The sequence below is a fragment of the Ixodes scapularis genome, unplaced genomic scaffold, assembly GCF_016920785.2.
Source record: "Ixodes scapularis isolate PalLabHiFi unplaced genomic scaffold, ASM1692078v2 PGA_scaffold12__126_contigs__length_90152505, whole genome shotgun sequence".
In the NCBI taxonomy this organism is placed as follows: Eukaryota; Metazoa; Arthropoda; class Arachnida; order Ixodida; family Ixodidae; genus Ixodes; species Ixodes scapularis.
The window spans coordinates 34912690-35035189 of NW_024609838.1; the positions used below are offsets into that span (position 1 = coordinate 34912690).

Here is a 122500-nt window from a genome sequence, read left to right on the forward strand (position 1 = left end):
ATGTTGTGGAAGCCAGAGCCGCCGCGAGCGCAGCCATCGTTGATGGAAAGGCCATGCAGACTTGTGGCGGGTTCTGAAGAGCGCCTTAAGGACTTTAGATCTTTTTTGAAATTTTTCGGTTTGTTACCGGTTTAGGCATTTTAATTTAATTATGCGTGCTCTTTTGCGGTCGAGAGACGACACGTGTAGGTTTTATAGTCATTTTTTTAAATTTCTTTCTGCGCTCAGTGGTGTAGCGCAACGAGGTTGGGTGTGTACGCTTCGGCGAGAGACGCTTGGCAACATTGTACGACAACCAGCAAACGTCCTGGCTGGAGAGTAGGTCCGCCTCACCTTGGCGCGCGGTTCGAGGTTATCCCATTTGCAAAGGTGTATACCTACGCTGTAAAATGTACCCCCTTAATAATAAACTACTGATAATTGCCGGTGTAAACAAAATTGCGCGGAACCCCCCCCCCCCCCCCCACCCCCCCCCCCCCCCCTTTAAAGAACTTCTCAGCCTGCCCTCCCCTCCGCCCCCCCCCCCCCCCCTTCCCCCCGGGGAGGTGAAAAGTCTACGCCGCTGCAGTGAGGGATTAGAAAATTAAGTTACCGGATCTCGTGCTGTCCATCGGTAGGACTAAAGGGGAAGTGTGGCGGGCGCAGCATGCGCGTAATGATAGGGAGGGGCACGAGGCGCGATGAAAATTTTGGGGAGACTGACTCGCCTGCTGGCTACAGTGCCCCTAGCTGGCCCCAAATATTTTCGTCGCGGAATTCAGGCGCACGACTCATTTAACAGGTGAAAACTATTTTGCAAATTTGCTCCAAACGCAAGAGTGCCGAATAGACTTTTTCCAAAACTCGAAGCGCCCCATCGCGGCGAAATGCCACACAGTGCACACTGGAAACTAGTTGGCCACTCAGTTGCGGTTTCGATTGAGAAGCTTTGTAGTAAATCTCGTCGCAAAAATGTTGTGAATAAAAGAAAATGCGGTCACCCGAGAAAATGAAGAGCAGTGCCCACGCGGGCCTGCGGAATAGGCGATGGGTCTTACATGACGAAGGTGGTGACCGGCGAGGCCGGGGGCGCGGGAGCCCCGGAAGGAAAGAGGCGTCTGTCACGGTAGGTGGCTGGTGGCCGTATTCGTTTATATAACGGTAAACAGACATGGGGGTCAAGTGCCACGGGGACGCAACCCTGACAACACGGGCGCAATGGTGGACAGTGGCGCCATCTAGGTAGTGTGTATAGAAACTGTGAAAAAATTTAAATACAACAAGCTTCACTTCATGCTATCACACCCGTGACCAAATACGCTGCTTGCATTTTCGATTGTCCGACTTCCCACGGATGTACAATGCTCTACAGCATTCTCGAGCAACATAGAAGGAAGACCGGGGCACTTTTCTTGGTTCCTGACGCGCCGGATAGTGTGCCTGTTATAAGACGTGACTTAGACACCTCACCCCACGATTGTATCTTTGAGCTTTCCCTGCCTAGTACCAGTGAACCACAATTGAAATTTGGTCACTTTGAGCCCTTCACGTATTTTTCTTGCCAAACATACAAGCCGTATCCTCACAGGATACTCACAGTGAGCCCACTGTTGGCACCGTGAACGTTTAAAGAAACGCAATAAATTTGCACTCACGACTGCACAAACGTTACTATGAAGTCCTCCTCCTGTCATCATATCTCCCACCATAGGCGTAGACTTTTGGGGGGCATCGGGGCTCGTGCCCCTCCTGGCAAGATCTGAAGGAAGGAAGAGGGACAGAGCCCCCCCCCCCCCCCCCCCCCCCCCCTCCCGGGCCCGGGCTATGATCGCTGTTTACGTGCCATGTAACGAGCTTCTAGTAGTGGCACATAAACAAAATAACGCCCACGTTGCCTTTATTGACAAAATATATGGGAAATGGAATCCCAGCGTGCTTTCGTCAGCTTTAATCTCCAGTTCTGACGAAAAGGTAACGCACGGCAACACCTCCTTCCTCCCTCCCCCTCCCCTCCCCTCCCCCCCCCCCTCCTCCCCCCCCCCCCCCCCCGGGAGAACTTTTTCGGGAAAATGGAAAGTCTACGCCGCTGTCTCCCACTAAAATGTTATGCCGATTGGGGATCCAGTTTTCGCAAACGCCGAGATTGGCTTGCTACGACGAAGTTTCAACAAGCGTCCCCCACCGCTCGCGAAGCCTTTACCGATGCCTAAGATCTGTGTTTCTGAACGGTGGTTCTGAAATTATCTCGGCATACTGAGTCAGGAAGAAAGCAAACACATAAAAATCGTATGGCCATTAGCAACCGCCAAATGCGCTTGGAATTCTTTAGTTCATTTGGCGCAGCACATAGGGGTTCAAGGCGTATACGTGCTGTCCGCCGAACTGCGCGACATTCTTCACGACTGTTGCTCTCTTCCAAACGGTTTGTATGTGTGAATGCGCCTATATGGTTGGTAGGATAACTTCATGCGATATTAAATTCGCCAAATCCAACCGTATAGGAAATTCACTTCCTGCAGTGCGGCGGGTCAGTACAGCTATAAAGGGATAAAAAGTGATCGATTTTAGCTTTTCATAGGCATCTCCGTTTTACCTCGCGTACTCAAGCACATTTAAAAAAAAATATTAATTAAAAAAAAAAGGTAATTTCGTCAACGGACGCATAAACAAGTAACAAACTTGCTGACCAGCAACAATGTAAAGTTGCGTGCTCGGTGTACGCGAACTTATTGGTTGTTACAGCGTGTTGACTCGTACACAAGCAAGATCCCCGAGCTTAATTTGCAGCGTCGAGATTCCCAGCACTGGCTCGTCCAACGACCTCGAAACGCTAACAGGAATGATCGACAGGAAAGACAAGCTTTACGTATGGTTCGGGCTTCTGCTGACGATTCGAGGTCTAGCCATTTAGGCTAGTTTAGAGACCTGAGACGATCGCTCGGGACCAGAAAACATGAGATAACGGTTGGTTATAATCCACGCACTGTGTACGATCTCTTGTCGACGTGTCGATCGAAACCGAAACCATGCCGCTCTCCTCCCCGGCCAACTAGTTCCCAGAGTGCAACGCGCGCAGTGTTGCATGCAGGGGTTTATGGAAGTAGTTATGATTTTTTTTAAGAATATAATTAAATTCATAATAAAAAATTTCTTAGGTTTAATGTCTCAAATAATGCCCCAATGTCTTTAACGCCAGAATTCGCAAGAAGATCCGCGCAGCTGTTATTATGTGACAATTTTTCGAAGATTGCGAAAAACCTCATGTATTCTCTATGGGACTCTGAGGTGCGCCCCCTCTTAAAGGGGCACGGAAACAAAAATTGAAATATTCAAATTTCGTTCGGAAATGAGTCAAGCATGACGGATAATAACCATAAATAATAATCGCACGTTTGTATTTTGAACGACGGGCTATATTTTTCATACGGTGCACTCGAGCAAGCGCTCGAAGAGAAGCGAACGGAAAGCGCAATGCGCCATGGGATATCCAACGCAAACAAAAACAGAAAAAAAAAAAAAAAAAGATTCCCCTCATTTGTGACGTAGCAAGGCTGGCGTAGTTGTGAGCTTTGCCGTTGGCGGCGTTGGCGTTGTGGTGGTACCGCGCAAGGAGGTTAGAAGTACTAGGAGGGGGCACGTTGCAATATTGGTGAAGCCTAGTCATAAAAAGTTTAAACGATTTTGTGCCCAGCGTGACCGCAGATCTCTCTGGCGATTGGTGCGCGTGACATGTCACGTGTGAGATGGATGGTTGATTGTAGAGGGACTCCTTGCAGGCTTGCACGCGCTCCGTCCAGTAGGTTTTATCGGATCGAAGTCTAGACTGTGGTGTATTCTAGTACCCCATAGCAAGACGAAAGCTAGCTACGGTCACGTGATGTGGTCACGTTGACATGGTAAGTGAGGAGAGTAAGGAGGAAAATCAGAAAGAGGCGAGGCGTCAAGGGAGCATGGCTTGTGGAGGCTACGCGGCCGACGTCATGCCCTCTCCTACCCTTCTATTCTCCATGTTACCGCGTTACAACCGAGCCGTTCGAAGTACCCGTGGGGTGACGAGCGTGTGGCTGGCTAGCTTCCACAGCACTGTCAGCTCAGGGGTGAACAGGGTGGAGAAAGCAACTTTTGTCCGGTTTTCAGCTACGGACCAATCTTCTAGGGGGAGAATGGCTGTGTCCGGGTACACAAACGAGGGTCCATTTAGTACGATGCGCGATTTGTGAGTTGAGGAGGAAAGCTAAGAAGGAAAATGTTGAAATTCCAAGGAACGGCCCTGCTCCGATGGAACTTTCTACGTCATGGCTACGTAGCAAGTTCTCCAACGTTGCTAGATTACCTCCCAAATAGGCTCCACAGGCCTCCACCAGGTACACATTGAAATATCGTTGAATTTGCTTTAAAATTTGTTTTCTGTGCCTTTCAACAAAAGACTGGTATTTTTGAGGTTATGCTGCAACAAGCAACACATTAAAGCTAAAAACTGGCAGCAGCGCAAAATATTTTTGCGCACTGCTACCAGTTGTATTTTTGATCAATGACGTTGAAAAGTATGAACCCATGACATATGTTTCTAGCCGGCGAACAGATAGTTAGGAACATAGGCGCCGACTACAAGGGGGGGGGGGCTTAGGGGGAAGAGCCTGGGCTCCCCCCCTTTCGCCTCCCCGAGCTCTTCGGAACAGTAAGTACCATCGCGTCCGCGGGAGGCGATGGTACTTGCTCTAACATTTAAAAAAAAACTCAATTCCAGGCGAAAAAGAAAATAGCAATAAAAAAAGGAAACAAGCCTCCAGACGGCAGAAAATAAATACTAAAAGACTCCATGCAGGTTTTGGCGACATAGGCTGAGGCGAGCCCAACAGCAAGCCAGGCCTGCACAGGAGGCCACGCGCCAGCCCAAAAAGGCATCAGAGGAGGAAATAAACACTAGACCAAAGAGGTGCTTTAAAGGCAGCCGCCCTTTGAATTCGTCCTGTTGAACATTTCAACTCCGACAAGGTCATAACAATTGCGACGGCAATCGGTAAGGCGCTTAATTCGCTCTTGCCCTACAAAATGAACAGAAAGACAAAAAAGGAGCTCGGCCACCTTACAATTGAGACGCCGGGAGCAAAAAGAAAGCATGCAGAAGCAAGACGAAGGGACTGATAAAAAAAGAAAAGTTGTCCGCTCACTGGCACAATTGACAGCAGCGAAATGCCTTTTTTGACGCTCAAAGGCGTTCTAAAAAGTGCACACAACAGACTGTAAAAAAAAAAACAAAAAAACGATTGTAAAACAAAGAAAGGCTAAACATAAAAGACAAAACAACATCCACGTGTTGTCGGCGATGTGTTGTTTTATGGTGGTAACAGGCGGCGAAATTCGAAGGTGCCACCAGACGCAACCAACAAAGCGAAGCTTCAGTGACCGACGGCAGCGGACTGGAGAGTCGCCTGGCTGCCGAATGACCTACCGAGAGCCAGCCTGGCTAGACAGTAGCTCTCTACTTGGGTGTTGCCTCAACATTACGAGGAGGTGATGAGGAGGGCAAGCAGGGATGTCTTTTCGTTTTCTGTTAGGGGAAAGCCAAACTAGCATTAAACAAGCCTCGCATACTTTTTGCTTTGTTTAAACAATCCTTCTTTTTGTCTTTTTCTGTCATCGTTCCCATCAACTTCGACATTCGAGACATGAAGAACTAAGGTGGGAGCTTGGATGTTAATACTGTTCCAGCAATATCACAAACAAACCAATAGTAACTGCTACTTTTGTACTAGGAGTAATGTTTGCGATCAAAACTAACAAGATGACAAAGCTAAATTTAAGCATACTCGTATATTTATTGGGCTGCTCCTGTACCTAGAGCTTGATTCTCATTACCATGTTGCACTGCAAAATGACTTATTTCGAATAATTATTCGCTAGACGAAATCGCATTTGTAACCTGGTAAGGCGACTTTCCGTGGAGGGGGGGGCGGTGCTTCGTCAACCCCTTCTCCCCCCATAGGCGTAAAGTTTTCATTTTGTTTTTCTCTCCGAATCCGAAAGCGTGCTGATGTCGAGGCCATGTTTGGTTTCGTAGTGGCGTTGAACTTTGTATTCTTTAGGAGCCGCGAGAGACTCTCGACACACCAGACATAAGCAGCATTCTCAATGAAAAAGAACCTCCATGATCACCCTTGGTCGAATCTCTGGCCCTCCTGGTCGATTTTTCTCTTCTTTGGAAGTGCACTCGTATTTCAAGCGTATCACGGCTAGCTTTTCTCTACGCAAAAATAATATGGTATATTTTTCTTCTGCAACAAGCCGTAACTGATCATGCCCTAACAGGAGGGTCGAGAGATATAGCTTCCATGGCGAGAGGGAGCATGAAACGGGATAAAGAACAAGGAAATACAATATAGTCATGCCCCAATATTGGAAACTCCCGCGGCGCGCAGGCAAGAAGTGATAGCAGGTTTTTGTATTGTTGTCATCTGTGGGTCTAGTGGAGAGGAAATATTTGAACTGAGGATACGCAGTTTCCCCGCGGAAAAAGAAAACTCTGAGAAAAGTAGGCCAACGGGTTCGAATGCTTCCTGCCAAGTAAACAGCCGCAGTGCACTGAATGACACGGCGAGCGGTTTCTGAGCTCAGCTGGGCTGTGGGCCGCATGTTGTGCACCCCTGCTTTAGACGTTTTTGAGCGAGAAGAACAGATACCTTTTTATTAATTACCCCACTAAATTTAGAGGAAATCCTGATTTGGTGCATGGGTCCTATAATGTCAATTTTCTCGCTAAATTTGGCGGTGACCAAAGTGGTTCAGAAGTCAAGCGATGTCATGTCAGTGGCACCAATTTTTCCACTAAATTTAGCGGGGAAACTAAGTTGGCGTTTAGGCCGCGCAATGTCGATTTCTCCGCTAAATTAAGCGGGAAATGCACGGATGGACGGGCAAAGTTTAGAATCGAGGAATTCCGTTAAAAAGCATTTTGTGTTTTAAAAAGTGACGTAGGCGATAGCCACCAACATCACGGAATTGAAGCATTCACAAAGCAAAAATGTGATCATAGGAAATTCTCATCACTTAGGCATGATTTCATGCAGAATCTTTTTCTGGCTCTGTGTGATTGACTTTTTTTTATAAATTTAATTAAACCAACTTTAACATTTGAGGCAAAGTATTGCTAATATGTTTTGTCAAGGAAGGAACTAAACTTCGCTCATTTTACAGTGGCTTGGATATTAGCAATTTAAGGACATTTACCAATGTTTCACATACTCAAGTCGACACAAACCCCGCCCCCCTCCGCCAAGTGACCAAATCGACTCAAGTCTTGCATTCTTTTGCAGAAGCATGAATGTGAACTCTGAATCTGTGCAGAGACTCCTGTAGAATGGGGTCTACCGAATTCACACCTGAAATAAAACACAAATTTCAGCAGATTTATTTACAGTATTTCAGTACAGGCATCGGATCTGCAACGTGAATAAAACAACAAAATGACATGGGAGCTGTCTTTTTTTTTTTTTAAATTTAGCTGATAGTAATAAGTTTAGTTAATGACTAGAAGCCATAACAACAAAAAAATATCACATGAAACAAATCCTGCCATTAAAAAGAAAGAAAAAAAAATCACATGGTGCAAGGCCCCTTTTGCCCAACTTAAAATCGCCACAATATTGAAAAAAACCTAATAAAGTAATAACCCTAAAAAAATAAAACCCAACTTTTTATATACTTTATTGTTGTCAGGTACAAACTATGCTACACCTTCACATGAATCCTAAAACAACTGGAATTACACTAGATAATATACTAAAAATAGACGCCCTCTAACTCGGGCTACGGAAACATTCTATAGGAACATCACGTTTCCTGCACTCGGTAGAAATAAATAAGGTCCTGAATAGTATAGAGTAAAACTCAATCGGTGCCCTTGCGTGTAAAAGTCTACAAAAATAGGTGTTAAATTAATTCATCCAGAACCACGCTATTCCACCGATAAAAACTATGCATCATTAACACCACCTTTCTTGGTTATAACAAAACCACCCCTGAAGTAACAGCATTGTGGGAAAGTACTGTTCAGCGCTCCAACACCTTGAAACAAATAAATCAGGTAAATTGTTTTTCCCATCTTCAAGGTAACATACAACCTCGCAGTGTAACGGCGGCCCATGGTACACATATATATCCGAGAAACGCCAACAATAACTTCAAATTGCACAACCAGTAGAAATTGCTCCTGCATTATTGAGAGAAGAAATTGAAAAAGAAATGTACAGCACTGGAGCACGGATGCTGCTTGGCCTGTTCGTATTCCAAAAGAAGGCTCACGCTCCGTACTCGCGGTTAGCTCTCCATGGCTACGCGGTCGAAGCTATGGGCGTGCGTGCGATTGCGCATCTGTAGTGCCCATCAAAGCCGCGCACTTGCGTGCACTCTCCCTTCTGAAGTGCCACGGAAGGTTGCCCGCGAGCACAGATCTGCCGGTGCAAAAAAGGGCGACGGAAAGCGTAACGTAACCTTCCATCGCATCACACTCGGCCTCTGGTCGCCGCGGGCAACCTGGCGGTGCGCACGTGCAGCGCAGATGCACCCCAGACGATTTCTCTTCCCCTCGTTGCGTCGCCGCAGACAAACACGTTCAGATAAATTAAACCGAGGACGAAGTGGGTGCATGTGTCGCTAAACGAACAACAAACACAAAGGAAGCGCACCGCTCAGAGCACGACATACTCTTCGGAGTTTCGGTGTACGGAGCCGTCGCGCGAGTACACGTCTTGAAGGACATGGACGATCTCTTCAGGCCTCTTCTCGGTGTCGGTGTGGTCGCTGCAGCTTCCCTCCGATATCAGGAAGACCGGGTACTCGTGCCGCATCTGCTTGGGCACCGTCAGCTGAACAGAAAAAGGTGTAAAGAAGAAAGTAATCTCCTTCGTTGATTTATTCATTTAAAATACGCCGCGAGCCTTTTTGAATGGGCCCCTACAGGTGCGATATACAAAACGAAGCCAAGGCAGCTGACGGGAACACGTAAAACAGGAATGCAATTCATGCACGGCCTCACAATTAGGTATACAGGCACATTGAAAGAAACACAAACAAAAGCACAATGCAATCACACTGTCACCCTAAGCCAACAAAAAAAAAAAGCAGAGTGCAGGCGAGCAGGCGCAAGCTGAACACTGTGGTAAACCTGAGACTGGAGCAGGAAAACAGAAAATGCGAAGGAAGACGAAAAGAGAACAGGCAATGTTTCAAACTGAGCTACAAAGTGTTTTCTGTACACGCCTTAAGGCCCGTTCACACTCTTGCGACCGAGTACGACTGAGAGAGACGAGATCTCTTAAAACTTCTTAAATGTTTTTAGAATGAGGGAACACACTGGGCATTGTGGTGCCATCTATGCGGTGACCCTGGAACTGCATTTCACAACAGCGAAGGTTCTGCGAGATTTCCGAGGTCAAATGTGCGTAATACCCATAGAAAGGCTCGTTTATAACATTGACAAAAGTTTTTCGAGCCAAAAAAGAAAGGATAATGCGCGAGAAATAAAAAAAAATATGCCGGACCGCCGAGTTTACACTGCTTCCCAGTAGATGACACCAGTGTGTTCTCTGGTTTAATAAGTTTTAAGGAACCCAGGTTTAAGAGGTCGCAAGAGTGTGAACGGGCCCTTATATACCACGTCTTAGGTTTACCAGGCAATGGTCAAGACATTGCCTGTTCTTTTTTTGTCTTCCTTTGCATTTTACGTTTTCCTACGCCAGTATCAAGTTTACCATCGTGTTCAATAAACCAACAGCTGATCAATTATATAGCACTGTCTCAATCAGAAAAGGGATACACAAACCCAAACATCGGCAATAAAATGGCATCTGGAAAGTGCCAAATCTCCTGTACCACGTGTTGTACCATTTCGCTGCTACATGCCAAAGATTTGAGGAAAGGTAGGTGCAGTATATTGGCACGTACAGGCCAGCACTGTTCACAAACAAGCCCACACCAGGTGTGGGTAAGTGCGCAGTTCCCACATGAAGTGCAAGCACCGCGTGTGCACAGGAACCAGATTCGCGTGAAGAGGGGCGTCTGCGCACGCGCCCTGCCAATAGCGGCGTGACGTCAAGGTCACGAGTTGGTGTATACGTCAACCTTTTCAGAAATGGGTGTCTCAAATTAGGGTATGTATCTTAGAAATGAATATCTAAAAAAATCTTTAGCAACGAAACAAAAATTTTTTTTTTTTGTTACCGTATTTACTTGAAAATAGGTGACCACGAAAATAGGTTGACCCCATTATTAAACCCACCGAGAATAAAAGGAAAAAAATTGAATATAGGTCGACTTTTTTTTTTTTTTTTTTAAGAACAGGGGAAAGTTTGAGCAAAAGAAACAAACAAACCTTTAATTACAGCTCTCAGCTAAATCACAGGGTGATGCCAAAACTTAATCATCGTCAGAACTTCTGGACATGTCATTGTCGTCCAAAGCTTCGTCAGCTTGGCAGACATCCTTGCAAATTCGCAACAATACCTCACTGACACTGTTGTAAAATGGCGACAAGAAGAAACAAAAGGTGGAGACGGGCGAAGCGACGAAAGACCAAGTACAAAGATGCGAGTAACGCTGGCAACGCCTCGAGCCGCCGTGAGCAACACGCGAGCCACCGCAAACAACAAACAAAAGTAACCTCCGTTTTTTTTTGTTATTTTTGTGCACGCTTGCAGGGGAGAGGGATAGAGGGCAAAGTGCATGGCGCATCGCGTTCCTCTCCCTCCCTTTCCCCCTTGCCGAGCAAGGGGAATGCTACAGGCGCCATGGCGAAACCCAATGCCTGAGGGATGTGCGAAAGATCCCCGCGGGAGGGCCGTCAGCTGCTGCTGTTTCGGTTGTTTTCGTGCACCAAAAGCCTTTTGAAACAAGAAGCGACGCAGCTCTACGGCGATGCCGACTCGGTGACTCGATAGCTTAATGCCCCCAGTAGTCGCAAAATTTGGTCGCGAATGTAAGTCGAAATATTTTGATCACAATTTTAGGTCGATCCTTAATTTTTGACAACATTTCCGAAAAAAAAAAGGTTGACTTATATTCAAATAAATACAGTAGGTCTATATTTGGAGTTGGCCTATATGTGGCAATATACGATAATACAGATTACCTAAGGTCTGGGCCACTTGAATAAGGCAATTACCAACTACTAAAGTCACAGACAGGATTAGTGCTGCAAACGCGCCTTTCAGTTGTCCTGCATCCAGCGTGTGCTTCCTAGCTTTGATAATGCTTCAGCATCTTGCAACATCTTGCGAGCTTTGAGCAAGCATCGTTGCTCGTGACACGTTGCTCGTAAGCCCGTCTTCTTCAAAGCTCACTTCACGCCAAATGCGTTTGAGCATTTTGCCCTGGCACTCGCTCCGTAGAACGTGTTTGCGTTGGTGTCGACAGCACGGATTGTTTAACATGCGGAAGTATGGCTGCCACTGGCAAACTTACCTCTCTGATGTTCTTCGTGAAATCCTCCAGGTCGTGCTTGGTCTTGCAGTAGAAGCCGATGGTGCAGCTGGGATCAATCCTTGAAAAGGACATCTTCCGTGGCCACGAGCAGTGGAACGACTGGTACGACGTAAACCGAAGAAGACAATAAACGACTAAGTTCGGTATGTGTCTGAATTAAGAGGAGGCACCTAGTGAAAAAGTCGCCCCTTTGAAGTACTAGCATGGCAAAAGCAGTCGTGACACAGATTGCGATGGGCTAGTGTGGAGAAATTGTGTACGCATGCGGAGACCAGACGGTGCAAAGCGGCCCTGTGTTGTGCAAGGTAAGCGCACGGCGGATGTCTTACTCGTGGGTGCAAGCATCTGCGGTTGCAGTGTAAATGTGACTTTCTCGGTGTCTGTTGGAATGCGGGACGTGGTGAACGGAGCGTGCGGAAAACAGAACGGTTGGAAAGCGGCAGCGCCGAGCAGAGACCTGGTGCCAGCTCGCAGCAAAAGAAAACCAAATGCTTTTGTGGCGAAGTGAGCCTGTGCTTTCTTTTCATTTCTACTGATCTCTCTTGTGCTCTTTGTCTGGGGAAGCCCGGAGTGCACTCGCTTCACGGTGTAGAGCGCCGCTGTATTGCCACGCACGCGCTCGCTCGGCAACGCGCGTGGCATTATGTCTGAACACGCAGTGTTTTACCCCCACCGGGGGTAACAACAAGGCACTCGAAGAGGAGGTTTGGCTTGCACCGGTGTCCAATTGGTGAAGAGATGAGCGCTGCTGGCATCTAATCGCACATGGTTAGGTGCCAGCAACGTAACAGATTGTGTATTAAAAAAATATTTTGTTGTATGAAGGTTTAAACAGTGGGAAAATAGTTTGCCACAACATGGTCTCTGGTCCCTTGAAAACGGATGGGCCATTCAGCTAGCGCAATACAAGTACTAACTTGGAGTCCTCGACTCCAAGTAGAACATTATCTCGTTTACGTCTTTTTCACAATATTCATCACCTAATCCCACACTTCGTGAAACATTATTTATAGAACCATCTTACATATCATCACAAACAAATCAGTAGTTAAAGGTAGACATCCACCCTTGTAACACCTCCTCATTTAATGCCTCTTTTGTTCCCCCAACCTCAATCGATTGGAATCACCTTCCCACACCCATGGTCTCAATAACTGATCCTGCTAATTTCAAAACTGCAATTACTCATTTTCTCGTTGTTGCCTTGCCATTGTTCCTATTTTTGCCACGTTCGTTGTTATACTCATATATTTTTTTTTTGTATTAAAACTCGCTCCTCTCCGTAATGACTTCGGGCCCCGAGAGAAAATAAATGAAATGAAATACATGACGCAATAGCGACCACACAACCGCATGCCCCATGCTCATGAAAATCAAAACGGGTGGTGCGGGGATGAAATCCAGGAATACGTCAGACATACGATATGATCCGTTTCACTTTTGACAGCGATGTCAAGAGTTGTCCTCTCTCTTGATTGACCCTAGAGCTGGTCCCTTCAAGCGACACCTTCACTTCTTAAAGGCCGACGACCAGTTCGCGCTTTTCACTTTTCTCTCACTCCCTCTACCCTTTCCACCGTTGCCTACTACCCCTTCCCCCCTCGTCCCCTACGCCTAGTCTGCTGAGCCACGGTGGCTAAGCCATAAACTCCAACTACCGTAAAATACCGGGCAAGCGCCCACTCAAAATTTAGAGATAATCATGAAAAAATGGAGGATGGGCTCTTGTCCAGTCATCAATTTTACACATCAATGTACTGTGCATATTTTCTCAGATCTTACAAATTTGGGTATGGGCGCTTAGTGTGGAACGGGCAAATGCGCAATATTCTACGGTAGTAAAAAAAGGGGTATAAAGTACAAAAAAGCAACCCCAACATGATTGACGTGCAGCCTCGAATCCATAAGTTACGATGCTGTTGACATCGGTGCAGGTTTTTAGTCAGCATGCCGTTCACTAATATTTTCCCTTGGAGATTTTCTTTGGGCGACGTTGCTATATACAACTGGAAGCAGCTCTCGGCTTTTGAGCGCTTCATTTCATTTCTTCCCTTTTTTTTTATCGTTGAAATATGTACGATTGTGGAAAAACACCCTCTGTGCATCTGCAGCCCCACGCAAACGCCGGTTCAAAAGCTGCAAGTATGAAAATGGGTGATTGCATATTTGAGCGAAATAAGCCACCACCTCCCAAGAAGGGGAGAAAGATCCCACATCGTAGACCTGCGAGTGATTGAGTTCCCCCACCGCATGCGTTGTATGCACTGCGACTTATCTGCAGGTTATCTTTTGCTCTGAAGCTCGTACAAAGAACCCCGAGGCCCTCACATTTTCATACCCATGCATTCTGATCCAGGCTTCTGACAAGGGGAAGCAGTTATTTCGAAAAATAATGTCAATTTATGTTAATTAAGAAATGTGGCGATTAAAGAAGCATCCAGTGAAGACATACTGCCCAGTGCGAGAAGCAAGCACAATTCTCGTTTCCTGGTCCTGGAAGATTCCTTCGCTAATCCTCCGGCGCATGAATTGCGACGCATCCATTGAAGGCGGATTCTATTCACATGCTTGACCTTAAACCACACCACCATCCAAACGGTGTGCGCGGACCCATGAGCCCGCCTTCCTTAGCTCCTTCTTTCCAACCTTCGCTTCCCTCGCTCCAAGACGTGGAGAGGAGATAAACGTTGCAGAATCTCTAGTCTGGTCGTCCACCTTTAAGTGTTTCCTACCTTCAGTGGTCCTGACAAAGGTAGTTATGGACATTATTAATAATACGTTTAATTTCTTCGAAGCACATACACAAATCCGGCCCTGAAGGCAATAGATGTTTGTCAAACAATACATCACAAGAGGAGGCACACTGGGCCTGCAATCACATGTTAATCGGGCATGACCGTAAGATGGCACGCCGAGTCGTTCAATTGGGAAACGTCAGAGTGCTTACATCCAAGGGGAAGTCCTGGGAGTTGACATCCACCATCTCCTGGCAGTAATGAGGGTCCAGGTAAATCACTTTCTCCTCTGCAGCAGACAATTGAAGCAGAAATGAAATGCCATACTTTAAAAAAAAAAACAAGTGAAGCCAGCTACTGTGAATGCACATTCTATTCCATATTTAGCCCACAGACTGTTGTAATTAAAACCTTTTTCACAAAGCACCACATATATAACACATTTGCACATCAAAGGTTGCAAACACGGACTCATACCTTTGAAGCCATGCTGTGCAACACTCTTGGTGCAAACAAGACATAGGTGCTTCTTCACATTTTAGTTCAGAAGGGTATTTGACAGCCATCAAATTTTGCTGCATAGCTTAGTGCTCCAAATTAGTGCCCTTCACCAGACCAGTAAATTTCACAACGTCCTTCCGATTCCAAGAGGAAAAAAGAAATTGCTGTCTGTCTGAATGTAGCGGAGGTATTTCCTCACTAATCGCGGAGTGAAACTTTTGACGCCACGCAACGTGACACGGTAGCTTTACCCGCTACTGTCGTGTCTTGTAATACGGTGACGCCACACGACACCGTGGTGTCGCATGACACTGCGACATCATGCGGTGCAACCGACACGAGCAACAAAGGCCCGGGGAGAATTTTAATATAAAGTTGTAGCTTTAACGTAGAAGAAAACGGAGATCACCCGTTCGTGCTAACAGTGTCACTCTGCGTGCTCACTCCAGCTGCAAGTGCATCAGTGTGTGCAGCAAGAGTCTCAATCACAGATAACAGCTGGCCCTTGCAGCTTTTTGCAGATTGCTCAACATTGCAGATGTGCAGGTGGCCAACTGTGATGACGGGAGAATTTATCTCTCGCGGCAAAAACTAGGAATTAAATTATTAAACACCCAATAAAGATTTCACCAAAAATATGTTTTCCCACTTTCCAGACGACCCAACCTTCCCCAGAATGTCTAGACAGATACTTTTCTATGGGACGTGGAACACAAACGGCATTGGAAGCCGCTAGAACCAAACCTTTTGCACAGAACTGGACAGGGAAGGAAGGCATGACGTCAGAATAGCCCCCAACTCTAGTGACCCCAGAAGACAAGTGTAAACGTGACATGCAAGCTGCCCCGCCTCTTGCAACTGCACATGGCAAGGCGGTACCTCTATAACGCAACCTTCATTCATCATAGTGGCGACCTTAAAGGGATTCTTAAATGAAATTTGAAACATATTTGTCGGGTTCAGAAATAGGTTGAATATGATCCACAATACCCGTAAATGACAATCACACATTTCTATTTTGAGCCTAATGGCTGTATGTTTTGTTATAAACGGCCCACTTTGGCAAATGCTCAGAGAGCAGCCAGCGGAGACCACGTCACATCCGCAGCAATCGTGACGTAGTTTGTCTCGGGATTTTACGTCCGAACGCAGCGGACGCTGCAAGCAATCCCAGCCAATCCCGCTCTGTGAATGTAGCCCGCGATACACTTTCCGCGCGTCACTCTGCCCCCCCTCCAAGGTCACGTAACATTCACATGGCCTTGGATAAGCACCGATGGCTCGTAGCATCCGCTGAAAGCAGCAAAAGCACAGTAGCGATCGGGCCACCGCAAGTAACGCCAAAGTTCTCTTTGTATGAATTTTGAGTAACAGGTTAATCTTCTATAACCTTGTAGAGGGACAATAGCGACTTTTGGGACACGCAAGAAAGAGAGTCTCGGGGGGTGGGGAGTTCCTCCTTCAACTCTTCTCTCGTCGTGGCCGGAGGCGAGACAGCTACCGTCACTACCTGTCAAGGTTCCTAGACACGCATTACAAACGAGGCATAACCGATATCCACCAGGTGCTCTTTGCTAATCGTTTAGTTTGTTTTAAAATTCCTTTTCGTGTCTTTTTCAACAAGAGATTGGTGTGTCTGATGTGATAATGCTCCACTGAACATGAATAGACCAAGAAATAGGCACCGAAATTTCGTTGTAGAATCCCTTTAAAGGGGTACACTGGCCGTATTTTGAGCTCTCCAAACTAATTGCATCTTCTGAATATCTGGACTTCATCCTTCCCGGTATGCTATTTATTGTCCCAAAATTCAAAATAGCTATTGGAAAAACTGAAAATAAAGATGATGCCGAAATAGCATTCACATTTCTATGCACTCTCCAGCGGAGTGACGTCACAAACGGTGGAGTTCCAGGTCGTGTAGGTAGCCTTAAACAGAGTATGTTGAGTGTTATTTCTTGCTCCTCAGTGAATGAGCTTCCATGCATTCTTTTCAACCATTAAATGTCTCGTAATCAGTCGGAAACGTGGTTTACCGCCCACTTTGTACCATTTCTGTCGTCACACTTCAGTGTTGCCAGTAGGGGCTCTCAGTTTAAAAAACACAATAAGAATGCCATGAGAAAATTAAAAAATTAGCAAATTATTTTCTTTTTTTACACACCACTTGGGTGATTTTGTACAGCCGTGCATCGGAGTGTCGAGCCAATTTTGAGGCAAATCAGCAGCCATAAAAAAATCGCTGGAGTACCGCTTTAAAGGGTCACTGAGCTTGCAAAGAAAATTTTTTTTCAAGCATCTGGATGGGACACGTTTGTAAGGAAACTAATTTTTACCAAAGAAAATATGAAATTTACAGCAGTAAGTATGTCGTAAGACACACCCTGAGCTTCGAGCGATTCCAAAAACATTATCCCATTTCGAGACGTCGACCCAAAAATAGAAGTAGTCTGTTTCGGGATAGTTCAAAAGATGAAAAAAAGAAAAAGTAGAGAGAGAGAGAAAGAAAGAGAAAGGAGACGGCAAAGGACAATGCAGCTTACCTTGCCAGCCGAGGAAGTAGAGTGAATGTCGGGGCCTGCCGCCGATGATGCCGATGCAGTTGGCGTATGCCAGCATGGCCTTGACGCACGGGATGTATGCCGAGTTGATGCGTTCGCCGCCTAGCCGCACGGGCACCAGGATGATGACGCCTCGCCACTTGGCATTTCCTGCCACAAAGCGCGCCACAGAGATCCGTTAATACATACTTGAGGACGTCGTTCTTCAAAGCTTCCTTCCAGTACCTTTACGAAAAAAGGAGACAGCACACATTGTGTCTCGACATACTGTGTGTCGACCCTTGTTTTTCTCCATTTGCCACGTTTATCTATCGACAGACCGGCAACTTCGATCACTGTATTCCTCCGAGTGTTCTTTAGCGTCTGTTAGATACTAGTGGAGGCCTTCTGGCAGCTGATGAGGGAATGAGGTGAAGACATGCACCGAAGAGGATAACACGAAGTTTGAGCATTCTAGACGCTGGCACAATGCGACGCACGAAAGTCAAATTTGGGACTTTGAGGTGTCAAACTGACGAAGGGTACCTGGCACGTTCCAGAATAGAACCAAGAACTAGTTTCGACTGCCCGGGGATCTTTTGACGTTCAACTGAGTCTCCTGCGCAATGAGCCTCCGTCAAACTGCAAGCACCTCGGCCAGGAATTGAACTTGCCACCTGGACATCCAAAAGTCAGCGCTTTGCCTCTCAGCCACTGAGGTGCCTAATGCGACGCATGAACTGAATACAAGCATTGCATCAGTTTTCCTTTCAGACTCGCGGTCAATCAAACAGTTGGCACACATCACATCAAGGGGCCCACTGGCCCCTTGATGCGATGAAGTTTATCAAATGCTTTACTTGAGTCACTGTATATGAGTGGTAACTTGGGCGAGTTGGTGATGCCTTATTAACGAAAAATGGCGCAAAAAATGATGAAGGACAGGTAGAAGAAGTAGACACGACAAGCACTGACTTACAACCGAATTTGAATATGAAGAAACAAAGCCGTCGGACCACTAAAAACGCCAGACACTGCCTATCTGCGTATCTTATCAAGGTATTTACAAACTCGCTTCGAAACGACACGCGTACACAATCTCGCTGCTAAACAAAGCAATAGACGCAGAGCTGACCCACATGCCCTCCTCACATCATGACATGCTGAACGCCTCCGCAATCTCTCTAATTCCTTGATTAGTGTGCTGCATCACAAATGCAGAGTCAGTAAAGCGTGACACACATCTGCACCTGCCACGGTGTACCGCCAAAGGGCCGAAAAGAGAAGACCTCATATTCAGATCATGCTCCCTCAACCTATCGTTAGTGCATCTGCCCGACTGCCCTATGTATATATTTCCGCACGACAAAGGGACCTTACACACCAGCCCGACTACACAGTTCGCAAACTGTTTTTTTGTTTCTTGGTACCCCCCCCCCCCCCCCCTTCCCCTTCTCCCCCATTTGACTCTGCCCCTTCACTTTCCCAGCTTCTTAGGAGCGGAAAAATGACGCCTGCATACGGTGTTTGCTTGCCACTATTTTAATTCGATGGCTAACCTTTTGTATATAGGGAAGTGCTACTGGTCCCCACCCCCCTTTTTTTGCTACGCCATCTCTCCAGTATGCCAGCACTTGTCTGGAGTCTTTTCAAGGGGGTCCCCGCTACTGCCACAAGAGAACCTGTGACCTAAAACTCTCCATCTTGTGTAGGCATGATTTTGATAGAGCGGCCCGCAGACACGAGATGGCAATATCCCCTTGACCACTTTTGAGCGGTTGGACTCAAACGGAAGCAAGGGAAGGTTACAGTCAAAGTCCGTATCCAAAAAACTGTAAGGTCCCTGCCACGGGATTCTCTCGAGTAAAATTTAAACCCTCCGACGAGGCCTCGAATACCTTCAAAAAAAAAAAAAGTGATACCGCCCCTGCCCTTTGTGTTTCATCTGGGGGGGGGGGGGGGAACAACAGTGCCAAGTAATCGTCAACATATCTGGAGATCTTCATTGCATTGCTCTCTAGTTTCTGCTGAACTGTTGTCGCACCACGAGAGGAATAGATAACTCGGGACCGGGGTGACACTTATTGACTGATGCAGGTCCCGCTCTTCAGCAGAAGAATCTTCTTTTGAAATACAATGTATGTGGACGTGAAATAAAAATCAAACTGCTCTAGAAAATTGTTCTCGTTCATTCTGCAATTGGTCTGGAAGCCAATCATCCCATGATTCTCAATGCTTTCACAAACAGCTACAAGAAGTTCATGGTGGGATTCAGAGTCCAGGAGGTCTTCCACATTGAACGAAACCGCCCCACATGTCCAACGCACATGGTTGGCCATGTGCTTCGTATCATCCTGAAATTGACTGATTAGGTTTTTTTTTATGAAGCTCGACGGGTTTCTGATTGGAACCACATGTTTGTTTTCACCGGCGAAGGGGTTAATTAGCAAGTTTTAGGGGACTGTTTTTGCTAACTAGTATGTTTTCTGCAATCCCTCACATATGCTGTGGCTGGCACCTCGTTCCCAAAGGGAGTTTGTACTTTTTTCTCAAACCGGGGGGGGGGGGGGGTCTATTGCAAAAACACCGAGTATATCTCCTTTCGAGAATAGGCGCCGCAAGATGGACAGAAAGTGAGAGAGACAACACAAATCGCTTTGTGTTGTGTCTCTTATTTTCTGTACCCATCTTGTGGTGCTTATTGTCTAAAGGAACCACTACTAACCAAATGGCACATTTGTCACTATCGACACCCAGTATATATTGCAACATCTATCACTTAAAATACACTGTACACAACCGCATGCTTCCACCTCTGTGTCTGCCCTCCAGAAAACATTTCCCTTCGAGCTAAGACGGTTCGGGGCAATCGGCTGAGTCACACCTTCGGTGCTTCCGGCACTGCATAGTGCCGTCACGTCGTCCATGTAGATGGTACAGTCCTGCGCCACATAGATGCACAGCTGTGCCAGGCGCTGGTCCCGGTGGGCGGCGTCCTCCAGGGCGTCCTTGAGGATGTAGGCCACGCTTGAGGGGCCATACCAGTCGCCCGCCTTCTTCCCACTCTCCCGGCCCCTTTGGACCAAGTTGTGCAGGGAGAAGGGCGTGGAGGCATCCGCCTTGTCACCAAACCACCTGGGAGGATCGTTCTCCGGTTTTGGTGAACACCGTAGCAGTACCGCTGTTCCATCCCCCCCGTGCATCAATAGCCTTCCCGAAGAGGCCACAAGGCGTGTCGCGGGAGCCTGACTCCCATCTGCCTTGGTTACCATCACTCGTCCAGCTCCAAAGCATTTTCGCCCCCGTCCCCGCCGGTGGAATCGTGACAGGCAAAGGGACAACGCTTTCACGACGCCGTCGTCGGGTGGAAATCGAGGGACTGCCTTTGAGGCCGCAGTAAACGCGGCGGTTGAGGACATGTTCCGTGCACCGTAAGGGACTCGGCCCTTGAGAAGCTCACTCTTCACTAGACAAGTTAAAGTATGTTCTGGACGTTCGCACGCCTCAAATCACCACTTCGTGTACCTGCTACGAAGGGGCAATTTGGCAGGTGCTGTACCAACTTCCAAGGTTAATACGTATCTATGTAGCATCCCTTTTGAGGCACTGCCATTTCTTTGTCTCGTCATTTTGATAACATCAAATCGAGGAGTCCTCAATCGTTGCTTTGACACGAGTGAGAACGACCACCTTAATGTCCCGAGAGGTAGCCCACCTAAAATCAATAGCAAATCGGAGGAGAACAAGGGGGTGGGCTAACTTTCTATGTGCATAAAAGAAAAGTTGAAAAAAAGCTAGCTTTAGATTTTGTGACCCTCGAAACATGTGATCTCAGGAAGGGGCAATGAACCAAAGACTACTGTCCTTCCCAGTCAGCAATAATCACCGATCTCCCGCAGGTAAGTAACACCGTTTTTTCCGAGGTCACCATTGGCCAGGGCCCTGCAATTACTAGAAGTGGGTTATATTTCGATGTTTCAGAAAAAGAGCAAGTCATGCCAAAAAAAAGGGGTGGGTAATCTCTGGCGGGTGGGGCATTTCTCGGTAATGTTATGCCAAGGGGAAGATACAGGCTTGACTAGATCACATTAGCTTTTTGCTTGTCATTACGTGCGGCCATTTGCAACAATCGCATTGCGTACAGCATATCAGCGGAACTTCAAAGGCAGGCACAGTGTGTCTTTTTTCGTTCATGTTTCTCAGGATAGCAAATTCTCCCTTTGGCAAAACCCAAGAACCGAAATGGCTTTCCGACTTCTTGCCAACTCCAGATTAACTTGCCAAGAGAAGTAATATTAATGACATATCAAGCCTAGTTTTCCAACGTTCACCAACTAAGTGCCATTGAAAGCTATCCTTCTATTGCAACTGGCACGCAGTGTCCGTATGGTAAAATTGCAGTTTGCTCGAAACGGGCAAGTCTCTGCTTTAGCGCGCGAGTAAAGCGCCATCATACCTGGCCACGAGGCGATGTATGAACTCGCCAGCTTCCGTGTGCACCTGCTGCCAGCGCCACTGCCGACCCAGCAGATGCATCACGAACGCCTGGGCCAGAATCATCTGACTGCTCCTCAACATGCAGCCCCAGCCGCAGTCCGTCCGGATGTCCGTACCAGGAATGGCCGGGAACTCCCGCCGGTACGTGAACCACAGCCGGCTCGAGAAGTCTTCCAGGAACGCATCGAAGCTGGCGCCGTCGTCCACCACGGCAGACGCGCCGTAAAACTGCGTCATCTTACGGTGGTAGATGACGCCGAGAAGCCAGATGGGAGCGTCCTTGTTGAAGCTCGTCCTGGTACGAACCGTCCAGCCGTACTTGACGTTGTTCCAGACGGACATCAGCTTCGTCTTTACTTTTTCTGGCGAGGTCGGCGCTTCCACGGACGCCGAAGAGCAGGCGGACGAAGAGGACGGTTGGGTAGACGCGTCCTGGCGCTGTTTCAGGTCGTCCGACGAACTGTACCGTCGGTGATGGACAATCAGACCGGCATTCAGGTTGGGTTTCAAGGAGGAACGTGACATTTCGGTCGGCGTGTAGAGGGGTCCGCTTCGAGCGTCTGGTCGCGTTAAAACGCTCGAACCGTCGCAAACATCCATAGCAGTCCTAGCATGAATCGCGGATTCGATGGATTCGGCGACGCCTTTACAAAACTAGCAACTTTTGGCGTTGAGCACAGACACAGCTTGACATGTTTGGCATCTGGGGCGACGCAACGGAGCTTCGAGGTCGGGTATAATGTACCGTGAAATGTTGTTTTGTTGACGTCGGAGCGCGTCTGATAGATGAGGCGGGTTGCATTTTAGTCGGTCACCAATCACACGGGATTAGATAAGGGTTTCGATTTCCAAATATTGCCCGCGCTGGCTAGCGCAACTCCGCCTACCAAAAGGCTGCGCGATGCAACTCCATTTTGTTCCGCTGTAGCGTAGAGGGCCTGGCACACATCAGACTTTCTCTTTTTAAGACAAGCGCTGTAAGCCTAAAACAGTTTAAGCAATCCATAGGAATTTTCTGGGAATTTTATGCGAAAAATCCTCTTGGAAGTAAATGAACTGGCATAAATACTTAAATATTAGTTCTTTTAGCTTTAACGCGTATTACTTGTTAAATATGATACAGAACAAATTATAACTAAACTTTTTGTAATGACGCATCGTTTTTATTATTTTTATTGTAAATATTAAAATTACGTTGCATTATTCAATAGAAAGGTTTTAAAAAAAAGTTGTAAAAAGTTGCTACGTCTTCAGCGCCCCAAGTAACTTTCAAAAGAAAACGTTTGGTTGGTTTGGTGACACGCCTCGTTGGCATTGTGGCATTGTATGCTTGCTTTACTGTACGCCGGCTAGCTTGGAAGGTATGTACGATTATAATTATTTCTTCATACGCACGCCTCGCACGAATTTTCCATCAGATAAACGCGACCCTCGTTTCACCGAAACATTTCAGACTACCGTCTCGATCTTTGTCGTATAGACCAGGCGTCGAGTGCATGAGACCGTGGCCGTTCTCTCAAGATCGCTCGGGCGAACGATTGATTACGAATCAAAAGTTTAGCGTAGCGTATTAACTAAGACCGCCTCAATTGAGTTCAATAAATGCAACACAAAGCGGTCACGAAGAGCACCAATTGCATTAATGTTCAAACGTGCGGGTTTTTTGTTTTGTTTTTTTCGGGCGCTCCGTGGTCGCTGCGTTCTCGATGTTTGTCGGCTCCTTGGCTTCCTGGTATGAATTCACGTTTTTTTGTTTTTTCTTTTTTAAGATTTTATCTTGTTGTTATGGAAATAACTCTACGTGTATTCTAGCTAAACAAGGTACGTTAAAATATATAAGCGTATAACAATGCGGGGTACTAGTCTAGAAGTGTATCGCGCCGCACAAATCACTAAAGCGAGACCGGCTTGTATGCCACACGTGTCATACGGTCGTTGGTCGGCTGGAATGTTTTGCTCTTGTGCCGAATGCCGCGGTGACAGCGCTTTCTCGAACAAGTTACGACGTCTGGAGGTCGACGCGCGCGCGAGTCGGAACACCACGTTAATCCCTGCGCGGTCCTCAGGCAGGAATGTGGCTCAATTGTTATTCGTCCTTGACTCTCTGTTTTGTGCAATTTTCGTTGCAAGTGCGCCGTTTCCTAGTGTTGCTTCACGTCGGGAGAAAGGACGGATTGCCGTCGGCATGAATGGGAAATTTTAAATCGAAGGTTTGACGCTGACAGCTAAGTGGTATTTCACTGGCGGTCATAGCCGAGCTCGCTGCTGCCGAGCATGTGCCGACGGCAAGCTTCCACAACGCTTCCGACACGCACATTAGACTCCATCAAGATTGTCGTTTTTGGACGACCATAAATAAACTCATCCCGGACATGCGCTGTGAGGAATAACCTCAAATATGGCGTCCAGAGTTCCTATGCTACATATGCATGTCTTCATAAATTTGTCACAAAGCTTTCCTGCTTAGCAACAAATACCCGACGTCCCACAGTGATGTCAAACTTGTGGCATATTCTTGCCGCTGTTACTTATACGCTCATTGAACTGAGTTAAGTTTGATGGTATAAAAATAAGGGCGCTTTCTACGGCGTGTTATGCATGAGCCTTACGTTCTAAGCCGCATACAGCAAAGCAGCCATCTGCACGCTACTCCGATACAACAAATTGTGATAAGTTTACTTCACGTCGGGGCACTGCACAAGGACTCAAACGTTTTCAGGTCAACTGTTGTGTTTCTGCTTGTTGCCATATACTTTTATTTGTTTCAGAATTCTACAGGGTGCTACTTTGTTGTTTGCGCAGGTAAACAATGTCGCACGTGAAAAGGCTGGTGCTCTCCATAGTGCAGTTCCTTAGGCAGCAGCTCCAGACTGCCGACTTGAGCTCCGACGCAAAAGAAAGTGTTGAAGGTTTGTTCGTCCTTGCTTTCTTTTTGCTTTTGCTGTTTGTTTATTTTATGTCAGTTTTTAAGGCTCCTTTTGGCAACCTACAATAGTTGCCAGTTCGTCTTTGGTGGTAATTGTCTGTACGAATACCCGATTCTTTGAACGGGCTTCTCAAATCCTTTTCGGGGTCTGATATTGACAGCGATCAAATAATGCTTTTGGGCAAAGCATTGTTTTTGTTCGTCGCAACGGACCATACTTGCAGGGTTCAACATTCGTAGAACCCGTAAACGTCGGTTCTTCTCCCAAACCATGGCTTTCAAACTGGGTTTTTAGGAACTCTGGGTTCTCCAGAGTACCTTCATTACACTCATATTGAAGTTTGTCTGCTCTTTGCGCGCCTTGTGCATTAGTTTACCCCCCAGATGAAGTTACATGCGTTTGTTTTCCCCTGACCTCAACCAATGAAGATGTGCGCTTGGCTACCTTGTCATCGCGCGTTCCGTGAGCATTTATTTCATTTAATTATTTATTTACACATACTGCGACCTCTTTGAGGTCATTGCAGGAGTGGAAAATACAGAAACAAATTAACATTCAAACAATACAACATGCCCTTGAACATAACAGAAATGAGCACGATGGTGTCATGAGTTGCTGAAAAGAATAGGCTGAGCCGCACTAATAAAATCACCATAGGGAAGAGTGTATTTTCCCATCAAGATTATTTCAAATTTCAATACTCCCAATAGATTATTCCCGATGTTGCCTGTTTATTGGCGTGGTCCTTCTTGCGTTCCAATGCGCCGAAGACACATTTTGGGGCATTTGCTCGCCGTATATAATAGGGAGAGACCCAGAGACGTGTAAAAAAAGGGGGGGACGGGACAAACACGAAGCCTTTGAGTGTGTCTTCTCTTTCTCTCTTTTTGCACCACAGTCTCCGAGTTTTTCAAAGTTACCATAGCATATTGCGCATCTGCCCATTCCACACTAAGTGCCCATTCCCAAATTTGTAAGATTTGAGGAAATATGCACAGTACATTGATATGCAAAAATTGATGACGGCACGAGTGCCCATCCCCCATTTTTTCGCAATTATCTCTCAATTTTGAGTGGGCGCTCTCCTGGTATTCTGCGGTATGTTCAACTCCTGACGGCTCGTTAAAGCACTAATTTAACTGATTTGAGCCCTCTGTGGTGCTTGAGTAGGTGTCGAATGCACCTCAGTGTAATGCCTCTTATTGTTTAAAAGGTCCGTGGGCTTCCAAACTGCTTTATTACAAGAATGCTGGGGCGTTCGTTGGCTATCAGTGAAGCAAGATAAGCCTTCCTCGACATTAAAAAGTTTGAGGACGTTTGTCACAGACGACGAGCCCTATTTGTTAAAGAAGGGCTCCGGCGAAATTTCACTAGTCACTGATTTGCCTCGAAAATTGGTTTTAGACCCTCTCGGAAATTCATTCTGGCCACTTTTTATCACTATCATCATCTCGGGGATGTAATGACGGCTTTGCGGTTACTGATAATGGAAGAAGTTGAAGATGCTCTGAAGCGGATGATGCAAGGTCGTTCGAGGCGTTAGTACGGTGCGGCGCAGGTATTGAATACAAAAGCTGCGTAACCATTCATTTCTAACTCATGTCCAGTCAATTTGTTGGCTTTAAATTAGATTTAAAGACCCTCGATGTATTAAATATTATCACAGCTTCAATGTGGGTTTGTGTTTCGTCATTACTGTCCCCGACGGGTTACGAGAATTTTCGAGGGTGTAAAATGAATGCTGGCTAAGCTCGTGCCAGCATAGCAAAGAAACTTCCGCAAAATGTCCTATTATTTTTTTTTTTTAGACTGCCCGCTTGATTTGCAAGTTGTACAACACACGATGTCGCCGCACTGGAGAGCGCAGGAAAAGTTTAACGCTGTTTTGGGATCACATTCACTTGCCGCTTCCTCAGTAGCTACTATTTTGATTTTAGAGGTAATAAATAGCACATTGGAAAGAGCAAGGCCTGGGTTGTCTATAAATATGTTAAGAATGGGCACCCCAAGAAACTGCCGAAGCTCCCCTGAATTTGCTACTTTTCGTTTTTTTTACAGCGACAGCTGTTAGTTTCTAGAGTTTTTGACGGGGTGAGCATAAATGCCGTCAGTTGGCCCACTAAATTTAGCAGAAAAATTGACGTTACGCGACCTACGCAGTAATTCAGTTTCCCCGCTAAATTTGTCGGGAAGATTCATATCACGGGACCTACAGATAAATTCAGGCTCCCGCCAAATTTAGCGGAAAAATTGACGTCACGAGACCTATGCACCAGTTCAGTTTCCCCGCTAAATTTGTCGGGAAAACATGTGGCGACCTTAAAATTGTTTATTCGTCCACGACATGTTGACGCTAAATCAACGCAACGTCATTTCAATATCAGATCAACGCATGACGCACGATCGGCCAATGTCCATCGGTCGTCCTTGTCGCATTGTCGAATGAGCAGCACAGCTGTCGCTGTCTAAACACATCACATTGTGTGATCGTCGCGCTATTTTTTTCACACTGCAGTGGCTGTCCAGTGCCTGGAGACTGCGTACGGAGTGAGCATCGATGACCTTTCCAATGACAGCCTCCTCGTGTCGAGGACACTCCTAGACATTTTTCGCGAAGTTGTGGTCCAGGAACACGTGAGTGACCCGGTGTGCGTCGTTAGTCCCGACTACAGGTCCACTACCGTGGACGTCCGGACAACTCGCTCAAGCGCACAAACAAACTGGGTGCAAATTTCGGGCTGAAATTAGAATCGACATAGCGTTAGCCATGCTCACTATTTATTTGTTCATTTACTTTTCTAAGCTGCCTACATTCCACTCGATGAGCGAGGCAGGATCACAGGCGAAACATGAAAACATGCGCAAGAGACGGTGTGAGGGAAGCAACTGCTCAATGGAGAAGTGATCCAAAGCTTGTGATTAAAAGAAAGTCTGTGTTTTCGAGTTGACAACAGTGCAAGGAAGCTTGTTGCAGTAGCTCATAGTACTTGGGGACAAGAATGCCTCGAACAATGGTCATTAGGTGGTGCTTGTTACTCTACGACCTTGTTTGGTTAACTGGCGTATAATGATGGACGCACAGCCAGACTTTCTTGGGCCAGGATACAAAGAAATTCGGCCAGTTTCATGGCAAGTTGCTGAACCACGCAGCGTCGATGCAATGTATATTTTCAGAAGTATCGGCATAATATTACGCACCAGCTGTAATGTTTAAGAAAGATGCAAGTCAAAAGACGGCAATATTTTGCAAAGTACTGTGATGTGGGGTCTGGTGGTGTTTTATTATCTTTAAATCTTCATATTTTATGTATCTAAAAAAAAAATAACAAGTGCCGGTGTGGTCGCGAAATTAGCCGAATACGCGTTGAAGACCTCCCCACAACCCAGAACAGCATAAATCTGAGCCATTTTTCTTTCGTGCGGGGTTCTTCGAATTGTGACTTTGCCCGCCATTGCATTTACATTGACCAGTAGGCCTAGCGCCTCCTCTTCATCACCGTCATCTGTAGTTTCGATTTCTCACGAAATATGATTTTAAGAAAATATTCTTTTTCCCATTGCGAAAGAGTATTGCTACAGATCATGGTAACATTCAAGCAGGTTTTTCTCTTTCTGTATTTTCGGGGCATCCTCACAGTTTGTGCACAATAATATTTGTTCTCATTATTGTCCTATCACAACCAAATTTGACGTGCATATAGACAATTGTAAGCACGGCACCCTGACTGGGGCTTCATTAGTGCAAGCATGTGCAGCTTGTGCATGCTTACACATGCTTGCACTCATGCTATACTTTGGCGCACTATGGCCCGAGTTGCTGCTGCGCCGAAAAACTCCAAATTCATTCATTCATTCATTCATGCTATACTTTAGCTATGCCCCTGCACATGTGCATGTGCAGCTTGCACATGGACATAGCTTTGGCAAGCTCGAAAATTGCACGGGCTTGTCCGCACGAGATGAGACATGGCGGCGGCCAGGGGCCTTGCTTGCAATCGTCTGTAGTTTAGAATACATAGAATGCAACTATCTAGGTTTGGCTAGAATGTATTCTCTTTATATATTTATGTAAAATTTAAGAAACTTTTGTTTGCCCCTTGAAAATGACATTTTTGCGATTTTTAGTTATTTTAAAGCAAGTCTTGCACTCAATATATTTATTGTTCATTGCCCTCAGTGGTTTGGAAGGAGCTAATTATTTCATTTTCTAATGCTCTTTTAAGTGTTTTTGAAATCCAAATTACGGTTTACCATCCCTTTAAGAAACAAACTACGTCAAATCTAACACCAGATTTATTAAGAGAAGAATAAGCACAGAAGCTCTGAAGATTCCATTTAGTTACTGTAAATAATAATAGAAAAATGTTTTCCCTTGGTGCATGTCCCCTTAATTGACAAGTTCTTGCTCATCGATTAACAGCTTAGTAGTAGTAGTAGTAGTGAGGTGTTCGCACAATGGCTTCGTTGTATTAGCCTTCTGGCTGGTGTTAATTCCATTACACAGCTTCAACCAGGCAAGAGAATGGTGCGCAGGCTTCGCAGATCAGTTGTTAACAGTTAGCTGGATGCTCTGTGTCATATTTTGCAAGCGTTGCTTCTTTTTTTTTTTCTTTTTTAGGCACAGGTGCACGAGACGTTGCCCGAGCCCACGGAGGCGCAGAGGGCTGAGGCCGAAAAATACAAACAAGAAGGTGTTTCTCAAAATTTTTATACTTCCTCTTTAAGTCTGCGGCATTTCCAGATCAGGTTCTTAAAGTTGCAGGAATGCAAAACCGAAAACTCAGGTGGAGAAGTTTTGTTGGTATTAACAGCATCTTAGTTGAGCACACGTAATGCCTCCAGCCGTTTGGGCATGTTGAAACGTTACCAGACAAGAGCAGGCATCTCGCAGTTAAGCCTAATTTAAACCTACCGTCATAGTGTAGATCAGTAAGCTACCGCCAAAACTTTCAGACTCTAACCTTGTTCTCCAGGCAATTAGGTTTCTAAAAAAAGCTTTCCGCTTTACTTATGTAGTGACGGGTGGCATAATCCCTAGATACTTTTTGCACATTAACTTAAGTGTGAAGCTACCTCGAGAGCTTGAGGCATTGAGTTCGGTGTGTGTTTACATTCAATGCTGAATACGTTTTTTATTCCTTGTTGCAGGCAACAACATGATGAAACTAGAAATGTACACAGCAGCCTTGGAATGTTACACAAAGGCCATCAGTTTGGACGGGAACAATGCGGTGTATTACTGCAACAGGTATGGAACTCAGTAGCTGTCATTTCTTCTGGATGCCTCTCGCAGTAACAATGAAGAACGACGACATTACACAAAAATAAAAAGCATTTCTAACTGCTTTTTTTTTTTTTTTGTGGTTTTGCTTGAGTTATTTAAGTCGCTCTATCCTTAAATATGTAGGGCTGCAGCGCACAGCAAGCTGAACAACCATGCAGACGCCATCGAGGATTGCCAGAGGGCTTTGGACATCGACCCAAAGTATGGCAAGGCATACGGACGGATAGGGTATGTCTGCGCCGAAACGCATCCCAACAGCCTTACTCCAGATGGCTTTGCCACATGTTGCGTCATGTCAAACTTGTACGAGCAGCCTAAACCTCTTCATTTGCAGCATAACGTTTAGACAATGCCTGAAAGTTTTTCGAGGACAGAGGTTGCATTTTTAAACTCGACAGCTAATCGGTAAAGATTCGGAGGGAACGTTAAATGCATGCAAGCTGGTGAACTTGCACCGTTACGAAAAGCCTCGGAGTGGGGAAACAACAGAATCTGACAAACCACATGTGTTTTTGCTCGCTCTTGCGTTTTTGTCAGGGTTGAATGTTTGCATAGCAGAAGAGTGAAATTAAGGGTGTTCCTTGGCCACCACCCATTGCCGTTTCGCGTCTACGTGCTCCAACCGGACAGTTAAGGGGGGACACTACCCAGAAAGAAAAATTTCTGCAAATAAACTTGATTTTGAAAAATGCCATATTTACATCCACCAACATCTAGAGAGTATTCACTGGAAGTTTCATTTGTTTTCACGGCATAGTTATTTTTTTATAAATTATTTTCGGTCCACCGATGCTAAAGGAAAGGTAGAGGTTCAAGCATGACGAGAATAATCCGTGGAGAAGGGGAACAAGAGGGACAAAGGACAAACACAAATCTTGTTCAGCTCGCTTGCAGCTTTGCGTTTAATTGCCTTATAATCGAGGTTCAAGCACTTTGAGCACTTTTTTCTCAGTTCAACGTTTTGGCAGCAAATCCCACCTTAATAAAATTCGTTTGAGAACAAAGCTATTGGGAGACTTAATATTTGTGGCATATATGCCAAAAATTTATGGAGCCGGTTACTACTTTGCATTTTCATAATCCTTTATTATGAAAAATCGTAATTTGTAAAACATAATAAATGTAAAAAAAAAAAACTTTTTTTTTAAAATTTTTTAACTTAAAAAAAATGCATATTAAAAAATATATAGCAATTGGCAACAGGCATTTCAGTATGCATTCCACCAGAAAAATATGTGATTAACAACACCATATCTCAACGATAGATTCATTGAGCAGATTCCATGCAAAGCTATGTTTGGGGGTATGGTACGTCATAAAATTGGTTCACAGGGCTAAAACTTTGCATGCCCTTTTTGTATAAGGCTACAAACATCACCTGCGAATATCACGCCGATTGAGTAAGCGGTTCAAGATTTGACATTGCCAGGTAGTTAGCTGCAGCGATGCTCTTGATGCCGACCGCAGGGAATAATCTTGTATTTGCTTTGGGAATAATCTAACGTTGTTCTGGCCATGACCTCGCTTTTGCAGTCTAGCCTATGCGAGTCTTAACGAACACCAGAGAGCCAAGGAGTGCTACCAGAAAGCGGTAGAACTGGATCCCGAGAACCAGAGCTACATCAACAATCTCAGGGTTGCCGAAGAGAAGCTGCGCGGAATGCCCGTAAGTCTAGACTCCAGGTGGTTTTCCTGTTGCGAGCCTTTTTAATTCACAAACATGCCTTCATAAGCATGATTGACGTATTGGAGGAATTGTGGGTGACTTTTGGATGAAGCACTTTCCCCTTTTCATACGTACCAAATCGTGAACCAGGAACATAATGGGTGTTCTGTACCCGCTGCCTGTTGAAGTTTTATTTGAAGCATTGTTAAACCAAAGATTGAAATGGACATAGATTCATAATCCAGTTCATGGCTGTCCTGTACGTCTGGACTGGCTATCGCTAGTTCGCCATGGCGGTAGCCGTCTCCTAATTTGAAATCTTTGCGTCGAACTTTGATTGACTGCGTGGAGCCAATCGGACGTTCACTTTCTTCGCGTTTTTGTTCTCATAGAGTCCGGGCAATGGCGACGCACGCCGAGCCGGCGGAGTTGGTGGAGGGGCGCCGATGGACTTTGGCAGTCTTCTAAACAACCCCACCCTCATGAACATGGTAGAGTACTCTCGCTTCTTAGTTCCATCTACCGTGCAGTATTAAACACGGTACTGGGCCTGATATCTGGGGCCTACAAACGGCATTGACGAATGGGCTAGTTGGTAGTTCATTTTTTAAATTGCACCAGTTGAAATCACAGTCCACTTGGTTAAGGTTAGCAGGGATGCCAGTGAAAGATCATTTCAAACCCAGTGACTGGGCTCGTCCTTGGGGCCGAGCATTTCTTGGAAAGGTGTATACGAGGATCTGTTTTACAGCGATGGCTGTTACGGGTTCTTCCCACCACTGAAATGATGTCCATTGTCGACGTTGTAGTTGATGATGTAGGGCATCCGTCGTCGACGTTGCCAAATCCCTGAAAAAGATCTCCCGCCGCCTGTAGGGATCGAACACAGGCAGGGTTGCCACTGGGTTTGGAGTCAAAGTAGCCAAATCACGTGCAGAAAGTAGCCAAAAATAGCCATTCTATTTAAGATTTCGCCAAAAAAGTCGCCACACCAAATATGTACAATAAAAAGGTATAAAAAAAAAGAGAAGTAGCGAACACTATATTAAAGGTTAATAACTAGGAGTCTTGAGTTTACTGCACACTCGTGCCGGCCGTACAGAAGTTTACAAGCGTGAGGGTGAAGCACTTCAAACTAATATCAAACACTGCAGCAAAGTGCTAGTAGATGCTGCTGGCCCCAGAATGATTTGCAGTCATTTTCTGGAGCATTTTATCTGGGATCATGTATGTAGATGATGTCTTCTGCTGCAGTCGGTGGCCACACTTGCGAAGTTCCGTTTTAGTCAGCGCTGGGAGAAAACTCTCTCTGCTTCGGCATTTGAGACTGGAAGCGTCAGGATCTTTGCGGCGCCTGCGGTTACTCCTGGGGGGCATATAGCGGCAGCATCCGTGAAAACCAGTGCTTGATACCAAAAGCTTAACACAGGGCTCGTCTCGTTTGTGGCAAAAGCAGACCACAGTAGTCGGATCTCCGCTTCTAGCTCATTCCTAAAGGTGCTGAAAAGGTGAGAAGGCAAACTAAAAATTTCCCTGCAAGCATTGAGCCCCATTTCAACCTCCGATCTGATTGCTTGAAGCCTGCAGAGTGCAAATGTTGTGTTAAGAATGCGCGTTTGCAGTTGACTAGCCATTTTATTTAAAACCAAAGCATCGTTCTCGAATGCAAAGTTGCTTTTGGGGAGGCAGTCCGCTAGCAGCAAACAGTTCTGGAAAGGCTTCCCCGAGGTCAGCTTGTGCAGAATTTAGGCAGTGGCGGATTCTAGGGGGGGGGGGGGGAGCGACGAGGGCGGCCGCCTTTCCCCCCCTCCCCCCCCTCCCCCCCTCCCCCCCTCCCCCCCCCCCCCCCCCCCAAAAAAAAAAAAAGGTGTTCTGGATTTGCCCCTGACCAGGTGAATGCTCCATGTTTCTTTATTACTTCCGCCAGCCTGCCCGTTTACAGCGTTTAAAATTTGCAGAACGAGCATGCTTTGGCCTGGAAACGTGTCTGTGCGATACTGCTAAGAGCCGCAACGAGCCGCCGAAAGTAGCCAAAAATTCGCCAGATCGCCAAGCGTAATTTTTGGTAGCCAAGCGCCCCCAAAAGTAGCCAATTTGGCGAAAAGTAGCCACCAGTGGCAACCCTGAACACAGGTCCGCTGCGTGTGAAGCAAAGGTGGCATCAGTGAGCCATGCCATATCGTACGTGCTTTATAGTTAGGATTTTTCTAGTACCCGATGCCGGCCGCATGCGCTGTCTGGAAAGAGAATATGGTTTGTAACAAAAAGCCGTCATAGTACCGTCAGTGCAAAGAGCTCATGCCGGGAAACGCGCTTTCCCTTTCCCACGCTTCGGAATGAAAAAGAAACAAAAGCGTTCGGAACAAAATGGAGCAAAACAAAAGCGGTCGGAACAAAACAGATTTCCATTTTGTTTGGAACGCCTTTGTTCACGCACCCCACAATGTGCGAACGCAATGCCGATGCCCAACAACTTCGCCGTGACGTGTTGCAGCGATCGCTATTCGTTACGATGAGATGCGTCAAATTTTGTGGACAGGGTATGTTAAAGGGACACTGACACCCCACAAATATAAAACTTTTTTTGTTAGGCAATTTATTATGGTGTCGGAAGACTACCCAGTCAATATTTTGCTACAGGATCACACATATTTTTAATAGTCAAAAACAAAACTTCTAGAAACCGAAACTGGACCGGGGAGGAAGAAGAAATATAAAGGAGAAACATACCAAAAATCATATATAACTGCAACTTATTTTTTTTATTTTCTTCTAATTGACATATTTAGTTTTTTTAAAAGCCACAAAAAATGGGTACTATAAAAAAAAAATTATATTTTTAATATTGAGTGTGTGCCTTTGACGACCCACGACTTAGGTTATCTTTGGCGATTGTGTCTAAACCAGTGATTCTCAGCCATCGACATTTCGCGGACCCCTTGAAAATCGGCATAGATAATGGAGGACCCCCATTCGTGGCGAGGGGAAGGAAAAGTATAGGTTAATTATGATAGTGATTTGATAAATGGATATAAGTAAGGGCTAGTGTGAAATAGACTTCCCTTTTTGACATATACACCTGAAAACGCAGCCGAAAATTTGAACATTTCTTCACAGTCTGAGAAAAGACAACTTTTATTGCCGGGCTTGACTGATGAGGCTCGGCTTCGCGGACCCCCATTTGAGAACCACTGGTCTAAACCATAGAGAACGGCCCGTGACCACAGAGAAGAGTAAGCGCGACTCAAACCGGCCAGTTCTCGATCGGCAGTGTACGGGCGGAAAGAAAACGAATTTTGAGCCGCAAATTGTGTTTTGGATAGCCGGGCTCTGATATGTCATGCACAAATAAAAACCGTGGCAAGCATAAATACCCTGTCACTGTCCCTTTAATGACGATATAAGCTTTTTCATAAGCTAGTAAAGTGGGCACCTGCCAACATGTGTCGTGTATGAGAAAATTTTACGTGCATTCATAGTCACCAGGTGCAAACTCTTGTCCAGAAAGTGCGTTATGTCTCTTCGCGGTGAAATTAAACTTCCAACGCATATTTTACTCATGCTGTTTGTGCTCCAAAATTTGTAACTGCAGTCCTAATTCCAGTGTGTGCACGACTTGCTTTTGCTTGTCGATACTTGCGGCGAGATTCTTGACACGCGTGCATACAAGGTCCTGTACAGTTCTGACATGTCCCTTCCATTATCGTCCCTAAGGGTTGTTAGCAAGAACTCCTGAAAAAAGGTACCTTACACACTGGCTTGTTTGAATGCAAGGTTCCTGCTTTTTAGTTATGATTTTGATGTTTTAGTTGTACTACTGTGCAATATTTAATTCAATTTGATCTTACCTTTCAGGCGGCCACCTTGATGCAGGACCCCACCATGCAAAACATGTAAGTGCACAGTTGCTCTCAGACCATTTGTAAAGTATGCACTTCATAGGCAAAATTCAACACTTCTTGTATTGAGTGTTTTGTGAGGTTGAAAAAACATGATCAAACAAAACATGTTTTCTAAAAAAAGAAAAGAAGTGGTTGTTGTCTAAAACCAATCTAATCGTTGGGTGTGAGAAATGTGTACAACTTCTGAAAGGCTGCAAATGCCAGATTTCTCTGAATGATACCTAAGATACATTTTTGTAAATTTGCAAGTCATCTCTTGTAGTTGCTCCTGCAGCATCCATTCCCGATTGTTTTTTTTGTTGCAACTTACGTTACATTTCTCCAAGACCTTCGTCAAAGTTGGAGAGAAGTCGAGTCAAATTGTAACTCTTGCGAATCGTGTTAAGCAGACTCAATGATTTAACTGCTGCGTAGTTTTGCCCGCAAGTGCCTAACTCTAGTTACTAACGTGTGTTATGTAAACCAGGTCTTGGCACTTTTTTTTTCTTTTTTTTTGACGTTGCACGTTCAAAAATTTAGTGATGGTGGCGTCTTGGACAGGATGGCTGGCTTGATGTCCGGTGGGATGAGCCAGAATACTGGGGGCGGCTTGGATGCACTCCTTCAGGCGTAAGTCTGGCATTTTGGTGCAAGTTATCGTTTTACTCTCTGGGGGTGGCTTGGATGCACTCCTTTAGGCATACGTCTAAAGGAGTGCAAGTTTGCATTTTACACTCTGGGGGCGGCTTGGATGCACTCCTTCAGGCATAAGTCTGGCATTTTGGTGCAAGTTTGCATTTTACACTCTGGGGGTGGCTTGGATGCACTCCTTCAGGCGTAAGTCTGGCATTTTGGTGCAAGTTTGCATTTTACACTCTGGGGGTGGCTTGGATGCACTCCTTTAGGCATAAGTCTAAAGGAGTGCAAGTTTGCATTTTACACTCTGGGGGTGGCTTGGATGCACTCCTTCAGGCATAAGTCTGGCATTTTGGTGCAAGTTTGCGTTTTACTCTCTGGGGGTGGCTTGGATGCACTCCTTCAAGTGTAAATCTGGCATTTTGGTGCAAGTCTGCGTTTTACTCTCTGGGGGTGGCTTGGATGCACTCCTTTAGGCATAAGTCTAAAGGAGTGCAAGTTTGCATTTTACACTCTGGGGGTGGCTTGGATGCACTCCTTCAGGTGTAAGTGTGGCATTTTGGTGCAAGTCTGCGTTTGACTCTCTTACGTGGAAGCACTTTTAAGGAAAACCTAAATTAATTGAGCATGTAAGAAATGCCACAAGGCATTATTCAAGCTTTAGGAAGCATGGCGTAAGGTGCAAAAGACAACGGACACAGGGAAGAAGACTCGCAGGTTTTTTGCGCTTTACGCCATGCTTTTTAACTTTCACAAAACTCCTGTAAAATACTGCGGAAGCACCCACTTCATTCAAGTGCCCACTATTAACATTTCCCAAACATTGAAATTCTGCATATCATATGTCAACCGTCCGAAATTCACTGGACAAGTGCCCACGTCTGGATTAACCACGTTTTCAGTGAAAGTTGGTTGGGTGCTCCCCCGGAATTTTACGGTAGCTCAATTACGAGTTCTTCTACGGTGTTATTCAAACTGCCTTTATCTGGAAGCCATACTGCCTAATTTTAGGGGGCCCCTTTTTTTTTTCTGCCTTCGCACCGATACAATTTAGTAAAGGTCTTCCGGCGAGGCATTTACACGCACCTAGATTTTTACGGCGGCACGACCTACAGGTGGAGCAAATGTTTCATGAGGCACGAACAAATGCACCTGATTTAGTGGCACCGTGCTTTGGTCACCTGACAATGTCAACTTCATGCAGGTACGACGACTTACTTGCAGTAGGATAGGAAACAAATTTAGGGCACGTGCCATTGCTATTGGTGGCAACATTGTTGCTGCACCATGGCCTAATGGGAAGACCAAGATGGGCTTAGTTTGGGGGCCGGTCGGGGTAGCTTCGAGTGGCCACTCGTATGGTCACTGTCCCGCCGAAAATAGGAAGTGCCATATACTGACTGCTGCTTAGCAACTTTTAGTAAGAATTGTTCAACTGTCAAGTTGTAGCGCCGATCGTTTTGATTGTTCAATAATAGAAAAAGTAAAAAAATTACTTTCCTTGTCTTTTTTTCTTCAAAGCATTAGATTTTTTTTGCAGTGGTTTCTGATCCTCCTCCCAGCTAAAAAATACATTAAATAAGTTAAAAAAAAAAAAAAATTTTAAATAGTTTTTTTTTTGTCTCTTGCCCAGATTTTGAGTTTATAGGAGCAGATAACCACCCTTATTGCTTCTGGGTTCATTTATTGCCACTCGTGTTTGTGCGATAGCCAGAGCTGCTCTCGAGTTCTGTGAATCTATCGATGCAGAATTACCTTCTCACCGAAGAAATTAGAGAGTTTTAGAATAGGGGCCCCCAAAGCTTGGGGCCCCCCAAGAAATAGGGGCTCACCACTGCGCATGCGCAGAACCCAAAATCTGTTTGGGGCTTTGGGTTGGCGCTTGGGGTCGGGTTGCGTCGGCAAACATGGCGGCGCCCTTTCTGCTCGCTTCGGAGCGAATTCGCCATGGTCGCTGCAGTATTAGCCCATTTAAATGCCAGTGAATAGTGCTACCGGCTTTCGCTTTGCTTGATCTGGCTCAAATTACAAAGAATGAGCAGTGGGCTCGCCCCATTTTAAAGATCGTCCCCGATTTTGGCCGTTTCTAAGCCTAAACATACGCGGTAACCGTTGACATGGCAACGTATTGCTACTCGGTGGCACGATACCTGCATCTTGAAAACAAGTATTTCAAGGCTTCAAACTCGCTCCAGCTCAGATCTAAATAGTGCAAGTGCCCGCAGAGTATGCGTGCTCGCGTTCGTCTCAGTCTCGGCATAGTTGAAGACCAAAATCTTCGGCTGCATATGGTCAAAGCGCACACCCAAAAATATTGAGAACGAGCCATACCTAAAACAGCGCGCAAGCAAAGGAGGAAGAAAATAGAACACAGGAAAGAGCGCTGACTCCCAACTTATGTATTGTGAAAGAAAGAGAAAGAGGAAGCTTCAGACATGAAGCCCACGCGCACAAACAAGGTATACAGAAGAAAAAATAAAAACATATAAATTACTAAGTTGCAGTAGAAAAGGACAAAACTGACATTATAAGGTCACGAAGAAAAAAAAAAAGATGAGAAAAAAGAAGAAAGAAAAACAACAACGTGGGCTTCATATCTGAAGCTTCCTCTTTCTCTTTCTTTCACAATACATAAGTTGGGAGTCAGCGCCCCTTCCTGTGTTTTGTTATCTTCCTCCTGTGCTTGTGCGCTGTTTTAGGTATGTCTTCTATGTACAAGCTAGCTCAACTCTCTATGTTACTACGAGAACAAGCGCCAAATTAGAGCGCTACGGATTGGATTGTTTCGGCTACACCCGAAATGGGATGGCCGAACGAGTCGAGGCCGATTTAAGGCCAAAAGAAAATGGAGGAAGAGAAGGCTCCAGCGCGCGTTCGCTTCTCGATCGACGATGACATTTATGTGCTACGCGAAGTGTATGCCACTAACTCATTCCAGGATTCCAGGAGATGGACTTGAATGGCCGAAAGGGTCCCCGAAGCAATCGGAAGAAATTTCCCCACGCGGGCCAACCGCGACCGGGTCGACCTGCTGCTGGCACAGTTTAATACGAAGCACAGATTTCCCGGTTACTTTTCGTAACTTAACGTAAAAAAAAAGAAAAAGAAAGAAACGGGTCTGAATGAACGAGCCTTTAGCCGCGGAGTAGCAATACGTCACCATGTCAACAGTTACGACGTATGTTTAGGCTTAGGAACGGCCAGAATCGGGTACGATCTTTAAAATGGGGCGAGCCCACCGCTCATTCTTTGTGACTGGAGCGAGATTAAGCAAAGCGAAAGCTGGTTGCACTATTCATTGGCAATGAAATTGGCTAATACTGCAGCGACCATGACGAATTTGCACCGAAGCGAGCGAAAAGGGCGCCGCCATGTTTGCCCGCCCCCAAGCAATTGGGGGCCCCACGTTGTTTCTCGAATTTCACGTTGGGGGCGCGAGCCAACCCAAAACCCCAAACGGAGTTTGGGTTCTACGCATGCGCAGTGCTGAGCCCCTATTTCTTTGGGGCCCCAAAGCTTTGGGATCCCCGATTATAAAACTCTCTATAACTGTCGTGCTGCTTCAGCTACAGGATGAGCTAACAGCAAGTTACACCTACCAGCGTTGTGCCTGTGACCGGGGAATGGCCCGTCCAGTTCTCAGATAATTCCATTGGCTCACATGATAGCCTGGTATTTGAGGGCGTGCACTCTCTTGTTGACCAGAGAAGTAAATCTTCTGATTCAGAGACGGTCGGCAGATGGGCCTTGCTGTGCCGTTCCAACTGGTGTTAGCCTCCCTATTATTTGAACCGCAAGCCACAATAAAGTGTCGTTTCGGCGCAAATGTTTTGCGTTTTAATAATTTTTCACTGTTAAGAAGTTCGTTCGTTGTCCACAATGGCGCTGCATGCGAAAAAGGCGAGCGTGCCGCGTTGCGTCGTCACAAACCCTATTCTATAAGCACGCTGCGTGAGGTGTCGTTGCGTTGGGTACCCCAAAGCTTTGGGTTACCCAAAGCGTTGGGGCCCCCTATTCTAAAACTCTCTATTAACTCTGATTTCGCAAGCTGGGAGGGTTGGCCCCGTTGACCAGCTGCCGAACTGATGTGCTGAGAACCAACGGCGCGTGTCCGCACTAGTTGCTCGTTTGTCGACACTTTGAATCACCCCAGTTGATGCTTTCTCATCTTGGTTTGCTCACCCTCAATGTTGTCTCAAAAAAAAAAAGTACGACAAGGTGACGTTTTGAGGTCGTGTGGGGTGTCCATTACTAGAGAGTTTTAGTAGATCGTTCCGATACCTCCGATAGCCCCGATAACGATACTATGCATGCACAAGGGAGGCGGTGGCGGAGTATCGGGTATCGTTATCAGAGTCATGGAAACGATCTACTAAAACTCTCTAGTAATGGACACCCCACATTATGGACGAAATTTCTTCGACCCATGTTTTTTCGCCATGCACTTTTGCCCCGTTAATACAGAAACCCGCATTTCGGACTATGTACAGCTACTTTGAGGGGGAATCGGGTAAATACGTGCAGGCATTTCTGTCTCATTATTCTCACCACCATTACTTACACCAGATTAAAAAAAAAAAAAAGAAAACGTCCTAAAATTTTTTTAGATAGTGGACCCAAGAGGATTGCAGTGTGCACCCGGACGTTTGCTGCAAGTGGGTCCTGCCCACTTGCACAATGTTTTTGCTTAGTCTTCTACGTAAAACGAGTCATTACCGCTTGCAGTCAGTCGTTGCTATAGTCAGTTACAGGTTAAGAAGGTAGCGGCAAATGCCCCTCAAAGGGAGTCAGATATCCCTCCGCCACCTCCGCATCCAATAGCGTCCCACCGTTTCCGTGACGTCGCGGCCATTGCGCGAGGAATGTCTTGCCTTTCTGTACATATTTGCTTTATCTTTTGACTTTGACTTAGCATTGTGGAAGCCGCGAGAGGGAGATTAGAGTTCTCCCCCACCGACGGAAACAGATACGACTTTCGGGGATTAGCTTCCCCCCCGATGGATACAAAGGCTGCTTTCAGGGGCTCGGTTCCCTCTCCGATGAATACAAAGGTCGCTTTCTTAAAAAGTGGGATCGGAGACAAGTGGGAATCCATTGAAGCGGAACAAGGAGCGTTTGCAGTGAACTCTTCTTTCGACTGCGGAGAGATTTGAAACGGGCGCATCACACTTGTGGGAGGAGCTTCTCCTACCTTCTTGACTTGTAACAGACTAGAGAGACTGTGCATGACCTATAACCGGGAACAATGAAGAATGAACCCTAAAGCCTCTAGGTCACTCCACTGCAGAGCTCATCACTGTTTGGGGAACGGGAGAGAAGCTCCGAACCCCACAATTAATCTCTCCCGTGGGCAAAACTTGGCAAACAGCAAAGGCTACGGGGGGACAAACAAAAGAGGGTCTGGACACAAGTATCTCCTCCCCCTCTTCCACAACTGCTTGGGTTGGAGACGAGGAGGAGGAAGTTCCCTCTGTGCTTGTTAATATGCGTGTTTTGACCCCGATCCATTATGGCAGACGACTCGCACTTGTGAGCGATTTTTCTGGGGAACGGAGGCATCCATGAGACACGACTCCAATGAGCTCTGCGTTTCTCAAAAGACAAAGTGCAATGCAACTGTGAATTTTTTTTTCCTTTGTTTTTTAGTGTTGCGGTTAATTATATGATTTCCTTTCCTGGCAGCGGTCAGCAGTTGGCGTCGCAGATGCAGGCCTCCAACCCCGAACTGGTGGAACAGTTGAGACGTCACATGAGCAACTCAAACTCTTCGGACGCCAGCAATCAGGACCCGTCGGCGGGGAACCCAGACGCGGACAACTAGGTGTGCTAGGACTCTACCTTCCAAGAGTAACGCGAAATAACACAAAATAAAAACACCATTGATCCTTGTTCAGTCCCATTAGAAACTATGACAAAAGGGCGGAGGTTAAAACCAGACTCGTTTTGGGGGGACAAAATGTCATAGTCTCCGCCAAGCAGACACAACACGACTCAGTTTTTGAAATAAAAAAAAGAAAAAACACTCATTTCTTTTTGTTTCATTTCATTTCACACACGGTGCGGTGTCAAAGGTGCCTATGAACAGAAGATGGGGGGGGGGTATGGGACAGACTACTATTTATTAAATATTTATATGTAATATCAAGGTATCATAGTTGATGCAAGCTACTATTGAATTAGTGTATTTCAAACTCACTGCTGTTGAAGTAGTTGAAACTCCCTACTTTTGAAGTATGGTAGCCTCATAGGTGGTAAGGGGAAGGGGGTTGCAGCTTATGGGCTGGCATATGCAGCTACTCTCAGCTTGGTGCTTGAGCAATTTAGCCAAAAAGAAAAAATGCCCACAGCTTTTCAAGGATAAACACATCTTCACAAGTGGTACCGCTAAACCATGCACCCAAATCTAGCAGTCTTTAAGAACTGCTCCATTTTTCTATACAAGAGGCAAGCTTCAGCACTTGTCAAAGGCTTTAATAACTTCCAACTTCATATACAAAGAAACGGGTATCCAGCCGCCACGCAGAATCATCTTAAGAAACTCGGTTGCTAGCTTGTGTATATATATATATTTATATGTATTGTTAGGACCAAAAAAAAACAACGCTGTAACAGCATGGCACGCTCCACTGTCCCAGTAAAGCCCAACTTCCACCAAAACTTTCGACGTCGCCGTTTCGGCGCCGCTTTCCTTTCCCACACAATCGCTGCTGTGCACGTTAGCAAAAAATTACACAGCAATGAATCACTTTCAGTTCGTGGTCCCGACGTGCTGATAACCGGGTGTAACATGTCGCAAAACCCGTCACTTCTCGGCACACCAACGACGACGTAGGCTCCCTAGCTTGCATTGTACCCGTGCAAAAAAAAGACGGTACCTGGAATGTGTTTCCGACACGCGCGTCTCTCGTCCTACACTGCCCTCGAACAGTTTTCGGGGAGGGCAACAAAACGTGTCGTGGGAGCTGCTGCGCGACGCCATGCAACGTTGTAATCCGGTAAATAATCATAAAAGTGCCAACAAAAAAAAAGGAAAAAAAGGCAGACATTGTTTTTGTGGCGTCCCGCCCGTGGCTCTTTGAATTTTAGAGTAAACTAAAGCTGAACGCGCATATACAGTTTTCACCTCCGCCGTTGCGCCTTTCCGGGGACTCCTGTGCTCCTGTGGACCGCAGGCAGTTGCAACGCCACTATAGTAGTCGGTTGCAGCTTAGGCAAGTTGGCGAGGAAGGCTGGGGAGGGGAAGGAAGACAGAATGCAGAAGAAAAAAGGTGGAAACCTCCTCTCTTCAGCATTCCGTCTGCTTCCTCCTTCCCAGCCTTCCTTTCCCTCGCCAACTTTTCTTAACCTGTAACTGTCTATAGACTTTTGCAAAAATCGACTTCTGAGCGCTGCCATCTTTGTCTGCTCGACCGTGGAACACCTGAGCATGCACCGTTGCTCTGCTGTATGGTATACCGGACGTTTTGGATGTGCCCACAGCTCGATGACTCGGCATTTTTATCTCGGGTGATAAGCGAGGGGAACGTCTATACACGGAAACCAATGGGAGAAAAGTAAAGGCTCAAACGCTTCGGTCGGAAACAAATTCCAGGCACCCCGGCGCAAACATACCCGCCACGTCAGAGTTCGCCGGCTACGACATGCTCTTTTCAGCGATCCTCGACGAAAACCGGCGCCCGCCACCTCGTTAGCGTTTGAAGCCAGTTATACCCGAAGGAGCTGAGCGTGCGCCGCGCATCTTTCACCGGTCAGTGCGCCTCGACCCAACAATATGTATAGAATATATATATATATAATATATAACTCCTATCGACAAGGTTATAAACAACGGAACCCTGAACCGTAGCGAGCCGGAACACGGCGGCGGCCCGCCGACCCCCCAAAAAGATAACCCCGGGCGAAGCCGCAACCGTCTCTCGAACGCCGGCGTCCGGAACGCGTCTCCGATCGTTGCGTTCGGCGTCCCGTTCCGCCCACGCGTCAAGAGCGGTCCCGAGGGGGCAACGAACAACGTCACGAAAACTCGAGCGTCGCCGTCGTCTCGGCGTTCCAGCTACTGAAGCTTCGCAGTCACCGGTGCGTGGGTGTGCCAGCTCCGGACATCGGGCTTGCATAATTACGGATAGCTTCTTGCCAAGCTATGAACAATGTGGAGAAGGGGGGAGGAGAGAGCGGAGCTGAGCAGCCAGTAGTAGCTCGGCGTGTCCGGGCAAGGGAAGGTCGCGTGCCCCGGCGCTTGAGTCAAGAGTCTTCCGCCGCCCGAACTAGAGGATAGTACACTGGAAGAGAAGGGTCGGCGAGGAGTTAGCCGCGACGTGTGCACTCTCGGCGAGGGGTGCGGCTTTTCAAAGGGGAGTTGCGGGGGTGTCGGAAAGCGGTTTAGTGCGCCACCTATGCCCCGTCTCGGATTACAGCGGATGCCGCGATCGGTACCGATCAATCCAGTGCTGCAAACGTGTCCCGTGACTTGGCGTTCTAAGCGTCGCCGAAGGTCACAGGACATTAGTGCGACGACGGACTGGATGCGATGGCTCGCAGTGTCTGCTGCAATCTATCCTAAAGGGGAATGCGGTGGTATAACGTACGGCGCCGGTCACTAAAAAGGGTGGACCTCGGTTAAAAAATAAAAAGTGCCAGACTTTTGATGCATTGAGCGAGTATGCGCAACATCATAATTCCCCTAAAATTACGAGTCCCAAAAGTGACAATATCACCTTGAGACTGCCACGTTTAAAGCTGGGGTTACCGCTAATTGCGCCACACACTGTGAAGTTGGCTTTCGTTAGCCATGTAAAGATGTTTGCACTTTTTCCTTTCTGCCTTAGGTAGGGAGGGGGGGCAGTCAGAGAGCACATTCTAAGCATGTAGATGAGAACAGAAAAGCATGTGAAAGCACCTACAACAGCCTGTGATAACAGTATTTGGGAGGCTGTTTAAAAACACTTCACATAATGCAAAGAAACGTAACCATAGAAACGTGTTAGCAGTTGCCACTAACATAGACTGTTGTAAAATACTATGTGCCTCATTAAGCGAGAATCTAAGAGGTTACCGCAGTTGTGTGTGCTAACCATGTACTCCAAAAAAAAAAAAACATGAAAAGGCCAATTAGCATATCTGCAACTTGGTCAAAGTCAGCATAACCTCCACTTATCATTCAAACCACCCATGTCTAGGCGTGGGTCGAATGAATGCAGTTTTCTTTTTCCCCCTCCTTGCTCCATACCCATGACGTGTTGACTCAACCGGCAATGTTTATTAAGACAATACATGTGGTTGTCAATTTTTTTTTAATTATTATTTTTCCTCGGTTTGGGGTTTATTATGGAGTTAGTTCACCAGCTTGCCTGTGTCTTTTCTCTTTCATTGTCAATGCTTTCCTGTTGACCACTGGAGAAATGGTTCTTCCACCTCAGTAAAATTGAACAAATGCTATTTTAGGTTGTGTCCCTGCCAAACTTCTCGTTGTGGCAAGGGCCAATAAAGCAAACTTGACTGTACTTCCCAGTCAGCAATGTTCACTTATATCTAACCATAGCTAACTAGCCGAATTTACGCCGAGGTCATTATTGGTCCGAATACTATGACTGCCAGAGGTGGACTATCTTTCGATGTTTAGGAAAAAATAGCAAAGCAAGCCAAATGTACATAGTGTGAGCTTATGTGCACAAAATGAGAGGCGCTATCAAGAGGCTCCGGTGCAGCGTCAGACTTGGCTAATGCGCAACAGAGGCGCACAGCTGGGCACGCGGCGGCGCTAGTGCGTCTACCGCGGCTATGATGTCGCTCCTCTGGAATGCGCAGACCGGCGAGGTGGGCGCGGCGGCGGCGAAGGCTTCGCGTGGCTCTCGTAATGAGCCATGCTCATTATGCGAGCCGAGCTCATTATGCGTGCTCAATATGCGGCTTATTATGAGAGCCACGCGAAACTGCTCAACCTCGGCCAGTGTAGCTACAAAACACAGGTGGGTTATCTTTCGGAGGTGGGGCATCTCTCGTGGCATTACGGTAGTGTGTAACAACGCGTGAGCAACCGGCGCACCCCAGAGCCGAAGGACTGCGACAGAGATCTACAAGCAGAAGCGCGTCGTACGTCTTTCTTGGAGGCTGGGCTTGGGTGGCTCGTGCCAGGCTGGTGGGCCTCGGCGCCCTGCGGCGTACTGCTGCGCCCTCCGGAGGACCTTGAGCCCGCCCTGTGGTTCTCCTCCTCTTGCAGCTGCTTTGCAAGCTCCTCGCTGCAAGACAAGAGCTCTTTGTCAAAACTGCCCCTGCGAAACGGGCACGCACCGCGGCGTGCTACGACCCCGGGCTCGTTTTTGAAAAGGGTAGCTCTCCGAGACGCCCATAAGGCCGGCTTGCACATGCATCGCGGCACTACAATGCAATCCGCTTATAACAATGTACTACTTATAACAACAAATTTCTAGAGATTCTAGACTAGAAACAATAAGTTTCTAGTCCAGATGCAACGATAATCGGCTATAAAGACTGAATTTTCGGGTTTTTTAATTGTTGTTGTGAGTGGATTTCGCTGTATGTCAACACTACGAACAGTGCTGACGTGAATGCAACCTAGTACCGATACCACACAGTTTCGGTGCTGTGTCACTAATATAGCACGAAGTCGGCGCTGCATCGGCAAGGTCGGTGCCGATTCCAGCGCAGACTAATAGCGCCGGGGTAGCGCTGTGGTGCATGTGCGAATGGGGCTCTACAGAGATAGGATGACTGGCTTTGTAAGTAACGTAGACTGTGCAACACCGTTGCCACAAACACGGCATAGGTGCTGTTTTGCATGTTACTTTGAAATCGTATTGGCACACACCAAATTTGACCACTTGGGTTAGCACCCCCGAAGGAGCACTTTCCAAGACATGAGTAAGTTTTGATGACAAGCTTTGAATTCTAAATGAAAAGCAGAACAAACTGGCGATTGCTTATTCACGCTGACAGTGTCACTCTCTGTACAACGTAATGTTCACGGATGGCAGCTTAGTGCCTACAAAACGGTTTACGGCAGAGGGAAGCCTTTATGTTGTCGATAAACAAGAACTGAGGCTAGTGCTATGAATGTAAATTTTCAACTTTTTTTCCCGACCATGATGCAGCTATCCACTTCCCAAGGTATGCATGCTTGTGCCCTAGGCAAGGGGGCAAACACAACTTTGGAGAGTGCTTTGGTTATGCAGCCACCTGAACAACCACACCTGGTGAAGCAATGTACTTAGCCTTTAAAAATTATCCATGCAACCTGTGACTTCAAGTTGAAGTGTGAGGAGCTTCGAGAGAACTTGTAAAGCTAGCTTCTTCAAACCAAATGTAATAGTATGCCTGCTAAACTGCAAAATTTTCTACGCCGTGTTCTGTTGCCGCGCTGAGCTACAAGCCTCTATTAGAAGTTGCCACATTGATGAAGTACAGTAAGAAAATCGGCACCACAAAACAGAAAGAAGCGAAAAACAGCACCAACACCACACCCCGCAAAGTATAAACTCGAAGTGCAGCCACTTGCAAGACAAAAAAAGAAAGAACAGAACTGCTTACTGATTCCAGAATTGCTCTGAAGCCGTTTAAACCGCGGGTTTGCACACTGAGTTTTTAGGAAGCATAGGTTTGATTTTCGCTCCTAAAAAAGCAAGAGTGAGATCAAATATGCTCTCACCGAGCGAGCCAAGATATCGTTCGCAGATGGTTTGTCTGCCAATGCGAGCAAAGAACGGGGTTTGTCTGCTTTTCCACATGCTCGTCTGCTAATTCGCATTGGAAGCGAGTGATGACCCATGCTATCTTTGCAAATCTTAAGTTGCTCTGCGGCTGTACATCAGCTGACATTGACCGGTGGATGAAGAAGCACTGGGGACAAGCACACCAGAAGTTGGCGAATGTTGGTGAGAAGTCCTTATGAAAGCACTGTCCAACAGTGGACGCGTAAACAAGTCAAAAATTTCTTATTGGTCAATATTGCAGACCCAGCAGAAAGCTGCGACGGCACGTCCCATCGGCATCCAAGAAAGCTCTCACCCTTACCCGGGACCAAGATCATACCCCAGAAGTTCCTCACAGCAGCACCAGAGGTTCAATAAAAATAGACAAATCATGCCAGTCCTTTCTACCCTTAAAGGGCCCCTGAAAAGAAAATAAATGTTTTTTTTTTATAACAGTCTGGTTGGGACACGCGAAACAAAAAATTAATTTTACGTGAAAAAAATTTTACAGCAATACTGACGGCACGAGACGCGATTCAGTTGGCCTCCTTTCCACTTGTTTTCTCTCCCGGCATTTAAGCGCGTGGAGGAGAGGGGGATCGGCTTCACCTTCATGTTGAGGTGGTAAGAGTGAAAGACAGAGATGGTCATTCCGGAATGACCCGCGACGTCGTGGACTTCGTGCGCAAAATTTCAAATAAATCTCTCGCCGTCAATATTGCTCTAAAAATATTTTTTTTCCACGTAAAATTAATTTTTTTACAAGCATGTCGCACCCAGACTGTTTGAAAAAAAAAAAAAGAACATTTTGTTTCTTTTCAGGAATTCTTTAAGTGAAGTGGTTTTCCAGTATAAGCAATATTCGAGCATCCCTAATCATGAGCCAAACACTCAAATTTTCTTCCCAGTCGGCCACAGCATCGTTAACAAAGTTTGTGAGCTTCTGAACTGTTTTATTACAAGGGCATCCTTTCAAACTAGTATTGTGGGACAGCTGGGAGATCATTTTACAGCCCCAGTAGGAGGTTAAGTAGTCAAGATTGTAACAGATGAGAACTCCAGCCATAAAACGAAGTGCCACCCAGTGAGTCCAAACAGAAAACCAGCAGAGCCCAATATGTGGACAATTACGTATGTTTCCACAACAAAGTTTACAACGACCCAAGTAAAGGAAAATGTGCACATATACAAATATCAAGTCTAGTATATCTGCCGTGCACTTCTAAACACGTGGAGGAAAAATCAAAAAAGAATTTGGAAAAAGCATAATATTTGAAGAGAAAAGTTTAAGAAATCTCAAAATATTTTTTGCCTATAATAGATCATGGGAACTATTGATCTAAATATGTACAGCATTGTGGAGGTTATATATTTCAGGTAAAAAATGCGCAAATATGGCTCCTTTGACATTTTATCACTAGATTTCTGTGCCGTTACGTAAAGCAACGCTTCAGATGGGGCAATTTCTCATAGCAACTTGATGTCACAACACGGGCCGCCCGTGTCCACACGCGGCAACTGATTGCCGCACTTTGTCATCATCATCATTAAATTTGATTTTTCTTGCACCATTTAGACACAGAGTTATGCACTATAAACATGTTTTTATACATTTAAATGGCATTGAGAATAGTAACTAATCTTTCTGAAACGGTTTATTACCAGAAATGATCAATTTCAAACAACAACCAAGTCTTTAGTTGCCATCATCACAGGACGGGGTATCTTGTGAAAATATCACGTCCTTGATTGGCCTGCTGCCTCTTCAAACGTCTTTAAATTCTTAACTTGTTTTGAGCCAGACCCATCTCAGGAATTCGTGTCGATCTAAAGAAACCTAACAAACAACCCATTAGCAACCCCAAAATTGCTGAGAAAGTCACCCCATGTGAAGTGCTCCTAAACAATTTGAATACCCTACACAAATTTAATACAAATTGAAGAGGGACAAAACATGGACTCCTCAAGACGCCCTCTTGCCAATGCGGGCCACTAGCGTGCTCAATATCTTTACTCTTTTTTTTTACTTTCTTAATTTTACATTTTTTTTTAAATTTTTACTAGAAAAAAATAACTCAAAATATTTTTAATCTTAACAGACGTCTTACTGAACATCTGTCAGTGAAGTCGCAGGTTTAGCTTGGTCAGCAGTACGTAGAACCATCATGGATAGCAGTGTAACAAGCTTGGTGGCTCAAACATTCATTGATTCATTCATTCATTTGTTTATTTTCTGTGCTCATGAACAGCTTGACGCCTTGGTAATGATGCACAACAAAATGTGCACACGAAATTCGGGTAAAAAACATGAATATCTGCTCCCCTGAGGGTATTGTAGATGTGTTGAATATTTATCATGGGACTGGTTTGGATGATGTGATTGACATGGAAAGTCGGAGAAAACCGCAAAACTCGACTCGGAACGTGAATATTAATAGCAGGTGTCAGATCTGGGCAATCAATTAATCCATGAATACATTTGTACAAGAAAACAAGATCGCGCTCACGTCGTCTGGGACTCGAAGTAGGGCATTTGCATCGTTCTAAGAGTCTCGCATACGAATAATAAACAGTACGACCAATGTAACAATCGTAAACAATTAAAAAAAAAATAAAAAAAACGCTTTTGAACATTTTTACATTAACACAAATATAGGTACAAATATTTGCATATAGTTTGCACCACTGTATTTACTTTTATACTACTTTCTGCACAAAAAAAAAATGCTGTAGTAGCGATTACACGTTTTTATACCACTTTTGTGCAATAAGTTCAGTTAAAGCTCCTTAAACTTGCAACTTTAAAAACAGGTGTATTGGTTAAATAGATATGAAGGACAAGCAATGCGGGTATTGCTTTAATTAGTGGTATACTTGAGCTTAAGCCCAATACCCGAATACAGCACATAAGGTATCTAGGTCATAAAATACAGAATCAAAAGATAACCTCGTCTGTGGTATTTGGGCAAAAATGTCGGTGTGGAAGGTGCACTTTGCAGCGCTGTAACTCTGAAGGAAACAAAATGATGCAACATGTTTTTTTATGAATAAACAAAAGTATGGCGGAGAACTACTAAAATTACAGGAAATTCAGCTTTTTTTTATTAATTTTAATTTTTCTTTGAAATTTTTTAGCTTTGTGCTTTAGAACAAATTTGGAACGATATAAAAATTAAAATTTTTAAGATAAAGAAATTATCTATATATCTTTCGAAAAAATGTTTTAATAAGAATATATGACATAAATTTTGATGTTGTAGCTATTCAATTCGTTTAGATAACGGTGCCGAAATCTAGTGAAAAAACGTCAAAGGAGCCATGTTTGCACATTTTTGATGCGAATATAAATATATAATCTCCACAATGTTGTACATATTTAAATCAATATTTTCCATGATCTATTATAAGTGCAAAATATTTGAGATTTTTTATATTCATAGTTTGCATTGTAGGTGTCACCAAATATGACATAAACAAAAAAAAAAAAAAAAATGGAGTACCATTCTGGCACACTCAAAACTTTTTTTCTCTTCGAACATTGTTTTTTACTGAACTTTTTTTTATTACGTTTCCTAGAGATGTTGTGGAGTAATTTGTCATTTGTCTTGTAGAGCAAACTACGCTGCAACTTTCTTGTCAGAAAAAAAAAAAAAGGTGTTTATGTAAACAAGCATTAGGAACAGTCTAAATGAGGCAACCTCCAAATCGGATGTCTTTTAATATTAATGCGTAGGTCAACAATGGTCTTGTAATCAAGCACCATCTCAATCACAGTTTTTGTATTTATTAACCATGCTTTAAAGTAAAGAAGTTAGACTTCTAGTCTTAATAAGAAAACATTCTAAAATGTTAATTGAAAATAAAAAGACTTCATAAAATTAGTGAAGTCTGGCCAAAGAGATTTTGAAAATAAACAAAACAAATACGAGACTTTTCGTGTATGTCCATAAGTTGAGAATGTTGATCAGACAACCTTGGTTACTGGAGAACTATTTCCCTGCAAGACAAAAAAAAAAGGGGCTCTCTCTGTTGACGGTTTGACAATTAGCGAAGAGATCAACGAAACCAGGAGTTAGCTCTTGCAAATTTACCCAAGCAAGATACACTACCACTGTCACGACATCTATCAGGCTTAGTATCATGCAAAATCGGTGCGAAGACCAGCAACAGTGGCGTAAGAACGGACATCCTTACGCCATTTTTACCGAAAAATTGCATGGTAACTAAAAGCATAAGTTACAAGGGCTAATGGTATAAACTGAACTTGAAGATACAATTTGAGATATGTGAAACATTAAGAGTGGACACTCTGGATCCTCAAACTAGGTTTCTAGGAGCCCAGGGGTTTTCCGAGGTCCCCAAATTTCGTGATACGGCTTCACAGCGCACAAGATCAGACACACTTAAAAGTAATTTCACGCATACGCAGGAAGAACACTCACGCAGCGCTGACTGACAACTCAAGTGTCAGTCAGTGTATGCGTGAAATTACTTTTAAGTGTGTCTGACCTTGTGCGCTGTGAAGCAGTATCATGAATAACCAACTCGCCCCAGCTGAAGTTCTGACCCCAAATTTCCTTGGTATTTCCCGTCTCAAAGTGTTCTCTGGTGCAAGCTCCATTTTCTTTTTCTTAAAATCTACCTAAGCCATCCACTGATGCGTAGCTACATTGTAAACGCATTACTGTTTGCACAAGGTCCACGTGCAGTCGGGACGGGCTCTTCTTGACTCTCAATAGTGGGAGACAGGCATTCCTCGAGATCGAAATGTTCGAAACCCCTGGTACACAGATTTACAACACACTCCTAATGTTTCGAGGGACTCCTTTGTTCTGCTGAACAGTCAGCATCACTACGCACAAATGGCACTGCTGGGTAACTTAAGTCGCAAACACAAAAATTACACCTTGCGGAAGGTAGCACTAGCAAGTGCTACCTTCTGCAAAAGCAAGGCAGAAAATTTACATACGAGGGAAAAACTTTAAAGCCACCCAAAAAGAAATTCTTCCCTCGCGACATCTCGTCAACTTTAAAATAGTAGTCTCTAGAACTCGATTCTGTCACCAGCACCGGCGAGACAAGTTTCAAATTCAAACCACGTTTTTGCTCCTTTGAGCAGACGATTCTTCGCACCCCACCAAAATACGGCAGCCTCGGATTCACACAAAACAAGCTTCCACCGCCGTCTACTTCCCTCTCCTACAACGAAAAGGAGCAGAAAGAGAAGCAGCATCCCAAGAGAAACAGAAACCGGCAGCATGCTAAGGGCAACCAGCAAAAATATATAAGCAAAACAGTAATAAAAAAAAAAAAAGAGAGCAAAGAGAAAAAAAAAATTGACTTAAGATGGCAAGGAAACAAGCCTACGCAAGTTACGAGTGCGTTCGCAGCTTACTCTGCCCAGGAGGCGGCGTTGTCGCAGCGCGCCTGGGACCATTCACTGCCACCTTTCTCTTGCTCCTGTTGCAAGCTTAAAGCAACCAGGTAGCTGCAAAGAGTAATGGGACGCTCGCCACTGCACACCACCGGCCACCAGTCGGGTGGGAAACGTCAATCCCGCCGTCCCTTTTACCTCTGTTGCCAAGTCGGGGCCGCATTTCTGCGGCCCCGACTTGGCAACAGGGGGCAACGGGAGAGAAAGGGTCGGACCGTCGTTGCGTCCGATGTCTCTGTGCGGAGCACAAGTTTGTCCGCTTCTTTTATGGGGGGGTTGTGGTGACGTCATAACGCCGCGCTCAGATTGGCTCAGACTGAAGGATGGTGGGTAGACCTCGGAGCAAGCCGCCTTGAGGTCTACCCGCTACCTTTCCCGTCAGAGCTAATCGGAGCTCGGCGTTCCAACATCGCCGCAACCCCCACGAAAGAAGCGGACGAACTTGCGCTCTGCACAGACTGGTTCGCGCACTTGCATTTGACTGTGAGCGACAGCCCACGACAAGAGGATACTAGAGAACACACTGCCGAATCGGTGCCATCTGTCGGGGTAGCTGTCAAACCCTTTTAACCTCTGTAAGGCAACAAGCCTAGTTGGAGACTGGGCGTTCGGAAGAGAATGACGGAACGTTCTGAGTGTTTGGTGAGATAAAATCTACACGCCCTCTAGGAGGAAGGATATCTCGTAACATTGTAGGAATTATTTTAAGCGCAATGTGAAAAGATGACAAGCGAGATATGCGCATAACAGAAATGTTCCAAGCTCGCATGTTAGACGGCTCCGCTGTGTTACCTCATTGTAAGTCATTATAAGCGGTCGTGCGCGGTCGATCATGGTCAAACACGAATGTGTGAACCAGCCTAAGAGGGGCACTAAACCGCTTTCTGCGACAGTCAGTTTATGGTCATAACTCAATCTATGGGTTCTAAGCATCCAGAGGGTGCCGTCAGACAAGGGCTTTAGGTGTATAACTCTATGTTAAATAAATGTTAAAAAAAACAAAAAAAAACTGGCTAGGTGGAGCAAGTTGCCGCCCAATTCAAAGGGTTTAGCCTCGTCCATCCACCCATCTTTTCCATGTCCGGCGGCGCCCTCTGTCTTTGATCTTTGATACCAATTTTAACAGAGAAGCTGGTCACGCATGAATGTAATCTTTGGTTTCGTAGGATGCTTTGAGCTGATAGACTGAGTTATGACCATAAATACACTATCGCAGAAAGTGGTTTAGCACACCTTTAATCCTTTGCGGTACACCTGGCAAGATGCCGACACTCCCTCCAATCAAACTGTTATAATATTTGTCACCACTGAGAATCGGCATACATAACAAAGGTCTCTAGGGGGAACTAGTGGCTCCTTACAAAAGCTCCTTTAAGACACTTTAATTTCTCTCAACAGCAATTTTTTTTTTCTTTTTAAGTTTTGAGCAGACTTTTGGAAGGCTGGAGACGACTGAAGTCTTTTGGCAAGCCTTAAAACTTAATGCTAATTGTGTGCTTGGAAGGTGAACGCTCAATATTCAGCGGTTTACTGTTTAATGTTTCAGAGCATAAAATAACAATCTAGTGCATTTTGGAGAACTTTCTTAGTGAAACACACCGTGTTGATAATAAACATTTCGGGGACTCCGTAAGCTTTGCAGTACCAACAGAGCACTGAAAAAGTGGTACAGTAGAACCTCGTTGATATGTTTTTCAGGGGACCGCGGAAAAAAAGCGTATCAACCGGGAAAGCGCAGCAACCGATAACGCACTTAAAGGCACTCTATATAAGATAAAAAGCAGCTCTTATGCAATGGTTTACTTTATGCACTTACCGAACACTTTTGGACTCAGACACGTTCACAAAAACGCGTAATATCCACCTGCCGTTTCGAATTAATGGTATGCAGTAAAAGTCGTCTCTCCAGAAGCCGCAGTCCCCTCTCACTCTCCGCGCAGTCATGAACGTTTACGTAGCGGCGCAAGGTGTCCAACGCAGCGATCGCGTCCGCAAACGTGGGTGCAGCGTAATCGTTGGTTTTTTGTTCGTCTTCTTCATCACTTTCTTCGTTGTCGGCAGTAGTGAGGTCGGCCACAATGTCCGCTATGCTCGATATCCGAACGATCAGCAATCTCTTGCGCCTTCTCTCGCAGAATGCCTCCGTCGATGTTGACACAAGATGCCCGGGCTTGTTTGAACCATACCAACAGGGCCTCCTCTAACTTTGCGTGTTTTGCCCCCCGAGCCTGTTTAAAGCCTGGTTGGTAGAAAGGAGCCTTCGCCTCGATCTCCTTTCGTCTCGCGACGATACTGTTTAAAGTTGACGGCGCGAGTCCAAGCTCTCTTGCGACCTCAGACCTCTTCCGGCTGGGATTTCGATCCACCGTGCGAAGTATGTCAAACTTCTCTTTAAAAGAGAGTGCTTTTCTCTTTCGGGATGTCATGGCCGTCGTCAACGCGCAAGCACTCAGAAACGGCACTGTTCGCGCAGTCGAGCTGTCGAGCGGAACAGAAACTGAAGTGCAGCCGTGCAGCGTTCCGGCGTGCGTGCGGCGCGTAAACAACTCGCGCCGGAGAGAGGGGACAGATGAAAAGAAAGAGCAAGAGAGAACGAGCGTTTTCGCAGAGCTCAGCAAAGCCCAGTGAGGAGACCGGGAAAGAGGGGGAAAGGAGTAAAGGGAAGGGGGGCGCCCGCGTGCCGCGCGGCCGCGCGATCCGCGCTGCGTGGTTCGGCTGTTCGGCTCTGCTTCGCTTCGCTTCAAGCCGGCGTGGCACCTTGGCGCACGGCGCGCCGAGGCGCCGCGATTCCGGCACTTTTGGACGTAACAACCGGGAAAGCAAACGTAACAGGCAGGAAACTAATACATGTATCTCTATGGAAGTAAAACGGGACCGGCGTTTTTGAACGCAACGGACAGGAAAACGTATCAACCAAGAACGTATCAACGAGGTTCTACTGTAGTAACAAATTCACAATGTTATTGATTAAAGAAAGCTATGTTGTTGATCAAGATGATTAAAAAGCAGATCAGCTTGCAAAATGCATACAGCATCAGATACTGTTTTACGTTTAAACAATATGCCCTGTTTGCAGTCAATCTGTAACGTTTTTCCAAGATAGGTGGCAGCTTGTCCACCTGATGTGCACATTGGAAAGAATCAGTATCTGCAGAGCCTCCTAGTTCAGAGAATGTCAGCCAATATGTTTTACATATTTCAGTGTTGCAATTGAGCAATTCCAAACTTGCAGAAGTGCTTTTGGCTTGTCACATTATCAAGTCTACACTGTTAACTGCCAACAATGTTAACTGTGCATGCACGTTTGGAAATCTTTAGAAAATGTTAGGTCTAAACGTTCACCTATTGCACGTGGTCCTTCGTATATAGTGGTCATATTTTGCCTGCACTATCCTTAGTGCTATGGCATGATCCACAAATTCTTGAGCCCGTGCCATTGACCACGAATGATCATGCCATTCACTCACAAGTGACACAAGTGTAGGCACTGAGCATGTGAAGTGGCTTTGTCATTTTGAACATTAGTCAATGCAGATACCCAGTGCCCAGACTTGTGCCACTTTTGGGTAAACAGCTCACTTATATTTACACGCTGAATGCTATGTGTAAAAACAATATGGCAGTGTGCATCACTTCCTTCAGATAAAAGCTCCAGGGTAAGATTCTAGTTCGCAGAAGGAACATCTTTATTCTGACTTTCTCATTCATCATTCGTGTTACAAAATCGAAGTGACGAGATGTGCCAGAAGGCATAACACAAAAACCTAAAATGGCCAATGGTCGTGTTTAGCGACATGTGCAGAAGAAGCACAGGATGACTAAACTAGCAATATATGCTGAAGCAGTGAGAAAGCCGGGATTAGAACAGACTAGCCAAGAAGCAGTAGTAGAAGAAAGATTGGGTTAGGCAAGAGCAGCCATAGAGGCAGCAGTGTGTCCAAGCTTCGTCACGACGGGGTAAACCTCAGCGAGGCGGCATGAAGCTCGACTTGCACACAAAGCGTTACGCGAAAGAATGCGACAGTCGTCAGTATGGCACAAGTGAGAAGTCAGCAAAAAATATGACAGTGCACGCACATCCCACCAAATTTAGAAAAGATAAGCACACAGAGTAACGTAATCATGGCCTCTCAAATAACTGGCCAAATTTCTTGGAAAAACAAAATCCCAGTTTCGTCACAAATTTTGACACAGAATGTGTTTTAAGGCTGGGCTTGCAAAGCGACATATTACATTTGACCGACAGTACACAATATAAGCAACATAGCTCCATTGGGGTGTTGTTTACATTCCCGCTAAATTTAGTGCAAAAATCCCGACGTCATGCGACACTCTGACAGCATGTGGCGTCATGTGACATTGTGACACTATCGTATTACATGAAAGCACTATGTCACAGAGCCACGTGACCTTACAATGTTATGGGACGCCCGACTCATTCGTAACATATTCCGTGCATCTCACGATTGAGACGGCTTAAGTTTTCTCCGAAGTCTTGGTGGCCTTCGAAGCTACGAGTCACAGTGAAAACACGCAAGACATCAGCAAAACTAATTTTACTCCTGAAAAAGAATGACAGCACTCACTCCTGGTCGATCTGCTGCTCCGTCGTCAGGTTGCGCGGCTTCGGGGGTTTGACAACAAAGTCGGAGTCGGCAAACTGGCCGTCCCCTTCCACGTTGATGAGCGTCTCCCAGACGACGTCTGCCTCGTTCAAGAAACCCTGATCCGTCACCAGCTGGTACATGTGGTCCTGCCACGCGCACCGGCACATGTCATCAGCGGAAGTCGTCGCGGCAACGAATCTCAGTCGGTTGTGCTGAACGCTTCAAAAGACAACTGAAGAGCCATAAAGGCTTAACTGCATTAAGAAGACCGATGGGCAGCCTCTGTCTTCTGAAAAACAGATCATTCCCTGAACGTTCTCCTCTCCCAACCCATCAAGTTTAAAAGAGGGGGACGCTTACGGCTTGGAGGGAAAAGTACCAAACTCTGGGGACTAGGTTAGGAGAGAAAGGCGGAGCCGGCGACAGCGGAAATCACAAAGTTTTATGGAGCAATTACAAAGAAGTTCAACAGTTTGCATGCATGTCACTAGACCCGTCATCATTCAACCCTGCCCGAATTAAATTTTTGTTCTTGTCGTATCACAACACACAGTGACAACAACATGCGATGAGCTAGGGTGCACGTGCCGAAAATGACGCTACATTTGTGTGACAGGCATATATACTTTGTTCGCTCTTAAGCTGACAGTATGGTGGGAGCCACACAATCGCCGTATCAATAAACCGCTCGTCTTTCATTTCTTGACCCGGTTCTTTGTGCATGGGTACGGGCAGAAGCGTGAACCAGTAACAAAGGATAGACTTGTGACTGATCAAACAAGCATGCAGCCTCTGCCACATTGTCGGGTTAGGGGTGACAATGTCCGCAGTACAACACCACACAATAATTTAGCATTACTACGAGAAGTATAGAGGCAGACTCATTGTGCTGCCTTAAAGTTCCTGCTTAGGAAGCACGAGCATTGCCTCTCAATCTCTAAGCAAAAAAAAAAAAAAAATATGTAGCTTAGGAAAGCAAGCTCGTGGTCGCGACGTCTCCGTCAAGCTCGTCGGAAGAAAGGGGTCCCCACCTTGTGTTTGTGCAGGGTGATGAAGTGATTGTTGCGGAAGAGCACGCACAGTTCGTCCTCCATCAGTGTGGTGTTCAGCTCGCACAGGCCGTGGTAGGTCAACTGGGTGGCCGTCCTCTCCAGAAACGTCTCCGCTATGAGGGCTGCAAGATAGAGAGGAGGGAAAGCTCGGAAAACAAGTTAAAAATAAGATTTTAAACACCACTAAAAAAAGATGACAATGTCAATGTTTATACTATGCTTATATCATTGCCAGCCTTGCATGAGTATTTCGTATGCACCTAGGCATTGCTTATTGTTTCGCAATAACTCAATTCCACATCTCTAACACAAGTGTTTATATGCAAGAATAATTATTCTAACAAGCCCTCCATTTCAGTTTCGCATTCCATTGTAATAGACAGGCAGCTTTAAATATATATTTTTTAAAAAGTGTGCATCAAAATTGAATAGGTACCGTTACAGCATCCCAGTGCTTATGCTTATCGCCCAGCTGCAAAATACTCTCAGTGGCCCGTGGACGCGCGAGTCGTGCCCGATATTCCACACATGACGGCTACCCCTATTCCCAGAACGTGTTCCAGAGCCCACTAGACAAAAAAGGCAGCACGCAGAAGGCGATTCATGAAAAGGTCTATAGACCTCTTCCGTTTACTCTCATCCCCAGCCATGCAGTTAACACACCCGGAGTGGGGAAAAAAAAAATAAATAAAGCGAGACATTACGTTATATAATCTAAATCCCAAGGCACGGAGAAATTAAACCCGGAACATGTAGAAAAAAAAACTTCAAGAGGCAAAACAAGAATGAGTGACAGTCGCGATTCAACCACGAGCACCTCCCAGTGGCGTGGTAAGAGCAAAACTATGTTTCCCCCTATGAGAAGCAACGTGCGTTAACTCGAGTTACTACCGATTGCGAGAAGGAACCGAGCCCTCACCTTCGGTGACGACCTCTGGCTGGGGAGAGCACTTGTTGTTGATGATCTTCTCCACGAGCTGGTTGTAGCTGCAGTTGCCCACGGCCGCCAGCACCTCGGGACTCTCCGGGTCCAGCAGCCAGCCGTGGTAGAGCGGGATGCGCAGCAGGTCAAACACTATGCACTCCGGGGTGTACTCAAAGTCCTTCACCCTGCGGGCACGAGGGGAATCGCCTCGGTCACGTCCCACAGCCCGCGGCGCCGTTTGACAACCTTTCCACACTTTCTTGCAAAGTGCCTACACGAAAACATCCTTCCGAATACCCCCCTTTTTCCGAGACACCATTTTGCGACCTTCGCCTCGCATCCAGAACAGCTACTGCAAACACCTTCCGAAATTTCTAGATTTCCACTGATGCCATTTTACTTCCTTTGTCTACAATGATCCAGACCATTTAGTACAAACATTTCCCCCAAATCCACAACCCTTTTCTTTTCTTGGGGGGGCGGGGGGATTCCGAGTGAAACCGTTTAATGATACATGCTTTTTGCCTGCACTTTAAGCATTTCGTAGTTAACCATCAACACCGTCCGAAGTTTCCCATTTTTTTTACAGAATCTCAGTAAAACCATTTTATAGCATGAGCCCACTTGCATATAGGCAATTTGCCAGATGAACATCTTCCCAAATTTAAATTTTTTGTGACTCTTCCTCGCAACAGCATTCAGCGACATTTGCCTACCATAGACCGTATCACTAAGAAAAGCGGAGAGAAAAAATGCCCTCCCGCTCTCACCCCGTGCATCGTCTGCTCCGCCACAAGGGGCTGTACCTAACATGCGGCTGGCGTTCAAACTCAGTTTGAAATTGTGTCATTTTGGAAATTTCGAGCGCAGATGCACGGATTTTGATATGCAAGTTATCGTGTAGTGCTATGATCAATAAAAAGACTAACCAGGTCCAATTGCACTGTTACCTGCGTGCAAATAAATAAAGGAAATGGGGAAAACTGTGTCAGAGTGGCCGGTCTCTCCGGCAAAAAGTAAATCAGATTGGTGCAGCTTTTTTACTATACAAATTTCGTGCTGGTGTAGGCCCTTAGCGACAATGAGTGGAAATCTAAAATAATAAATAAATACGTGCTCTCCTGACGCAATAGATGGAGTGGTTGAGGGTAGTACTGCCGGCTGACTCCACTGCTATTAAAGTAACGAAACAGGGATACACTAGTTGATCATTTACTGAAATCAAACAGAGCGCAATAGGCTGATTTTGGAGTAGCCATAACTATACTAAAAACGCGAACCACTTCACAACAGCAGCCACGAGCAAGAGTTCGATGTTCCGTACAGCTTGCTGGTACAGCCCAAAGATGGAGAATGGCAACCTCTCGGTTTGTCATCTGCCAGCGGAATCGGGCACATACCATATCTCTCGTTTTACCCTGCCGCACCTGCTGAACTTTCCGGATATATGGAGAGGGGGCTGCGGTCGAACAATATGGCGCCGCCCTGAGAGCGCTAAATGGAACGGTCTATAGCACTGAAGGCATGCACCATAAACACCTCTCTGAGTTTCTTGAGCTTTCCAGGATTTACCATGCTATTAAATTAAAATCACACCGAGGTCACCTAGTCTGGGGGACGTAAGTTCACATCGAGGCAGCGTAAACTTATGACAGAAAAACGGATACTTCCACCAACCTTAGAACAGCAACCAAGCAAACGGCAACTAAGAGCTTACCCTGTAAACCGCACGTTGACATCCAAACCAGTCTGCAGCTTCGGTAAGATGGCCATGGCATCATGCATGTTCTGCTCGTAGTTCAACTGCGCACTCTCCGGAATGTCCTGCACCAAAGCCAAGACAGAGTGTAGAGCTTTCGTATGTCAGAAGGGCAACAAAAGTGTTCATTTTCAGAAGCGATGCACGACAAGGGTCGTCACCAGGTAACCATTCACCTTGGGTATCGAAGACAGGATGCAGTCTCCCAGATGCTCCATCAGCTGTTCTACCGTGATCACATCAAGAGTGTGTGGAAGCTTGATGAGCCCTTTGAGTGTCAACACGTTGATGATGGCAATCAGCGGACAGGGGCCGTTCTCATTCTGAAACAAGACAACAGAACAGGCAGCGTTAGTAGGACATGGCAGCAGCATTACAGCAACAGTGTGTCAACATCACATCAATGTCACAGACATTGTATCAACGTCGCAACAACGTCATGGCAACACTACAGTAACGTTACCATAATGTCACTGAAACACTAATGAAATCTACCCTGACTGGGGCATATGCCGCCTATGATATTTGTCTCGTAACTACGGTTGTAGGCGACAGTGACGCCTCGAAATTTCACAGCCGTGAACAAAGGCTGAAATCAACAGAAAGCATGGCATCCTTTTGAGGCAGCATGTCCCCCGAATTTCTAGTCTCTCACTGGCTTTTAGAGTTTTATTTAGTGCTTTTTTTGCTTGTTTTAAAGAAAAGGTAAATTGTTCATTAATTGGTGTTCACTGTATGAATTCCGTACCCTTAAGCTAAAACTTGGTAATGCCGAAAAGCCCTTTTTAAACTTGAAACACTAAAAATTTGGCAAAAAATGTGTATCTTGTTTATATATAGGACTGTACAGTCAATGAAAAGCTAGAATCATACCTGCCAAGTTAGAAAAACCCAAACCAGGGGAAAAAAAAAGATAAAGGACTACATTTTTTTTTAAAGAAATAATGGTAATGAATTTACATGAAGGCAACTTCCTTAATTTTTATTGCACTGCTTAAAGGGATTGTCCGGTCGAATTATGTATTCAAGAAAACAATTGAATATCATTGCTATTGCCTCGAGACACATCATACGTGCAATATCTGAATTTGATGTGCCCCTCTGCATGAGTAATTGAATTTATACTGGTCAAATGGCATCCTAGCGTAAACGCTGTTTTTGTTGGCAACATTGGAGCTCCGACGGAAGCGGAAGTCGCGGGAGGCGCGACTGACTAGGCTAGATCCAGTATCCGTTACTGTTGATCACCCGATACAAAGGGGAGAGCCGCAGACTCCAATCCAATCCAATCCAAAGCAAAGCAAACATTTCTGTCTCGTCGTTTGCCTGCGAGTGGACGCCGCAGCTTGCTTCGTTTTTGTTGCTGCGCTCGACTTGTTTCGTGAATGGGTGAGATTTTTGTTGCGCGGTTGGGTGCCACAACCACCGGGCAACACATGCGAGCCAAGATGTGACGAGCAAACTGGATCGTCGCCGTGTTTATGGACTGGGTTCCCCCATCGAAATCGAGATCCCTCTTAAGCAGCAATCATCTCACAGAAGAGAGCTACAAGATGAGCTCTAAGCGGACAGAAGGCTCGTAAGCTGAGGTGTGATGCTATGCCAACCTATAGCACTGCCCAGTCGGTGCCAGGGGCACAAAACGTGTATTGGCACCTGCCTTTCCCTGAATGCCTGCACACCGCGCAGCACTGTGTAATATAAGTGCAATAAAATACAATAGAATACAATACAAAACTCCTCGCCCAAATCGGATCAATGGGTTTGATTATGCAGTGGAATTGAAACCAATAGCTAGGCCATCTGGAAACGATGCCAAAAATTGTATTTAGCATGCGTGCAGCCAGATTCTGTTTGACCCGCGTGTGAAAATGAGCCAGCGTGGCTACGACTTACCAAGCTCGACCAAGTCAAGTGACGACATGCATTTGAACGATTCCTCGTTTGCCTTCGACCCGCGAACATCGCCTCCAAGGGAACGACCCGCAGCCTCATTACCGGTCCAGTGGTTCCACCGCTATGCATACCCAGATGCTGCTTCGTATACCTAGGTGATGCTTCAGAGGCAAAATCCGCATCCTTTTCTTTGCAAGCGCTGCTAGTTTGGTCGGCGGCCGTTGTAGTTGTGTTTGTGCAAAACGGCATATGTTTGCTCGAAGCTTATGGCTGTTTTCGAGCAATATCCTGCTAAAAGGTGTGATTTTTGTTGCACACGCTTGGAAATTGCATTAAAAGGAACGTATTTCAGTAGGATACAGCCTACGAGACTATATATATCGAAACAAAATACAAGACACCCACCGACCAACGCTTGTTATTCTGACCATCCGACAAATGTTTTGCGTTTTGTGACGTCACAAAGCAGTTACGGATGTCAGTCATTGACACTGGCAAAATTCTGGGAGCAGTTTCGTACATACGCTCATGACAGGTTTAATTAGTACGGGGAGATCATATATCGAAATTAAACCGACGTTTGTCTATATGATGGCTCCCTTGACGTAACGGACGCAAAAACTTGGGTACCTCCGGTTTCGACCCGATAATCCCATTAAGCTAGCGAGATACGGTAGGGCCTCACTATTGTTACTGCCACCGTCTGTTGTAACAACAAAAACTCTCTAAGTATGTGTGTGCACGTGCCCGTGCGTGTGTATGTATGTTTAAAAAAAAGTTAATTTTACCCCTTTTTGTAAGGTTAAGTTTTGTTTTTCGGGAGATTTTCCTGTCAATCGTACTAATGTACCAATAGATATGGCTGGAAGACTTGGCAGGTAAGTAAATGCATAATAAACTAAGGCAGGGGGTCCTCAAATTTTTCCTGATCTCGACGAATCCCCTTATTTTTTTTAAAGGCAGCCAAGGAACCCTTTTTGGTCTTGACATTGACGCAACAAAGTGGTGCAGAAGTTTCCAGACCTTGTAAACCATAATGCACATGTATACTAGGCATGTTCGGAACACATTAATGCACCAATGAGTGACTCGGATTTGCTGAAACAACGCTTTAACTGGAAATACACATTACTTTGGGGTAGGGACGGTCGAGGAAATTTTGCAGCTCGGGGGAACCTCTGAGGGTGCTCTGGAAAACCCTTGGGGTCCGTGGGAACTCAATTCGAGAACCCATGCGGAAGAGGGTGGAACCTCAAAAGTGCTGAAAGTCCACTGGAAGCTACATATGAGAGAGCGTAACCCACTTATAATGATGTCACATATAACGATGTATTGCTTATAACGATCAGTTTCTAGAGTTTCTAGACTGGAAAGGACCAGTTTCTACTCCAGATACAACGATAATCGGTTATAACGATTGAAATTTCGGATTTCCTCATTATTGTTATAAGTGGGTTTCACTGCATTGCTATGAGTCAACTGAAAACTACATATGATATTGCTAAAAGTCCACTGGAAACTACATATGATATTGCTAAAAGTCCACTGGAAACTACATATGATATTGCTAAGAGTCCACTGGAAACTACATATGATTCACAAAATGCCACACCTTGAAAAAGGTAAAATTCAAGCATACATCCAAAAAGGGTCAGACTTCACTTTAAGGATGGGCTCTACCTGCATGGAGCAGGTAGCCCGACCACCTTGCCCCAGAGTCACCTGTGTGATGATGGGCGTCTTCTGGTTGTTCCATCGCATCCACTTAATGTGGTACAGGGACTGGGGAGGCTCCTCGCTCGAAGGACTGGTAACTGTGGTCTCCGAGTGACAGGCCTGCGGCGACCGCACTTGGCACGGGGGTTTCTCCGAAGTGCTGACGCGGTCCCCCTGTGCCAACGGCATTGCGCTTGCACCCAAAGGTGGCTGCTGCTGCTCTTGCTGCGTGCTGGGCTGCTCCATGGTACCTGTGTGTTGCAGCGATTAAAAGCACAGAACCGTAGGCTACGCACAAGTAGCGGCCATTAAGATGTACAACCGACGTCTACAAGCTACTGCCCCCCCCAAACAATTTACAAGGTTTCTTTAGCCGCAAAAATGAACTATGCAACGCCAAACGCTTGGCCTCAGCTTAAATGTAGCGCCAGCGGCCTGATCCAGATGTCAAAGTTTCGGAACCAACCGCCGTCATATTTGAAAGTCACAAACGATTTTCTGAAATTTTCAACGGGAAAATGGCGGCCGACGGAGTTCTTGAATACGTCATGCTGAATGGCACCGGTTACCGGGAGCCGGGCGAAAACAGGCCCCATTTTTTCAACCTAAATTTTCGGAAAATCGTTCTTACTTTTGAATAAGATAATGGTTACTTCCGAAACTTTGGCATATGGTTGGCTACCTTAGGCGGAAGCTGGGCGTTCAGCAATGCGGGGTGTCCCCCCAACTTTTTGGGGGCCCAACCCGCAGATTGTAAGCCTTCCAGGGCTCCCTAATAGATGGCCCCACAGGGTCCCATTGTCGTAAGCGGCCACAAGTGGTTGCAACGCAGTCAACCACACTCAAATGCCAGTGTGTAAAGCAGTTTTAGGGGCATGAAGCCATAGGCGATGCGCTAAAGTAACAATTAAGATGTGCAACCATCAGCTATGTGTAAACTGCAATGACAGAGAAGGTGCAACTGTAAAATAGGCACAAACTGCAACGACAGACAGTGTGCAACTGTAAGGTAGGCACAAGCTGCAACCAAAGACAGTGTGCAACTGTAGGCGATGCGTGAGTAACAGCCACTATGATGCAAAAGTGGGTCATTCTCCCAAATATTAAGCATTTAGGTTCATGAATAGTTAATTTGGTGACATTAACCTTACTTCACTGTCTTACGTTGATCAATAGGCAATTCATTTGTTTGTTTTTCTTAGCAAAACACAGCTGGGCTCCCAAATGTTCATTAATGTCGTTGACAACAAATATTGCAGAATATACTTGAGATAAATGAGCGATAGCTATTTGATGGCTTTATATCTATATATATTTTTTTGCTCATCAAAATATGCTTTGTTTTTATTTTGCAACATTAATATTTGCAACAACATACGCAAAAAGGATAGACTCAAATTTTGTGTTTAGATTAGTAAACATTCTTGCGAGGGCTGCTTCTTTTGCAAAAGCTTCTTGAAATGTGCCACCTGGTCCGACCAAAAAGTAATTACTGTAGAATACCGAGCATCCGCCCATTCCAGATTAAGCGCCCATTCCTAAATTCGTAAGATCTGATAAAATATGCACAGTACATTGATATGTAAAATTGATGGCCGGACAAGTGCCCGTCCCCGATTTTTTACGATTATCTCTAAATTTTGAGTGGGCGCTTGCCCGGTATTTTACGTAAGCTGTTCTTAAAGCACAATATGATTTATTTGGGAGCATGTCCACTTTTTGAAGAACAGTTTATTACCTTTACAAAAACCTAAAAAAAAAAAATTATCACGCAAAAAGTATACAGTAAAAACATTTTCAGCATACCAAAGCATTCTTTTTTTCTTTTTCCTTTTTTTTTGGGGGGGGGGGGGGGGGAAAGGGGGTGGATGCAAGCGGCACAAATAGTATTTGGACCTTGCATTTTGTGCCCGTCATTAAAAATTCTGCCGTAATATACCGCGGTAGAGACCACTCCGTTCAAGTGACCACTATAAACATTTCAAAACTTGGGAATTTTGCAAATTATATGTTAAAAACACAAGGTAAGGAAGGGGGAAAGAAAATCTATTTTAGCTTTTTTTGCAATTTGAGAACTTTTTTGTTTTCTTTTCTTAAAAAGTTAAAGAAAAACACTTCTTTTGAATGGAAGTAGCGGGTAACCACGCCCCCTTTTGGGATACGCTGCTCGTTTATCCATAAATTTTCTAACACAAAACATTAACACCAGATTTAAAAGCATGTTTGGAATGAGCTACATATTAAACAATCTTGCAACTATTGCACAGTTCTTTTTTTAAAAGGGGTGGTGCAACTATATTCAATTAGCATGTTTTTCACTTTACACGAGTTTACAGGCATTAGGGGGACCCAAGTCTAATCACACGCAACGCCACTGACCAAGAAACTTCTTTGTTGCCACGTAATTTTAAGGACAAAAGCAAGCATTTTTGCAGTAGTTCAGTAGAAAAAGTAGAAAATTGTAGTTCAGTAGAAAAAGCACAAAATTTGGAGCAAGATTATATATACAGACAAAAATACAATAATTACAGATAAAAAAATTCCTCAACATGGACTAAAATGCATGGGGTGTAGAGAACTTGACCAGATAAGCCCCCGTCTAGATTAACCCAGTTTTCAGAGGAAGTGGGGTGGGCACTTCTCCGGTATTTTACGGTAATTAGCCATGAAGTAGAATGATTACATACTGAATACCAATGAAAGATTTTAATATTTTTTTAAATGACGCGACTGACCCGTTGAGACACACCTGATTGTTACGCAACTGACTGTTATACGACCGTTATATGAGTGACCGTTATACGACTGACAATTTGGGCAAAGTTATTTTTTATCAAAAGATGCTGCAGTTCGAATTTAACATATTTACCAACAGATGAATGCATGTCTATTTTGTCATTGCAAATTACTTCTCATCGAGATATTATGATAAATAGCTCATAAAAGATATGTTAAACCACTGAAACATCAAAAAAGGTAGGCATTTATTTCTATTTATAATAATGCTAATGAAACTTTAGGTTTTGGCCCAGGGTGAATGGCTCTTGTAGTAAGTCTTTCCCGACAACGTGTTAGAGAGTCTGCATACTTACAAATTAAATATGGTTAGCATAAGTTTTTAAGTAAATTTGCATATCTCTCGTTATACCACCGACATTCAAGTCGGTCACACTTGCTTCTTTTCAAAATTTGTAAAAATATAAATACTTTAGCAACACTGGACACTGAGATCACATCATAAATAAATTAGAACTGGCGTATGTGTATGACTTTTTAAATCAAACTTATAAAAGTTTATTTCGCTAAAACAAAAGTTCATGCCTTTGAAATTTGTGTGGCAGTTAGAAGATACAAAACAAATGCCGAAACTACACAAAAGGCACAATCTAAAATAATTTTTGTTTCTAAAATAATCTTCACTATGAGAGTTTGCAAATATTTCTCCTTAGGACGCCCTCATGCTATGCTATACAAACTATATTTTAGGAATGATGGAAGGAAGGTGTTTGAAAGTTCCTTGACAGTCACATTAAAGGGTAACTGCAAAGAAAAAAAGTGTATTGTTAAACAGCCTAATTGGGACAAGCATGTCACAAAACAATTTTTCCGACACAAACAAAATTTTTTACAGCAATATTTATTGCGCGAGACTGATTTTAGTTTGCGGCTATTTCGTCCGTTTTAAATCGTGCGCCACAACGTTGGTATTATACGTCACGTAGTGGCTACGTCATGGAGTGACATATGACAGCCACTCCGCGCGCGTCGAAAGAGCGGGAGTCTTGGACTAAATTACGTCCTGTAGCGTAAATATTGTAACAATTTTTTTTTTTTTTTTTTCACGGAAGATTTGTTTTGTGACATGTTTCTCCTTATTAGGCTGTTTAAAAAAACATTTTTTTTCTTTGCAGTTACCCTTTAATGTTAAATTTTCGGGAGAGTGGCCCAACTATAGTCTATGCACAAGTTCCAACAATCGAGAAGGTACAACTGTAGGCTACTCGTAAGCTAAAAGCATAGGGAACACACAACTGGAGGCATATGCAAAAGTAATATGGCAATTAGGGTACACAATTGTAACCTGCGCGCAAGTTTCAATGACTGAGAGGGTGAAAATGTGGGCTATGAGCGAGTTGTAACCGCAGAAGCAACGCACAAACGGGATAGACGCGCGAGCTGAAGCTTTGATGACTGAACAACTGCAAGCTAGACACATATTTGAACAACTGAAAGTGCATGAATCATAAATGACAACTGTCATTTACGAGAATTGTGCATGAGAGATGACATTCATGCATGAGAGTTTCTCCCAATGCGCATTGGGAGAAATGTCCCAATGCACATATCTCGAACATGAGAGTCGTAAGAATGGTACATGTATAACTCTTTTCTGCTCTATCTATCAAGCTGTGACAAATGCCGAGCATGCAACTGTATGCCTGTAATACCTCAGAGTTGTATCGGCCGAGTAAACAACCGTTTCCTGTGCTGCCTACAGCTTGCAATAACCGTGAGAACGAAAATGATATCCATCATATATTTGCAATTACTACAATTAAATGCCCACAACTGTTTTACAAGCTGCTCCAGCTGCATACCGGCACGTCGTTTGACGTCCATTAACTACACTTGGTGGGACACTGCACTTGCGTACCTGTCAACCGGCGTCTAAGCGCATTACTTTGACGTCCACTATCCATTTAGAACAGGGCATCTGACTAGAGTGACGCTTGTTCAGCTGCACTCAAAAACAGATTTTGCATTGTGTAAAAATGGTGATGCTGAAAAACCAAAACAACTGCTCAATTTGCATGCAGCTGTGGATATGAAAGAAAATTTCATTGAAGATAAACACTCATGAACTAACAATGTGTGCTGCGATAGGGCAGAGAGAAACAGATTAAGCAACAACCAGATAAGTGAAAACAACTGGCTATCACATTTAGCTGATTACCGTGCAAGTACCACTAAACATACACAATAGCCAGTTGATCACACGTTCCCCGAGAGCACAAATAGGTAACGAAACTTTGTAAACTGCCTTTGGCTACTACAGAAGCCACGGCGGTCGAGGTACTACTGGAGCTACCATTCACGCAACCGGTGTTAAAATCAACTCAAATATCAACTAGTCAAATCTCCCCCTCTGACGTAGAGTACGGCAGCTGCCAACATAGATGACACGACAAAAAAATGTAAACGCCCAACGAACCGGCACTTTAGCAACCACGGACTTATGCGAACGGTACAGCTTCATTAAATTGGCTGCGTTGAACTCTTTATGCCACTTACTCTGCTCAGTACTTACACAAATTAGGTTACAGGCTTCGCGCTGGCGATCGTGCGGATTCAGATGCCACTACGAAGGTCGGAGGAGTCGGTGTAGCGGTATTTGCGTGCGGCGGCGCAGAAATGAGTTATGTCGCCGTCCTTCAAACTGCGTGCAAACTCGATTGTACGCTCGTAGGACGCGGCTTGTGGTTACGGAAGTTAATCAAAGGGGCGGTAATGGAGGGACACTTATTTACACTGTCCGGGCTCGCTCCACTGAACATTGCCTCATCCCGTTTCTTTAGTTTGCAAAAAGGCAGACTGCTGGGGAGATGAGCTTTGTCGCGGGATCACGGTGTGCTAAAAAAATAAAATTGAAAAATAAATCTTACCCCGACGAAACGGTTGAAAGAGGATTTTTCAAGCGTATAAATATTTGACATTGCAGCCCCCGTTCAACAGGTTCGGAGGATTTCCATTGCAAAAGTCGTCCGTTCTGCGTAGGTTGTCACCGAGAATCGAGCTGTCGCTTGCGGCGCGGTCTCCTGGACTGCGGCGAAGGAGTTTGTAAAAGTCTTTAAAAAAGAACGACACTTCTTTACACGTGTTTGTAAAAACACTCGGCCACCCAAACGCCTATGCACAACTCTTGTTTTGGATTCCTGGGGGATGACGGCCGGACACACTCTCGTCATCGTAGAGTAGTTTCGTACGACACTATTAAACAAATAAAATCGTAACAAGAAAACATAAATTGCCTAGAAACTATCCTTGATAAATACTTAGCAAGTGCGTTCTTTTATTATTTATTTATTTCAACGTGCAATATTCGGAAGAGAATGTGCGAAACAATTGGCTAAGAGTAACCGAAATCAAAAGCTATGCTGGTTACCCTGAAACATAAAACAAAATAAATAAGTTTTCTCCATGCTAAAAGGGTATGCATGATGTCTGTGGCAAAAAAGTTTGTCCCGGTTTTTGAGCGGTTTCCCGAGCATTACAAGCGTTTTCTGGAAGAGCTTAAAAAAACTCCGACTCCCGTTCACTACAAGCCTCCTAAAGAAAAATATGTGCAGAACCCTGAAACGAAAGAAATGTACGTAAGTCGTCGGCTCGGCCATGCGGGGTTACGAACACCAGCGAACCTCGCTGGTCCCATCCGAAAAGATCCCCGGGTGATTGAGATTAATCCTCAGAACTTTGTTTGGTGTGTGGCAGACATCTTTCGTGTGTTTGGCGCGTAGAACCCGCAACTAGCAGTTCCAAACCGATCGCGGGGCTTCTCTCTCTCTCTCTCTCTCTATGTGGAGTGTAAGTTCGTCTGCTTGTCGCGCAGGGCTTGAACTGGCGTCAGAACGAAGGACTCTGATTGGCTCTGATGGAGGGATAGTGGGTAGACCTCAAGGCAGCTAGCACTGAGGTCTACCCACTATCCTCTTTATGCCCCTCCTCTTTCTCTCTCCCTCCCCCCCCCCCCCCCCCCCCCTCCTGCGCGTGAAGTGTCTTCGGAAGAGCGGCTCTAACCTTGTCATTAACTTTCCATGTTTTCTTCTTTTTTTTTTTTTTTTTCTCCTAGTACACGAGTGGAAGACGTACCCATTCCTGTGATCTATCCCAAAGAATGTCAGCAAGGAATCTGGGGTGGAGAAGGGATTATTAGCGGATACCGACGCCGGAAGTATGGCCGCTACAGCAAGTACTTCACTCCCATCCTCAAGCGTGCCGTCGTATACAGCGAAATCCTCGACAAGTACATGCGTGTGACACTCACCGAGAGGACCGTGTTGCTGATTAACCAAAATTTTGGGTTCGACCAGTACATCCTCAAGGTAGGCTTCACCCTTTGTACAGGGAGCGAAACTGAGGCAGAAGGGGGCTTGAGAGTTTGCGGTGATGTCTGAGCGCTAATCTCTGATTGGAGGATTTAGTGGGTAGACGCAAAGGCTAGCTGCCTTTGCCTCTAGCCACTGTCTTTCTCCAACTAGAGCAGACGAGAAGGTTGTCTGCCCCTGGCGTAGAGGGAGCAATTGCACTAGGGTCTGGCGCACGACCTACTGTAATTCTGACCTGCCCGCAGAATGGCTCTTATGGAAGACGCTGTCGCCGATGAAGTGCGTCGCCTTGCCATTGGGGGCGCTCAGTAAAGGCTTTTCTGCAACCCAGAGGTGGTTCACAGCCTGCCTAGCGCACAGTACGCAAGGCACGCGGCTGGTGATATCTGTTTCTCAGGAATAGATACTCTAGCGTGGTGCCAGCAGGCTGCAATAGCAGTAGCACATAGCAGGGTGCGTCGCTCTCGTGTTTGCTTAAATCGAAAGTGCGCGTTTCTCAGGCGCAAGGGCGTCATTTTTTTACCCCCGCCTGCTCTTGTGCCATCTTCGAAATAAGGTGCGTTCTTGGATCTCCCAAAAATAGCCACTGTGCTGGCAGCGAGCCGCTCTAGTGATGAATCGGTCACGCGACCACCGACTGACGAATTGATCCCGCGAGGCCCCAAAGCAGAGCAGGTCAGGACCAGATAAGGCCGTCACACCTTGCGTGCCTTCGATTGATACGGGGATACCCTAGGACAGTGGTTCCCAGCCATTGATGTTTTGCGGACCCCTTGTGGATCGGCAGAGATGATGGAGGACCCCGTTCATGGTGGAGGAAAGAGAGGTTAATTATGATAGTGATTTAATAAATGGATATAACCTGGTGCTAGTGTGAAGTAGACTTCTCTTATTGACATATACAGGAGAAAACTCGCCCAAAAATTGCAACGTTTTCTCTCCGTCTAAGAAAAGACAACTTTTACTGCCGGGCTTGGCTGATGAGGCCATGGGCTTCGTGGGCCCCCTTTTGAGAACTACTAGGAAACAAATACATTTGGCAAAATCATCTAAAATGATTTCCAAGACGATGCGTACTGCAAGGTTCATCTAAAAAAAACCGCATCTCCACGTGGTGAATGATGTTGATTGGGGCGAAGCTCTGGTGGTAATTGTCTGCGTAGACGCTGAGTCGCAGCATGCCGAGCCTTTCGTTCGTTTTCATCCATGTCACGCTGCGGTCAAATGCTCAAATGCGTATATAACCACGTTCCATACCACACATTCTCTTTCTGACATGGATGAAAACGAACGAAAGGCTCGGCATGCTGCGGCTCACCGTTTACGCAGACAAGCACCCACCAGAGCTTCGCCCCATTCAACATCATTCACCACGTGGAGATGCGTTTCCTTTTTTTTTTTCCCTACACGAGCACGGGAGCACGTGAGCTTACGAGCAGGAGCACGTGCATCTGACGGCGGACGGACATACGGACATGGCTAGCCCCTAAGGAGCTTCGCCCCTAAAAAGCCTTTATGCAGTGCCGCAAAGTCATAGCGTGACGAAATGCTGCCGCCACAGCCTGTACTACAAGGTGGGCGCTAGCAGATTCTTCTGTGAACAGGTCAGGATTACAGTAGGTCGTGGTCTGGCGTCTGCTAGTCGTAGCAATAGCTGTCTTAGCTTTTCCTCGGCTTTCGAAAATCCATTGGTTCTTTGCGAACGAGGACTTAGTATTCAAGAAAGGGGAGAGGAAATACTTTGAAAGGTATATTGTTTCTCTCAACTAACAACTACCAGACGCGTTCCAACGAATGAGGAACCCAAGGCTAAGATGTCGTCTGCTTCGAACCCAGGAGCAGCTGGAGGGATGGAGCTTTGTCGCACACGTGATCACTCCCTCTCACTACGTCTTTCGTCCTCTTCCTCCTTATTCGCGACAAGATGTTTCGGTCGTGACCTCTTATGGTTCCAACCAGTGTAGAGGGGGGGACGGGCTTGTGTTGTATGGAACAGGAAAGGGAATTTAATCCCTATGCAGACTGTTATCCTCCAGGCAGGGGAAAGACTTGCATAGGCAAAGAAGAGGGATAAAGTGGTCATGTGAAGTCATGACCAGGATTATCAATAGACCTGTTGCAATGTGCGCAGCGCCACGACAGCAGGGCATTTTGGGAACCCAAATATCATGCGCTTTCTCGTTGCGACTGCGCAGAGTTGGGGCAGCTACCACCGGCAGCCGTCGCAGCCATTCGCCAGAGCCTTGTACGTCGTCGTTGGCGCTCCGTATCCATGCTGCCTGCAGTATATGTAATGCGTCATGTCGTAACTTACCTTCACGTTTTGCAGTGTCACCGAATCCACTTTGTGTAACATGATGTGGATACTCCGCTTGTTCAGTAGTAGTTACTTTGGATGGCAGCTGTGGCAGGGTTCGACAAAGCATCGGTGTAGCAGACGACGGAGATGGTGCAAAGAGGGGGGTTGAGAAAGGGCCAGCTTTGCCAGCCAGCCGACGTAACAGCCCCTCCCACATTTGCGTGGGCTCGCTTGGGCTCACCTGCTTGAGCGGTGTTGCCTCGGTAATGTGCACCCGCTCACATATGTCGCATGGTAGCGGGAGGAAAGACGATGGGAGGTAGCGTACCGAGGACTGCCATAATTCGTTGCGGGATTGGGATTTTTGCGAAAGGTTTATTGCGAACAACAGGTTTGTTGGTATCTGTAAAAAGCATGGTGGAAGCATGGAGTCGTCCTGTTCTTAAACCAACATTGTCAGAGTTGGCAGTCTGACATTACTCTTACTTCCATTGATGAGAACCAATTTTACTAGGTCATCTTGGCTGAAGAACTGTCTGTAGATGCTGCTTTGACGATCAATATCCCTCCTCTCCACCAAAAATACGCCTCCAGTCGTTCGAAGCACCACGGTCTTGAAGGCGCCTGTTATGGTAGCCACAATTTACTCCGTAGAATACATGTTTTGAAGCATAGCGACAAGATGGCGGTCCACAGTATGTATCTGTTCTAAACAATACAGTTTTTAAGCAAAACCTCTTGATGGTGTTCGAACAATGGATGGCTACTTTTGGGACAGGGTGGGGGAGGAAAGCAGAATGAATCCTGCGAAAGATGTCGTGGTGAATATTTGGCTAATTGTGAGCATTTGGCTAATTGGGGAAGGCCGATCACAGCGACGCTTTTGATCGTGCATGTCGCCAGTTGAGAAAGAGTAGTGTAACTGCTACACAAAATTAAAAATAACTTTTTTTTTTATATTGCAGTACAGATTTGATATTTACAGTGATGGGATAGCTGCACAATTTGTACCAAACTGTGCCAAAGGGCTTACCCTGCTAGATCCTGCTACATTTAGCCCAAATGTGAGGAATTTGCGCCAACATTGCAGCAAAACTTGATTTCACCTTATTAATACTGAAAATATAAAGGCTCAGGCCCCGCTACACATCCGGATTGATATGGTAGGCTTGTGCAAATTTACAGAACTTTCGATTTTAGCCGCAAATAACATACTACACTATTTGATCTCTCCGTCAATGTCATGACAGTACTCGGAATTTTCGCAATATCTCTTATGTTCCTAGTCTGCTCTGGCGATTAGGTTAGCTTTGTTGAGTGTGCTTCTCACCGAGCTCTTGTGTACTGCATTGCGGTGGCAATCGCAAATTAAGCATTGCAATTTTGCTTATCTTGCTTCGCCGCAGTGCATCCGAGTCCTAAAGGGAAAGCATTCGCCCAGAGCGGGAGCACGCAAGCGTCGGGTAGATTAAGAAAAGGAGTATTGCAAGTGTTAATGTAACGGCTCTCGGTTACAGTAAAAATATCTGAATTAAACTGCGGCTGTTATTTATGATAGACTGCGGTATTCGGGCAATATTTTTTTTTTACAAATTTGGGATTTAGCGAGGGCACTCGCAAGAAAATTTATAGGAACTTCTCTATAGGTTTATTTTTATTTGATCTTTGTTGTTTAGTTGTCACCTTTATTTATGTTTTATCCATTCGAGGTAAGGTCAATACAACATATTAAAACTGAATTAGGTGAAGCACTAGAAGCAAGCTTGGGAATAACCTTAACGACTTTGGCTGGATTGTTTTAAGAAAGTATACTTATCATTTACATGCCACTCTTTGTTATTATGGGTACTACATGCAAAATGTCATTGATTTTCACAATTAAAGTTTTGTTTTCTTACAGCCTCTTTAGTATTTAAAACGTCAGTTTGTGTGCTCAAGATTATTCTAGCATTATTTTAATGGAGTATGCTATTTGGTTTACATGTTATTTCACACCTAAATTGATAATTCACAGCAGTCCATACTGTCCTTCATCGAGTAGCATCCTGTTGTCATGCCTAGTGCTCGTGTGTGCACTTAAACAGCTAATAGTTCTGTGTTTGAGGAAATCAAACCTGCCTTTGCACAGAAGTCTGAAGGCAAAGCATGCACAATTTTTAGTAGGATTGGCCAACACACAAATCTTAACATATAATATTCATAGTGGTATGTATAAAAATGAAGTGTGTGCTTGTGCTTCACAAGTACTTTTTGCTGCTTTACAATGGACTTTTGGCTGCTTCAAAAGGTGCTACAACATATTGCCTTGTCCCAATCTTGCAGACGCCGGTGCAGGACTTGAAGTCCCAGCTTGCGCTGGATCTGAGGCGTAAGATGTTGCTGGCTTTGGCAAGGAAAGACTTGTACCACGACAATGAGAAGAAACAGAGGGAGGTCCTTGAGAAGTACAAGGAGTTCATCATTCCTGTAAGGGAATGTTTCGTGTAACCGGATTTTACGAGCATTGCCTTCTGCTTAGCAAGTAACTGTTGAGCGTCTAAGGGACAATCATCTATGACTGTCCCTTAGACGCTCAACAGTTACTTGTTGTCTGGGTTGCTTTTGGGCTTTGGCGTTTGCTACTATAGCAGCTCACTTTGAAGTCATCTGCTTTGTGTTTTGGCTTTCCGCCCCATTGCTGTCAGCTCTGCTTCTATTAACTGCCGTTTGTTTCTGCTGTCTTGTGGCTGCTATGGCTATCTACTCAATGAGTGATCTTTGTTATGTAGCAGTTATATAATGCTTCAAGATTTGTGTGAGGCATGTGTCACAAATATGTTTCATCAAACAGTCACAAAACGACTTGTCACTAACGTTGCGTTTTTACTTAGAGTAATATCCCGAGAGACACCCAACTTCCGAAAGATATCCCACCCCCATTTTTGGCTGGATTTGCTATTTTCTTTTAAACACCAAAAGAGAGCCGAATAGTTAGCGATGAGCGAACGTTGCTGACCGGGAAGTAGTCATCTTTGGTTCATTGTCCCTCGCCATGATAACAACTTGGCAAAAAAACATATGATTAAATTTTTCTTTTTTTTTTTTAACTTTTTTTAATTTAAATTGAAAGTTAGCTTAATCCTTATTTACATCTGAATTGCTCGATTTTAGGTGGACTATCTCTCAAGATATTACTGTAGTTGGTGCGAGTTTAGGTTCAGAAATGTTAACGATTCTATCTGTGTTGGCTGTGTGATACTGTGTCCTGGCCAGTGACTTTGGTGGCTTGCCAGTGGTTTACAGTAAGCTTCAGAAATTAATTGCAGCAAGCTGTTTATCTGACTTTGATTTTGTAAGCTTACACGTTGAAGTGTCAGTTCTATCTGATGACGGTTGAAATCGGAAGTTCGGATTCGGCAACATGTGGAGTTTGCCAGACGTTACCAGAGAAATCCGGCAGACATTGCAGACGTCCATTAATTAAGAAGTCAAAACGATTGGAGGGAAAAACTTGGCTGTTCCCTAAATTTCAGTGGAAAATTACCATCCTTCGCCAACAATTGCAAAATATAAAGACTTACTATATACCTATGCCTCATCCGCTTGTTTGGAGTTTTGATTTAAGACAGGGGAGATCATTCCACATTTTTGTACAGTTATAGGGTGAAGTTTGTAATGTCTTTTCAAAGCGCTGAGGAGAGAAACCAAACAGAGTCTTTTCCTCATTTGTTTTTCTAGGAAGAAGAGGCCGAGTGGTTTGGCCTGACACCAGAGCGGGCTGAAAAAAAGCTTATGATGGAGGAGGACAAGGTAAAAGGTGTACCCCTGAAGTACCAGTTCCTCAAGGACTACCTCGCCGAACTCGAATGTAAGCTCTTTGGACTCACCCATAGTTGGAGACGTAGTAGCATTTTGTTGCGAGGTACTGACCTTGCGCTTTGTCGTTTCAGTGAAGGAAAAGAACCAGGAGCCTATTGTGTAAGTTCCCTCATTTTATATGGTGATTTCCCTTGTTTGAATGTATAGCAGATTTTTTTTTGTAGCCCTGGGTGCCCTTGAGACTTTGGTGCAAGATATTCTGTAAACGACTTTATTTTTGCGGGCTCTATATTTCGTGAATTCGGTGAAGTGAGGCTTTTAGGAATATTTTGCGGACATGAAACTTTGCAACTAAGGGCGGTATGCCGTGTATTTGTTACCATAGAAAAACACATTCGCAAGCTCTATTATTATTCTAGTCTGGAGTTTTGCATTCTTATTCTAGTCTGGAAATTCGCGAAAATTAAGTTGGTTATAGTATATTATAGATAAGGACGCAGCTCGGAAACCATTACGACGTGACCAACCCAATAGTCCTATTAATGTGCGCTGAGTAGCCACAGCCAACAACATCTCCGCCGTCCAGACGGTGCGACTAAGAAAAAACTAAACGTGTCGTTCCATGGCACCCAGGCACGCATTCTTTCCGCTCGAGAGCGTCTGCTCTGACCTGGACGGACGCTGGCTCAAACGCCGCACGAGAGATCTCTCCACTTCAACGCATTCGTAAAACCACTACTGCCGCCGTCGAAGCAGGAAACTAGGGTCAACGACAAAGCAGTGTCTAGGCAATATGCGAGGTGCAAGTGCCAAGTTCTACACAACGTGGCGCAACCAGGAATCGATTTTAAAAATAATCGTGCCTCCCAGAGAGGAGCATGGGAAGCCGGGCCTGCGACAAGTTGCCATTAGCTGCATATCGAGGAACTTTGTCTGGCTGCTGCAACGCGCGCTCTGTCCAGACCTGTTAATACCTTGCACCAAGCCGTAAATACCTTGCTCGACACATAGACGGCCACCCTCCTTTCATTTCCGCCAAGCTTGGTCATAGACGAGTTTGGTGCTGTTATCGACATAAGCGTACGTTTAGAGTAACTAAGTATGCCACGCTTGGAGTCGCGACACCCCGTTCCTTGACATTCTCGTGGGCACCACCGTTTTGTCACCTAGTACGGGCGGGTTTAAGTCGCGATAGTTACGATTAGAAAATGCGACTTCCTGAGCTCGGGCGAGAATGTTTTGCCCAGTGACAAACTGTTTCACCATTTCCGGAGGACGGAAAAGAGTTTTTTTTTCCTGCGGTTTCAGATAAAGCTTCGGATGACTGGCAACATTAATTTTAAGGAAAAATATTTGTTTGTTTTGTAGCTTTTAGACTACCCTAAAATAGTGTGGAAGTGCCCACTTCGTTCAAGCGCCCACTATTAACATTTTCCAAACTTGGGAATTCTGCAAATTATACATTAAGCCCTGATTTGACTGGACAATTGGCCACGTCTAGGTTAACCCAGTTTTCAGTGAAAGTGGGGTGGGTGCTCCCACGGTATTTTACCGCAGGTAACGCAAGCTACCGTCCATTATAAAGCGTACAGCTATTAATATCCAGCCATCGACGACCGAGCCGTCGTTACTCTAAAGCGTAGCTTAATTGTTTGCTCTATATTGGTTGGTAACACTTCAAATACTAGGTAGGAGGCAATGGCTGACCCTGAGAGTGAGGAGAGAAATGTTGGTTGGTTCCAAGTATTTGTTTAATTTTCAGAGAAGAATCCCAAACGTGGCTTTCCAAGCTGAACCCTTTCCGGAGGTCGCCCCAGTCGAGTTCGGACCCATCTTCGTCGTAGCTTCACATACCTGGGAAATGCACACCCCTGGACGGACCTGGTCAGCTATGCTGACATAGTAGCATAGTCTTGGAATAAAATTAGGACTTGTTGCGAAACATTCTCAAGTTTATGAGATTTTATCCCTTGTGCTCCGCTACATTGTACGTGGCATTTACGTACGACCTTTCGAGTCTGGATCACAATAAGCACGCAAAGAAGCGTCAAAAGCACCAAGACTGTTTTTGAGACATTTGCTTTATGGTAAAATCTTTATCTAGGTGGCCTAAATTGCCTAGAAAGCCCAAAATAACTAATGTGCACTTTTCTTTTTTTTTTAATATTAAACACGCAACCATACATTGCAACATATCCCTTTCCCCAAGGTTACATTGCAAAACAAGCTCATGTGATGTTTGGTAGCGTTTTTAATAAGGAAAAAAGCCACAAATTGATGTAAATCGATCGAGTTTGCAGCATACAAATACTTTAGTGCTTCTATGAACCTTGTGCAACGAGTAAAGGCCCGTTCACACTCTTGCGACCGAGTACGACTGAGAGAGACGAGATCTCTTACAACTTCTTAAATGTTTCTAGAATGAGGGAACACACTGACATTGTGGCGCCATCTATGCGGTGACCCTAGAACTGCATTTCACAAAAGTGAAGGTTTTGCGGGATTTCCGAGGTCAAATGTGCGTAATACCCATAGAAAGGCTCGTTTATAACATTAACAAAAGCTTTTCGACCCAAAAAAGAAAGGATATTGCGCGAGAAATAAAAAAAAATATGCCGGACCGCCGAGTTTACATTGCTTCCCAATAGATGGCGCCAGTGTGTTCTCTGGTTTAAGAAGTTTTAAGGAACCCAGGTTTAAGAGGTCGCAAGCAGTCGCAAGAGTGTGAATGGGCCTTAAAAGGTATGCAATACTTTCCCACGTAATGCTAAGGTAGCCAGGCCGATGCACAATTTGCACCAAAATATTTTGCTACAACACTCAGTTTCACCGTGCGTTGAACCGCAGTGGCCTCTATGAGCCATTCCAGCTGACCCAGTGGGGCGAAAGTATCGCGCGACTTCGTTCCCTGCAAGTCACTGCTGCAGCCCTGCGGAAGGTCATGCGACGCCGACATGGCATTGGATTGGCTGGAATGGCTCGTAACATCCGCTGCGGCTCATCGTAAGGTGAAAGGGAGTACAGTGGTGATTGTGGCACTGGTTTTTCTCTGTTTGTTGTATGAATGCATTCACATTTATTCCCAGGTTCTATGTGGAGTATTCTCTGTCCTGGCCCGAAAGCTTTGGCATCTGTGAATGCAAACTCTTAACCTGTCAGACTATAATCACTGCAAGTTCAGATCTCTCAAACACCACTAATACATAAAAACTTTATTTAATGGACATTAGAAAACAGCATGTTAATCAAGTCATTTTGGTCGAGGAAGCACATGTTGCAACAAGTCTCCATTTCAGAGCCCGCTTCATCAACAAACACAACACTTTGAGATTATGTATTGCATGGACTATTTAGCAACCTCAATTCTTTTTTTCATTTTTTAATCAAGAAGTTGCACGAAGTGTGGAGATATTTTGTATTGCAGATTTTGTCTTACGATAGCGATGCATAACATGGTTGACGGCATGTAGTCATTGTTTAAAATGGAGTCCTATTGCAGGACGTACCATAGATGAACATGTTCTTAATAAAAAAAAAAATAGTGGGCCTGTTTAGAAATATCTTGAAAAGCATTTAAGAAGGATGTGGCACGATAGGAACTTAACAAATAAAAGGTTCAGTGAGGTGGAAAAGGCATTGCTTTTGACGATACCCCCAGATAATTAATAAACGAGGTACCTGTTCTTTTTATTGTTTCTTCTTCACATACCTGTAGAAATGTGGGATGTGAATACCAGACATTTTTCTACAAACACTTCTTTATAAAAATATTCCATTAAAAAGACCACATTGATGCCCAATTACCGGTTTCTGACACAACCCTAAGCAGCTGCCACGGAGATGCCCCGGAGTGTGTTTATGCGCTGGTTCAATGTGTCAATCCTCAATTCTTTCAACTTTTACGAGTAGAATGCAAATCTGCGTCTATCTGGGGCAAACGCTCTACTCCATTCACCCCATAGCAGACTGTGCAGTGGGCGCTTTCCTAACCAACGGCCGCCTCCCTTTTGTTGTCCGACCCCGCCTTCCGTGCGATGGTATGGGCAGGACCACGCAGCAAAAGACAGACGTACAACCGGCACAGCCAGCACGTAGCTTCCACCACAATGTCGGCCCAGCGACGACCGGGGTGTGGCAGCATTGCACGCCGTACATTCTCCGCACTAGCGTCTTGCGCGGAGAGTCACGTGACCCTGTGGAGCAGGCAGGGTGCCGGGGAAGTGCAGGAAGCGTGTCCGCTCTTGCACGAAGGCATGGACGGTCCGGCCGTCCACTCGTCCCTGTCGGGGTCGTAGACCTCCACGGTAGACAGATACTCCTGGCCGTCGTAGCCACCTAAAGTCGGATCAAGTTGGGTACCGAGTCAGTTCCTCCCGGGGTTAAACAGACATTTTTAGAACAGTGCCAGTGTCCGTCGCGACAAAACGTCCCCGGCGCGACTCTCGCGTTTTAAAACTGCACGAGTGCCGTCGTCCCAACTTGTGCTTGGATATGGATGGGTACAGTGGACCCTTTTCAAAAGACCGTTGAGCAACGCTGGCAGCCACCATATTTACAGGCTAGGTGGCGCAAGCTACTGCCTGTTACGAAGGATACGGCCATCCATCCACCGCTGGTGTCATTTTTTGCACGAAGCTTGCGATTGAATTTTAGCCGAGCGCCGACGCAGCACTCGCGGTACAGTGCGGGCTGGAAATATGGTGGCCTCAGATAATCGACGCAACAGCTACTGGATCGAGTGAACAGACTTTCTATAAGGGTCTATAGAGGCCGCCTATCCTGGTTGTGGCCCAATTGCTACTGATAAAGTCACAAATCATGGTGTAATGTACCCTGCATATGGTACGCAAATTACCGTTTGAAAGTACTGCAGCAAAGATTGCTAACCATGCGATGAGATGTCCCACGCTGGTAATAACCTCGTAAGGTATTTAGAAGAACATGTAGACAAATGTCGGGCATTAAAGAGGTGCTGAAGTGCTTCCGAGGTTCTTGTTTTATGGTTTTTATGGTCGTAACTCGATCTAGGGCTGACCAGTCCCGCCCATCCACGCGGGAACCCATCGCTCTCGAGTGGCAGACAAGCGCCGTCCGTCGTTCAACCATATTCAGCAAGGTTCGGTAGTGCCATCTGCCGTTTTGTACCAACGGCAAGTGTCAGGATTGTTGATCACTTTTAAAATAAACAGCACACAAACATAATTTTGAGTTTTTAGGATGATTAGAGCTAATAGATTGAGTTATGGCAATAAGACAAGGATCTCCAAATTCACTTTAGTGCCCCTTTAAGAGGGATTTGTTGTTTTCTGTGTAATTAGTGAAAAAAAACTTCATAACTTGGGGTCATGAATTTAATATATACCAGTCCAGTATAAAGATTTCAGTGAAAAAAGATAAGGCAAACTTGTAAAGTTGTTGACATGGCGCAATGTCTGTCGCTTCAGATAGAATACTGGTAATACCACGCTTCATTTATAGCTTCCCTCAACCACAAGTTGCTTGTTCCAATGTTTTCTCAGCTGCTTAGTTACGCTTGTTCCACTTTGCCATACTCCCCAGATCTATCGCAGTAAGTTCAGTTTTTCTGTTCTCTTGAACGTTGTTCGCTCTAACTGTATTGCTTCTTGTTGTTTCTGGGTACCTTGGAACTACACCATGTTAGAGATGCAACCTTTAAGTTGTATCTCTAATGTGTATGCTGTTTCAAAGACACTAGTAGTAGTTTTGAATGCCAATTTGAGCCTAGCATTTAGAACTACTACTAGCAACTCTGAAACTTGCTAATGGAAAAATTCTGTACAGTGAGGCCCTATCAGGAGGAACTTAATCCTCCATGTAGACTCTGTAACCAGAAGTTACTCTCCTCGTAACCCTTGTTCCCTATACCGCCGAGTTTTCCCTAAAAAAATAGCTCTGAAAGAGGTTCCGCGCACCTCTGCACTCCACATATCTCACCTAGCGCGTAGATCTTTCCGCCAAGAACAGCAGCGCTAAGTGCGCTCCGTCGATATTTGAGAGGAGCCACGGGATGCCAGGTGTCCGTATCCGTGTCGTAGCGTTCCACTGAGCTGACCTGCCCCCTCCCGTCGTAGCCTCCAATCACATAAATGTATTTTCCGAGAGCAACCGTGCCTGCAAGAAAACATACCGGTTGCTTGATATTAATTCAAGGGTGGGGCGCTGCCGGCATGTAAAGCTGGGCACAAAACTAAAAGCGTGAGAGATGAGACACGCAAAAAGAAGGGGAAAGGAAACGAGGGACGTTTCAGGCACACACCCTTCGTCAGACTATGGGAAAACTAAGGGAAGCCAAGGAGAAGAATGCAAGGGCTGTTGCAGTATGATGCCAGAAGATCAAGAAAAAAACGAAACGAGAAGGGCACAGCAGCAAACGACAACCAGGTTGGGAAACGAAGGTTGGGAAGAGGGTTTACTGTTACGAATGGGGGAACGAATGGAAGGGGGAGCCCAAGCAGCACGGATTATGGCCAAGCAATGGCCAATGGCTGGGGATGGTCTCGTGGCCAGTGGCCAAAGAGTGGCCCTTCATTGGCCAATGCTTGGCCGATGGCTGATGGCCAGTGGCCATTGGCCAATGGCCAGAGAAAAGCCAGTCATCGGCCAATCTCTGGCCACTGTCTGGCCACTGGCCAAAGGACCATTGCCAGCCATTGGCCAATGCTTGGCCAACTCTGTGCTGCTTGGGAGAGGTGGTCGACTTTGAAGGAAAATTAAGGAAAGTGCGAGGGCTGTCAGGACATAATGCTAGGCTAACAAACAAACAAAATAAAACGAGGAGGACACAACAGCAAAACGACAACCGGATGTGGAGACAAGGGTTGGGAAGAAATAATGTGAGGTTCAAGACTGATAGGGAGGGGAAGGTCGGCGGAAAGAAGGGGAATGGGAGAGGGGTTCTGCTTTGGGGGAAACCGTGGAAGTAATAATAGCTGAAGATGAATCTATTGTTTAAGCCGTTGTGGAATTCAGTGTGGCAATTATAGATGCAAGCGGTTTTCTTCCTTTTTTGCGAGCGAAAGCAAACGAAGCCAGATTCAACAACGTAGACGTGCATATTGAGTTCACCGCATTTATTTTTAGCGAAGCGGCCAGGGGGACATAATATAAGGAACTAAGAATGGTTAATTCATTTTTTATTAGTGAAAATAAATGTATGGCTCTCCAAAACTACTACAAACCGATAAATTTTATAAATATTTAAAGGGTCCGGGAAGCGTAGTGTTGCGCCAATGTTACCACTCATGCAACAGGCGCAAAGCTAGCGGTGCAAAAAAATCGGACGATAAGATAATCATCCGCATTTTTGCGCTGCCAGTCACGAAGAGTAGTACGTTGGCGCACCACTGCACTCCCCATGCTCTCCAAATCTTTCTCAAATTTACCGATTTAGCAGTTTTTGGTAATGCTGAGCAAGTTTCTTATACAAACCATATGTTTATTCTTACAAATTCAAAAGTTAGATGACAAATTTTAGTTACTTATGTTAGTTTTGACGAATGTGCCCCTGCCCGAATAACTCGCCTGGGCACACTACATGGTGTACATACCACAATTTTGTTTTTAATAAGTATGTTCGAATTAAAATCGTACACCCTGTGTAAGAGGCCATTGGTGTAAACTGAATGCACTTTGCAAAGGATGCAGACGATATTGGCATGTGTGCTTTCCGTGCTATTGATTTAAAGTTACGAGAATGATTTCCCACGCTTCACTATGCATGGCTCGTGCAATGGAAGTACAGCCCCACCAATGTGAAATACCCATTCGACGAGGCAGTTTCGGGTTCTGTGCTAGGTTCATTTGGGCCAGGTCCACATTTCTTGGGGTTAGGAAATAAATCAACCTTTATTCTATTCTATTGCTCCAAAAACAAAACACCTCTGACCAAAATGTGTTTAGCACTACCTCATTAAATGGGTCTTTCATAATGGTAAAATTTGTACCCCTCTTTTTCTATTTTTTTTATTTGTGCTGGCTTGCATTTAATCCTTCTGCAGAAACTGACTCGCTGCAGAAGCACTATGTATTCGTTGCTGTGGCCCAAAACAGTTAGCAACCACACCTTTCCTTACACTGAACCGCAGGCTCACACACCTTTCCCCCCCCCCCCCCCCCCCCCAAAAAAAAAAAAAAAATCTGTTTAGAAAGATTCTAAAAAGGTTATGCAACCTTTATAAGTGCTGCATAGTGATTCTGAAAGCCCACAAAACACAGAAAATATGCACGGGAACTCATTTATCTCTGAATGAAACAGTAAGCACCGTGTGTATAAGAGTTGCAAAAGTTTCGCGGTATTATGTAGTATTTAAGAAATTAAGTGTTACCTTACACTGCACACGGTAGTGCCAGGTTTCTAAATATCAGACGCTTTTTACTTCCGTGTTTTCTTCCCAGATTGGCAGACTGGCGTGGCTAATAGAAGTGCTTACCAGCTCCACTTCTGGGTATGTGCAGAGAAGAGACAGCCTCCCACTTGTCTGTCTCTGGATGGTAGCGCTCTACGATCCCGAATTTCTCGGTGCTGTTACAACCTCCAATAGCATACAGCCATCTCCGTACCACCGCGGTCCCAAGGCCGTAGCGTGGTTTCGATAGGCTGGCAACGTTGGTCCATTCGTCCTTTGCCGGATCGTATCTGGGGGGTTGAAAAGTGTTTTTTACGCTTGCTACACGACGCAACTAGCACGAACACGATGTCGGCTTTTTTTTTTAGGTCTTGGTCATACAGAACAGTGACGAGCACAATACCCGACTAAGTTGCACTGTTGGGTACAGTACATCTAAAAAGTACTTGAGGTAAAGTACAAAGTAAATGAGAAATTATCCACCTCAAGTAAAGTAGAAAGTACATCAGGCACAATGTACTTGAAGTACTATAAATACAATGTATTTTCAGAGTACCAGTACTTTACACAATCTTTTATGATGTCCTTTAATTTCCCTATACAATGTTTTTTTAATCAGTTTGCATTGCACCAGGGTAATCGGTGGTGCATCTGTTTTCAGAAATAGCAGCAAATATTGGATAAAGTCAAATGCATCCTAGGCCATTTTTTGTTGTTGTTTTCAAACTTGTGGGACATATATTAAAGTCAGGAGTTGTACTTTCATCGGAAAGTAGCAGTAAAAAATACTTTTAAGTACAAGTACATACTCAGAGAGCTTTAAGTAAAGTACAAGTTTTCAAAACCCACTTGAAGTAGTGCTTTAAGTACAATGTTCTCTAAGTACTTCTTAACACTGCTAAGAATTGGTACCCTGGAAAAGCATATTTTACCACCCGTGCAGTTTTGATACAGAGCTCTGATTGCAAGAACAAGACTAGGAATATCAGAGATCGCTTTTGCATGCTGTTTTGCACTCTGTGAAACATGACTTGTGAGTTGTGACCAACCACATTGTAAGCCTCCTATCATGACGTGAGCAAAACAGAAAGAAAAGTACATGCTATGCCCCTCTTATCTTATTATTATTGAAATTGGTACCTGTATGATGCACCTCAGTATAGTACTCATCAGTAAATTTGACTAAAAATCTTGATGCATTTGGCAGGGAAATTTGGAGAACAACCTTATATCGACATTTCTCTGTGCATTTTTTTTCTTGGTTTCAGCTTAAGCCCAGACGCTGCTGACGCTACGAGCTAATGGGCCAATCAAGTAGTGTCAAAAGTGCAAGTCACTGGGCATTTTCTGTTTACAATTATTTCAGCTATAATAAGCACCTACAGAAACATGATGAACACCATGATGGCGCGCTTCTGGCGCTGCGTCTGGGCTCAATCTGAAACGAAATATAGTTTGTTCATGCGCAAATTTTTGTTTAATTTGAATGCTAATACCAGATAGACCTCAACTAGAGGTTGTCTCAAAAAATCGTTACAGTTTTTTTCACTGCAAATATAAAGGATGCATACGTCCTTGAACACTCGGCCTCCACGCAAATATAGCGCTAGTGGTGGAAACTAGGTGGCAAAGTTAGAAAGCTAACCGTTATCATATTAAAAAGTTAGACGCGATTCGTAGTAAACTTTACTGGAAAAATGGGGCCCACTCTTGGTAACTGGCACCATTCAGCTCCTTGTACTTGAGGGCTACATCAATTACCATTTTCCCATTGAACATTTTAGAAATTTACCCAATTTTTTAAGAAGACAACGGCTAGATCTGACCTAGACAACACATAGTCCAATGTGTCAGCCCAACGCCCTCACCTCTCAACACTGCTCAGGCAATTTGTGCCGTGCGATCCGGCCACCGCGTACAGCCTGCCGTCCAGCACAGCGACGCCCAGCCGATGCCGAGGAACCCCCATGGAGCACTTCTCAGACCACTGTTTGGTGGCCGGGTCGAAGCAGTGGACGGTGGACACGTCTTCGCCGAAGTCTCGCGGCGGCCTCAGCACTCGGCCTCCGACGACGTAGAGGAGGCCTTGCAGGAAGACCCCGCCAGGACCGCTGCGCTCCAGGGGCAGGTTGGGGAGGACGCTCCACCGCTGGGACACGGCACTGAAGCACTCGATGGTGCTTAGCGAGCGACGGAGGTAGCCCCCGGCAACGTAGAGGATCGACGGGACGTTGGGCAGACGCTCGAGGCAGCAGCTGTACCGCTTGTGGAGCGTCAGGTCCTACAAAAGTTGGAAAGCAGACGTCTTAAAGGGACCATGTAATTATTTTATTTTCACCAAATTAGGCTTTGAATCGTTAATGTTCATAACCCACGAAATGCGCATTACATAGTTCTTTTCTTCTATGCACAAGCAATCGCAAGAAGAAAGAAAGAAAAGAAAAAAAAAAGCATACAGTAAGGTTCCCAAAGAACGCCCACCCAAAATCAAGAGATAAATGGTGAAAAACATGGGGTGGGCTATCTTTGGGGATGCCACAACAAAACTGTATCAAAAATTAATGATAAACACCCTGGCACCGGCTACAAACCACGTGACGCGGGAACTGATACCGCAGATTGCGGACACCGCAAATTCGCATTTCACGATGCGATGAACAGGCGGGAATTCGCTACTAATTCCTGTATCACGGGAAAAGATACCGCGGGTTGCGGACGCAGCAGATTCGTGTTTCACGGTGCGAAGGACTCGCGGAAACCCGTCGAAAACTCGGATCTCACAAGAACGAATACTGCAAATCGCAGACGCGGCAGATTCAAGTTTTATGATGCCACAAACCCCACGGGGGAACCCACTACAAACTTGCCTGTCACGGGAACCGATATCGCGCGCACGGACAAAAACGCGGGAATCGCTCGAATGTTACGGGAACAAAGGCCGCAGATCGCGAACGCAGCAGAATCGTATTTCACGATACAATATACACGCGGGACCAACTCGCCTGGAATCGAGATCGCGGACAAAAACGCGGGAATCCACTACAAACCGATGTCACGTTAACGGATACCGCAGACTGCTGACGCAACAGATTCGCATTTCACGGTGCAACATACACGCGGGAACAACTCGCGAGTTACGAGAGCCGATATCGAGCACGCAGATATCGGATAAAAACGTGGGAACCCGCCATTAACTCTCCTGTCAGACGTGCCGGTACAGCAAATTGCGCGGTTAATGCGATTCCCGTCGGACATCGCGTGATGTCTGACGGTGATGAAAGAGGGGGGGGGGGGGGGGGGGGGGCGATGTTTCGGAATTTTATGTTACAGATATTTAGCCAGAAAAACGGGATGGGCGATCTCTCGGAGGTGGGCGTTTTCTCAGAACTTTGCGGGTATAGTTTTTTTTGTTTTTTTTTTTCAACTCGAAGCCAGGGTTATAGCCAGAGCATATAACCATGTAATCTGGTGGTGTCAATTATATCATAGCCACGCGCTAAGATTAACAATGTACAAGGCGTGCGACTTGCTCCGGATTCGATGGAGTCATGGGCTCTGCCCTTTACCGCAGTTACTGCACAAACTACAACAGAAATGCCCGACAAGGGATTGACTGCAGCCAAGCTAACATCGAAGGCTCGTGAACAGCATACGACTATCGTGACTCCGGGTAGCGTATTCGGAAAAGCTTGCGGGGTAAGACAGGGCCGAATCCGGCACTCTGATCGGCACGTTTTCGTGGACGTCGCATCGCCTCGCTTACGAGGGGAGCCGAGGCTTAGTTAAACACTCCTTTGAGTTTCACACTCTAGAAACATGACAAACACCATCTCCGAGACGTGTTTACCTAAAACTTGCCGACCCCGCCCCCCTCCCCCGCCGTAAACGAGGCGATCTGACATTCACGAGATTGCGCCTATCAGGGTGCTGGAATCGGCCCCGTGGTCGTTCTCCGTAAGCTTTTCAGAATATGTCCCAGACCATCCCCGCGACTGCGTCGACATCGCGATTCCCGTGGCTGCGTCACAAACTATGCATAACAGTAACTAAAGAAAAAAAAGTAATACTTTGCCGTTATTTTCGAAGTAGCGCTCACCTGGATGACCTTGCTGAGGTAGCCGCAGCACTTTGGATGATTTTTCACGAGGGCACAGTTCCTGACCTGTTCTTGAAGGAAATGTGGCGCCAGAAAGTGGCATCGCACGGCTTGGAGGACCGGCTCCAGCTGTGGACCTCTGGAAGACTCGTCTTGGCGAGCCCACCGCATGACGGCCTCGAAGACTTCCGTTTCGCATCGCACGTTGAGGGCGTCCTTGCGCAGCAGCGCCACGAGCCGATTGGAAGGCAGCGAAAGGAACTCATCCAGTTGGCTCACCTGTCGGAGGATAAAAAACTGGGAATGATGGAAGTGTGTGTCATCGCTCTAGCAGGGACTGGGTTGGTCTAGCTGTCGGCGCCGGCCAACGTTCAACGGGGCACTAACAACCGCGGCGTCGATATTATTGTTGCAGACGACTAGGAATTATTCCTATAATCCTAAATATTCAAAGCTTGACAACAACAAAATTGCAAAAAAAAAAAAACCTTTGATATTAATATTTGCTACAAACAGGCAACTTGCAAGATCTCCAGCAGAAGAATGCCCCTACTCTGCGACACCTTGGTAGAGGGAGGGAGGGGGGAGGGGGAGGGGGGGGGGGGGCGGATTTTTGACGGGTTGGATCGCGCGCAAGAAAACTTTCGATGCAAATTCTTCCCAGTTACATCACACTCCTAAAATGTTGCAGTCCGTCGTGTCAGCTCGAGGGTCCGCCATTAATAGATACTGTCGATGTGTGTATATCGCTTTCCACCGAACGAGAAGAAAGAAGACACTTTCTGTCGCATGCGACCAGAGGGGCGATCGGACACCATTTTCTTCGAACGACTCATGTGCTGTGTACCTCAGCGTAACACAATGTAAATAGGCATGTAAATATCAAATCCACTAATTAAAAAAAAAAAAAAACTATCAATGGTGTGGTGGTAGTGGCCCTTGGTTCATGGTTTCTACAATGCACATATTTGCGTATCTTTCCTAAACAAGCCGATTCCGAGGGTTACCTCTCCAATTATTTCAATACAATTCCCCCAAGTTTTTCGCCAAAACCCTTCAAAGGCAAGAAAAAAAAATGACGTCACTGAAAATGAGTTAGCGGTTCTTGCAAAGGCTCAACATGAGTGATTCTTAATCTCGCACTAGGCTTCTCTGTACAGTTGCCTGGGTAAAATCAAAACCATTTTTACGAAACAAGAGATAGTGCGTCATCCCCTGCTCTGTAAATCGGCTTTTACCGCACGCTGTGTTGCAGTGCGGAGAAGCCGACAGAGCACGATGTTGAGCAACTTCAGTAGTGTTGACGATTGGGCTAGTTGGTCATTCATATTAGCGGAAAACAAACAGCGCAAGGACAAGGACAGAGTAGAAGGCGGTAGACACACACAGCGCTGTCAGCGCTGTGTGTGTCTACCGCCTTCTACTCTGTCCTTGTCCTTGCGCTGTTTCTTTTCCGCTAATTGAGCAACTTCCTGGGTCGCTAAACTCGTCTAGCACAAAGATTCTTTGTGTTTATGACATTGTGGGGGAAGGTGCCGAAAGATTTCCGCGAGGTTTTCTTTTCTCACAAACCCGCAGATCCGTTTATCTTCGCGACGTTTTTCCCACTGAAGGGGCGAAAAATTCCTACAACTCCCTAGGCGCCGTACAAGAACAGCACGAGATAGCGCGCGGAGGGGACTGTGGTTCATACCTGTGACGTCACATGTTTGATGGCCTCTGAAAAGCACGGCGGAGACTTAAGGTAAATGCAGTCTAAAATCAACACCGTCGAAGTTGGCAGTCTGATATCGTTGTTATTTCGGACGATAAAGCAGAATTTACAGAAAATTGTCCCTGTCGTTCCTTTCATATTCATCGGCCATTTGGATGTGATCAAGGTGTAGCCCAGCGCGGTTAGGTGAGAACAAGCCGAGTAGCATTGTCCGTTTTCGGGTTGATTTCGTCTCCTGGCAATTATGACCCTATCGGCGGGATCAAATCATTTTACTTTCTTTTTTTCTAAGTTGTGACTATAGGCCACGTAGGCTACCAAAAGCGTCGGTATGGTCGGGTTGTCAACATTGACGGTGATGTTTTAAGAATGCGATGAGTCCAAGCTTCTATGGTACACAATCCAACTTGTCACTGTCGAATTTGTCGTTCACAACTGATAATCCTGACCCTGGCGTCAAGGGTTCGAATTATAAAAGGGCGTCACTGAACGCACCTGCACACTACGAGCCCTAGCACGAGTCTCTCACTTGAAAGTCTCATGGAACGCAAACAGGTTTAATTACAGAACTTCTAGAATCATTATTTAGGAAACTGCACACTGTGCTGTTCCTCGTCGTTTCTCAGTTAGTCATCTCTAAGCAGGGGCGCCGGTCGAAAGAGGGGGGCGGGGAGGGGGACAAGTCACCTCACCCCCCCCCCCCCCTCAGGTGGTGTCGAAAAAGGGGGCGAGGGGCATAACGGGGTAAGAAGAGGGGGGGGGGGGGGCGATGGCCCCAGCCCCCGTCTCGCCCACATCTCTCAAGCACTACCGACGTCACTAGACACACCGCCTCCGAGTGACCTCGGTAGCGTTGTTGACAGTGGCAGAATATGAGCTCTAAAGCCGCCTACACTGCGCACGGCTCCCCAATATCACGAAGTTCGATCTTTGCCTCAAATAACTTGTTTCCAAAGTCGTGAAACGTCAATTTGTCACCACCAATAACTTCCACAAACGACGATCTTGCGACGAGAAAACCGTTCATTCGCCTGACCCAGCGATGTTGCTCGCGCGCTCCGATGAATCCCGCTACGACCTTGTGAATGTAAGCACCGAGAGTGTTTGGATGATTGATATCTCGTCCCGAGCGACGCCATCGTCGCGAGAGTCTAATCAGAACACTCAGCGAACTTCGCGTCCCAACTTTGTGTTTGACGTGTTTAGTGACCCTGGCGTTTTCGTTATCCTTAACTTCTCTGGGCAAGATTTGAATGATCTTAAGTTACTAAATAATAAAAAAAGTGATTATACTATATATTTTTTTACCCTTAGCCGGTCACGTGTATAGTTAATGGGGAAATGTGTATATCTAATGAAAGCACTGAAATGCGAACTCAATATACTTTGTATACAAGAGAGCTCGGAAATGAATTCCTATGCTCAAAAGCTAAATATAGCATAGGCAGAATATATTTCTAATAGTAATAATAATAAACCGTGAGGTTTTGATGTGGTGGCACATACATACATACACACACACACACACACACACACACACACACACACACACACACACACAAAAAAAAAAAAAAAGACTCAATGAGACATTGTTCTTGGCATGGTAAAGCAGTATGTCAAGATCACGCTTGAAGGAAGCAAAGTTACGAAAAATATCAAAAGATGATGACGCTAAGTTGTTCACTGAAATTTACATGCGAATTAACGGTGTCAGTGTGTCCTTCGAGGACGGATAGAATACAGAGTGCTTTCTACAGACGCGAGCAGGCGCGTGAAAATGTACAGAGCTGAGCATGTCAGCATTACATTGACCGTGGATCACTTTGTGTAAAAATATAATATCACGCGGGAGTCTACGTATCAATAAATTTTGTAAGCTTAAAGTGGCAAGGAAATATTCGGAATCATAATAACGCCTTCTATTAAAATTCCTGTCGTACACAATGCGAACAAACCGTTTCTGTACGGATTCAATTCGTGACGCATCAGACGCCGTCAGCGAGTTCCATATCACACTACCAAACTCAAGTTTAGTACGTACTAGACAAGAAAATAAGCGAACAATGCATAAAGGATTCTTGAAGTCACGAGATAAACGAATAACAAACCCAGCATTCGCATGGAAGAGGAGACAATCTGCGTGACATGACAAGAAAAAGAAAGTGTGGCATCAAGAGAGATCCCAAGGTCACAAACCACAATGACTCGTGCGATTGTGGCAGACTGCAGTACGCAAGTGTACTAATAGACACTTTTAGTTGGGCGTACGCAACGAGCTTGCGTACGCAGGAACGTTGCGGGCCGCGAGTGCGCCTGCGCAGAACGTAACGTAACGCTGTGCTGCCGGCGTGCGTACGCACGCAGTCAGACGTTGCGTGCGGGTCCCGCGGGCCACTGCGGGACGGTTGGGACGGTCTCGCGAGATCTCGGTCGAACGAGAGCGCATTTCAAGATGGCCGCTGCCACGGGAAACGGCTATGGAAACGACGCCGCTCCTAATGGAAATCGCGTGTTTTATACGCTGAAACTGGATATAGCGTTGCTGCTGGAAGTGCAAGCCAGTGATCCGTTCAGGAACCCGAACCAATGGGAAGAAATAGCCGTAAGACTCAAGGCAGTCCTCGGCAAGCCGTTCAGCTCCCGCAGTCTGCGCGGGCGGTTCGACTTGCTCGTGTCGCGTTACGCGGCAAATGACCGCAGAAACCTGCTGAGCACTGGAGAGCTCATCAAAATCCAGCTTTTCGAATCTAAATTGACAGAACCTTTGCTTTGCTTGGATTAAGATGCAAAAAATTTTCAGAACACAACGCATATACACGTAGTTTATCGGCTTGCAGAAGACTGCAGTCGTAGGATGCCCGTGCATTCATAAAGATCTTGATGTCGTCAGCAAACATTAACAAGTGTGAATTTCGTCCGCAAAATTCCAGGTCATTTACGAAGACGAGAAATAGGAGAGGCCCCAAGTTCGATCCCTGAGGGACCCCAGATGTTGGTTTAAAAGTATCAGAATAGCTGTCTGAAAGCCCAACAGTGCTCTGATGTTCAGTCGAATACGTCCTGAACCAACTCAAAAGTCCCGGTGATACTCCGTACAAGGATAATTTATACAAAAGAAAATCATGGCTCATTTTATCAAAAGCCCAAGTCATGTCGAAATACACAGTATCGACCTGACCACGGTAATGAACTAGAGGAACTGTATATTCAAGAACCGAATACAGAATCGTTTCCACAAAGCGACCCTTTAAAAAGCCGTATTTAAATTGCAAAATTTCTGTCGGAAATAATAGGAACCATGCGAGTGAATAACCATCTCAAAGACCTTTGAAGAAGCACACAATAAAGATGTAGGTCTGTAGTTGTTTAACTTACACACATTGCCACTCTTGTGTATCGGAACAACAACCGACCTTTTCCGTGAGGCTATAAAAACGCCAGTTCTCAAAGAGAGGATATCTGTTCTAAAAGAGGAGCTATAATGGTAATTACATTTGTCCGTTCACCTGGTTAATGGAAGCCGAATGATTTGTTAAATTGCAAGTCTCTCCACAGATAAACGTCTTGCAGCTATGGGGTCAGAAAAAAAAAAAAATAAAGTCTTACGGAGTGTATATGTATAATGTGAAGAATAGTTACGTACTTATTTCTTTTAATTTCTCAAAATAAAATAAAAGAACATTAGGTAGTTTAATTTTGCTGCAGAATCGATCATTGCGTTGCTGAGCGAGCAAGAATAGCCAGAAGCATCTGTCGGTGCGCATTTTCCTCGGTTCAAGTAACAGCTAGGTCTGCGACCTCAATTCCACCCAGAAGACCATTTCCCCTCCAAACGTCATCATTAGGTGGGCGGGGGGGGGGGGGGGGGGGGGGGGGGTTAGTGTTTTTGCACGATCCCTAAAGGTCATCCTGGTGATATCCCACAACGCCTAGTGATAGTTAAAAATTGTAGAGGGTAAGCAAATTCGTGAAGGGAAGAAATAATTCTCTTGGTTCTTAATTTCTAGGCTAGGTGGAGCAAGCTACCGCCCGTTTTAAAGGGCTCAGCCGTTAGCATCCATCCACCGAGCTGACGCGGCGACTCTCGTCAGACCACAGCGTCAGACTTTAGGGCGCTTGTACCTTGGGGTGGGATCGTTGTGTGCAGGCTACCGCCGTTATTAGCCCCGAGAGCGAGCACAAGCGTCGCTGCGGTCGCCGCGCCCGGATTGGGTGAGGTGTACTGTGACGTCAGGGCGAGTACTCCGCTCCGCGATCTCGCATCGGCTCGCCTCCCAGCACCGGTTTCCTGGTTTGGCGTTGTGTGCCGCAAGCTCTTCATGGAGCTGCACTTCGTTTACCTGGTATGCAAGAATTTGAGTTAGGCCGATATTGACGTGCTTCCGTACATTTTATAAGCCTGCTTGTCCCTTTTACCTTTAAAATTGCGTTACAAATCCCGAAAGCTATCGGCGGAGGCAATTCCGCCGATGAGCCTCCCCGTCCGTCCATGCACACGACACAAGGCAATCTTGCGAGAGGTCAGTTAAGCGATGGCGCAAGCGTTTGAGACGCTGGAATTCTGTTCCTTGCACGTTCATGATTTAAGACAATATTACATCCCGCTTTCAATGCATTTGAAGTGGCATTTATATCATGGGCCTTTGGGTGGTCGGCAAATTAGCTCGCGACCCTGACTCTGCGGTGCCACTCTGCATGCGCTGGTTCGCAGATGTTTTCTTTGAAGTGCTCGTGGAACAGGGTTGTTTTACATAAATGTGGCTTCTTCGTGAATTAATTATATAGTTTATACACGTATGCAGGCATATTTCTTAGAAGCTGCACACTTACTGGAAATTAGTTTGTATGGTAGCAGCAAAAACGGCCGAATTGCCCCCAGTTCTCTGTATGATATGTATTAACTGCCAAACTATGCACGGCAATATTTCCGTAATGTGGAATGCTTATACTTTTTCCTGACATTCTTTATTCCAGCCTATTCCGAAAATACACCGTTTAGTCTGAATTGTTATTTCCAATTAAAAGAGACACTGCTGCATGTCTCCAAAAGCTTCCTCAGCCTCCAAACTCCCTACAGCTGGACTCTCTGACAACAGAGGAAAACAGGAGTAAAAGCAAGCATTCGAACGTCTGTCCAGTGGAAGATGCAGCACTAGTAGCAGAAAATGTGGAACCTGTGAAGGGCGATAGTCTGCGTGAGAAAAGCGTCTGGTATTTTAACTTCAGGACAATTCGATTTAAGTAAAATCTCAATTTTAGGGCTTAAGGGGCTAATAACGAGCTAGACACCTTCGCTTACGTTTGTTATACATTACTTGAGGGTTGATATAAACAGTGCACAGATACCACCCGTGTAGTCCATTGAAATACCATCCGAATCCATCAAAGTTCAAATGCAAGCACTGTATATAATAAATGTTCCTTGTTTTTTTTTTTTTTTTTTTTACTTTGCCCCTGCACTTGGGCTGTCTTACTTGTGATTTTTTCTTGATGGCCCAGACTGTATTTAACATGTTGCTCGAGCAGCATGCAGCTTTTCTGCTTCGGCGATCTTGTTTAAAAACAGATACAAAAACAAAAATAGTATACATAACCTCCCAATTCATTCAGACCATCAGCAGCATTTATTGTGCGAGATGTAAATCTATAGTGACGCTCCTGCAATTGTGGCCATATTTCTTTATTTTCATATACCAGCTGTGATTCATGCGTTGCCTGCCCTGTCAACCATGTTTAAAATGTTTGTTGAAGCTTCGCCTGTAGCTGCAGGCCGTACCTCAATAAAGGTTCAAATAAAAATTTACACTTCCTAAGAAAAACACGCCAAAAAAATTAGATAGAAACGAGCGCGCCGTCAGCTAGCGTCGTCACAGCCTCCACAGGGCGAGCGGGCCGAGTCGGGGAAAAATTCTCTCCTCGCCGTGACGTCACCCCGGTTCACCGTAAGGGGGCGCCACGCGAACTTCTCGGGGCTAATAAAGGCCTTTAGACATCCATCCATCCATCATTGTCTTCTACAAGGCGGCATCAGCGACCTACCATGGAGAAGTGCTGCTCGATGAAGTGGCTGGCCTTGGTGTGCAAGCTGGCCATGCCGTGTTGCAGGGCGAAGTCGGCGATGCCGATGCAGTTGGACGGGTCCAGCTGCCGCTCGAGGAATCTGCAGCACGCGTTTGTTATACGCTGCACCTAAAACGGTGCCTCGGGTATCACTCTTCGGCACTCGTCAGGCTTCCTTCTCTCCTCGTACGTAACACCTTAGAAAATAGGGAGTTTTAATAGACCGTCTTTCCCTCTCCGCTAAGCCCTCCGCAACGAAGAAACCGCCGCTGCGGCCTGCGTGCAAATGGCTTTGGCTGTAGAGTTCCGGGTAGCGGAGAAGCTTAGCGGAGGGGGAAACACGGTGTACTAAAATACCCTAATAAACCCGCACACAATGTACCAATTCCTCTTCAAAAAAAAAAAAAAAAAATCGGCTCTTCTAACTCGGTGTAAACATAACAGAAAAACCGACTTGCAAGCTATGGTAAGGCAGCATCAAGTATGCCTTCGAGGAACAAACCGTACGGTAACGTGATCTCGTCACACTTTTGCAACGTATACGCATATGAGAGGCGTGTACGCATATGAGAGGCGTACACGACAGCAGAATGACATCATTCGCTTTCCTAGCTCCGCGCTCTTACTGCTAATACATCATACAAAAGACAGCCTGCAAACACTATCTTCTTCACATTGGTCGTACAAATCTGTCTGCAGACGAAACATACATGGGCATGAATCAAACATGCTTCAAACACGCATGAAGCATGTCGACCCTGCAGATAATTCGGCAGAGACGAAGGCAGCTATGCGGAGGGCAAGTTCGTCTGCTTCTTGCGCAGGGGGGTAGCGATGACGTCAGAACGCAGAGCCCTGATTGGCTGATCGCGACCCCCTATCTGAGCGTCGTCTGCTCCTTTGCAACGTCGTCTGCTCGCAACGTCGTCTGCGTCTGTCTTACCTTTCCTGCGACTTTCGGAAGTGCAGAGGCCAGATGCCAGACGATCTTACTACAAAAATATGCTTAAGACAAAACTTGAGAACAAATTCGTATTCACGAAACGAAATTTTCGTAAGTTTTGCGCAGGTTACGGCAAAATCCTACGACAGCTCCGAAGCTGTCTTACGCACTTCTTACGATCAAATCAGCATGGCCGACAGCGTCGCGGTCGCGACAACCAGCGGACGTTTATTTTTCTACGTGCGCTTCTCACGCGTCCCGACTTCAAGCAGCAAGAAAAAAGTAAAAAGTACTTGAAACAGACCACGACGAACAAGAACGCTGGATCCACAAACACCCGGGAAAAGCTCCAACGGCCACGATTCCACCGACAACAACCAAGCGAGCACAGCAGATAGGTCTAGCAGGCACTCCGACTCGGCGACCGTCTGCCCACGACCGGCTGGCGTGCTGAATGGAGTATGCCCGCGCGACCCTTGTGAACCCTTCCCGTCTTATACTTTGATCGCTGACTCAATTTTAGATTAAGAAGTAAATCTCTTCCTCTTGTCATCTCCTTGTTTTCCTAGGCAACGGTGACTCTCGCCGGTAAAAAAGCGGCGAATCTCCGACAGACGCAGGAAAGGTAAAGCAGCCATCGCTTTGACTAGCAGACGTGAAGCAGACGACGTTAACTGCGCCAACTCGCCGACGCCGTTAAGGAGTGAGGAGTCTCGCCGCACACGAAAGGAGGGAAAAAGTATTTGGGAGGGAACTTGCGGACACTAACACGCTCACCTCTCTGTTCTTAGCAAACAAACCTCGGCGCCTCGGGACACCTCGCCAGTAAAGCGCGAAACAGATGTACGACGAAACCTTCCGATCCGACGTGCGGACTGCCGGAATGACCTTGGGGGGAGAGGGTGTTCGTAGCTTCGGAGAGCGTTGGAAACCCTCGCCTCCGACCGTCGTATTGCGCGGTCGGACGTCGGATCGGACGGTTTCGTCGTACATCTGTTTCGCGCTTTACTGGCGAGGTGTCCCTCCTTGATGCGCGTCTGCTAGTTGTTAGACAAAAACAACGTACCGCTCGAGTTATTTCGTCTGCCCTCTCTGAAAGGCGAAGTCGAGCTCGCTCGACTTCCAAAAGTCACAGGAAAGGTAAGACAGACGCAGACGACGTTGGGAGCAGACGACGCTCAGATAGGGGGTCGCGATCAGCCAATCAGGGCTCGGCGTTCTGACGTCACTGCTACTTCCTTTCTCATTCGCAGAAGACGAAAATGAGCCCACTTGCGAGGCGTATAGCTTTAGCTCTACCCCCTACCCATTCCAACCAGAGCTCGGTGTTCTGTCGTCTCCTCCGCGCTCTTGTCTCCTCCTCTGCCTCAGTTTCCCGCCGCATAGCATTCTTGAGGATGAGTACCTGAAGCATGTTGGCTGCAGGGAGAAGTTGGCAGACGTTTTTCTCGTCCACTCGTATGCGTCCCGTGTAGGCAAACTCCACGATGCGTTCCAGTGTTGCCAGACTGACCCCGTGGATCGGTATCCGGGTCATTTGAGACTCCTTGAGGTTGCACGTGAACATGGCGCGGAAGTAGGGGCTGGCCGCCGCCAACATTAGCCTGCGAAAAACGTGAGCAACCGTGTGTAATGGCGCGCGGATGCCTCGACTGCATGAGCTATGCCAGAACGGCTTGACGTAAAGGAAGCGGATACTAGCGCAGCGTTATCCCGTCTAATAACTAGAGTCGAGTTTTCAGTAAATGCCGATGAACCCTGATAAATAACCTCCGAAAGGGTTTTTCTCGGAATCGAAAAAAAAAAACGGAAAAAAAAAATCGTCCGCGTCTCCACGTGGTGAATGATGTTGATCGGGGCAAAGCTCTGGCGGTGCTTGTCTGCGTTGACGCTGAGCCGCAGCATGCCGAGCCTTTCGTTCGTTTTCATCCATGTCAGAAAGAGAATGTCTGGTATGGAACGTGGTTATATACGGATTTGACCGCAGCGCCCTCTCGTCTATAAACGTTGAGCCAATGCATGCAAAGTTTAACGCGATTATATACGCATCTGACCGCAGCGCCCTCTCCTGTGTATCGTATTGCGCTATACAAGATAGCCACGTGACGAAGCGATGAAGTGCTCGCGCTACCAACGCGAGCTCCCGGGACATGGTTCGGAGCTTTTGGGCTGAATGGACACACGCTGGACACTGTGGGACATAACATCGAACTGGTAATGATGTCGCAATAATAAACATCGATACATGGTGTCAGAAGTGGGATTTGTTTTTATTTGTTTTTTTTTAACTAACGTGATCGCAAGACATTTTTATAAAAAAAAAAAGAAAAACAGGGGGGGATGTATCGTATTGCGCTATACAAGATAGCCACGTGACGAAGCGATGAAGTGCTCGCGCTACCAACGCGAGCTCCCGGGACAGGGTTCGGAGCTTTTGGGCTGAATGGACCCGCTGGACACTGTGGGACATAACATCGAACTGGTAATGATGTCGCAATAATAAACATCGATACACTGTATAGATGTTGAGCGGCTACATGCAACGTTTCATCCATGACAGAAACCCCAGCTCTTGAGTTACTACCACATCTCAGAGCCCCCTACTCGTCCCGCAGTCGTGGCCGAGTGGTTAAAGGGATGCTGAGCCGAAATCTGGATTCCCCAAAACACGTGGCAATAGCGTGCAACGGGATGCTACAAACACCAAAACATCACTCATACAGCGATATCTCGAACGAATGACCGTATTTTTCAAGAAAAGAGGCGCATTTGGCAGGAATGTTGACGTCACGTTTCTCCGAGAAGGAGAGGGAACGGCCTCGCACCTTCTTCGCCTCGCGGCCTTGAGGGAGCGAAGCGAAGAGAGGAGGAAACTAGGTATCTTGACGGTCATGCGCCTCGTCGGCCTGGTTCAATCTCGACTTCTTCCAAAAATACGGCCGTCCATTTGAGATATCGCTTTACTAGTAGTGTTGTAGAGATCGTAGCGTCCCGCATACATCTCCAGCATTTTTTTTTTTAATCCAAATTTCGGTTGGACTAGAAATCCATTGGGGTCTTCCCCCACAGGTTAGAATCCTGTCGACTGCGCGAACATTTTTTTAGGGGCGAAGCTCCTTAGGGTCTAGCCTTGTCCGTCCGGCGTCGGTGCTCACATGCGTGCGTCCGTGCGTGCGTCCGTTCCCAAGAAACCACAATCGGAGCTGCTCTTGCACAGGGAAGCCCCAGATTTTGGGGAAAGAAATCGGAGTATTCGGGTCACGGGCATAAGTTCCAGGGAAGGGGTCACAAATTTATAGAGATACTGTCGTTTTATAAGATTAGCCCCCAATAAACCCGATTTTGTGCCCGGTGCTGAGAGTAAACACCGGTTGTGGAAAAATAATAAACCCCAATAAAACACTCAGTGGCGTCACAAGGGGGGGTGCCGGGGGGGGGGGGGGGGGGGAGGTGGGCGGACCGGCCCGGGTGCAGCGCTCTGGGGGTGTCGTGGCGGGCCACGAAAAACGGGGGGGGGGGGGGGGGGGGGGTGTCGCGGCGGGCGACGAGCGGGGTGAGAGGGGTGGGGGCAACGAAGCCGGGGGGGGGGGGGGGGAGGGGGGGGGGGAGTTGGTGCGGGCCACCGCCCCGGGTGCCGCTGGCACTAGTGACGCCACTGAAAACACTTCCAAATTTAAAGAAAAATAAACCCCGAAAACAAGGAGCCCTACTCATAACTGCAAAGAGCTGGCATGTCGTGGCTCACCCTTGCTTTGTGAAGGCTATGAATGACGCAGCACGTTTTGATGCATGTTCCACTGTTCGCAGAACCCTAATAATAGACATAATTATCACGGGCTACCTTAAACTCGGATGCATTGGTTATCGCCAAAATTTTACCCCAAAGACTGAGTGATATATATGTATATACTATTATTATTATTATTAACACTACAATCTTTAAGTTGTACCAACACGTCATAGGGCTGCCTATTCCATCGATATGCCGGCCGGATTACGTGAGGAGGTGACGTTTCTAGAATGATCCTTTTCGCAGGACCATTCGCGATTTGAACGAGTAGATATGTCGTATTTATAGAACATATTGGCAGTTTTTGTTCGTTACCTGTGGGCTTTCAGGCTGCCTTCCCCTGCAATTTCGATCTCGACGTCGCAGAGCTTCTTCTGCCGCCACAGGGATTCCAACATGCGGAACGCTTCCAAGGGGTACGACGCACCGTCCGAGTCGTGCATCGGGGAAGACGCTTCTTCATCGATCGATGCACCTTCTCCACCCGGTGACGCTGCAGCTTCGTCAGCCGACGACGAAACGCCTCGAGCGTCTGGCCTTCGATGACCCAAGTCGAAGCAACCGTCGGGGTTGCAGTCGGGACTCTGTGCTTCGACTCCTTTATTCATCCTAAACCTGAAAACTGCAAGAAGCATTTTTCTAAAATTCGTTTTTATAGTTATTTTGCGTTATGGGGGATCAGACTGAACACATGTTGATTTCACATAAAGAAAACCTTTGTTGAACATGCTTGAAAACTATTCACAAAATTATAGAGAACTTCCCCACGCTCACATGCTTGCCAGCTAGTGATTAGTCTCACTCCATTCAATGCCCGACATCCATTCACTCCTGTCAGCTTTTTGAAGGTTGGGACGCAGTAAGGTGCCTTCATGTACTACCGCGGACAATGCGAGCTAAAACAGCCCTCCGTGGTTCTTCGGCTTTCCTGCCAGTTTTTAAAAGAAACTGATTCAAACCTGACTGGAGCGGGAAGTCTTCGAACTTTGAACTCAATCTTTGAACTGACAATTTGAGAGGTAATGGAGCTTGTGGGAATGGTGTGCGAAGCAAACATACGCGGAGCGCAAGTTCGTCTGCCTTTTGGACAGGGGTTGCGATAACGTCAGAACGTCGAGCTGTTTTTGGCCGATCGAAAGAAATAGTGGGTAGACCTTAAGGCATCTAGCATCGAGGTCTACCCACTATCCGTTCAATCAAATCCAATCAGAAGTCGGCGTCGTTCTGACGTCACCGCAACTCCTCCGCAAGAAGCAGACGACTTGCTCTACGCACAGATCAGGTGTTTCAGCTCATATTGTCTGGGAGTGTACGCTTTGCTTCCTGGGGCATATATCTCCTTTTTCGCTCGCTTTGTTCCTTTCTGTTAATTCTCTCGCTGAAAACCTCCTAACAACGGCCTGCCCTGTCGATTGATGGATCTGGCCGGCACCGACAGTGCGCCGCAGGGTGTCGCGAGACCAGGGACCCTAAGCTGGGCACTCGGCAAGAATGTCGGCGAGATTTTTGACCACCGCGATCGGCCAGCGCCGAGCTTGACCTTGGCGCTGACCAATCGCGGCGGTGAGGATTCTCGCCGTTTTTCTCGCCGAGTGTTCAGCTTAGAGCCCCAAGGATCGCAGATACCCGGTCCTACGGGTTTCTTTACTCGTACGGGAGACAAGCCCAGACGCGGTCACAGACAGTGTGAAACGATAAACATACGCAATCAGCTCGGCGTCCTAGGTCATTCCCAACTCACGGCTGCTATCTATTTAGCCCAAAAGGAGACTCGCTAGCAGTTTTCATTGCAGATATGAAATGTCACTAACTTGAAGTTCTCACACTCCAGTGACCTTTCCACGGCTGGCACCCAGATCTTGCTAATACATCACCTTCCGATGCCATCAAGGGAAAGAAAAAAACTTCCATCTAAATTTACACTTGTTCGGAAAGGCACTGGGTATTTTCTTTGGGTTGGATTCTATTGCGACAAGAAACGCAAACAAATCAGAAAGTCCGGTAGTCAGAACTTGTATAGAAGAACTCGCATGAAGCTCCTGGAAGATACGTAGCTAAGAGCTAAGTTATTTCCAAGTAAGTGTCGCTCCTGAGATTATTCGAGACAGAGAGACTTGGCTTAATCCCTCGCGAATTTGCCGGCTGCCAGTGTAAGCTTTCAAGAGAATTATTTCCAAGTATCACAAAGGACATTAGACTAATACATTGGTCATCCTACTACGACCTCATAGCTGTGCATGGACAGGCGACGATGTAGCAGTAACTTGTGGAAGGCTGTGGAAGACGATGACTAGACTATGTTCTAGCTCAAAACTACAGTACAAAATTCAATCAAAACGTTAAGTTAGATAACTTTTGATGACCTGAGGACCGAGATACGCGAGACTGGTATTTCAAGGCCATGAAACTAGCATAGCGCGCATCGGTTGCATCAAGTCCCCCGCAATTGTTCATATAAAATAAACAACACATTTTAAGTATGTTCATCTGCCTCTTTGTCATACCTTTTCCTATATAAATGAGCTTGATCTGGAGTTTGAAAAGTATAAACAGGTAAACAACCTCCCGAGGAATCTGAACTTGCGTGCACGCTTTACTAAAACTGGGATACCCTCAGCACTGCAGGGAATGACGCAGGAATAATAATTAGTTGAAGCAGAACACATACAGAATTTTGATCAGCACATGTAATTAGGAAGGCTTGCCCTCTGGTAGAAGCTGTGGAATCCCTGCACAATGGCGCACTAAAACTGCAATGTCACGGCTCACTTACTGCCTTTTGTTGGATTGGGAGGCAACAACACATGTATGCGCATAGAGGCAAAGTGATGGACGCTGGGACGTCGGCGTTGTTTCATTGGTTCGTTGGCTCAGCGTTGACGCTTCGCCGTCTTATGCAATGACTTACACGTTGTGCGGTGTCAGTTCTTCCATCATTTTGCAGTGGTTCCCACCTTGTATCAATCGGCACGTGACTTTCGAAACTTGTCGCCCTGTTGTCGCGCTAGAGTGACGACTACTCCGCCGTCGACTCCTACAACAGTGTCTCCACGCTCGAAAACAAGTACTGTACGTAGTTTCTTCTCTGTACCGGAATGATCATAACACGAAGATCAACTCACTCTTTTTTTCGCTGGTCTTGTCAGCTACATGGAGGAGCTATCCGAACGAACGGACGGAACTCCGTTTTTTCGTTACAGAGTGACGTTGAAAACGAAATGCCAGTCTGCCAGTCCAGACGGCGCAGTCGCTGTGCTGACTGTAATTTTTTTTCTTTTTATTTCTGCCGCACTCTTATCGAGAAAGAAGGACAACTGATAAGGCCGTTCGCTGCGCCAGGCTGGCCAGGCGCATCTCTGGGGTCTTCTAGCCACCGCGCTCGATAAGGCGTATTCGACACTTCGGTTTACTTTGGCGGAAGGTCGCAGCGTGGACCATCAAATCCCCTTTGTCACCGCGTTTTTTTTCTTTTTTTTTCGATCAGACCAAGCAATCACACGCAAAAACGCTGCCAATTATAGATGCGGATGTTTTTCGGTGTTTATTTTTTTTTTCAAACATAGGCGTATTTCAGTGATAGCCGTTTTAGGCAAAGGTGAAAAATATTGAGAAATCCAACAATACCCATTCTAGCTAAAGCATAATAATAATAATAATAATAATAATATTTCAGAAATTGTTTTTTTCTTTTTTAACGGACTTTGCACTTTGAACATCGGTTTTAACCGATTTTATAGGTTTTATATTAACAGATGTCTATCGCTTTTTTTTTTTTTTTTTTTTTGCGGTTTAAACCGGAAAGAGTGCGGTCCACTGAGCCAATAAAACCTCGAGAATGAGTCAGCACGTTTTACGATCGGCCGACCCCGAACGCGCGACTCGCGAAACCGCGACTGTATGCATGCACCGATTGCGGTTGGCGATAGCTGATTGTAAAGTTCGTGCAGATAAATGGTGCACTTTGGGCCTCGCTCAAGATAGAGACATGCGACATTGTTTGCGCTTGGCCGAGTATGTAGCGTGACGAGGCATAATTAAGGAATAACGTACGTTACACACTTTTTCCGCTCTTATCACCCACGAAAAAATGCGAAGGTCGTGGACGCACGCGCGACGCCTAATGTTCCGTGGAAGAAAGCTCTACTACGCGTGCTCCACAATTCAAGGCCTCTAAACCCCTCAAACACAAAGTTGGTGCCGAAGCTGACGGAGCGCACCGGTTGGCCTATCACGACGATGACTTGGCGCTTTTTTCGCCAGCGTCCAATTGGCGCGCGCCGCGAGCCTTCGGCTCAACTTTATATTTGACGAGTTTCTCAGTATAAACGAAGGCAGAATGAGCCGGAAGGTGCGCCATGTTTTCAAATGACTTCACATTTTTTTTGTTTTTTTGTTTTGTTTTTGTGAACGATAATGTAAGAAACAGGGCGTGACTAGCGACTAACGAGATGTCTTGTCTGTTATTTTATTTCTCATTCTCTCAGTGTTTAGATTACAGTCCTCTCCGTAGACAATGAGATTTCAAAATTCGACGATAAAAGCCAAAGAACAAATTATGAAGCGTAAACTTTCAGGGAATATACAAATGACGGCACCCATACCACGCGTGACGAAGCAAGTTTCGAGGGTACAGAACGGCGTCGTGTACACAGTTCGTTTTTCTGCTCTGCGCCGCCATTCGCATCCTAAAAAAATGCATCGTCACCGAGTCGGCGCTTTAAGAAATGTTATTACTTGTAATAGCCTCGTCCCACTAGAGCGACAAACACCGATTTTTGTCCGGCGACACCACAAAGTTCCGTGTCGCTGATGCTGTTCCGCTGCAACGACCAACACCAACACCAGGAGAACGTGCTACCACGAAAACAGGTTTTAAAAGCGCAAGTCACTGAGCCTTCCCTGTACATGATTCGTTAAGCACTAATGCAAACAGAAACATAAAAAACAACAACAAAAAAAAAAACGAAAAAAAAAACGTGACGTTCGTGTTTGGACGGCGTAAGGTCGGTCTGCCTTCGAGGACTGGTGTACAAGGTTCTAGATAAGAGGAGTGCCTCTTACAAGTAGCGGCATTCTTTGAATCGCCGGTTGCCAGAGCAAGCTTTGGAAAGCGAATGGCGACGCACAGCAGAAGACTGAACTGGATGACGTCATTCTGTTCAAGCGCAATATGCATCGTCATTCGTATTGGTTGTCTTTACGGGGGGAAAAGAAGTATCAAGGAACTTTACGCTGTAGAAGGTAAATTTTGCCAGTGCAGTACGATCTGCTAGCCTAAAGTGCATCATGCAATAGTGATAGCCGACCACAGGCCGGTGCGATGCTCATCCAGATCGAAACGGGCAGGGGTTGCGAATTGAGCGCAGGATCCCTCCTGGGTTCCGCAGTGCGACTTTCTTTCCCTTCCGAGCTGCGGTGCGCTAACACACGCTCGGCCACCAATGCCTCCCCCCCCCCTCCCCTTTCCCCAGAAACATGACGAATTATCATAGCGTTGTTCCTTTTGAAGTTGTTTTGATTGATCGTAAGGAATAATAGAGTCGGTTACACTCGGATTAAAACGGCACTGACAGGTAAAAACAATTTTTTTTTTAAATCCGAAATGATTGAAAATGATGCCTGGACATTACCCTCAAAATTCAAAACTTGAAAATTCAATACTTGTAAAATAAAAATAAAAAATAACAATAAAAAAATGGAATTTGAAGTTTTTGCGCGATCCAGTGCAGTGACGTCAAAGATTCAGTCGTTCTGCAACTCGAGTTTCTCTACTCTCACGCCTCCGTGTCGTGTTCGCCCACGTCCCGTGGTCAATCGCTCCGTGCATGCCGCCTATCGCTGTGAGCGTACGATAAGACGCTTGACTTTCGAGTTTGAACTTCTTTTAGGGCTCTTTCAGCGATCTCAAATTCCTTGAAACGGTGCGAGGTGTGATGTCAGAAGAGAACGCGAAATAGACTTCTGTGAGCGACGTGAGGGACCACATCGCGCCGGTTCTGCGTCAAAGGCTGCCCCGGCGGAGTCACAACCGAAACTACAGAATACACAGACACCAAACACAGTTGTTTTGGGCCGTTTGACGATTTACTTTTTAAAGTCTGAGAGCTCGTCGGGCACCTAAAAAAGATAACTTCGTCCGCCTCGACTCCCCGATCATCCTCAGTGCTACATGCGTCGAGGGCCGCCAAGTTTTTCTAGGGAGGATACAAATTAAAAAGCCAGGAGGCGGCATCACTGCGAACTCCCGATTTTCGGTATTTCAAAAGTATAGGGCCGTATTGCGTTCGAAATTACATTAAAAAACATGTATTACGAATGCCGGTATTAAATATTATATAAATGTCGCTTACAAAGTTTCTAAAATTCATAATTGGTTACGTCACAAATAAAAAGAAGCGAGGAGGTGAGGAGAGGGAGAGGAAAACGCCAAAAACAAAAAGGCGCGCGCGCACACGCGTGGGCAAGTTTGTTTTTTCGCATTCTCGTATTTGTTTGCGTGTCTATGCCTACAACTTGCATCGTTTCGGACAATAAAAACAAATACGACCCTTGGGGTGTCAGTGCCCCTTTAGGTATGAAACGGAGTGCATGGGAAGTTCATCTGCTTCCCGTGAAGTGCGCCTCCTCTTCCGAGTGTCGTCTGGCTACTCGTAAAAGTACGTTAATATTACTGTGTAAGTTTGGGATGAATGCACGAAACCCCAGGGTTGTGCTTCAAACAGGAAGGTCACCACACAGAACGACGGAATGACATAGCGGGCAACCTGAATCGTGCTAACGTCTCGAAGAAGACCTTAGAATAATTTGTGTGAACGCAAAAAATCTGCTAAATAAAAGAGAAGAACCAGAAACCACATTGTTAACGTATGACCCACATATGTGGCAGTCATAACAAATACTTGGTTAAGAGACGAAGTAACGGATGACTACCTGTTTCCGCCTTCATGTACAATGTACAGAAGAAATCGGCAGACCAGAGGAGGTAGCGTAGCCATATTAATTAAAAGCAGCGTTTCAAGCGTTATGATCGAGCACATAAGGGATCATCTGTTGCAGAAGGATTTCGTGTAGACGTATGGGGAAATGTTATACAATTTGTTGTAGTATGTAAGCCACCAGCAGCTCCGCCAGATAAGCGTACATAACCCTAACAAACTTTTAACTGCCGGGGATTTCAACCTTCAAGAAACTGGCTGGGCGAACCACAGCAACGGTCGTACAAACGTATAGACCTTTCCAGCGGCAGTCTCGAACGAAGCGATTTACAGCGCGCGTCCCTGGTTTCGAGAGTGTACGTCAATGTTGCCCGACTGCGCTGAGCTGTGGAGTTTCTCGTCAGTGAGCTGTGGCAGCCTGCGTAGGCGCAATTCCGGACGCTGGTGGAGGCTAAATTGTGTTCTGAGACGAACATAATTTATAGCGGTATTTAAGAAATCAGTGCTCTATTTTTGGGAACAAAAACAAAGAAATGAAAGCTGTTTTGGTGAGTTCGTGCGCGACAGAAGAAATGCAACCATGGAATGTTTGTTTCATTTTATGTTCATTGTTTTACGGCACCGTACACTCAGCCGTGTCAATCTATAAAGGTCAAAATATTTGATCACACAGGATATCCGTACTGCATGGATATTCCCCGCCCACAACATGAAATTCAATGAGTCTCATCAATCGAACAACATAGATTGTACGTACCCCACGGTGCCGCGTTATCCGAACAGGATTTGAGAAAAGCCTCAAATAACACAGCATATCCAATATACAGTGTCGACGACAGTCACTTCACGACGATCGGACGGAATCCGGCGTGTTATAGAGAACATGTAGAAGGGAGTTCCTTCTCTTCACAACTTAAAGCAAATGAAGAAACGTGTCTATTCCGTCCCCGCACCCCGGACCCGACCCTATCAGCTATTTTTCGCGAAGACCCGGAACACAGCCGGGAAGGCTTTTTGGAGATTATCTCGACGGAAATAATCCTCCAAGAACGTCGAACTGCCTGCGTCGCGGGCTGCTTGACGTTCGCTCTCTTCGTTCGTTTCCTGCGAAGGCCGAGCAGGCTACGAGCCCTGATATTCCCCGGTTCTCACAGTGGAAGATAACACACAAAGGGTAAGCATCCTTAAAGCCCGACGACCAGTTCGCGCTTTCCACTTTTCTCCCGCGTCCTCCTCTCCCCCTTTCTACCCTGTCTACCGTTGCCGGTTTCCTCCTCCCCCATGGTGAGGAGGATCTTCTGCCTTGCAGAATCTCAAATCTGGTCGTCGGCCTTTAACAGGCGAATAAAGTAAACACTTCCAAGAAAAGCCGGCGAACTCCGAATGCAAAATGCAGGTGGGGAGTCACGCTGTCCGGGTTTCCACAGCTCAGGCGGGTGCCAGAAATTTCTGGTTGATAGGGGTCGCTGGATTCGCAAAATGGCGGCGGCCAGAGCGCTCTTTTTGCAAAGGTCTATACAGTTTAGAAATACTGCTAGACATGATCTTCGCATTCAGTCTTGTCCAGATAGTAGATCAACCCACAAGAATTACCAACTCGAGTTGTTCCATCCTTGACTTGGTTTTTGCTAATACTGACATTCTTATCTCAAACGTTTCTGTTCAAGAAGGTATATCAGATCATAGATTGGTGTATGTTTCCTGTTCCCTCCGTAAGCAAAAGTCTTACGAATTACCTAGGTAAGACAAAAACGAGACATAAGACATAACAAGACATTTCATTGGGAAGTTCTTTACTGTTTGAGGTGAGAAAGGGAGTTTTGAGGACGAGGGACGTATAAGACTAAATATCAGGAGACAGACACATTATGTACCGCCTGCCATAATGAGACCGAGACACTAGAGCACTTGGTATTGAAGTGCACGGGGCTTCGCCCGCCCTCCCTGAATTGGTAACAGATTTGGCCGGGGCCCTGGGTTTTGCTGGTGACGATGGAAAAACGGAAGATAAAAGGATTACAGTCATAAAGAAGCGATTAGAAGACCGGTGGTATTTATATAGGGCAAATTGAATGATGCACAACTAACTAGCACAGCTGGAGACAGGCGGGACAGCGGGAAATTAACACCCCCTCCCGCGTGGCTCCGACCCAAACTCTCAACCCTGTCGCTCAGCACAATTACCCTAAAACATTACCCATCTCGCTCCAGACTTAAGCTTTGGGGATCGTCATCATCTGGAAGCATACCAGTGGTGATCATAACTTTAGCCTTGCTGTCATGCGGTAGAAGTTTTGGTAGAGAAAATGAAAGCTACTAGAGGAAGTTTTAGAGTGTTGCCGTTGCCTGCGTCCCTAGAGGGCTGTGGGCATGTTTCTCGATGGTATATTTATGGTGGTAACCCATTCTCTGCACAGACCTAGTGACGGATAATTTACAACACCTGTCACTACGCCTAACGAGCTTACAGAATATAGGGCAACGAAAGAACTTAAAAATTGTGTTAAATCGTTTATTGACAAAATTTATTATTATAAACTATTCATACTTCATATTATGAAACATAAATACGCAAATTCACTTGTTGAAACAATTACACACAAAAAAGGGAGGGCTAAGAAAAGCTGAAAGGGGAAAAATATCATTGTGTGACGCAATATTGCACAAGTGAGTTGCAAAGCTTGCAATATGCTTTTCTCACTAAACCCTGGTATCGCACATGCCGAGACTTCGTTCACAAGGTTGATGCTTTGACAGTCGTGCCATCGTTGTCCACGACCCACGTGGGAGCCAGAACTTCATCCAAGGTTGCCCGCTCCTTGGCCACCTTTTTCAGGAGCTGTGAAAGAAAAAAAAAAAAAAAGAAAAGAAACAAATACCGCTGAAACTAAATAAAGAACAGGTGACTACTATTCCAGCCTAATCTCAGCGACCTTTTGTACTGGCTCAGATTATTCGGGACAATCTTTATTGTCCTCTAAATTTTGAGTGCTGCACTGATTATTCTGCAGCATGTTACTTTTATGTGACGTATGTCATTTAACACAAATTTAAAAAAAACAGCAACACAGACATTGTTTTTTGCCAGAATGGCACAATTCCACAATGTCATGTCAAATCAAACAACTGAGTATTTCCCAACCTGCAGTGCACATGGCGGTAAACCACACCATGTTATTATCATGAGGTACATTGTACAGGATTAGAGAGTTGTGCAATTGTCTGCTCAGTTTAAAGGCAAGTTTTATAAATCTTGCCTTAGGGAAGAAAGGCTTTGGAAAAGCCTTTTGTCGTGTAAATTCTGTGATGCCATCTACCCGAGGCCTACGAAACCATCCCCTCTGCTGGTTCCGTAACATACTGACAAGAACGCGCATTAAAGGGGCAATGCAACGATATTGGGTGGCAATGGCCATGACTTTTGCAGACGTGTACTGGCCCTAGTCTGGCCCGAGTATACTCGCACGGACCGCCGCTGATTCAGAAGCCTCTTGGCCGCGGTGGAAGTGCGAGGAGGAAAAGGTACTACTTCTTTCAGATTCGCCTTCGCAAAACTTGATGACGTAATTGTGGTATCGAAACCACTCGCCTGACGACAGTCGAGCACGGCTCATGGGTTGGACACGAGAACTGCGTGAGCATACGCCTTCCGCTCGTAACGATCACAGCCTCGGCGGACACTCGGGTAGTGGCTCGTATCCAGCCACTGCGGTGATGAGAATAACCGAACTCTAACAATGCCTGGAGCTCGGCACGCGTTTTCTACTTTGCCGACCCAAGCGCGTGGCTATGATTAACGTTGGCGGCATTGGATATGCACCAGGACACGTGGCCGCTTGTTCTGGCTCCTAGTTCGAGGGGATGTACGATGCTCATATCTCTCAAATTCATTTGCCGATTGCCATGGCTTAGACATAAAAACTAAGGCAAGTTTATTCGGTTATTAATGTTACAGAGTGATAATGATTAGTATTTAGCGAATGTAGAAAAATATTTTCATGACCTTTAGACATGGTCATCGGAGATCGGCTACCGGGTGCAAACATCAGCGAGGCCGACCGGTTTTGGTGTTCCGACGTGATTGAACCGGATCTCGATAAGTTTGCCGCTCAGAAACGAGCACCTCCAGGCCACCGAAGAAGGAGGGGAGTTTGTGAATGTGTTTGAGATCACAACCAGACGCTTTCCGTCCCCAACATTCAGGTTATTCGGCACGCGACTCGGAAGACAGTGTAAACGTTGACGGATCGATACCAAAAAACAAATAAAACTACAGCACCTAAGCAAAAACGGTTTTCTGTCCATCAGTCTAAATTTCGTGAGAGTAATTCCCACAATTAATGGGCCGAAGTTTAAGAACCGTTGCAGGGCCTTGCTGTGGGCAGAGGCACACTAAAATGTATTTAGAAATACAAATACTGGGATACATGACAAAGACAGCTAAAATACAGATACTGAAATACCCCCGTACTAAAGTATCGCGATACATATAAAAAATACATTTGAAAAAGAAAGAAGTATTTTGAAGCAAATACACTTCTAATTTTGTCGAGGCAGTAACGTTCACAAAAATGTTTCTTTTAAAGATGTTTTTTTTTTTTTTTGCGATGAGAACCTTCGTATTACCGGCAAAAAGTTGTTATTTGGAAAACAAAAACTAAACGACCTTTTGCTATATATTCTAGTTTTTTTTTTATATGGAAGCAATACCAAACAAAAGTAAACATACGACTTTTTTGCTACACTCGACTACATTTGACGAAAATTAGTTTTTAAAGATCTCGTAGGTCAGCTGCTGTGGATTTGAGCAAAGAGTCATGTTAGCAGAACAAATTAAAACACACGAAGGCCGCTTGTACAATGGGAAATAAAAAAAATATATAGTTGTTTTTACAGTATATATAGGACCTCGCTTAGAGGTAGTAATATGTAGGCTTCGCTATAGGGTTTGTGATTCTACGTCGAAAAAGGAGTCCTCCCGTGAAATCAGAACCTCATATTAACCGTGAGGTAAAGATTGAAGTTAAACTCTGGCGTTCTTGAGCTCGAAATTATTTTTTCATAGAATATACTTTCTTTTTAACATGAAGCCGTAGGAGCTAAGTGGGTCTTCAATATATTGAAAATGCTTTCCATCCAGAATGCAGTGCAGTTCTCTTAAAAGGGGAACACTACCCAGAAAAAAAAAATTCTGCAAAAAAAGTTGATTTTGAGAAGCGTCATATTTACATCCACCAACATCTAGACTAGAATATTCCCAGAAAGTTTCACTTGTTTACACTGCATTGTTATTTTCTTAATACATTATTTCCGTTTTACACATGCTGAAGAGAAGGAAGAGGTTCGACCACTTTAAACGCGTTTTCTTCCTCTCCACTTTTTGGAATAAATTTCACTTTAGAAAAATATTGTTTCACTTTAGAAAAATATTGAAAAACATTGTTTGTGAAAAATATTGTTATCGGGACAAAAGGAAAGGCTCACTGATTATTTTTCCTAACCTAATGGGCAAGGCAACTGTGGCATTGTTTGTTGATGTTTTCATAAAATTTTAAGATTTTGTCGGAAACATCAAAGGCAAAAAAAGAAAACACAAAGAGCCACAGCTATTTTAGCGCAAGAATAGCTAAAATAAATTACTTTTTGGAAATTTTGTTTTCAGAGTTGCACTCTCCAGGGATCCTGTAGCGTATCTAATGAGGAAAAATGTTGGTTATTACATTAGGCTTTTAACGATAGTTTTCTTAAACAATATATCAATGTGTTCCTAATAAAAGCGACTAAAATTTCGTTCGCAATCTATGCACACAGATGAAACTTTGCACTGCATTCTGCCTCGCAAGTGCCAGTATGCGCTGTAAATTTCCTTAATTTTAAGCCGAAGGTTCAAACTTAATGCAAAGCACTACGCTTTTGGGTAGTGTCCTGCCTTAAGATTGAACGAATTCGAAGCAATATTACATGAACCGCTCAATGTGTTTCATATATATCCAAATATCACCGAACGGTAGGCATCCTCTAGTTCCATGTCGGTGCCTTTTCTGCAGTCCTTTCAAAACGTCGCCTTAGAATGAAATTGTGTTTTTATTTGATTATCTGACAAAAGAAACTTTACGCTCGCTCCAGTAAATGGGACTGGGAGTGCAATGTACAAGCTTGTAAAGCTTGTAAACACACTCTAAAACAAGGGTGTAGGTCTTACACCCCTTGTCACATATACGACACCCCAAAACTTTAGTTGGATGTACAGAGCACGGACGTCAAACTGACGGTCCCAACTTTTACGAGAGGCTTGATGACGATACGAAGTAAGATATTAAACAGCTAAAGTATGTAACAAGGTCTGCAGAAAACAAGCACTGAGGTTTTGCTGTAGTGCCAAGAAAGCCCTGAAATAAATTTTGTTTGCAGTCAGTCACACCTACTTTAGCTATTTTAATAAGTTGCCCAACTGAAGCCCCCCGGAAGACATACGAATTATCCCTGGGAAATGGTGGAGCGAGTCACCAATCTCAGTGGCATAATTTTCGAAACAAACTTTGGTTTTTGCTTAATAACCTCAAGGTCCCATTTACTGTACCTTCTACCCTTTAACACACACACAGACACACACACACACGCACACGCACACGCACACACACACATACACGCACGCACGCACACACGCACGCACGCACACACACAGACACACACACACACACACACGCGCGCATGCGCAGACACACAGAGAGAGAGAGAGAGAGAGAGAGGGCGATTGAGATATGCGGCTACTAAATACGGTGAGAATGAATTCAACGGTCTTTTTTTGAATGCCTTCCAGTTGGTTCAATCCTTCCGCCGTATGGGGAAACCAAATGGTGTTACGGTATTCCAGCACAGGTCTAATTAGCGTCTTATAGGCTATACTTTTTGTTTCAGAAGCGCCATTTCTAGTTTCGCAAACAATATTATCATTATGTTGATTCCATGTCAGTTGTCTTTTTTTTTTTCATTGAAGATAACGCTTACATATTATTGATGGTCCACATTCTGTATTTTTCTTCCGTTCACTGAATAGTTAAATTTCATGGGGATTTCCTTCAAGTAATGGACATCGCTACAGTTTTTGTTTCGTAATTTCTCTGCATCTGCCATCTGCTTGTCCATTTCTCTATCTTTCGTAGGGAACTATTAAGCTTTAGTTTATCCTGCTGGGATTATATCTCGGAAGAAACAATGTCAGAAGGAACCCACTCGTAGGATTGTGCAAATATTCCATTAATACACTATTCGATATTTGCTTCGAGATGAACTGTAATATTCATATTTCTCGAAGCCTTAATCGAGGCGAGTTAGCTTTGTTGAGCGCACTTCTTACCAAGCAAGGGTGCCCTGCATAGGGGCAACAAAATCTAAAGGAAGCTCCGCGGGTGTTGCTTCCCCGCAGTGCGCTCGTGCTCGGTAAGAAGCGCACTTAACAAGGCTACCCCGCCGCGATCAACACTTTGAAGAGTATAAATATCGCAGTCGCGTGCTTAGGAGAAAAGCATACCTTTAAAGCGGGATGGGGCATGCAAGCGCTTGGTGTATTAAAAAAAAAAACGGAAACTTTGTTGATGTTTATACATTGCATAGATTTTCCAAGATTAAACTGTGGCTATATGCAAGGGTGTGTGTTAGGCAAAGATGCCCTGACAACCAGCGTTCACCATTCGTGTTTTTTTTTTTTGTTTTTAATTTGAGATTGAAGAAAGGGTCTTTGGACGTAGCAAAATTTATAAATCCCCTCGATGAGGTATAGCCGGGCATCTTTGTGGGTATGATTTTTCTGTCAAATGCGTTCTTTACTTGTTATCACAAAATAGCCATTGGACTTTGTGAGACCACAGTTCATAAATATAGTTAGATTCGAATCAGCTTATAAATGAACAAGTGAAAGCTTGGGAACAACCTTCGCCAGTTCAGCTAGTTTTTCATTTAAAGAGAGTGCAACATTAGTGAAATGCTTGAAGAAACTATTCCATATTCGATTAGAAAATATTTTGACCAAAAACAATATTCGTTTAGAATTCGCTTATAACTCAAAATCAACTATTTGCACATACCTATCCGCCTGGAATGAAACTTGAGCCAGTGTCATGAGGTGCACCTCAACAATATACAACAATAATATATATTGTAGTAGACCCGAGTCAAGGGGTGTACTAAGGGTTTATTCCAATACAACAGGTCAGAGGGACATGACCAGCTGCCAAGATTCCAACTCGCCGAAGAACGGAATTCACGAGCTCCCGTGTCCGAGCTCGTGCTCTGCTGACAAAGAAGACGATGATCTTTTGCAATCACCACATTTCCTTCCCTCTTAAGAAGGCTTGTAACGGTCCGGCTTGAGGCGACTGCGGGTCGGGTATCTCCTACTGGAGTCTGGCTGCAATGGAGACCCCGAAGTAACTTGTGTGTCGGTGGCCTCCTGCTGGGTGTAAACCTGAGAAGGCCCTGGCACATCCATTGGGAATATTGAAGTGTCGGGATCGTCATATGTCAACCTTGGTTTCAGGTGATCTGCATGCACCCGACGGGTTTTGCGATCTTCATCTGAAACTTCGTAGATGACGTTGCCAATTATTTTTGTGACAACGCCCTTTATCCAGTGTTGTTTGTGGAGAGGATGTTTTACCCACACTTTCTGTTTGATTGTGAAGGTAGCGGTTCCCTTGTCTTTCTTTGCCGTTTTGGCATGGGTCCGTACCTTGGAAGGCTTCAGTAAGTCGAGAACCGTCCGGTAGGGCCTGCTCGTGAGCAGTTGACACGGGGGTTCTCCCGTTGAGGTGTGGGGGGTGATCCGGTACTTGAGCAAGAAGTCTCGGATGGCTGCCTTCCTCTCTTTTCCAGAGGAACGTCGAAGAGCAGTCTTCAATGTCTTTACAAAACTCTCTGCTTGTCCGTTGGACTTGGGGCGATAGGTGGGGTAAAGAGATGAGTAATTCCGCCGCTGTCCATGAATTCTTTAAATTCCGAGCTGATGAACTGTCGCCCATTATCGGTGACAAGTTGTTGTGGCAGGCCTTGACGAGAGAAAATCTCCTGCAAAGCGTCGATGGTATCTGCCGCTGTTATGGATTTCACCGGCATAACCTCAGGCCATTTGCTGAACGCATCTATGACGATGAGATAGCTTTGCTGATCTAGCTGTGCAAAGTCAGCATGAAGTCTCTGCCACGGCAGTTCCGGAGCTTCCCAGCGGTGAAGAGAAACGTGTGGTTTGTTGTCGCAAACACTGCTGCAGACCTCACATTGCTGCGTCGTGCGCTCAATGTCTCTGTCGATGTGTGGCCACCACACGTACGACCGTGCCAACATCTTCATTTTTGTTTGACCCACGTGTCCTTCATGAAGAAGTTCCATTACTTGGTGCTGGAATTTGCGTGGAACTACGGTTCGCGAATTCCATAGGATGCAACCGTTGAGGATGGCTAATTCCGATCTCTGTCTATGGAATGGCGTGAGGTCGGAGTCCGTCCCCTTTTCTGGCCAGCCCTCACTGATGTACCGTTGTACTTGGGAGAGGACAGAATCTGACGCAGTTTCCGTGGCAATGTCCTTTGCCTTCACTGGTAACTTAGACAAACTCTGGGTGTGAAGCGCAAAGACATGTTCTGTATCACAGGAGATGGTGAAAACTCCGCTTGCCATTTCCTTGTCGAAGTCCTCGTCGGGACCTTGTGCGAAACGCGAAAGTCCATCAGCGTTTCCGAAGTTTGCTGTTGGCACGTACTCAATTGTGTAGCTGTAGTTCATTAGTATAAGGGCCCAACGCTGGAGTCTGTTTGCCGATGTCACGGGGATTCCCTTCATGGGGCCAAATATGGTTGTCAGAGGTTTGTGGTCAGTATAGAGCACAAACTTGCGTCCCCAAAGGTACTGGTGAAATTTGCGGACTCCAAAGATGATGGCAAGTGCTTCCTTCTCTATTTGTGCATAAGCACACTCTGACGAATTCAGTGTCTTAGAAGCATGTGCTATGGGGCGTTCCTTGCCATTGATCTTGTGATATATCACCGCGCCCACGCCTTCTGACGATGCATCCGCCGCGAGGTAAATTGGCAGATCAGGGTTGAAGTGGACTAGAACCTCCGTAGCCGTCAGCTGTTGTTTTATGTTTTCAAACGCATCTACGCACTCGGAGCTCCATTGCCAGGCGGTGTCTTTTCTCAGTAGCTTGTTAAGTGGCGCACATTTGTCAGCAAGGTTCGGAAGGAACTTGCCGTAATGCTGCACCATGCCGAGGAGAGGTCTTAGCTGGCTGATGTTCTTGGGCTCTGGCATATTCAGGATAGCCGAGACCTTTTTCATGGAAGGCGTGAAGCCATCGGCGGAAACGACTTGCCCGAGGTACTCGACCTTTTCTTGAAGAAAGGCGCATTTTTCCCTCTTGAGCGTGAAGCCGTATTCCTCTAGCCGCTGGAGCACTTGTTGAAGATTTTTGAGGTGTTCAGGAGTATCTCTCCCAGTGACGATGATATCATCGAGGTAACAGGCAACGCCTTCGAGCCCTGCAGTTACCTGGTCCATCGTGCGCTGGAACACTGCTGGATCGGAGGCGACTCCAAACGGCATCCGGTTGAATCGAGACAGACCTTTGTGCGTGTTGATCACGAGAGCCGTTTTTGCCTCTTCATCGAGTTCCAGCTGGAGATACGCTTCTGACAAGTCCAGCTTCGTGAATTTGTTGCCTCCATTTAGTTTAGCGAAAAATTCTTCTGGACGTGGCAGTGGGTACTGGGTTATGTCTAGCTGAGGATTTACAGTGACACTGAAGTCACCACAGACTCGAACCGATCCATCCGACTTTGGGACGACCACAATTGGAGTGGCCCACTGCGAGAAGTCCACGGGTGTGAGAACGCTGTTCTTGACTTGCTTGGCCAAGTCTTTCTCTTCTGCTTCTCGCGTAGCAAACGGTATTGGGCGGGGCTTGAAGAACTTTGGTTTCGCGTCAGGCTTGAACTGAAGTTGGACCTTGAGTTTAGTGCAACAGCCCAAGTCGCCGGAGAACAAGGTCGGAAATGTTGCCAACATTGTCTGAAGTGAGGCTTCTACTTCCAGTTCTACAGATCGAATAAACAATTTGTTGAGGTCGATCTGCAGCCTGTGTATCCACGTTCTTGCAGGTTGGTGTGTCGCTTGTCAGTCACCAATGCTTCTAGCTCTTCGGAGCGTTTTCCAAGCGTGACCTGAAGCAAGCACCGTCCCTGGACCGTGATTTTCTTCTGGTTGAAGCAGAAGAGGTTGTAGTCGCATTTTTGCAAGGTGGGCTTCCCTATCTTCCGCCACGTGTCAGTGTCTAGGAGTGTCAGCTTAGTAGTTTGTACACCGCACTAGTGCTCCCGCAGCTTGAGTTCTGCTCGTCGGTGTGGAGCCCTAGACAGGTCGCCGCAATTGCCTCGCTGGAGAGTGTGCAACGGCGCGCGGCCTATGCTATCCTGCGTCGCCAATCGCCGCCGCAGCTAAGGCAATACAGGGACATTGGCACCCCGGAACTTCTCGGAGCTGTGGGGTGGAACTGCCTGTCTGTCCGTAGGCAGGTGGCTTCGCTCCGCCTCCTAGCCTGCACGCTGGGTGGCCCTCCTACGCCTCTCCTAGGGTATGTGAGGAAGAATCGCGCCGATAACTACAACCCCTCCTTGGACGGACGGAGCGTCATAGAAGCACGCTCCTCCCGAGAACCATCGAGCTCTGGCGCTCCCTCCCGAGTGACGTCACACAAGGGACATTTGAAAGCAAAGCGGACATAAAGGAACTGTGTAAATGTGCAACCATCCATCTGAAAGAACTGTGATCTGACACTCAATCCGAAAATCCCAGTGTACATGTGTACGTATGTATATATATGTATATATGTATGTATATATATATATATATATATATATATATATATATATATATATATATATATATATATATGTGTATATATATGTATATATGTATGTGTGTGTGTGTGTGTATATGTATATGTATGTATGTATGTATGCCGGGTGTTTCTGCGGGGACTTTCGGGGGTCCTGAAAATTGGAGCGTCAGAGGGGGGAGGGGGCTTTCTTCGGGAGCGGACTGCCGGCCGCGGCGGGCGTCGGGGGTTGCCGGGGGCATACTGGTTGGCCGGCTGATTGGTTAGAGTTCGTTGATTAGCTTTTTAATT

The 122500-nt window shown here is 45.8% G+C and overlaps 6 protein-coding genes across 7 annotated transcripts in view; 2 read left to right on the forward strand and 4 right to left on the reverse strand.

Moving 5' to 3' along the window:
* Positions 1-7364: 7364 nt before the first annotated feature.
* Positions 7365-22698, reverse strand: LOC115320274 (cysteine protease ATG4C). Its single transcript, XM_029980382.4, has 6 exons — positions 21690-22698; positions 20118-20368; positions 17237-17404; positions 14405-14481; positions 11437-11556; positions 7365-8843 (listed from the first exon to the last, which is right to left on the reverse strand). Exons 1-6 carry the CDS (start codon positions 22328-22330, stop codon positions 8667-8669), a joined length of 1434 nt encoding a protein of 477 aa, XP_029836242.3. The 5' UTR covers positions 22331-22698; the 3' UTR covers positions 7365-8666.
* Positions 22699-22987: 289 nt separating this feature from the next.
* Positions 22988-42151, forward strand: LOC8037275 (small glutamine-rich tetratricopeptide repeat-containing protein beta). The gene is made up of 11 exons (XM_029980384.3): positions 22988-23091; positions 24533-24639; positions 27173-27291; positions 29276-29348; positions 29806-29905; positions 30065-30169; positions 31475-31607; positions 32000-32098; positions 35463-35500; positions 36050-36118; positions 41807-42151. Exons 2-11 carry the CDS (start codon positions 24540-24542, stop codon positions 41943-41945), a joined length of 975 nt encoding a protein of 324 aa, XP_029836244.1. The 5' UTR covers positions 22988-23091; positions 24533-24539; the 3' UTR covers positions 41946-42151.
* Positions 42152-46112: 3961 nt separating this feature from the next.
* LOC8037277 (ubiquitin carboxyl-terminal hydrolase MINDY-2) lies at positions 46113-71185 on the reverse strand. 2 transcript variants are annotated; one of them, XM_042289515.1, is made up of 9 exons: positions 70882-71185; positions 65225-65469; positions 61783-61929; positions 61565-61671; positions 59842-60032; positions 58902-59044; positions 57850-58016; positions 53225-53317; positions 46113-46359 (listed from the first exon to the last, which is right to left on the reverse strand). In XM_042289515.1, the coding sequence occupies exons 2-9, from the start codon at positions 65462-65464 to the stop codon at positions 46128-46130; spliced, it is 1320 nt and encodes a 439-aa protein (XP_042145449.1). In that variant the 5' UTR covers positions 65465-65469; positions 70882-71185; the 3' UTR covers positions 46113-46127. The 2 variants fall into 2 exon arrangements, with proteins under 2 accessions (XP_042145449.1, XP_042145450.1); XM_042289516.1 differs by lacking the exon at positions 53225-53317 and having other exon boundaries at positions 70882-71163.
* Positions 71186-71391: 206 nt separating this feature from the next.
* Positions 71392-80364, forward strand: LOC8037278 (39S ribosomal protein L28, mitochondrial). The gene is made up of 6 exons (XM_002404564.5): positions 71392-71585; positions 72066-72318; positions 76943-77086; positions 78338-78467; positions 78550-78577; positions 80181-80364. The coding sequence occupies exons 1-6, from the start codon at positions 71434-71436 to the stop codon at positions 80260-80262; spliced, it is 789 nt and encodes a 262-aa protein (XP_002404608.4). The 5' UTR covers positions 71392-71433; the 3' UTR covers positions 80263-80364.
* Positions 80365-82546: 2182 nt separating this feature from the next.
* On the reverse strand, positions 82547-103853 carry LOC8037279 (kelch-like ECH-associated protein 1). Its single transcript, XM_040205792.3, has 8 exons — positions 103703-103853; positions 101003-101201; positions 98634-98783; positions 90881-91159; positions 88653-89065; positions 86869-87074; positions 84374-84550; positions 82547-82753 (listed from the first exon to the last, which is right to left on the reverse strand). The coding sequence occupies exons 1-8, from the start codon at positions 103828-103830 to the stop codon at positions 82602-82604; spliced, it is 1704 nt and encodes a 567-aa protein (XP_040061726.2). The 5' UTR covers positions 103831-103853; the 3' UTR covers positions 82547-82601.
* Positions 103854-112897: 9044 nt separating this feature from the next.
* LOC121835203 (aurora kinase A-like) overlaps positions 112898-122500 on the reverse strand; it is a 21207-nt gene continuing 11604 nt past the window's right edge. Inside the window, exon 4 of the mRNA XM_042289180.1 lies at positions 112898-113161. Coding sequence (XP_042145114.1) covers positions 113057-113161 — 105 coding nt within the window. The 3' untranslated portion in view covers positions 112898-113056. The remainder of the gene's footprint in view (positions 113162-122500) is intronic.

Excerpts from the sequence above, each read along its gene's own strand:
- LOC115320274 (XM_029980382.4), bottom strand. The coding sequence starts at position 22,330 with ATGGATGTTTGCGACGGTTCGAGCGTTTTAACGCGACCAGACGCTCGA. Across the intron at positions 17,405-20,117 it reads CAGTGCCGGAAGCACCGAAG|GAAATGCCAAGTGGCGAGGC; the intron begins GTGTGACTCAGC and ends GCTTTGTGGCAG. Across the intron at positions 14,482-17,236 it reads CTACTTCCTCGGCTGGCAAG|AGGAGAAAGTGATTTACCTG; the intron begins GTAAGCTGCATT and ends TGTCTGCTGCAG.
- LOC8037275 (XM_029980384.3), top strand. The coding sequence starts at position 24,540 with ATGTCGCACGTGAAAAGGCTGGTGCTCTCCATAGTGCAGTTCCTTAGG. Across the intron at positions 29,349-29,805 it reads CGAAAAATACAAACAAGAAG|GCAACAACATGATGAAACTA; the intron begins GTGTTTCTCAAA and ends TCCTTGTTGCAG. Across the intron at positions 35,501-36,049 it reads GACCCCACCATGCAAAACAT|GATGGCTGGCTTGATGTCCG; the intron begins GTAAGTGCACAG and ends CGTCTTGGACAG.
- LOC8037277 (XM_042289515.1), bottom strand. The coding sequence starts at position 65,464 with ATGGAGCAGCCCAGCACGCAGCAAGAGCAGCAGCAGCCACCTTTGGGT. Across the intron at positions 61,930-65,224 it reads AGACGCCCATCATCACACAG|AATGAGAACGGCCCCTGTCC; the intron begins GTGACTCTGGGG and ends GTCTTGTTTCAG. Across the intron at positions 58,017-58,901 it reads TCACCCTGCACAAACACAAG|GACCACATGTACCAGCTGGT; the intron begins GTGGGGACCCCT and ends TGCGCGTGGCAG.
- LOC8037278 (XM_002404564.5), top strand. The coding sequence starts at position 71,434 with ATGATGTCTGTGGCAAAAAAGTTTGTCCCGGTTTTTGAGCGGTTTCCC. Across the intron at positions 77,087-78,337 it reads ACAAGGAGTTCATCATTCCT|GAAGAAGAGGCCGAGTGGTT; the intron begins GTAAGGGAATGT and ends TTGTTTTTCTAG. Across the intron at positions 78,468-78,549 it reads CTACCTCGCCGAACTCGAAT|TGAAGGAAAAGAACCAGGAG; the intron begins GTAAGCTCTTTG and ends TTGTCGTTTCAG.
- LOC8037279 (XM_040205792.3), bottom strand. The coding sequence starts at position 103,830 with ATGCACGACTCGGACGGTGCGTCGTACCCCTTGGAAGCGTTCCGCATG. Across the intron at positions 87,075-88,652 it reads TGCCTGAGCAGTGTTGAGAG|ATACGATCCGGCAAAGGACG; the intron begins GTGAGGGCGTTG and ends TCAACCCCCCAG. Across the intron at positions 84,551-86,868 it reads CATACCCAGAAGTGGAGCTG|GCACGGTTGCTCTCGGAAAA; the intron begins GTAAGCACTTCT and ends GTTTTCTTGCAG.